At 39.2% G+C, this 144,179-nt stretch overlaps 4 protein-coding genes, 1 long non-coding RNA gene and 1 pseudogene across 5 annotated transcripts; 3 read left to right on the plus strand and 3 right to left on the minus strand.

The window, feature by feature from the left end:
• Window positions 1–3,567: 3,567 nt before the first annotated feature.
• On the minus strand, window positions 3,568–35,598 carry LOC113099386 (neuronal acetylcholine receptor subunit beta-2-like; annotated as a pseudogene).
• Window positions 35,599–39,947: 4,349 nt separating this feature from the next.
• LOC113099380 (SH2 domain-containing adapter protein E-like) lies at window positions 39,948–47,972 on the minus strand. Its single transcript, XM_026264376.1, has 6 exons — window positions 46,921–47,972; window positions 44,767–44,890; window positions 43,050–43,268; window positions 42,622–42,823; window positions 41,297–41,416; window positions 39,948–41,184 (listed from the first exon to the last, which is right to left on the minus strand). Exons 1-6 carry the CDS (start codon window positions 47,386–47,388, stop codon window positions 41,001–41,003), a joined length of 1,317 nt encoding a protein of 438 aa, XP_026120161.1. The 5' UTR covers window positions 47,389–47,972; the 3' UTR covers window positions 39,948–41,000.
• Window positions 47,973–49,589: 1,617 nt separating this feature from the next.
• Window positions 49,590–72,142, plus strand: LOC113099381 (cingulin-like). Its single transcript, XM_026264378.1, has 21 exons — window positions 49,590–49,768; window positions 58,344–58,607; window positions 59,020–59,677; window positions 62,035–62,135; window positions 62,215–62,284; window positions 64,133–64,248; window positions 64,394–64,526; window positions 64,796–65,008; window positions 65,172–65,320; window positions 66,212–66,332; window positions 66,421–66,633; window positions 66,727–66,948; window positions 67,245–67,493; window positions 67,647–67,817; window positions 67,909–68,070; window positions 68,163–68,252; window positions 68,783–68,866; window positions 69,007–69,125; window positions 69,582–69,690; window positions 69,805–69,968; window positions 70,318–72,142. Exons 2-21 carry the CDS (start codon window positions 58,345–58,347, stop codon window positions 70,454–70,456), a joined length of 3,546 nt encoding a protein of 1,181 aa, XP_026120163.1. The 5' UTR covers window positions 49,590–49,768; window position 58,344; the 3' UTR covers window positions 70,457–72,142.
• A 10,909-nt stretch (window positions 72,143–83,051) lies between these two features.
• LOC113099389 (uncharacterized) lies at window positions 83,052–87,494 on the plus strand. The gene is made up of 4 exons (XM_026264382.1): window positions 83,052–83,142; window positions 83,441–83,770; window positions 83,865–84,057; window positions 87,326–87,494. The coding sequence occupies exons 1-4, from the start codon at window positions 83,070–83,072 to the stop codon at window positions 87,492–87,494; spliced, it is 765 nt and encodes a 254-aa protein (XP_026120167.1). The 5' UTR covers window positions 83,052–83,069.
• A 25,418-nt stretch (window positions 87,495–112,912) lies between these two features.
• On the minus strand, window positions 112,913–115,664 carry LOC113099375 (uncharacterized). The gene is made up of 3 exons (XR_003289396.1): window positions 115,459–115,664; window positions 115,260–115,314; window positions 112,913–113,474 (listed from the first exon to the last, which is right to left on the minus strand). It is a non-coding gene; the product is annotated as an uncharacterized LOC113099375 (long non-coding RNA).
• A 3,125-nt stretch (window positions 115,665–118,789) lies between these two features.
• Window positions 118,790–128,541, plus strand: LOC113099377 (uncharacterized). The gene is made up of 12 exons (XM_026264372.1): window positions 118,790–119,032; window positions 119,670–120,176; window positions 124,328–124,413; window positions 124,671–124,725; window positions 125,243–125,366; window positions 125,652–125,981; window positions 126,075–126,395; window positions 126,794–126,838; window positions 126,913–127,101; window positions 127,680–127,727; window positions 127,807–127,859; window positions 128,317–128,541. Exons 1-11 carry the CDS (start codon window positions 118,790–118,792, stop codon window positions 127,848–127,850), a joined length of 1,992 nt encoding a protein of 663 aa, XP_026120157.1. The 3' UTR covers window positions 127,851–127,859; window positions 128,317–128,541.
• The last annotated feature ends 15,638 nt before the right edge of the window (window positions 128,542–144,179 follow it).

The raw sequence follows: 144,179 nt of genomic DNA on the forward strand, positions 1-144,179 counted from the left end.
GGATGTACAGCAGGGTTGGCATAGTTAAATAAAATTATTACAAAATTTTTCGTTAACTGAAATAAATATGAAATAAAAATAAATATTAGATGAAAAACTTTCCAAAAATTTTTCATATCTAACGCTTATGAGTTTTAGTACAAAAATGATTAAAACTAAAACTGAAATAAAAAATGTAAACTATGTAAATAGAAATATAAAAAAGTAACCTAATAATAATGACAATAGCTTATAACAAAATGATTAACCGAATACATAAAACTGAAAGCTAATTGAAAATAATAATGTTATAATCTAAATGTTATAATAGTATCTAAAAATATATTAAATAACTGATGTGAACGCAGTGAAATAATTCCCTTCAAAAGTTTGTCATTATTTGCTGCACACTATATTTTTTTTTATCAGGCATTATTCCAACCTGTATACTGTTATTTTCCGTAATTATTTTCCATTCGCTCATTTTCTTTGTTCTCTAAAAATTGACAAAAATGCTTTTACAATGAATTATGCTGAGGTAGCTAACGGAAAAAAGAACTGCAAATTGGAAAATAATCCATTTACAATTTGTCAAGACAAACTGAATGTTTGGTTTGGGAGTCTTGCTTGAAAGTTTTAGAGCTTTTTCAAATTTGAAGGTTTTGTAAGGTCTTTATATAAATTTATGAACCATTTTCCAGATTTCTATTACCTGTTGAATTTCCTTTCCCAACTCTGGTATAAATGTGTTCTCAGATAGCCTCGTCCCTGAAATGGCGATAAATACTCAAAATACTCAAACAGTGATTGACTGCTATACAGTGGCGTTTTTCAAATAAAGAAGGGGAAGAATGGACAGGGACGAGAGGCCTAAACGAGAATCCTGGACTAAATCTCCACTTTGTGTGAGATTCCCACAAAGTTTTGGAAAAACCTAGCATTAGTCCAGACTGACATTTTCCCCTCTCCTTCAGCAGAAGTGTTCCATGGCCATGGGTTTTAGAACAACCAGAGACAGCGTGAATAATGACAGAATTTTCATTTTTGGGTATCACTTTAAAAAGGTGAAATGTCAAAAAGATTTGAAGATGTCAAATGTGGGAGACAGGACATAGATGAGAGGATGGGTAAAAAAAAAGATGGAGAGGTAAACATAAGATGGGAAGTTGCACGTGAATGTGTGGGAGTGAGTGGGAGAAGGGAAGAGAGAAGAGGGTGAAGGAAAAGGTTAATGTGAACAGAGACTTCATTCCGCCACACTGCTCTGATGAGGTGAGACACAGGGGACATGAACCGTAACCACGGCAAAGACTGCTAGGGGAGTTGGCATGGAGACGTCTTGTTTCCATGGGAATGAAACTGTGTGCAGGTTAAGATGATTGACAGAATTACTGAGTGCTGTTAATTTTAACCCATGTTGACTGTGTTTCTGCTCTTAAGGAGAAACCAACTGCTCAAGATTACTTAAAAATATTGCTCTAAAAAGTTCTAAAAAATATATTTCTGACTGTTTTATCTACACAATAACATCAAAATAATGTGAAAGATATAGACTCGCCATAAATCTATTAATACCACTTTGGCACTTTTCATATTATAAAAGTGGCGCATTTAAAACAGTTATAGTAATATAAATATGGATTGTATGACTCATAAGAGATTTTTTTCAAATGAATATTTTTAGAATTGTGGGTGTATATATAATATATATATTAGTCGGAACATTTTTAAGTAATGGAATATATTATTTTTAATATATTTGTAATGCGCCTAATCATTTTGGTTTTCATGTTAAGAATGGATCAGATGTCTTCTATCACTTGGCTAGTAAAATGCACATCTCTGTGAAAAAAAAAAAAAAAAAAAAATCACCTAAAATCACATATAAATCACCTCTAGTATCATCCAGCACGACTGCTGCTCTCATATGTGACTAATGCTGAGATTCAGACGGTGTTTGACAGAATGGGACTGTAAGCCATTTAAATGCCAAACAGTGAGTGTAGTGCTGATGTGTAGCTGTGCTTTGGCTAAAAAACCACATCTCTTTTTTAATGCTTTAGGACTTTCTTGTCAAAGCCTCCACATCAGAGATTATTAACCACAAGTGTGAAGCTGCATATTGATCTGAGTGTGTCTGTGGGAATGTGTGTAAGATCTCACTGAGCTCATAATGAATGTCTAGTTTTGAATCAGGTCTGGATGATCTTATGCTCACTCTAACAGTTTTAGTGTAATTTCTAACTTTGTTTTAGATGTAGTTGCTGAAAAAAGTATGTAATATTATAATATAATTTAACAATTAGTGATTTGAACTTTGGCTTGCTTAAGTTCTGCTTTTCTTATGTCAGTATTGCACTAGTGTACCAACCCATCTTTTCATTTTTACAGTTGAGGAGATACAGATCCAGTCACTCAGTAAGAGTAAAAGAAATAGAGTCTGGACACCAGTGTTAAAGCTACAGTATTTGCCAAATTCAAAAAGGTTATAGGTGATATATGATGTCTGGATGACAATTAAAAACTTTTTTCTTTGTATTGTGATCATGATTATATAGTTATTTGATTAACTTTACATTACAATGCAGTACTTATTTTGAGTATGGCCACTGCTTTTTTTTTTTTTTTATGTCATGCTATAGTCTTTAAGTATGATACACATCCAAAATGAGATGAAACTGCCTTCCTGATTTAAAGTGCTGTTGATTTATTGTAAATCAAATTTAAATGAGTCTTCTTAACAGCATGCAGGCTGGTAGACTAATTAAACCTCTGATTCACCACATAAAGAAGTTGTGTTATAATGTTGCTTAAATTCAAGTCATTACAAAGCCAAAAGACTTTCATTCATCTTTGAAACACAAATGAAAATATTTTGAATGAAACCTGAGAAATGTTAGTCCCTCTATTCAAAGTCCATACCAAAACCTTTCTGCTTCAAATGGTCATGAAAATGTATCTTCAGACACATGATCACTTTAGGTGATGAGGTGATTTACTTCAGGCTTTTATTCACATTTAAACGCTGATCAACCCACATGACATTCGTATACTGTAGTTAAAGTGAGCTTAACCACACTTGATTAATGCATGAGAACAAACCTTACGGGTCAAGTCTGCATGGACTTTCTGGAAGGACAGAAATGTCTCAGGTTTCGAAGATGAACAAAAGTGGTCTGGTTTAGACCAACATGGGTGAGTAATTTATGACAGAATTTTCATTTTTGGGTGAACTACAGTACAGCATGCCTTCAAATTTAATTGTATAATCGCCACTTATTCCAATAATCAAAGCATGCCATTGTCAAACTGTATTTATAATTCATTGCTTATTCAATAATGTTAGCAGGCCTAATACCATTTAAGCTGCTTAGCAATGAAGTTATTTTGCTTGAACAAGAGGGAATGTTTTCATCTCATATTTCTAGTATGAATCATCAAGCTGGTTATCACTGGCACTACTCTATCATTTAAAACACAATGATGAACAGAAAGTATTATTTAAACTATGAATGATAGCATGCTATAGTTGCTAATCTGAAAATACTCATTTGGACATTCAGATGATTATGAAATAGAATGACTCACACTACGGTCGTCATCCTCGCTCTTCATGTGGGTTGCGATGAAGCGGACTCCGTCTACAGCCTCTTCGAACCCTGGGCAGGCCTGGGCCAGCAGAGCCTGGGTGAGGACCGTAGGGGGATGCGGCTTTGCCCGAGGTAGAGCAGAGCTTTGCAATGGATTTGAACCTCCTTCCCTGGCCTCTCTCCCTCCTTCCCTTATCCCATTTAGTCCATCTGTCGACCCCCCTCCACCACCCCCAACACCCAACTCTGTCCCAAACTGTTTAACTGAGGCCCGGTTTACATAGCATGTGCACGCTTCATTGTTGTCTTTGCTCCCCGATGAAGAGCCACCCAGGCCCAGCCCTGCCATGAGCCCAGCTGCCAGACCCCCTCTCCCACCTTCCTGCTGTTCGTTGGCACGCCGGCGTTGGCGCAAACGCTGCCGCTCGCTGCTGTTGCGTGGCTGCCGCATGAAGAGCAAGGCGGGTAACTTGTTGAGGAACACCAACTTCACCCATGGAGGCATTGTGTGTGTGGTGGGCGACCGGTGATGCACGTTCAGCACGCACACGCTTGTCACAATGGAGAATGTGACAAGCACCATGGTGAACATCAGATACTTCCCGACCAGAGGGACGTCAAGAGACGTGGGCGGCACGATTTTGGAGATCAGCAGCAGGAACACAGTGAGGGCCAGGAGCACAGAGATGCAGAGTGTCATCTTCTCCCCGCAGTCCGATGGAAGGTAGAACACTAGGATGGCCAGCGAGGTGATGAGGACACAAGGTATGATGAGGTTGATGGTGTAAAAGAGGGGTTTGCGCCGGATGATGAAGTCATAGGTGATGTCTACATAGTTGGGTCTGAGGGGTTCTCGTTTCGACGGCCGGGGAGAGCAATGATGTCCCACTCGCCGCTGGGTGTGAAATCGTCCATGCTAGCCACATCCGCACGCAGAACCAGGTCCACTTCTGTGCGGTCATAGGTCCACGAGCGGAAACTCAGCGTGCAGTTCTGCTGGTCGAAAGGGAAGTGCTTCACCTCATTTACAGGCACTCTTATAGATCGCTGGTGGCAACCAGAAGACGCTTCCATCGTAGGAAACGACAGCATTGGAGTAGAAAGACACCTCATACATGCCATCAGCACTGATGGGAAAGGAGAAAGAGTGGTTAAGAGATGGTTTATTCTTCAAAGTAAGCTTTATCAGTAGCATTTGTGGCATAATGTTGATTGTAACATAAAATTATTAAGGGGGGTGCTTTCACAGTTGGTTCGATTGCCTGGTCAGAACCCAAGTACAATTGATCCCCTATCCCCTACCTGGATGGGTTCACACTGTATTTTTGGTTCTGGTACGTTTGCGTCATCAGAGTGGCAGCTATTTACCCCTTCTGCTAGGAAACGACTACGCAGGAGAAAATGGTGACATAAATGGATAAAGGTGCTTGCTCACCTCACTTCTGTACTTTGGATTCTGAAAAACTGTTGTTGTTTCCAAAGCACTAACACATAACGGCACGTCTGTCTATTTGTCACAAATGTAATGCAAAGAACGCGCGAGTCAGTTTCTGGTGAAGGTGAGCGGTTTGCAGCACTTCAGACACGCTTGTCAGGAAAGTGAGAGAACACATGATGCACAGTTTGGCCTATTCATTTGTCATCAATAGCGGTTCACTTCTGTGATTTAATACAATTGTGCATTTACATCAGAAATAAACTGCACCAGAGTTTGCATATACTCTACCCCATGCAGACCATCCCTTAGACAGACTCAGGTGTGGTTCGCGTGTGTGCAGCCGAGTTAAAAAAAAAAAGCATTCACATTATCCAAATGAAACAAACTCTGATGTCAAATGAAACCAGGTGCACACCAAACGTGCTAGTGTGAAAGCCCGCTTGGGCACAAATTGATACAGTAACATAGACAGCAACCACATTTATAAATTTGTTTTTAAAAGGTTTACAATTATTTAGTTTAAATTGTCCTTTTTCAGGTGGGACTACTTTTCTAGGTGGATAAACTTTTGGTCATTTATTACTGATTGCTTCATGCAAACAGTGCTTTACAACTTCACAGTGGTACAACCTTTTGTAAGTTTCATCACATTTGCTAGGTATATAATCCAGAAAATATCCTAACAGTAGTAAAAAATTTAACTCCAATCTGCTGAGAACATTTTTTGAAACCTTAGCGTTTGGGGCCTGTTTGTGGGTGTTTCTGCGCAAGGTTTATCAATAATACATAAAGATAAACATAGGAGAGAAGCTTGTGTTAATTAGGTTGAATTTAAAGCATCTTCCACTACTTGACATGACAGTGAAAGAGGAGGAACATGCTTTATTTACAGTGAGGTCAAGTAATGTGACACGGGAACACCACTGAGACAAAGACTGATAAGCAGGGATGATATCTACCCTCCAATGACAGAGGAAAGGAATAGGTAATGGAAAGAAATGATCAGATACGATAAAGACCATAAATACACAAAAACGGGGTGATCTTTGAGACTTACTTGTTGTAAAGAACAACATCAGGTAACCAAATATGTTTGGAGGGAAGACGGACCTTCTTCATGCCATCAAACTCATCTGGGTTCCATATTAGCCGATAGTCCTGCCACTCCTGAGGACAGAGTGAAAATAAATAACCAAGATCATCCCTGAAGAAAGCAATCCATTAGGATTAACATTCATGTCAACGGCAGAATAAACGGCTACTTTGAAGGCTGTCAATGGAGAAAGGTGTGTTTTGCAGCCAGATAATGTAGTTACACCTAGTAGCACAAGTTTACAGCAAAACCTTGACTCTTTGGATAAATCTGAAATTCACAATCGATGTATAGCCTTTCCCACCACATTTTCCTCCTCATGTTATGAAAATGTCATTTCCATTTCTCACTGACCTGTGAACAGGAGGTGTAACCAATTCTACATGCTGTTAAGTTCATGTTCATCTGTCACACACACCGCTGCTCTCAGTCAATTAACAGTATATTTAGCGTATGTATAAATGATCTGTCACTTTTCATTACTAATAGAAATGTCCTAATATACTAGATTAGAAGATTAGAAATAATGACTTGAGGCCATAAATGCTGCAGACTGCAAATGAGAGCTGTCAAAATGCGTAGCCTAGCTAACGGTCGTCATATTAATACACACAAAAAGAGTGATAAATGTCTAATGATGGTCATTTAACACACTTCCTGATGGGTTTTGGTCAGATACTGTAACTAATTTTATTATACTACATGTTTTACTCTGACACACCAATCCCATACACATACACTCTGGATAGGAAAGACACACACTGTGGCAAATCTTCCTGGGTAACCTGTACTGACAGCGGCAATAACTCCAGCCAACTGACATCTATGGTCATAGGGACCATGAGCAGATGATTCAGAGAGGGGGTGACAGAAAAAATGGAGAATGGGACAGAAAAAAGAGATGTGTAAGAGAGTACTGTATCTGTACAAAGATATTTCCATGGGTTGTTTTGTATTTAAAAACAGCTTGTGAGATACTGATGATTAACTGACATTACAATTCAAACTGAGAGTGAATATTCTGCATATTCACACTCATGCCCACATGTTTGTTTGTTTTTATAATTATGGTAGGATAATTTTTATTATTGATACCTGTTGATATTAGCTATTTAATTGTGAATGTTAATCTAAGTTAATCTTTAGAAAAATTAATAATATTTAAATTTGAATATAAATCAGTGGAAAATCCACAACAATTATAGAAAAACAAAAGTGTCCGTAAATAATAAAATAGGGCATGAGTAATGTGAGTATTGACTGACCTGTGTAAGCCAGACGTTGGTGGTCATGATCTGTTCTCTCTCATGCTGTGTAGAAAAAAAAGACAGAAAAAGAAAAACACAACATTAACTACAACTTAATAATTAAAATAAATAACTATAATACTATATAATAAAAATATACCTGTATTTTTTCACCACACTTTTATTTATAATTATATAATTTAATTTATTCCAACATTTATTCAAATGTATATAATATAATATAATATAATATAATATGATATAATATAATATGATATAATATAATATAATATAATATAATATAATATAATATAATATAATATAATATAATATAATATAATATAATATAATATAAAGAAAGAAAGTATTCATCATGGTTCATAATTTGATATCTGCTTTTATTGACTTCAAGGCTACATTCCTAAGCATAATGGTTCTTTTATGGATTAAGGACGATAAGAAGCACCCCTCCAGAGATGAATTATACAGGAATGACACCACTTTCATCCTTTCAGCCCAGGTAAGTGAGCTGTTGATTTACAGTCCATTACAAGCATGAAGGAAGCATGTAACCGGCTGACAGCTGAGCAGTTAACTTTAAATGATGAGTGGTCAGTAAGCATGGGAAATTTGCTGCACCTGTGGGAAAAGAGCTGGCTATTTCCTGTTGTCCATACTCACTTCTTACTGCATACTGACATAATTTTACTACATTTTATTAAATCATGCTAATATAGAGGCCTCTGAGCCTAAGTTCATTATGTCACAGCTCCATTCAAGGTCTAAGTAGGCTTAATGAGCTAAGACACCCAATACCACATTGAAAACCAACCAAATTTGGAAAAAGAAGAGATCTTGATTAGACAAGAGGGTTTCATTAAATGCTTTGGCTCTGTCACTGCTGACAAATTTGATTGAACTCTTCTGAAGGGAACTAGCATTATGATTAAGTGAAGTACAATTTGTAAGGATGATAAAAGAGGCACAGCATGTACAAAAACTAGACAAGTTTAGAGAAACCTTTATTTGCATGCATATTGTATGTAAATATGAGAGAATAAAATGTAAACATGTCTACTGACCACACTGATGAGCTGTGCCAGCGAGACCATTAACTGTACTGTCACCAATTCTGAACCATTAGTCGCTGGTCGGATCAGTTTGTTGTAATGGGCTGGATTAAGAAGATGCTCCACCAGTCTCTCTTCTGTATCTGCCCCATCACTGCCTGTAAAAGATATACTGTATATCAATATGCATCCCACATTTCATAAATATTCCCATTTTTGGGTGTGGAATCTGCTGTGTTCCTGTGGCCGAGTGGTAGAGCATTGTATTAGCAGTGCAAATGGTTTTGGGTTCAATTCCCAGGGAACACACATACTAAAAAAAATATAAATATACCCTGAATGCACTGTAAGTCGCTTTGGATAAAAGCGTCTGCTAAATGTAATGTTATGCTGTGTAGTTTTGAGGCACAGCTGCAAAACACAAAAATCATCCTCTCAGGAGAACAGCCTGGATTCATGAATCATAACAAAATGAATGTAACTCTTCATTGAAACCACAGAGAAAAATACAATAAACAGAGAAAGGGTGTAGAGCAAATCCAAAAATACTACTGACCTTAATGTGTATCAGTCACTCCTCTCTTCCTTCTATCCTAATGTCTCCACTGCTAAAAGGTCATACTACCATAACAAAATTAACAATTCGTCTAACTTTCGCATGCTTTTTAAAACATTTTCCTCGCTCATTTGACCTCCTCCTCCACCTCTTGCATCGACTCTAGTAGCTGATGACTTTGCCACGTTTTTCATTAATAAAATTAAAAACATCAGTGGACAATTTTCCACACCACAATCCGTCAAGCACATCTGACCAGCATCTCTGGTCTCCACAGAAATCTTTGTCAAGAGAATGGCAAAGAAACTGTCTTTTGTACATATATATGGACCAGAATGAACTCAAAAAGACTTATAAATGAATCAGTCCATCGCTTCAATCCATATTCATTTATGTGTAACCCACACATTCGACTATCATGTTATAATCACTTAATGTGTATGTCTTTTAATAACTATGTGATTGCTTAAGGATACATGGTCATGTCTAGTATCTACGTAATCAAATTTGCTTGCTTGAATTAGTCCAGACAATCATTTATTTGTCACATGTATCATATTCTGGTTATAGGAATCATGTCCAAAATTAGACCCTGCAAGAGTGGGAAAATTCAGACCACATGCTTGGTCAGATAAACATATGATTTATGATACCCCCGAGCCAAGACAATATCTGTTTTGTCAAGACAACAGTTGAGGTGTGGCCATCAGGCCAGTTTAAATACTCAGGACACCATAAAATCTTGCTTTTAGTCATGCCTGCTTTTAGTATGCTTTTAGTTTGCTTTTAGCTTTTAGCTTTGCTACCTAGCTTTAGCTTTTAGCCATGCTCTTAGTCATCACTGTCAGCTGTTCCTTGAGCACGGTTCCAGCGTGCTTCGGCCTGCCCGCTGCTACTTAGCCACGATGAGAAGAAACACCACCTAGTCTCGTCAAACTTTACTTCTTTTCTTTTCCGTTTGAGAGTTTCATGTTCTGAGTTAGGTTTTGTAATGTCTAGTTTCAACTTCAACCCGCACACACAACTCCATCTTCAGCCAACGCCCAAACACGGGTTTCCCAAGACGTCACTTCAACGACTACTGAACTTCCAGCCAATCAGCGACATCGGAAAAACAAAGGGGACTCCCTTTTCACAGGAGACACAAGTAACCTCCAGACTGTGACCTTTACTGGTGTATCTAATATAATTTTAACCTCATTGAGGAACTCAATGCGAGGGCTAATTACGTGATTGATGGTTGTTCATGTCTATGCAATTTAACGTATTTCTGTAAACTTGGGATTCCATATTTCCATTCTCTTAAACTCATCTTTCCCTAACTTTCGATCTTCCTGCAACTTGTGTGAATGTGTGAGTGCGTGCGTTTATGTGTTAGATTAGTTTATATGTCTTAGATTTATCTAATAAATCCTTATTCATATTGAAAACAGAAGTATCTTGTGTTTTGTGCTTACAAGTTAATGTCTTAAACTGCCGATCTTGTTACTGTGCTAACTGATAGTGTTTTCACTATACTTTGGATATTAATATCCAGCGCAGATTTGATGTTAAACGGCTCGTTCAGTGAATCGCAGGGCGTCTCAGTGATCAGCCGTGAAACAGTGATTCTGTTCAAATTCCCTTCAAAATCTTAAATGATTCCCTTTGAGCTAAATTGACCTGTTTCCCTTACATCCGCTTGATCCTATTCCCTCTCATCTCCTTCAAGCCATTTCTCCTGCAGTTGTGCCTGCACTCACTCACATTATTAACATATCCCTCCACACTGGTGTTTTTCCCTCAACATTTAAACAAGCTCGTATAACTCCACTACTTAAGAAACCAACCCTCAACCCATCTCTTTTAGAGAACTACAGACCAGTTTCCCTTCTTCCTTCTTGGACCACTTCTCTTCTCTGTCTACATGGCATCATTAGGTTCTGTCATTCAGAAACATGGCTTTTCATACCACTGCATACACACTCAACTCTACCTCTCATTCTATCCTGATGATCCGACAGTAGCTGCTTGCATCTCAGCTTGTCTAACAGACATTTCTTGCTGGATGAAGGACCATCACCTTCAACTCAACCTTGCCACGACAGAACTGCTTGTGGTTCCAGCAAACCCATCATTTCATCACAATTTCACCATCCAGTTAGGCACATCAACCATAACTCCTTCAAAAATGATTGATAATCAGCTACTAACTTTCTCAGACCACATTGCTAAAACTGTCTGATCAAGAAGATCAGGCCCTTTCTTTCGGAACATGCTTCAAAACTCCTTCAAGAATCTTCAAGAATTGACTTAAAGCACATCTCTTCCATTTTTATTTGACCCTCTAACTTTAGCACTTACTATTCTAATTCTATTTTTTTTTAAATCTAACTAGCTTTCTAATCTTTTTGCAGTCTAACTGTATTATTTTTATTTATTATACAATTAACAAAAGCAAAAAAAAAGACCTCTAACACAAGCTTGCTCTATTCTTTTTCTATTCTGTTTTCTTTTTATTTGTTATATTATTTAAAAGCCAGTGCTACATGTACTGCATTTAAGCTAACTGAGACTTGTTATAGCACTTGTATATCATTGCTCTTTTGTTGATCTTGATTGCTTCCATTGTCCTAATTTGTAAGTCACTTTGGATAAAAGCATCTGCTAAATGCCTAAATGTAAATGTAATGTAAATGTAAACACATAAATGACTCAGTGACCAACAGATAAGGAACAGCAGCTTTCACAGGGTTTGTACAGAAACTGCAAAATGAAATTCCAGGACTTTCAAGGACTACCTTTTTGGTTTTCAATGACTAAAATCAGAGATCTTACTTATCAAACTATTTTGTTATGACCTTCCAAATTCTAATAAAGTAATAAGACAGCACAAAAGCATGGCAACTTTAACATTTGAAAGGATATTATGGCAAAGTTATCGCTTTCCTTATTCAAACTGATTATTTTTCATGAATATGACTGAACTGAAAAATAAAATCTGTATCATACACTTGGGAAATTATGAGCTACATCACCACTTATCAACACTACGGTGAATGACATTTAGCTCACGAGATAAAGAGATACTTGGTTTACTAGAATGAGACAATATTTTAATACTATTTTTAAGATTTTTTTTTAAATGACAAAATATTTTCTTTTAATCATACAAATCAAAACATGCAGTTGTATTTTTAAATATTTTAATTAATCTAGGTCCACCTGCAAACTCAGAGCGAGGGGTTAAACTTTTATTTTAAAATCATGGTGTACAACAAATTGCATACTTAGAAATAGGGCTGCTCCGATCACGATCGGCTGATCGTTATGCGCATCTCGTCAGTAAAGCCGGTTCTCCAATCAGCGGTAAATTCCATCAGGTGCGTGACTTCACAGCATATGCACAGGAGGAGTTTTCTGGTCTGACCGGCTGAGAAGGAGATGCGCTCCATCCATTACTAAAAAGTAGTATACTTCAAGTTTATTTTACTAAGTTTACTTAAGTAAAGTTCAAGTATATTTTTAAGCATACTTTATGTAGCAAGTATAAAAATATCAGTGTTCTAGTAGTATACTTGTAAGTGTACTGTTTCAGTATTCCTTGGGACTAAAATGGCCCACTTTCTAGTATATAAAAGTATGGTTTAAGTATATTTTTAAGTATACTTTAAGTATAAAAGTAGCAAACTTTGAGTACACAACTAGTTTACCTCTATGTCTGTAGTTTGTACTGCAATTATACTAAAAGTGAACTTATAGGTTTAATGATAGTTTACTAATTAAATACTTTGTACACTTTGAAGTATAGTCTCAATAAACTACTAGTTTAGTAGTTTTATACTACAAGTATACAAGTATACTAAGTTTTCTTTAAGTGAACTTTACATCATACTTTATGTATACAACTATGTCCATATTTAGGTTTTAATTTGTACATATTTTGTTGTATGAATATCTGAACATACAAAACACCCAAAGAAAGAACAGAGTATCTGCTTGTAAACAAAAACATTTTATTCTAGCTTCATGTATTGTTTTTTTAAACACTTTAATGTGTTTCATAAAAAAATAAGAAATAACATTTTTAACACAAAGCTGAAAAAAGATTATGAATTAGATTCAGAATGATAATCAAAATGTAGACACCCCAAAGCTTGACTGTAATTATTACCTCTTCATCAGTTGACATTTTATTCCATAACATTTCAGTTTTGATGCTGTTTCATTTCAGATGATCGTGTTACATGTGCTAGTATCTGGTGTTTCTTTTTTCTTCTTCACTTGTTTTTTTTTTTCTTTTTTTGTGGAAATTCTGTGAAGAAGATGTGTACTAGCACCCTCTATCGTATAATAATGAAAACACGGATTCTAGGAATAGCTCAAATATATTAGAATAGAATAGAATAGAATAGAATTTTTGTAAGTATATGTCAAGTATACTTAAATGTCATTTTAAGTATATCTATGAGGAGTACATGAAGCTCATTTATGAGAAGTACATTAAAAGTAAACTAAAATTATTTCATATATACTGCTCTTTAAAATTTCAAGTACTTTTCAAGTACCTTCTCAAAAATATGTTGAGGGTTTTCCAGGTTAAATTTTAAAAAAGTCAAATTTACGTAGACTACTTCTAGCACTTTGAGCACCTTGTACGAACCCCGAATCAGCTTTTGGCAGGATAACAGAAAAGCACTGCCTCAAATCTCCTTTATTTCTGAGAGTGACAGGCAAGCACCGATCATGCATTGTTATAAAAACCTTGTTGCATGATTCCAGCAATTGACTAAGAGCACCTAAAGATCAATCCAGTGAGATGGCTGTATTCATCAAATCAAGTAAAATTTGTTTTCCCCACTTGAGTCCCACCAAAATGAATCAACACAGAACATGGCATATTTGTAATCTTTAGATAAAATGACTATGTGTACACTTATAACAAACAATTCAAATATTCTCTTTAATATTGCACTAAGAGACAGTGTAGCGTTTTGGTCTCCACTTCTCTCATCTTCTTGATTTTTCCTTTCTCAGGGTTAGCATAATACATTTCTTCTGTCTCTCTCTCTAACTACTCATTCATCCTGTTCTCTGTTCCCGCTGTCTTATTTTCTTGTCCTTGCTGCTCTTGTTATGTTCAGTGGACAGGAAAGATGTTTCAACTGCACTGATCAATAAAGACTCTAATCACACAACATTAACTCTCTCTTTCTCTTCTGTGCTCATGTCCACCTGTACATGCTCTAAATCTCTCTGTCTCTGTTTAAATGCAGTATCCCCTTTCCACTCAGTTTCGCTTTTTTATTGCTTCTGTCTTAAATAGGTCATGACATGAGAAATTAATTTTTCCTTTAAGTTCTGACATATAAGTGGTCTTTGTACCATTAAGTCACCCTGCAAGTTACAAAACTTAAAATGTCCTCCTCATTGTGAACAGTATTTAATCAATCTCCAAAAACGGCTATTGTGGAATCTGTGACATGACACAGGCAAATATCTTTCTGCATAAGACATTGATGAATAATTATGCAACATCGCACCAAAGATCCTGTCCACTGGTGTTCAGCCGCTCTGTCTACACCAGACATTAACGGTGCATTGTGACAAAAGCAGACAGGACTCATTATATATACATAGTATATACATAGTATACAGATGCAGGTTTAGATTTTGATGTTCAAGTTTTGCAAGTTTCAGATTTTCTCCTCATGCTTGAGCAACTCCTTAAACATAACATTTAAAAAAAAATACTTTCATGTCATGGCCCCTTTAAAAAGACCATGAGAGATTGAGATAGTGTTACATAACACCTTTCCTCATACATTTAAATACCTCTTACATAATCTGTAAGATGTTACATGTAAAAAATAGAAAACAAAATTAAAAATAAGATTTTTATATAGAAGATGAAGTTTATTTTTTTATATGAAGATGCTGCATAACAGATACTTACATATTATTAGAAGACAACACTGAGTAGCAATCAAGGATAACAAACAATCACCTTTTGAACAGAATCATTTGTGTAATTTTAGTATATTTTAATATTTACTGTAACATCATCAGGGCGGAAATAAAAAAATTCAAATAAAGTGAAAAAGAAATCTGCAACTGATGTGTTAACTGTTAAGTAGAACTAGGCTATATTGGCTTTGTATGTAGAATGCTTGATCAAAGTCACATTAAATGCTTTTACATTGTTACCAAATATATATATATATATATATATATATATATATATATATATATATATTTAATAATAAGAAGAATAAACAAAATGTATCACAATTTCCACAAAAATAAAAAAATTAAGAATTAAATCAGCATATGATTTCTGAAGGATCATGTGACACTGAAGACTGGAGTATAGTGATTGCAGAAAATTCCTCTTTGCATCACAGGAATAAAATAATTTGTAAATATTTTCAAATAGAAAACTGTTATTTTACATTTTATTATTATTTAATAATATTAGTCTTTTTACTGTACTTTATTCATTTTACTTTTTAGTCAAATAAATGTAGCCATGGTGAGCATAAGAGACTTCTTTCAGAAACATTGAAAAATCATACCTCCCCAAAATATTTTTCAACCAAACTTAAGGGGCCTATTCTATCTAAACGCAAAGTGTGAAGCGCACTGCGCAGGTGCACTCAGGGCGTGTCCAAATCCACTTTTGCTATTTTAACGATGGAAAAACGGTTGGCATGCCCGGACGCATGGTCTAAACGGGTTGTCCCTATTCTCTTAATGAGTAATGGGTGTTTTTTGGGGCGTAACGTGAAATAAAACAATCAGAGTCTCATCTTCCATTCCATTTAAGAGCCAGTTGTGCTCATGCCATGACGGATTTGCTATTTACACGGCAGAATTCGGCAAGCACAAAGACAGAACGTGTCTCTGAGATGAAACGGAGCTGCTCGTGTGCGAGCAAATAGATACATAAATACATACGATGACTATCCATTATGACATGTAGGCATTTATGTATATATATATATATATATATATATATATAATTAGCCTACAAAAAATCTTATGCATTGCAATCCTTACATTTTTTACATTTGGCATGTTTGTGTGCTGCTGTGCGTCCCTGTGTTTAATGAGTGTTTAATAAGCAGCGTGTACGCCTTGTTGCGGACCTGCCTATACTAACACGCTATTTAAATAACAAAGAACAAACATTGCACCCAGACTTTAGACCAGGTTTGAGTTGGTCTATGGCACAGTCTATTTTCAGCTCCTTAAAATAGCATTGCGCTAGTAATGCGCCTGAACATGCACCTTTAATCAAGCTCCAGAAACAGCTACAGCCATTCAGTCTCTTCACAGAAACATGTTAGGTAGAACTGGGCATACCTGTTCTGTTTCAGAATTATAATATACAAAGCAAGGTTCATATAGAAAAGGTTAACTGATCTTGACTGGCCTGCACAAAGCTTGAACTCCACTGAACATCTTTGGGGTTGAATTAAGATCACAACTGCACATAAATAGGAGCAAATCCCTGGATCAATGTATCTTCCTCAAGTATGAAGCCTTCCTAGAAGACTGAAGGCTATTACAACAGCAGAAGACCAACCCCTTATGTCTGTCCATGGTTTTGAAATGACGTTTGTTGATGTTTAGCAAATGCTGCAATGACTATCCTCATTTCCATTTCTCTCTCTTCCCTCTCTCTCTCCTTTTCAAGACAATGTTGTTCTGGGTTGTGTTGAGGCAGAAGGTATTTTAATAAATCAGCATGTTTTCTCTTCATCTTTGATCCTCTCTCTGTGAGTTTGCTGTGCTATATAAAGCCATGCAGTAGGGTGCTGTCTTTTCCAGCTCTTTATAAGTGCTTATAATGTTTCCATGTGCTTTGGCTTGTGTGGAGAAAAATATTTGAAACTACTAGTTTAAATGCCATCTCTTGGTCTGAGAAACATGTGCCCAAAGCAGCAATACCACATATACTGTATAAAGAATTTGATCTGCCATGAATATGTTTTCAAAGCAAATAATAATGTTTTTATTTTAAATAATATAAATAATACCCTAATATATATTTTAGTAAATTATATTGACCAACTACAGTACATTGTCATTCATCAATCCATGTAGTATCCACATAGAATTTTTCACACGTTTTTTATAAATTCCTTACAAAATATAATGACAGCAATCATTTTTACATAATTTTCTTTCAAAGACATAACCCACCAAAAACATATATAAATTGTCATAATTTAAAAGAAAAAATACTATGGAAGTAAATGGGAACTAAAATGTTTTGTTTACCAACATTCTACAAAATATATATATTTTTTTTTTTCAGCAAAAGTAAGTCATACAGGTTTGGAACAGCATGAGGATAAATAAATTATGACAAAATGTAAATTTTTTTGGTGGACTACATCTTTATTCTTTTCCCCATTCTTTTTAAACCACATTTATGTAGGTTAGTTCACATACTTGGGCAATATTGACGAGTCTCTTCTCGTTGACTAAAGGTTCGTCGACTATTAGGAGGCAGCCCTTTAGTCGACGATAAGAGGCTTGGTCGACTAAAATTTTATTAGTCACTTAGTCGCAGAAAAAAAATCCACAGGAAGTGGTGAGGTCACGCAGTCTGTGACAGACAGATCATTAACGGCTCAAATATAGCTTATCATCTCAAATATGTAAGTAGTAGCAACTTTACATGGCCGCTCAATCTAATATTAACCTAGAAAAATGTGCGCTATTCAAGTGTCTTTGCAGAGGGTGAAAACTGAACAGATTGCGCGCTCACAGCAGGACAGATGGAGGCGCCGATGTGGTCACTTGCTCTTAAAATAGTCTGTCATTTTGGTCATACAGATAAGAGTAATACATCTTTTGAATCTGTAAAGCCTCTATATTTATTTGTGTGCACTCACAATAACAACAAAACATTGTGCTTTTGTAAAATAATGAAAGCAAACAGGATGTGCTTTCTGCCGTCTCGGCCTCTGTGAATTTGAGCGCTTAACTCTGTGTATACTTGCTTTACAGACATAAGCCTATATAGGCCTATCGTTAGAGTGAAATGTTTACTTTGAAATGAGACAATTCAAATCTGAAAAAAACTAATATTCTCAGATTATGTAATCCATATGAAACTTGCATGCAGGCGCATCCACTACTGTGAAGATGACGAGTCAGTGTCACCGAATTCATCTCTTAAGCCAAAATCACAGAAAACACTAGTTTATCAAAAGATTATTAAAATGTAAATGCAGTTTAATCTGACTATTTTCCCTGACACATTTATCATTACTTCCACTGGTGTGCTGTGGCAAGATTTATGTGTGCGCTTGAGTGCTAATTAGACTATGTAGGCAATAAAGGGTTCATTAGCTTGATTTAAATGGTTTATTAATAAATGTGTGGTTAATCGACTAATGCTTAAAATAAATGACTACTAGTCAAACAGAAAAATCTTTAGTCGAGGGCAGCCCTATCACATACACACACATGCATAGGGGCGGCTTCTCCATTAGGGCAATTGGGTGACGCACCACTGAAGGAAAGGAAGGGATTTTTTTTCCTTTTACATTTTTCTTTAACAACCACAGTGTTACACTAGCTTTCACTATTCTAGAGTGTTTGCGCTGACTCTAAAAAGTCCAATCAACGGCGAGTCGTGTTGTGTGTAGTACCGCCCCTTTTTGGGCGATTTCTGTCAAACTGAGAATCGCCCCGAGTGCTCTCATAGACTTCCATTCAAAGATCATTTTTTTCGAACTGCAGCCACTGCGATGCAATCTCAATGACTTCCGGAGAGCAAGCCCTAACGTGCTTTCATCATCGTGTGTAACTTTAACTTGTGTAACGACTGGTGGGAACAGCGACATCCAATAATATTGAAAAACTATTTTGAATTTTAACAACAAGAAAAAAAAAGAAAAACTACTTTAATATCTTTATCAAAAACAGAGAGACGGGGACAGCTATGCCTTTGTCAGCTGAACTTGATCAACATCATGGCGAACGTTACCTCAGCGCAGATTAATTCTATCATGTCATTGAAAGAAATACTATTTATTCGTCGTAGCAATAAGGATAAATTGGTAATTAAAGAATTAGGACAACCAATCATCAAACAAGTATCTACATAGGGCGGGAAGTCGTATAAAGTAAAAGTTTTTTTTGGAAAAACCACATCCTGGCATCAGTCTTCATTTGATGCTGCTGTTAATACGCATATAGAAACATAAGGAGAGCAATAGATTGATTCCTAATGTCAGTTTATTTTTAATTAATACTATAGTAGTTCAGTTCCCTTTACATCTTTAACTAGCCATGAATTTATCAATTGAATGGGTGACCTTTCCTCATTAATCGAGCAAACATTTGCCCCCCCTGAGAGAACTGGCAAAAGCCGCCACTGCACATTCATATACACATTCATTCATACACATATAAATAGATAGTATTTTAATGAATGAATGAAATATCAAAGATGTCAAACATATAAAAAAGCTAATTTGCATGTGGTGTTCATGCTGTACACTCAGCTGTAAGTAGCTGCTAAATATCCCATGCACAAAATAGTCTCTCCATACAGGCTATTATAAACATATTTGTGCTATATTTATTCGCTGCATTTCTACAGTACATGCCTTCGGAGAGAAGTCGATTCAATAGGATGATGTATTTTAGACAGATGCTTAGAGCTGATGGTATTGATCTGAGCACTCACAACGGTGAAAGCTTGCAAAGACGGGCCAAACAAATTGCTGGCCATAGAATGCTATTGTGTTACATCACATTCACATTGCATCACACATACCGCATCCATTCCACAAGGACACGAGGGGAGTCGGCTTCATAAGCTCATCTGGCTAACATTGTCTTCTTTACAGCATAATCCTGCATGACAATATGTCTCCAAATTCTACCTGTCAGAATTTAATTTTGATGTCACTTTTTCATTTACCAGAGGAATTAGAAATTTCTCAAAATCATTATTTCAGAATTTGTCATTTTATATCATATAATGTAATAAGAATCATATGTAGATGTTCTTTCATTCTGTGCAATAAAACCGCATTAGCATTGCTGAAATATGCATGAAACATAATCGCAGCATTTGTGCACATCAGCCTTTAAGCAGTTCAACAACACTCTTATTCTGTCACGCTATCAGTCTCTGTTTCCTGGGTGTCCCCTAGTGAGCGCACTTCTCCTTAGGCACTTCACCATAGGCACTTTAATTCCGCTTGTCTGGTCATGTCGTCACAGTAATTGCACTCCAATTAAATCGCACAGGTGTTGACTATCCTTAGTCATTAGTCTCCCTATATAGAGCTGTCTTTCTCTGTCGTCTTTATGGAGTCCTTACCCTATGTGTCTCATGCTCTCGTTCCCCAAGACTTCCTCTACCTTCTTGTTCTTCCGAGTTCCCCGTTTCATCCGGTTCCCTCTTTTGGTTTTGTTTGTCTCTCATGACTGTTTATTTTGTATTTACCCTTCTGTTTAAATAAAACCCTTACCTGCATTTGGATCCAACCCTCTCTTTGTGTTTCTCCTAAACCCTACTGTGACAGAAGGACTCCATCAATCAAGGATCCAGCGGTATGTCTGCTGCCATGTCTTCATCAGCCAGCAAGCGAAATGGTTTTGAGGGCTCTCGCCTAGTGGTGTTCCGGGGGACCAGGGGAGGTCGCTCCGGAGCAAGCGGTCGAGAGGAGGTCCGGCAGCGATCGCCACTGTGGCCTCCCATCGAACCGAGATTCGGATGGGGGCTGCCATTTCCCCAGGATGTCCCGAGAGGAGAGGGGAGATGCAGATCGGCTGAGCCAGAGCCGTGGTACCAGATGGCCGCCAGTCCTGTGCAGCGGCATCAAATGGCTGCCAGCTCAGCCCCACAGCACAAGATGGCTACCAGCCCAGCACCACAGCACAAGATGGCCGCCAGCCTAGCGCCACAGCCCAAGATGGCCGCCAGCCCAGCGCCACAGCCCAAGATGGCTGCCAGCCCAGCACCACAGCACAAGATGGCCGACTCAACGACACCGATTCTCCATCGTAGAGGGCGGAGGAGGAGACAGGCAGCTACTGTTCCTCAGGACCCGGAGAACGTTCCCGAGCGGGCCGCTGCCATCCATGAGGCCATTCCCGATGCGGTGCCCGCTGCTGTTCCGGAGGCGGTGGCTGAGGCTGTTCCCGATGCGGTGCCCGCTGCTGTTCCGGAGACCGAGGCGGTGCCCGCTGCTGTTCCGGAGGCCGAGGCGGTGGCCGAGGCTGTTCCCGAGGCCGAGGCTGTTCCCGAGGAGGTGCCCGATGCTGTTCCCGAGGCGGTGCCCGATGCAGTTCCCGAGGCGGTGCTCGATGCAGTTCCCGAGGCTGTTCCCGAGGAGGTGCCCGATGCTGTTCCCGAGGCGGTGCCCGATGCTGTTCCCGAGGCGGTGCCCGATGCTGTTCCCGAGGCGGTGCCCGATGCAGTTCCCGAGGCAGTTCCCGAGGCGGTGCTCGATGCAGTTCCCGAGGCTGTTCCCGAGGCGGTGCCCGATGCTGTTCCCGAGGCCGAGGCTGTTCCCGAGGAGGTGCTCGATGCTGTTCGAGAGGCCGAGGCTGTTCCCGAGGCGGTGCCCGATGCTGTGGCCAAGACTGTTCCCGAGGAGGTGCTCGATGCTGTTCGAGAGGCCGAGGCTGTTCCCGAGGCGGTGCCCGATGCTGTTCCCGAGGCGGTGCCCGATGCAGTTCCCGAGGCGGTGCTCGATGCAGTTCCCGAGGCGGTGCCCGATGCAGTTCCCGAGGCGGTGCCCGATGCAGTTCCCGAGGCGGTGCCCGATGCAGTTCCCGAGGCGGTGCCCGATGCAGTTCCCGAGGCGGTGCCCGATGCTGTTCCCGAGGCGGTGCCCGATGCAGTTCCCGAGGCGGTGCCCGATGCAGTTCCCGAGGCGGAGCCCGATGCAGAGGCCGACGCGGTGCCCGATGCTGTTCCAGAGGCCGAGACCGACGCGGTGCCCGATGCCGAGGCGGAGCCCGATGCTGTTCCCGAGGCCGATGCTGTTCCCGAGGCCGATGCTGTTCCCAAAGCCGATGCTGTTCCGGAGGCGGTGCCCGATGCTGTTCCAGAGGCCGATGCCGATGCTGTTCCCGAGCCCGAGGCGGTGCCCGATGCTGTTCCAGAGGCCGAGACCGAGGCGGGGTCCGAAACCGTTCCCGATGCGGTGCCGGAGGCCGTTCCCGATGCAGTGCCCGAGACCGCTTCGTCCTGGGGGACTCCGACGGTGACCATGAGGACGTGGTGGTCATCCGCTCCGCCCTGGGAGACTCCGACGGTGACCATGAGGACGTGGTGGTTATCCGCTCCGCCCTGGGGGACTCCGGCGGTGACCAAGAGGACGTGGTGGTCATCCGCTCCGTCCTGGGGGACTCCGGTCGCAACCACGTGGTGGTCATCCGCTCCGCCCTGGGGGACTTCGGCCGCGACCACGTGGAGGTGGTGGCCTTCCGCTTCGCCCTGGGGGGGCTTCTGCGTTGACCACATGGGTGTGATGGCCCTCTGTTCCGCCCGGGTGGGCATCACCTAATGTCTTCCAATTACCAATGTTTTTGTTTTCATTTGTTTTTTGTTTTTTCTATTTTCCTCCGTTGGACCTGGCCCTCCGTCCCTCCCCTCTTTCCTTCCGCCGGTCCACCACCCTCCTGGACTCCTTGTTTTGTGTTACACCTTCCTGTCTCTGCCTTTCCATCACGTCTGGTTGTTCCGTCTCTTTTCTTCCATTTTACCTGGTTGTCCTGTCTTTGTCTCTCCTTTTCACCTGGTTGTTTGTCTCTGTTTTCTGACCCTCCGTCCCTCCCCCTAGTCCGCCTCCGCTTCACCTCCCTCCTACCTCTTTTTCTGTTGGGTTTTCCGGGGTTTCAGGTGGAGCATCTGGTAGCTGCTCCGTAGGGGAGGGGGTAATGTCACGCTATCAGTCTCTGTTTCCTGGGTGTCCCCTAGTGAGCGCACTTCTCCTTAGGCACTTCACCATAGGCACTTTAATTCCGCTTGTCTGGTCATGTCGTCACAGTAATTGCACTCCAATTAAATCGCACAGGTGTTGACTATCCTTAGTCATTAGTCTCCCTATATAGAGCTGTCTTTCTCTGTCGTCTTTATGGAGTCCTTACCCTATGTGTCTCATGCTCTCGTTCCCCAAGACTTCCTCTACCTTCTTGTTCTTCCGAGTTCCCCGTTTCATCCGGTTCCCTCTTTTGGTTTTGTTTGTCTCTCATGACTGTTTATTTTGTATTTACCCTTCTGTTTAAATAAAACCCTTACCTGCATTTGGATCCAACCCTCTCTTTGTGTTTCTCCTAAACCCTACCGTGACATATTCAGCTTTGAGTGTACAGTGCCCTCTTTAAATGTGCTGTAAAAGGATTAATAGCACTCTGGACCTGCTTCATTGTTATGCTTCCCTTCATACATTTTCTGCTGTTTCTGGCTTCCTTCTGTACCATCCCTACTGTATATGCTCCATAGACACAAAATGGTTCTGAAAATTGAGTGTTTACAATTAGTCCAGCTTGTGTTGTTATGTCTGGCTGACTTGGAATGGCTTGTCTGAGCTTGCTTGCGCTCATCTAAAATGAACATTGGCTTGGCAACACATGGGCACATCTGGATTAAAACAGCAGCTCATCAGAAATGAATACACCTGACCATCAAGGCCCTGTTGTCCTACTTTTTTTTTAAATATTTAACGTAAAGAAATGCATTAATTATTATTAAGTGTTGACCACCACAATAGTACACTTATAGGTGTTTTATTTTGCTTCAGCAATGTACAATCCATATTAATATAAAAATACATTTCTGTATTAATTTTTATTAGATTTCTTTCTCAAATAATAATTTTATTTTGAATGCATTAAAAACTGAATTTGATGAATATAATATTGCACTCTTTAATTAATTATTAATGGTAGCTGTTTTAGTTGTTTAGCTTGTTTTTCATAGTCAAATTATAAAGCTCTACTGTTAAAAGCCTTTTGCCATGGCATCCAAAAAGCTAAAGGTTAAAAAGCCTCTTTTTCTCTCCACATTACTTGCGTTCTCTTTCTGTCCCCCAGGAAAATTCTTGACATCTCAGGAAACGTCATAGTCTGTCTTTCTCCACAAATAATCTGGACATGTGTTTTGCCTGATGACAGAACATAATGAACAAAAGGTCAACACAGAATAAATAAGGTAATGAGTTCTGAATATTCATAAGGTCTTTGCTGAATCAGAGTTATGTGCTGTTTACCTCACTTTTTTCAACATTTATGGCAATTCATATTTCCTTTCTAAATCATGAAAAAAAAAATGTATATGAAAAAGAAATAAAATATTGCTTTAATGTCAACCAAAAACTGAAGAAACTCAATGTAATGTATAGTACTGTATAATATACATGTCAATGGTTATTTAATGGCTTCACAATGAAAGTATGTGAATACAGTAATATGTGTGTAAATACATTAATATGGTACCATATGCATTGTTACCATGCAGCCAGCTTAAAATTGCAGCAATCTGTTTCTCTTCCTCTGTCTGTTTAAGGGGTCCATGGCATGAAAAGGCTGAAGACCTCTAATTTACTCTTATTTTACATTTTACATATTCCAACTACTGTAGAAGATTAGTATGCAAGACATGCTGGTTGGATATCTGTGTGAAATTGAAACCTGAGTGAAATCTCAGTATCATTTGCTGGCTGTTGAAATGGTCTGTGGATCAGAGATATGAGAGCAGACCAGAGTGCCAGATCACTGCCGTATCTAGATGGGCTAAAGTGTTGAGCCAGTATGACTGACATAGAGATCAGATGACAAGAGCACAATGTAAGCATGTTAAATGCACATATAAGCCACAATATCTACATGAAACTGCGAGAGAAAGAGAGAGAGAGAGAGAGAGAGAGAGAGAGAGAGAGAGAGATGTAAGATAAATAGAAAGGAAGGAAAAATATGTTCCTTTTCGGGAACTCGAGCTGCATCGAAAACGCTTTGGGGAACGTCCCTGACGAGACCAACTCTGAATATAGTGTGCAATCTGTCCATCGGACGGGCGTGACGTCACGGGCAGGGTGACGTAGCGACCAGGAAGCTATATAAGCACGTGCCGTGCAGCTGGCTTCAGCTTCGCTCTGTCAGCAAGCGCTCTGTGTGTGCATGTCAAAAGTCTGTCCCGTTGGTCCTATTTATTGTTGTCTGTCCCTAGCCATTAAAAGATAGCTAAAACAGCTCAATATGCCAAAAGTAAAAGCATAGACCAACATATTAAGGGCGATTCCAAGCCACGTTATAGATGTGTGTTCCTCCCTGCCCTCGCTACATTACGAGTGGGGATACACACAGTTTGTGCGTGGCTTGCCTGGGATCGAAGCACGCTGAGTCAGCTCTCGAGGGGGCCGACTGCCCGCATTGTAAACGATAGTGCCAATGCGGACGCTTCGATCCCGGAGGGCTCTCTTCGAGAAGTGAGCCTTCGCCAGCGTTCCTCGCGATGCCGGTTCCGCTTTCGCCGAGGCGGAGCCGCGCCGGCATTCGTTGGGTTCGCGGATCGATCTGCTAGAAGGAATGGAGACGGGCAGGTCCTTATCTCCTACCTTATCCACCAGATCTGCCTGATTCCGGGGTTCGGAAGCCCGAGCTTCGGTTCTTCCCCCCCGAGCATCGGGCTTGACGCTCTGCCTTTCTTTCTCCGAGGAGATTGACACGGAGGGCGTTGGCGAGCTTGTAGTTGCACAAACATAAAGTTGCATAAGCACAGTATAAAACAAACAGTGTTATGCCTTATATGGGTAGCGTTAATGAGCAGCTATTTAATCTCTGAGGGGATTAATATTGTTTGTGTGACTAAGCTTCTAGCGCGCTGTCGAGGCAACGCGTGTATTACATCATTTTCAGTTTTGATGTTAATTTTTCCATACCCGACCACGTGTCTGGTTATTTAAACTCCATTTAATAAGCAGGAGTTAGTTCTACCACTTCAAAGTGTACTTTATCACAATCTAGACCGTGTTTACTTGTCTGATTGTTTGATTATTTTAAATTCTGAGGAATTTAATGACATTGAGAAGTCAATATATCACTACAATGTGTACTTTATCACAATCTAGACCGTGTTTACCTGTCTGATTGTTTGATTATTTTAAATTCTGAGGAATTTAATGACATTGAGAAGTCAATATATCACTACAATGTGTACTTTCTCACAATCTAGACCGTGTTTACTTGTCTGATTGTTGAATTGCATTAGATTCTGAGGAATCTAATGACCATTATCTAACTTAAAGGAGGTCAATATATCACTTCTATGTGAATTTTATCTCAATCCAGACCGTGTCTACTTGTCTGATTGTTTGATTGCATTAAATTCTGAGGAATATAATGACAATTTATTTGACTCATGAAGTTAGATGTACTGGAGGGACTGCTGGGCAGGAGCAGCCCCCTCCGCGTACAAACAGAGTGTTGCAGCCCGTGTTCCCCCGCTTAAGCAAACGGGACCAGAGGCTGAAGCAACGCTCCGGGCCAGTGACTTCCCAGCCTAGTCTGAAAGAGCAGACTGGGAGTTCAACGGCCAAAAAGTCATGACGCATTTCGGTCACGACTACAGAGGGCGGCCCCTACTGGGGTAGAGCGGTGTCCACCTCATTACACGGTGCCCGTCTCACCTCAGTGCCCTCGGGAGGTGGGTCTGCCAACCCTGCAAGAGTTTCAGGGTGCAGCGGCTTCCAGCGAGCACTGCTCTCAGTTATTTCCGCCCGTGAGCGTAGCGGAGCTGAGACGCTCGCCGCCCCTTCGGGGGCCTCTTACACCAGAGGTCAGTCTCGAGAGGCTGATTCCCTTAGTACATCAGTTAGCAGCGTGAAAACTACTGCCAAATGTATCTCAACGGGTCCCGCTGACATTCAATGGGGTTACACCGACAGTAGTCGGCCCCCAGCAGGCTCTGGTGATGGAACAAGAAGTGAATACCCTATTAAGGAAGGCGGTCATCGAGGTGGTCCCTCCTCTAGACAGGGAATCCGGATTTTACCGCCGGTATTTCATAGTTCCAAAGAAGGATGGGGGAGGTTGCGTCCGATCTTAGACTTACGTCATCCAAACCTCTCAGTTATGTCACTGAAGTTTAAAATGCTCACTGTCAAACAGGATGTAGCCCAAATCAGATCCGAGGACTGGTTTGTCGCAATAGATCTCAAAGACGCATACTTCCACAATTCCATCCTTCCAAAACACAGGAAGTCTCTAAGGTTCGCTTTCGGGGGCAAAGCCTACCAATATCGAGTACTTCCCTTCGGCCTTGCACTCTCACCCCGCACGTTCACAAAATGTGTAGATGCGGCTCTGGTATCCCTCCGTATGCAGGGCATCCGCATTCTAAATTATATCGACGATTGCTTGATTCTAGCTCAATCAGAGCAGATGGCGGTTCGACATCGAGGTGTCGTTCTCGCCCATATGGGGGAGCTGGGTTTGAGACTGAATGCCAAGAAGAGTGTACTTTCTCCAGTTCAGAGAACCACCTATCTAGGCGTAGTATGGAATTCGACCACGATGCAGGCACGTAAGTCTCCTGCTCGGATCGAGTCGATCCTCACATCAGTCAAGAGAGTCAAAGATGGCCAGTCACTCACTGTCAAGCAGTTTCAGAGACTGTTAGGCCTCATGGCAGCTGCGTCCAACGGGATACCTTTTTGGCCTTTTAGGCCCCTACAGTGGTGGCTCAAGACCAAGGGGTTTTCCCCGAGGGGAAATCCTTTCTGAACTATTCAGGTCACGCGGCGATGCCTTCGTGCCTTAGACATATGGAAGAAACCTTGGGTCTTGAATCAGGGCCCGGTGTTGGGAGCTCTTGGTCGCCGTGTAACGCTAGCGACAGACGCGTCCCTCACCGGTTAGGGTGCGGTCATGAGTGGCCACCCTGCCCGCGGTCTGTGGAGCGGTCGCCATCTGACATGGCATACCAGTTGTCTAAAGATGCTAGCTGTGCATCGAGCATTGAAATATTTCCTCCCAGACCTGAGAGGTCACCATGTGTTGGGGCGCACCGACAACACATTGGCGATCTCTTATATCAGTCACCAGAGAGATCGGCATCCGTGCCCCTTGTACAAGCTGGCACATCAGATCCTTCTGTTGTCCCAGGACAAACTCCTCTTGTTCAGAGCAGTGTATATTCCTGGGAGATTGACTGTGGGAGCAGACATACTGTCGAGACAGGGGCCGAGACCCGGGGGCTTCACCCCAAGGTGGTGAAGTAGATATGGAGAGTTTTCTTGGACCTCTTTGCGACTCAAGAGATATCGCAATGTCCCCTCTGTTTCTCTCTAGTTCATCCAGCTCCTCTGGGACTGGACGCTATGGTACAGACCTGGCCGAGGCTTCGTCTGTACGCTTTTCCCCCTATCGCTCTGCTCCCGGGAGTTCTGGCGAGAGTACGCCGGGACGGGGTCCGTCTGTTGTTAGCAGCCCCGTTCTGGCCGAGCCCAGTATGGCTCGCAGATCTGATCTCTCTCCTCGACGGCTCTCCATGGGTGATTCCGATCAGGACAGATCTGCTCTCTCAGGCGTAGGGCAAAATATTCACCCTCGCCCGGAGTCGTTCAAGCTGTGGGTGTGGCCCCTGAGGGGGCACAACTGTTAGCAGCTGGTCTCTCAACTGAGGTTGTTGAGACCCTACTCCAATCCAGAGCTCCCTCTACGAGGAAACTGTACGCCCTGAAGTGGTCATTCTTTACTTCATGGTGCAGAGATCGCCACCTTGACCCTGTTAACTGCCCAGTTGGTACAGTTCTGGAGTTCTTACAAGCTAGGCTCTCTGCGGGGTTATCCCACTCCACCTTAAAGGTGTATGTGGCGGCCATAGCTGCTTTCCATGTCCCTTTCAATGATCAGTCAGTGGGTAGACACCCCCTAGTTACACGTTTCCTCCGAGGTGCACAGAGGCTGAGACCTCCAGTACGGTCCCGTATTCCCCCATGGGATTTGGTTGTGGTTCTAGAGGCTCTTTGTAAAGCTCCATTCGATCCAATACAAGATATCTCAGATAGACATCTGACACTGAAAACTGCCCTGCTACTGGCAATCACCTCGCTAAAACGAGTTGGAGATCTCCAGGCCCTTTCAGTGGCCCCTACTTATTTAGACTTTGCCCCTGGTATGGCCAAAGCATTCTTATACCGTCGAGCGGGTTATGTTCCAAAGGTTCCCTCTGTTACACCACAACCTGTCGTACTGCAGGCCTTTTGTCCTCCTCCCTTTCGGGAGCCAGACCAAGAGAAGCTAAACTGTATGTGTCCAGTGCGAGCACTGAACGCATACGTCCACAGAGCTGCCCTGTGGAGAAAGTCTGACCAATTGCTTGTTTGCTACGGTCCTACTAACAAGGGTTCCCCTGCCACCAAGCAGACCCTTAGTCGTTGGATAGTCGAGGCTATCAACGTTTCCTATGAGTCCTCTGGTCCCCCCCCCCCTTTGGGGGCCAAGGCTCACTCTACTCGGGGTATGGCGGCCTCCAAGGCCTTCTCAGCAGGTGTGTCCCTCTTGGACATCTGCAACGCTGCGGGGTGGTCCACGCCCTCTACATTTGTCAGATTCTACGATCTTGATATGCGAGCCACTCCGGGCTCTTCTGTTCTCTCGTCCTAAGCTGTGCTCTTCGGATACACACTAGGCAGGGCTTTGGTAGTCTGGCAGCGTTGGCATATCGTTCCCCAAAGCGTTTTCGACGCAGCTCGAGTTCCCGAAAAGGAGCGCCTCAAGGTTACGTATGTAACCCTAGTTCCTTGAGGGAACGAGACGCTGCATCGCAGAGCCATACTCCCGGCACCCCTGCCGGCGCTTGCTTCCCTACTCGAAGCTGAAGCCAGCTGCACGGCACGTGCTTATATAGCTTCCTGGTCGCTACGTCACCCTGCCCGTGACATCACGCCCGTCCGATGGACAGATTGCACACTATATTCAGAGTTGGTCTCGTCAGGGACGTTCCCCAAAGCGTTTTCGACGCAGCGTCTCGTTCCCTCAAGGAACTAGGGTTACATACGTAACCTTGAGGCGTTTTTTTTTATTTCAATGCACTTTTATGCTTACCAAGGCTGCATTTTTTTAATCAAAAATACAGTAAAAACATTCATATTGTGAAAAATTATTCAAATTTGAAAGTTTTGAAAGATATTTTTTACTTTTTTATAAATAAATGTTAATTTGAAAAATAAATCAAATAAATAAATAAATGTTATTTCAAAAAATAGATATAAATGTCTTCATTGTCACTTTTAATCATTTTAATGTGCCCTTGGTACATAAAAGTAGACATTTAAAAAATAATAAAGGTAATAATAAATAAATAAATAAATTGAATGTACACCAAACTTTTAAATGGTAGTGCAGATTTATAAAAGATGATTATCATTTCATGCTCATTTCATTATTACATTTCACTGTAAACCACATATATCTTTTACATGCAATTTCAATGCATGGGACCTTTACAGCTTCAAAAATCATGCAGACTTCAGAGCAAACGTAGCATAAAATTGCCCATAAAGCTTAAAATGTATATATTCAAAATCTTCTTCCTAACACTACTTGGTGTGTTAATGAGAGAAGTGATGTCCAATTGGCGAACAAATAATTATTTTGAGCAAGATCATTTCAACTAATCGTTTGTTCCAGTTCTCTAAACAGCTCTGAATGATTTGTTCACTAATTGACTGATCAAGTTCTAAATGACTCAATAATCCAGTTGCAGCAGTTCTCAGGACCCACAGAATATATCAGCAAAAGACTTTCATTTGATCTGTTTTTCAACCACAGCTATTGTATGGCTTTATACAGATGTATTATACAGTGCACAAATGGACGAATCATCTTCACAAGGCTAATGAGCACAAATTGGATGGAAAATAATCTCCCTATTGATTTCGACGTAAGAAAGTAAGCCATACAAGTTTGGAACGACATGAGTGTGAGTAAATGATGACGGAACTTTCATGAGTGAACTATAGTAGACACTCTCATAGGCATGGTGGGGTTTGGGATCGGTATATGTACTAAAAGAAGATGCAAGAACGTCCTTGAAAGTCCTTTGAGAGTCAGTGTGTTTAACCAAAAGTAAGGGAGAGACACATACTCTGCGAGGGGGAGTGTGTGTGCACTGATGTGTGAATAATAAACACTAAAAATAGACCAGGAGGTGAACCTCCCATCCGCACCTTCACTCACTACTCTTTATTGACCCATCAAAATGCACATCTCTTTATGCATGTGTGCAAATGGGAAAGACAGTGATACACGCATGGGCAAGTTTGCGTAAATGTAATTTGATTAGTTTGCAAGCCTGCAGCTTTGAGATCTGTCTCGTTCTTGAAGAAACACACCAAACGCTGTCCACTGTTTCTCACTTGACTGTTCCACAGCCGCTTCCAGCAGCACTGTCTCTTCTCTCAACAAGTCAGTGTGCTCTGTTTGAAAACATCCATCCATCTCATCTTTAACTTATGTAGTGGTATGTTGTAAAGGTGATTCCTGTGCGTGAGTTTGTAGCAGAGCTATAATGCAGGAGGTGGAGAGGGCTTGACCCTCTGTGTCTCCACCATCGATCTGCCGGTAGATAAAGGTGGGCCATAAGTCATTCCACAACAGGTTTTGTCATTTTTTATGGCTCCCTCAAGGCAGAATGGGAATTTAGTCCAAATCACTGCCAAATCTGCTCTTCCTTAATAAAGAGGCCAAATAGAGCCACGTTCAACGATGCAGAGTCAGGACCGACTTGCTGACATCAATTACAGTTAATGTGTGGGCAGAATGGACAAGGTGAGAGGAATTGAATATTGATTCATCATATATTTTGACTGGGTGGGTGCCTATGAATACTGTGCCCTCCTATCACTATCACATTTTATTTAATATTACTAACTCAAACTGATTATATTGTTAAACTAAATTATATTGAACTTTTACTAAATAAATTACGTAAAATGTGGTGGAAGCAGTGCTAAAAAGGGATAGTTCACCCAAAAATGAAAATTCTGTCCTTTACTCACCCTCATGTCATTCCAAACACAAAATACTTTCATTCTTTTTCATTCATCAACACAAATTAAGATATTTTTGATGAAACCTGAGAGATTTTTGTCCCTCCAAACATTGACACTTCAAATATAAGTAAAATAAATCTGTATTTGAAAATAAATCTGTATGAATTGAGCAGTTTCATCCAAGTTTTCTGAAGAGACACGATCACCTTATTTGGTCAAGAGATTTGGTTTAGGTCTTTTATTCACATATAAACATTGTGTCTCTTCAGAAGACACAATCTGTATAAGTATTAATCTCAATACACAAGGAATGCTATCATGATGCCTTCATTAACTTTTTGAAGCATCACAATTTTGGAAGAATCACTCAGGTTTCATTACAAATATCTGTGTTTCAAAGATGAACAAAGTCTTATGGGTTTTAATGTCATGATCACAGAATTTACATTTTTGGGTGAGCTTTCCCTTTAAACTTTCCACTGCAATATTTTATACTAGTTCAGCAACAGAACAGAAACTTAAAATCGGTAATGCAAAGCATGGCAACTTTTATTCTGACAAGAGTTTTATTATTTAAAATACCATATAATACCATATTTCTCAAAAGATGATCTCAACAAGAGCTAAACTTGTCCTACAGGTCAGTGCTTGTGACCTGATGGCACCACAGACCACTGCTATTCTCCTTATGTGTTTATTACTGTACATAACCCTAATCATTTAGACACTGGATACATGTCTGTTCATCACCTTTTTTAGTCCTCTTTAGTTAATGGTTATATATAATGGCAGTGGCTCAGTGGTTCATGTAGGTTGTCTACAAACCGGAAGGTTGGTGGTTAGATCCCCGGCTCCACCTGACCAAGTGTCGAGGTGTCCTTGAGCAAGACACCTAACCCCAGCTGCTCCCGAAGAGCTGGATGGCGCCTTGAATGGCAGACACCGCAGTCGGTGTGTGAATGTGTGAGTGTATGGGTGAATGTGAGGCAAAATTGTAAAGCGCTTTGGATGGCCATGTGGTCTGTTGAAAGCGTTATTTAAATGCAGTCCATTTACCATTAATATGATTGGGTGGGTTACTGCATTAACTGACTAATAATACACTAGTAAGTATAATACACTATGCTGATGTACTAGTACTAAATCTATCCTTATGTTGCTGCTAAGAGAATCTTAACATGCTTATACCACGAGGAAAACAGGGCTGTGGGATGGTGGGGCAAGGACCCTCCTCTTTTTTTGACCCTAACAAACCCTTTCACCACACATCAGACGGTTACACGTTCTTTTACTCATTTACTTGTAGTCAAAGTTAATTAACTGAATTAACCTTCTGGGGTCTGACACTTAGAAAGGAGGACCTAAGCCGATTTCCACCAGCCCGCGATAATTGTGTGTGTGTGTGTGTGTGTGCGCGCGCATGCACATTTATTTATTTTTTCTTTAATACTAAGCTTGTTCACTTATAATTCTTGTTCTAACAATATGTTTCTAACAAGGGAATTGCAACCATTACATCATCACATTTTTTGCAGGTCAGCTGTGGTAAGATCTCAATGATCTGGATTTAAAGTGTGATGTTACATTTACTTCACCATTAAAGGAATAGTTCACACAAAAATAACAATTTACTGAAAACTGACTCACCCTGACAGGCCATCCATTCACTGGAGGTATTAAGGATTGTGTTATTATGGTTTACAGACTCATTTTTTGGGAATGGTTAAAAAAAAATAATAATAATGGAGTTGTTTCTTACAAACATGCAAGATTTTAATTGACAGACTGGATTATTGTGATATTTTAATCAGCTGTTCGGAATCTCATTCTGACGGCACCCATACACTGCAGAAGATAAATTGGTGAGCAAGTGATGCAATGCAAAATTTATCAAATTTTTTTAGCAAATTTTCATTTTGGAGTCCTTTACTTTTTAACCTCTTTTGATCATTAAACTCTCCTGTTTATACAGTGACTGACCAAAGTAGTACAAAGTACCTCTAAATTATTTTCTGTTTCCAGGAGATACAGTTTCTGTATGTAAAATAATATACCTCTGTCCACTGTAATGGACTTTGATATGTGATAACTGGGCATTTCAATGGGGTTTTCCATAAAATTTTATTGCGATTACCTTTAATCATGATTTATTTACAAAAAATGAATTATGTGATTTTATTAAATTATATGAATTCAGAGCAACAGCAGCAGGGATTTATACTAAAGACAGCAAGATATGTGTGAAAATGTGTGATGGGTAATATAATTAATATCATAATTCATTATGATAACCATACTATATGTTTTATTGTTGTTTTTTATTTTATACGTGTATCAAGAAATTGTCATTTACTTAGATGACTTTACAATACAACACTAAATTCATGGTGGCAGATGTGTAACATCTGGATTAGAATCATTGCATTCTTGTTTTGAAGCTAAAAGAAACATCCAACTTCCCGTAGTGATTTAATAATGCATGCATCAGGCGGTTAAAGACCCATGCCTAATGTTTCCACACGCACACTTCAAGCCATTTCTGCAACCTCGCTTTATGAACATGGCAATTTAACACAAGCTTTGCAACTATACCCGATCCATTCCTGCAAGGAAGTGCTGAGTGATAGACACAAATTAAATGTTATCTTCGTCAAGATGCGACCACAGAGAGACTTTAAAAATCACATCTCAGCAGCTGTGGCGGTTGCGGCTCATTGCAATAATGATGTGTATTATCATCCAGGCTTACAGTGCCATAACCGCTGCTCAGCACTTCTGCGCACAAAGAGAACCGCCGCCGTGATTTTATATTAATGCGCTACAGCACGCGCTGTGCGCAACTTACAAGACGAATGGAAATATGAACATAATGTATCCGTTAACACTCAGGTCACACATGAAATATTACCACATTACCAGAGTGACCGTTGGGATTTATATTCCACCGCCCAGCATCTCTCCATCTCCAAAAGAGCTACGGTTTGCTTCCAAACATCCATTCTTCTATATCAATATCATAAATGACTGTGCTCGTGCAGCAACCTTCATTACATTCCCCTGGTTCCGCGAATAAAAGCCTCAGAGTAGCGCTTCACCTGCTTTGACCAGATAACTTACTTTTCACAATGGCGAGGATGCAGAAGAGCGTCCACAGAGCCATCATCTCAGCGAGGACGGGGAAGCATCTGCCGCGCGTGAACTGCTCTCTCTCCCGTGCGCGCGTTTGGTCGTGCGTATCGGAGCGTGACTTTGTCGAGGTGGACGCGCGCCAGAAGATATTTTCTTTTTTCTCGACGTTATTCAGTACCTGGCATCGTAACTTCAGCGGCTGTAGGTTGCCGAATGCGTGGTTTTCCCCAGCGATGGAGTGGGAACGGTTTTATGAGCAGCCAGGTAGATGAAGGACTAGTCGCGGTGCTCGAGAGGAGATGTGACGAGATGACAGAAAGGGCGAAGGGGAGGGGCTGGGGGAGGCAGGCATACCTCAGATTCCCCTTCACTACATCCGGTTACATAGAATGTTTTCTTTTTTTCCCCCTTTTTTTTCACAGGACACTCACCATTTCATTTACAAGGTCATTTGGTCCACCTGAAGACTCACAGTACGTCTCAGAAGAGGCTTAACGTTTTGAAATATCAAAACCAGTTTCTTTGTCTAACTATGACTTGAAAAGTAATCCAAATATTTGAGATTACAATTACAATTTCCACAATAAACTAGTCATGAAAGGTGACTCATTCTATTGTAGATCTACTTCCCTCAAAATTGTCATCATAAGTGGTGGAGAATCGCACTTTGTGAGAGGTGTTTGAATTATAAGGTTAATTACTATAGGTTCTCTATCTTAAACACTTTTTTATGATTGCAAAACATAAAATAAAAAAAACATAATAACTGTTTATTATTTTTTTAACACAATAGAATTTTAAGAGATAAAAAGGATATTTTGTTTTGATTTTTGGATATTTTCATCTTCTTTGTTTGAAATCAATAGGTTGCACTTCAATATGTTTACAGTACAATCTTAAATATACAGTATATATATATATATATATATATATATATATATATATATATATATATATATATATATATATATATATATATATATATATACTGTATTTAAGATTGTACTGTAAACGTACTGAAGTGCAACCAATTGATTTATTATATATATATATATATATATATATATATATATATATATATATATATATATATATATATATATATATATATATATATATATATATATATATATATATATATATATATATATATATATATATATATATATATTGGCATCTATGGTTCTATGAATTACATTGACCATCTGGTGGAAACCTGCCCATTGCACAAATTATTCTTTATAGGTTCTTTAGATTATTAGATTCAGATTTTTTTTTCATGCTAAGAAAAAATATCTTGTAAAAACTGCTCCATGGTAAGTTTTTTGGGGACTCCAGAATATAAATCAGTGGTACTTCTTAATATTATTAATAACATTGCTTGATTATTTATATTTTAAGCACTGAAAAAATGTTTAGTCTAGATAACAGGTACTTGATAGAAATGTGGACATGCACACCCAAAAAACACTGCAAGCAAATGATCCAAAAAGGCAGAACTTTGCAGGAATCTACTGTAACAGTCGCTAACTTTCATTTTACACTGCATGAATGGTGATTATAACTGACCATGGATATTCTAGAATGTGTGATGTTGTGACTCTCGATTTCTTTGTATAATCTGTTCAGAATTTTAAGGACAGTTTTGTTTTTCATGCTTTTACCAGGTCAGTGTGATGTTGACCTTTTAGGAACTTGATTTACACACTCTTAATAAAAATAAAGGTTCAATTTTTTTTTAAATAACTGTGATTACAGTATCATGGGTAATAATCAACTGTTACACATACACATTTTGATGTCAACTATCCAGCTGTTGTAAGCCAGCATCACTACTCCAACAGCAGGAAGTAAAGCTCGCTCTGTATGGAGACTTGTTTTGCCCCAGGGGAGCGGGTGGCTGGGTGTGAGTTTTCCAGGGAGATGGGTATCGTCTCTCCACCAGTCAGGATTGGTAACATCACTGCATGACTGAGTCCTGTCCCCACATCACAACCACTCTTGTCGGCATGTCAGTCACTTCTTTCAACCAGTGGTTCTGCAGTCGCTGTGTCAAAACTCAGTGTTCAGCGTTCCAGAAATAACCATCGCTTTAAGGGAGATGATGGGGTCTCCCAAGCTCTCCCCGTCTCCTAGTTCGCTCTCTCTGCATTTCATGCACTCACAATATTTATGGCTCTCTCTGTCTTCCATTGCACATACACTTACACCCTTTGGCCAAAATGTCTATTTTTGCAATTTCTCTTGAGGGACCCCTATAGATGACCTTGGCTTTACATCCTTAAAACACTAGTAGAAGGAGGAGGATCAAGGGAAGGAGGTGAAAACAAGAAAGGAGAAGAAAATAGAGAATGGATTAATAGAGAGAAAGAGAGGAAAGAGAGAGCAGGGAGATGGAATTAATGTGCAGGAAAGCAAAAGCTTGGTCACTGGTGACTCACTGGTTGACTGTTACGTAGGTATTCATGTCCTATTCACACCGTACAGCTATGCTCTTTACAAGCAGTGAGTCACACAGAGCTGAGGATATCTCAAGCTTCCTGGCATATGATGTCTTCCATATTCTGGGTTACTACAAAGTGTGGGAAAATGGAGAGATGACAGGAAGCAAACGTAAAAAACATCTTCAAAAACCAAGAGTAATAATAATATATTTGGCATCATCATCAGGGTAACAAGCATCCTCCAACATGTTCGAATTAACCACGTGTTGTATTTGCTTATTTCTATAATGTATAATTTTGTTATTAGTGACACCGGTGGCATGTAAGGCAACTGCGCTCATTTAATCCATTTTCATTGTATTACACATTGACATTACAGTCCACACACACACACACACACACACACACACACACGCACACACGCACACACACACACACACACACACACACACACACACACGCACACACACACACACACACACACACACACAATAGATGCATAATAATAGATATATACAAATGTATTATATTTAATATTACATTTAATAAAATTCATATATATAAAATAATTAAACAATAAAATATAGCTATATTTCATAGAGAGGCTACAGCTACTTTATATATAGATAGACAGATAGATAGCTTTTTTCAATCTGCTCATTCTCTTTTCACCATCACCATGTTCACCCCTTCTAAATACAGAATTTCCCGCTGACATTGTTCTCTTAAACGTCTGCACTCTCCTCCATGTCTTCCTCTACTGTTTCCCTGCACAGCCTTCCACTCCTTCCCTTCGTTGTTCTGTCTTTCCTTCTGATGTCATATTCTATGTGCACCTTTGTGCGTGCTCTCTCTCTCTCTCTCTCTCTCTCTCTTGTATACTTTTCACCTCCCTCTCTATATCTCTGCAGAGCTGGGCTGACAGGGAAGCTTCAGTGCTCCAAGTGCTTGGAGTCTCTTGTTGAATTATTTACAGACTGGGACCCCCGAGCTCTTATGCCACCCCTCCCTCCCTCTCACCCCTCCCTCTCTCCTTCCCTTTCTGTCTCCTGCCATTTGCTGCTGGCAGCTTTCTCTAACCTACAGTATGTGATTTTGACACACTGACTGACTTTAGCTGTCACAAAGAACACTATTTTGCCACGGATTTGACTGAATAGGGTTTTCCAATCAGTTCTAAATGCAATGTGAAGGAGTAACTATAGGGAATTGTGTGTTCTCAATCTGCTATTAGGAAATAAGAGAAAAAGACATTTTCCTTGGAAAAGTGGTGGGCAAGAATGAATATATTCGCACATACACAAATGAAATATATATTGTGCTCAATCTAATCAGATGAGTATGTACATTTACAGTGGTTCATATGGCAGATGCTTTCGTCAGAGCTGACTTACTGTACATATGATGCATTCAAGGTTTATATTTTAGTATGTGTGATCCCTGGGAAATGGCATTGCTAATGCCATGTCAGTTGAGTAATAATAATAATAATAATAATAATAATTATAATAATAAAAACATTAATATTGTGAAACAAATTAAATTTAAAATAACAGTTTTCTATTTTAATATTTTAAAATGTAATTTATTCCTGTAATGGCTAAACTGAATTTTCAGAAATGTTTATTTCAGTCTTCAGTGTCACATGATCCTTCAGAAATCAGTGCAATATACCGATTTGGCGCTCAGGAAACAGCTGAAAACTGAGAAAAACCGTGACACACTTTCATTACATCAGGGGATTTTTTGATGAATAGAAAGATCAAAACAACATTTATTTGAAATAGAAATAGGTCTAGTTAACCTGGATCCAGACAGTTTTAAATGCATATATTTTTCTTACACAAATGCATCCATTCACTTCAGAAGACCTTTATTAACCCCACAGAGGAGCACTATTATAATGAATGGATGCACTTTACTGCCATTATAAAGCTGGGAAGAGCCAGGACATTTTGTAATACAATTCCGATTGTATTTGAATAGTTCATATGCAGAATCCTCTAAGTGTCATTTGAAATTTTCTTCTAAAGTGAGCATTTTTATAAGGCTCCTATGTGTACGTTCAGTAATTTCACTTTAATGTCAATGAATAGTTTCTTTCTTTCCCATTAAAGTAAAATAACTGATCATAAACATAGAAAATAGCCATTTTAGAAGACCATTTTAGATGGCACTTAGGCTTTTGCATTTGAACTCTTCATTTGTCTGAAAGAAATTCATGTAAACTTTGGATGGCTTGAGGGTGAGCAAATTATGGGGTAATTTTCATTTCTGGGTGAAATATACTTTTAAGCATAAATAGATCTGTTGTGGTTCTGATATGTTACTTTTCTTCAGGGACTTTTATGTGCGAATTTGGAAGAGACAAAGATTGAACAAATTTAGCATCATCTGCTTTATTTCAGGCTTTGCACAGTCTTACATTGTACAAAGGCAAAATCTTCAGTGAACATGCTTTTTTCCATCACATTTCTAGATTAAACAATAATCAAATTTAGCATCCTTAAAGATTAAAATGGAACCTGTTACCTTTAAACAAAAAGACGTACATTACATGTAACTTCATCACCCAGAGAGTGAAACCACATTCGTTACTCCAGGAATTGGAGCATGACTACACGGTCAGTAAATCCGTTCGACATCCCACTATTCCCAAACTCTAACCAGTCAATAGAAAGTTTCATCACGTACAGACAAGAACATTAGCCAATCAACGGCAGTGACTCATTTATCTGATGAACGAGCCAGCTTCAATTTGCTGTATTGATCCGAACTAATGATCTAACCCCAGCTATCCAGGAACTGCCAATGTGTGATGAAGTGATTTGATTTTTCTTAGAAGACAAATTACTATGAGAAACCAACTATAATTCTAAACTGTATCTATACTACGGATCCTTAAAAAATAAACTGTGCAGATTGTGGCCACTTAAATTCAGTCACTGTTAAAGGGAGTAAAATTAGTCTCTCCAGGGAAAGTTGCAGATTGTCACTTCTGCCAGCAGGGGGAGTTTAGGAGCGATTCACTCCTTCAGGCACAAAATTAGATCAGTAACATTTTTGGGAATGAACTTGTGAGACTGCAGTCCCAGCACGCTCAAACAAGGAATGAGGGAATAACAAAACAGAAGTCTGCAACAGATACACATTACGTAAACTGTTGCATTTAAACTACAGTTTTTGTCTAATATAATTTCTCCTTTGGTCTTTCTAGTGAGTAAAACCTAGTTTTCAAAGGGGCGAAAACACATACATAAAATCCCACTTATTCAATTACTCCTTTCCATGGGCATTTCTAGATACGTACAGTAAGACACAGAATTTTAAACTGTTTTGATGGCATGTGACTGGCAGGCACCACGGTATTGTACATTCATGTCTTTACACCAGAGAACGCTGTAAATATGTAAAAGTTCTGCATGTGTGTGTGTGTTTAATGTGTGCGTGGCACAGGGTGCTGTAGAGTCATGTGTTCTGCCCCGGTGAAAGGTAGGCGCTGGGTACAGTAGTGGTGCACCACTTCTGGGATGCTTGGGAACACACAGCTGCTTTTTTCCAGTGTGTAGCCGCACTCTTTTGTCTGCGCTACGATGATATGCACACATCCCTGACTCGTCCTGTTGAGAGAGGGAAATAAGGATCTTATATCATCTACGTCAGCACTTTAGGACTGCTAACAAACTAATTTCGTGTTCTCTTGATTTCAGAGATACACAAGCATGCACTTACTTGAGGGCGATGGAGTATTTGCTGGTAGCTGATTCGCTGTCTCGCACCAGGAAGCTGGCCTCCCTACAGTGCTGCAGCTGAGCCTCCGCCTCCTGACGACTCACACTGCCATGATACCAGCTAGAGAGAGAGACAGAGACGGGAAAAGGGAGGAGATTTTCAATTCTACACAGTACAATTATGTAATATGATTAGAGAAGGTATAAAACGTATAAAAAGAGAATTAGGATGCATTGAGAAAGTTGAACAACTGTTCAAAATGTTTTTTGTGTTAAAGCAACATTTTCAAACTAAAACTTATTATAAAAATGAAAATGTATGACTTTATTTGGAATTTGGAAAAATGTCTCATTGTTTTTGTCCATAAAGTGAAAGGGCAATGGGGTCCAGTGTTGTTGAGGACCCCACTAACTTTCACTGAATGGACAAAAACAATTTTCACAGAAAAAAGAAATCTATACATGTTTGAAATGACACAAGGGTTAGAAAATGATGACCAAATGTTTACTTTTGAGTATGTAAGACTCAGTAAAAGTTATATGCACTTTGTGAATTATGACACAGCCATAATAATAATAATAATAATAATAATAATAATAATAATAATAATAATAATAATAATAATAATAATTGTATAATAAACTTAATAATGCCCTCAGCCCTTTGTGTTTAATTTTTGTAGTGTATCAAAAGTTTGGAATCACTGAAAGATGTCAATGCTCACCAAGTCTGCAATTATTTGATCAAAAATACAATAAAAACTGTTGTATTGTGAAATATCATATATTTAAAAATGATTTTTTTTCCTGTAATGGCACAACTGAATTATCAGCAGTCGTTACTCCAGTCTTCAGAGTCACATGATTCTTTAGAAATCATTTTAAAATATATATATATAAAAAAATCAATTATTCTGAATTAATTATTCCAAACCTAATATAAAATAAAATATGTGCGAAACCAAGTATTACTTCTTACAAAATTATATATAAATTATTAAAAATATACCACAAAATAAAAACACAAAAGTGTGAACATTTTTATTATAACAATGTTATTGTGCAAATTCACAAAGCGCTGACCTTCTTCCTGAAGATATAGAGTTCCAGACATGTAAAGTAAGGTTAAGATGACCTTTATTATAAGTGCTAATATACGCAGTAGCTAGTTGGTCATGTTCGATGTCATACCTGTTAATATAATGTGTATTTTAGCACACAAAATCTCATTACAGGTTTATTTTCATAATTTTACTCTTTGAGTTTCAGGTAACCCACATAAAATCTCCACATTTCTATGACACATACACACACACACACACACACCTCTGTTTCTCCAAGGGCAGGGTGGGATCAACTATTGGTGTCTCACTGTCTGGGATGATGCTGGGAGATGAAGGGGAAGTCGGGGACGGGGGATTCGGTCGAAGAGTTTTAGGGGTCCAGCTCTTATGTCTCAGTGTCTGCTGTTTTACCGTAGGAGAACCTGAATCTTCCTTGGACATGCGCTCTATTCCATCAAACTGAGCTGTACACAGAAAGAAACATCAACCCCCAGCATAGTTTTTATTAGGGCATCTGCCAGTAATTATCCTTCACAGCTATCCCAAATGTTTCGAACAACTGCTCATCATAACTTCCTTAATAGCATGAACTAACTTTTAAATGACTTTAATAGTTTTCCTCATTATGCTGTCTATTTATCGCTAAAATGTAATGCTAAATAAAGAAGATGCTTTTAATATTGTTGTTACCTGACAGTGCCCTAACAATCTGCTCCTTCTTCCACTCCCAGGGCAGCTCATACTCTGCTGGTGGTCTGGGGTCAGATTCAGGCCGGGTCAAAGGAATTCCCTCCAGAACCTCCTCATATGGGACATCATAGATCTGAGGAGGTCCAAACCCCTCACTTTCTCCCCCATTCAACACTACACACACTTTCAGCAAGTCCTTCGAGCCTCGTCGTCGAATCTCTGCGTAAGGACATCCATTTACATGTTTGATCAGAACTCTTTCCAGAAAAGACTGCACCTTTAGTCTCACATTTATCAAGCTTCCACATATTCTTACACTTACAAACAATAATATAACACATTCTGTTATGGATCTTGCATTTGAGAAGCCAACCTCTGCCGACATTTTCAAATGTATCATTAAGTTGGACTGAATAAATCACTCTCAGTTTCACTGTAAATAGGAAAAGGATGGCCTTACTTGTCCCTAGAAATCCCTACTGTAATATGCACATCCAGATGCTCCATTTACAAGTAAACAGCCTGTATGCTAAAGATGTAAAACAAGCTGTCAGCATTAATGAGAGTTCCCTCTCTTTCACTCTCTCATCTTTTTTAATCCAATGTGTTAAATATCGCAATATTTGTTAAATAAGTATTAATAGTAATTGCAAAGTTGTTAGAGCTAATGGTGCTGTTGTTACTCAATTAATACACCAAGTGAATTTTCTCCTACATCTGTCTGACACTTTGCTAATAAATCACTGTTTAACTGTTGAAAGAGTAGCACGATAGAAGTTTAGAAGTTTATTCTATTCTATTCTAATCTATTCTAATCTATTCTATTCTAATCACCTTAAAAAAAGAGTGATACCACAGAAGATAATGACTAAGTCAAAGCGGAATCCGTAGTATACCAACAAATACCAAGACAAATCATAAGTTTAGGTTCTGAGATTAGATTTTACATTTAGACTGAATTGTTTAATTTGTTTTTATATGAAAAATTGTAAAAAAAAAAAAAAAAAAAACGTATTACACAACACAAAACATAGATATCTTGTACATATACTTTTTAAAGAAAGTATAAATATATATTCTTTTCTTCTGTTAAGAAAAGAAAAAAATTAGCATTTTCTACCATTCTCACCCATAATTGCATAACACTGCATTCAGTTTAGTACATTTTACTTTCATCTTAAATTCATGTATGTATGCATTGATTAATTCTTCTAGATTTAAAGTTCAGCATCAACAAAACATTGCCCAGAGCTCCATCATTCTCCCTTCACTCACTGTTTCTTTGCTGTCATTTTGTGTCTGGCCTATTGTGTGAGAAAACAATGGTAATACCAGAGGAAAGTCAGACCGAGTCTGTGATTGGCTGGCTTAGCCGGCCACTTCCTGAGTTCTGGGAAGTGACTGGGGGAGTGAGGAGTGCTGGGGGGGGGGGGTCTTTCTCACATAGCCATGCATACTGGGGGGACGGCAGGGGTCAACTTCCTGTCCATAGAATGGGGCAAAGGAAACACAGACAGGAAACAGGAAGCAGAAAGAGGAAACTGCACCCATTGTCCCAGCACAACACTGTCACCGTGGAAACCACCAAAGAGGGGAGAGAGTCGTGATTTTTCATACCCTTTAAATCCCTGAAAATCTACTCGTGACACTGTCATACTGCGTATGGGAAATGTTTTAGATGAATAAAGTGAGGTAAACAAGAGAAGAGGTGGTGTACCTGTAATAATGAGCTGGGCATCATAAGGCTCCATGTAGCCATCATTCTCTCCTTCTCTTTCAGCCTCTCTCTGTTCCCTTGTTTTCTCAGCATCATATGGGACAGCATAATCCTCCAGGATGATCTATTATGAGTGAGAAGAAAAGAAGAATAGAAAGAGATATCAGTGATTTGTGTTCACGTCTACACCCTCAAGAGGACAGAGATATTCGGAGTTAGGTAAAAGTTCAGCTCAATCAAAAGAATTAGTGGCGTAATGTTGATAAGCACAACAAATATTTTGACTCGTCCCTCATGTCTTAAAAGACAAGGATGCAGAAATTGAGGTTTAAGTGAGGCACTTACAATATAAGTAAATAGGACCAATTTCTAGAGAATTCAAAAGCAGAAATCTGCAGCTAAAAATGTTTGTAAAAGCACTTATTTGAATTCTTCTGTTGAAACAATAATATTTGAGCTGTAAATTTGTTCTCTTAATTTTTATGGCTGTTTTATGGTTTGGGTATTGTGTTGACATTGTAAAAAAAGTATAAAATTGCATATTACTACACAGAAAAGGTTAGTTAGCAAAAATAATGTTAACATTCTTGAGACTACACTACATAACACTATGTTATGGATCAGCCCTATTGCATTGTACATGCCTCATATATATATATATATATATATATATATATATATATATATATATATATATATATTATATATATTATATATATATATATATATTATTATATATATATAATTTTTTTAAGAAAAAGGAGGAACAAGTTTAAATGAATGTGCTAATAAATTTTGTCTTTCTGTTCTAACATATCAATGTAACATTAAATTATCAAAGTAATCAGTTTCATGCCAAAAGTGCTATTGATTGAGCTTGACTTTATATGAACTTACAATATTCTGTAAATAATATGATACAAATGGTCACAAGTGGAGGTTCTACAATCATCTACTTCAGAAATAGTGCAGAGCCAGCTAAAAAGAGCATTTAGTCAAAACCTGGAGTTAAATTTCATCCCATAGCTGAAGAGTGTTCCTCTGAAGAGTGCTTATTCTCCAGCCCATCTTTTCCCTTTCTTTCTCTGATTCTCCCTCTGGACATAATAATATGTGTGTGTGTGTGTGTGTGTGTGTGTGTGTGTGACCTCGCAAGATTCTGATTTCTGTGCTATTATGTTCAAAGTGTATGTAGCTGGAGGGGTCGGTAAATGGGAGAAGATACAGTCTGTGTATCAGGTGACATTATTCTTCAAACACTGCCTTCACTAGGGACTGGAAGAATGGGACGGAGCCATTGTGTTGTGTAGACATTGTATTCTTTGCGTATTTGTGAGTAAGGGTGTGTGTGTATGCAAACACAAAAGTGTGTTTCCCACAAAGACAGAGTGTAGACTAGGAAAAGAAACCGGAAGAGAGGAAAGGAAAAGGGCTTTCATTGTGTTTGTTGCTTTTCAGCTTCACGGTGTCTGGTTATAATACAGCAGTTCGGTGAAGAGGGAATATAGGGAGATCAAGTGAAATGTGGGGAGGGACCAAAAAAAAAAGATATGAAAGAGAGAAGATGAGAGCTGAGGGAGGGGAGAAGAAGATATTAAAGAACTGGAAGGGAGATATTAATCTCAATTTTAAAAACAAAAACATTTGTCTGGCTCTAACAGTCAACAGGATGACAGGGAAAACTGGAGTATAAAGAACACCAGTCTCTGAGGCCTACTTTATCACTCTGATCAGGGCTGTTCTTCCTTTATCTCTGCTGAAAAACCCATCCTATACCAACCCAAAAAGCTGGTCTTAGTTGGTTTGAGCTGGTCTTATTTCAGGTCGTTAGCAAGTAGACCAGCATTTAAGTTAAAAGAACAATAAAAGAACCATTTAAAAAAACTTAAAAGACCCATTTTGCCCCCATAAGTGTGGAGAACATTTTTAAAAATCTAAACCTTTTTCATCTATAGAGATAAACATTTTGTGGGAATGAAAGGTTCTATGGATGATTGAGGTTCTTCATGGAACCATAAATTCCAATAAAGAACCTTAAAAGTAAAGGAGGTTAGTGTTTCTTTTTCAGAGATTAATTTGCACATTTAGAAAAAATGTACATGATGTAATTCTTATTATTTATATTCTATGGTGTTGCCCCATTCTCAAACTTACCGTTTCTGTCCTGATTGGTGACTTGGCCCTCTCGCTGTCTGGAGATGATCCTCCTGCACTGGATTTTGGATCATTAACCTTGATCATTCTGCTCGTGTACGCGTCAGCGAGACTGGTGGTCCGCAGGGTGCGATGGTCTTCAAACCCCTCCATTTTGGTGCTCTTCTTACTTTTCCCCGGGATCAGAATTTCCCATATCTTCCCGTCTTTTATCGAGCCGGTGCTGGAGTGGTTCCGTCCCAGCTCGATGGCCGAGTTTTTACGATTTCTCCCGTGGAGCAGCGAACCCACACCACCACCACTGCCCCCGTTTTCCGCTCCAGAATTTTTACGCAGACTCCCCTTCGAACCAGTACTGACCGTCAGAACCGGTTTGGGACGGGACTGAGTTCCCGATTCCGAAGCAGAACGGATCCGGTCGGATCCAGTCTTCAAACTCGTTGGAAAATCTTTAAACCACTTCGCCATGGTGAATATGAACAGGTGTCGGCGCCACTCTCCATGCACACGCGCAACTCTTGCAGGAAACTAATCTGCTTCTAAAAAACCACTGACTATGGCCCTAAATGATTTTGATTATTATTCTTTTTTTGCCTAATTAACGACACTTTAACGCGCAGTTCTTTAAAAAAAAAAGTATTAATAAGTATTAATAATTAAGTATTAATGTTACTTTACTTATGTATTAAAACAAAATATTTTTTAATCCATTGATTTTAATCTATACTTTGGCAAATTTTACAAATCTGTCAAATTGATTTAGGGAAAGGTTCCGAATATTAAAATTCCTTTTATGCAGACTAATCTAGTTTACAGAATTTATCCCATTCGTATTTCTTTTCAGGAAACTTCTTTCACACTCAACTATAGGCTATACTACAGTTCTTCACATTGGAATAATATGTCTTGCTTTTGTTTGCTCCCAGTTATTCCCGCATGATAAAGAGGAGTCTCTGAAGGACATAAACGCGGAAAAATTTAAAGTTTTTCTTTGCTCTCGCTGAAGATCCCATTCCCGGTATATCCACTCCAAGCGACAGTCTAAATGAAGTGAAGAGGATGTTCGTGTACGTGCGTTTGTGCCGCAGCTGACGTTGGGGGTGGATTCTGTGCCTCTGCAGGCAGCTACTGTTCTCCTTAATGGGATTTTTTTCAGCCACCTGTAGATGCACATGAGATGCAAACCTACCGCTCACTTAATGCTCTGGTGCTCAGAAAATATATTTTGGGCTTTATTAGAACGTTTACATTTACTTGACACACTGTTTACTCCAGTGGGTAGACTATTTTACTCATTGAAGGTCAATTTCTGCGAAAGTCTTGGATACTACCTAAATAATCAACTAGGCCTATAGCCTACCTAATAAACAACTATTCTGTTTGACATTTCCATTGTTGTACATGGAATCAGCCAGTATAGGTCAATTTCTGGTTAATAAATACATTATTAAATGTATTTGACATTTCCACCGTTGTTGTCTACTGAGAAAGAAAAAAAAAGATAGCCTAAATGAACACATGTTGGCCTAATAGCGGGGCATGTTGTCACATGGTCGTCAAATTGGAATCTGTAAATTGGCAAATATAACCTATTATTGTGCAAGACACTACCAGAGAGGGGCAGCAGTTTATCCCGGGTAACTGGCCTTGGTCACTAGTTAGGGCAGAAACATTTAAAGTTACTTATGCTACCTCCATCTAGTGGCTGATTAATAAAACATACATAATTCATTGATAAGACGTAAACATTAATTATTTAATTACGCATTAATTTAATTTATTAGGAGTAATACACGTGTTTATTTCTTACTTAGGCTACTGTGTAAAATTTTACACGCATTTCTAAACGCATTTCTATTGTTAAATTTTTCTTAAAAGGTAGGCCCTAACTCAAATAAGCCTTCTGGAAGTTGAAAACTGCATAGCCTGTCTCAGCTCACAGGTGACTGCTGTGAAGAACAACAGCATTTATGAACAGAGTTTATGAACTCTGTCAATCATCTCAGCTCATCGTGGAATATCTTGAAGGATTTATTGTAAAGCTGGACCTGTTTTTCCAGTTACTGAAAACGATAAAGTAAGCGAAAACGATTCGGTAAACGTAAAAATCCTGAATAAATTCTGCAAGACAATACACTAATTAACATTACCAGCTACACTCAGATTCTGCACTATTTTTAATTTTATTGTACTTTGTTGTGTTTGATTGTAATTTTCATGAAGAGCTTTCCGCTTAGTAGATTAAATTCTTATTTTAATGTATTATATTTACAAAAATAGATATGATACACCCTGTTTTGCATCTGAATACGATAGGCTAACGTTACTATCAGATTGTTTTAGCTACTACAAGACTACGTCAATATAAACAACCTTCACAACTCTATTTGCATGCACGAATTACGCAATAGAAAGTTACATGAACGTGCACGGAGAAGTTTAAGCCAACTGGGTCAAATCGAAACATTCCTTTCTTTAAATCATATCTCCAAATGTAATTTTCATGACACCACGGAAAAACCCGTTCCAGATTTAATTGTGATTGACACATAGTCTTACCAATAACCGAGAGAGAAATGTTTTCAAGCGTTCCACCCACAACGCCTCTATCAGCCAATGAGATTAGTCTCATGCACAAAGTGGGTGGGGCATATGCTATCGGTCTGAAAGGTAACAGGTTGTCTTTAGCAAATGTCTTGTTTCCCTTGGGTTTATGAGTTAGAGCTGTCACATTTAAAGAGACTTTCTTTACTTTTACACAACTAAGTTAGTTCTCATGAAGGCGACCCACAGGGAGGAACAGAGGAACATTCCGCAGAGTGAAATATAAACTTTGCCTTAACATCAGGTGAGTGAAATGTTATTTTTGTTTCGCTAAACCTGTTAGCCTATGGCTAGAAATTGATGCTAAAGTTTTTTGTCGCGCTCCAGATGCTCCAGATCATTCTCGAGCTGAGCTTTCTCCCACTGGGAGTGACACTTGTTTCGCTCGCACTCTTGGAGGTTTAGTTTGTTTTTGTCCTGTTTCATGCTGTTCTTAAATGGTCCTCTCTAAAGATGGATTAATGTCTGTCCAAAGGATTATTGTCTAGCCCGCTGGTTTTCGCTTCGCCCCGAGAGACTTGACTTTGTTTCTCACATAGCGCAGGTGCATCGCCAGGTGAACACCTGCGCTTCTTGCTGTGGAAACAAACTCAGGAGAAAAAAGCTTGACGTGGCAAACAATCCCCGCTTTAAAAGTGTTGTGATTGTTTACCTTCTCAACACAGCCCAGAAAGTCCGCTAAACATTTAAAGCCTTGTTTGAATATCCTAATTTTCATTCAGGTGAATAACGAGTCCGTGTCAAACACGCTGTGAGCGATCATGTTGCTGCGTCAGCTAGGCTGTCAAACGTGTGCTATTTAAAGGGATTATTACAAAAAAGAACAACCACCTTTAAGTGAATTAAAGCGATAATGCTGATTGTTTTATTCATACATAGCTCATTTGGTAGTTCCGTGATCATGTTATGGAGACGTCAGGACTCAGGACCTTTAGAGATCTCAAACCAGTGACTCAGTGCAGAAGAATTTTATAGGCCCCGGCTGTCATGGCACACAAACTTTGTACAATAATTCTTAATCTCAGGCATTTCAATTATTGCTTCTTGACCGGTTTGTATGTACCCCCACAGCTCCATCAAGGGTCAAGTTTAGAAATGTGTTATTATTATTATTATCTAATATATTGAATATAATTCAGTTTAATCATTGACATCATTCATGTGGCCATTATTACAGAGATTCACTTTTAAAGTTGACATGAAATGAATATTATTCACCCTATATTCTAAATCCATGTTATTTATCTTATAGACCCTTTTCACATATTTTGATGTAGATGTGGAAAAGGTTTTTTTATATTTTCCATATTTAAAAATGTTTTATATTCTGTACATTTATAACACAATACTTTGTGTTTGCATAACCTTGGCATTAAATTACACAAAGACGCTAACATAATTCAAATAATGCTTACTATTCTGCTGCTGTGTGAGTGTTTCTAATAAAATAGCTGAGTGCAAATTATAATTTTTCTCACTTTTGACCAGTGTAATCAATTTAATGTCATCACACTAAAGTAGATTTTTTCTTTTGTTACTGGAGCAAAAAAATAAATAAATATATAAATAACAATAGATTTTCCCCAAGAAATACATAATGGCACATTTATTAATATGAAATCCAATTAAGTCGTAATGAATGTTTTATAGGTTTTAAGCAAAAGCTTTCCAACTACCCCCTTGAACCTGCTAAAGTACAGTATACGCTCAGGGGTTTGGGAATCTTTGAAATTAATTAAAAGCATACTTTTCATTTGAATCATTGTTTGCACATATTTAGACGATAAAACAGAAACGCGTTGTTCTTGCATCTCCCATATCACTGACCTATGACTATTTTGTGCTGAGCCATAGGCAAACATAATGATATTACAGCTCTATCACTCTAGAGTCATTCACAGCTGAGAGTCATAACTTGCTTCAGTTTTTCCTAGCTGAAAAACTTGGAGTCATGAATACATCACATGCCGGTATAAGATAAGATTCCTTTATATCGTGTGTGGGTTTCTGAAAGTATGATTCAGAACAGTGGAGCCTGTTTTTGTCATGCCGGTGATATAGACAGAAGAAGAAATTCTTGTTTGTCTATGATTGAAACAAGAAGAGCGACTGAAGTGAGGGCAGGGGGGGGGGGTGAGAGAAAGGAAAGAAGAGACTGAGAGGGAGTTTGGCAGGAGACAAAGAATGTGAAGAGCAGTCGAGCTAATGGAGGGATGCCAGACTCTTTAAAATGGGATGAAAGCTCATGATAGGCTACCCTCTTTTAGATGCTTTCTCCCTTAATTTGTAGAGTAACTCTATATCTCACCTCTGTCAGGTAAATCACCCAGAGTAAATATCAGTTATTGGTTTATCCTTCTCATATGAATGGAAACCAGATCCAGATTTTGATTACAGAAGTGTTGCTGAAGTATGCTGAGAGGTTGGCAATGAAATCCTAATTGACTCTGGGAATGCTAAGCATGCTTGTTCTGGCAGAATTCATATTTTATATCTGATGCGATGCATGTCTGCGCAAAATTAAACATGCTCTGATGCACTGATTGTAGTCACATTGATTTGGTATGTAATGGTCAGTAAAGACAATATAAACTATACTGACTGCACGTCTCCTGAATCCTACTGCCTCATTTCCATGCTAATTCTATCAGACGTTCCACATCTGAGAGCTCGGCAGTCCCGATTCAATTTAAGATCAGAGAATTCAATTTAACGGAAGAACAAGAGGTTGCAGACTCTGAGCTGTGGACAGGTGTCCCTGAAGGGTCTGGTGTGAGGGTTTTTTATTTTTTATTTTTAGAAGTGCGGTTCATTAAGACTCGCAAAATGGACCGTTTGTTGTTGCATCCTCTCCCTGAGCAGGTGAAATGGTAAGTGAAGAATACAGTATGTGTCTGTGTGAGCAGTGAATAATGACACGTGTTGACACATTTCAATTAGTGAGCTAAATCTTGGCTGTGGATTTGTACTAGTTAGTCAGTCAAACAAGACGAAGTCTAGATTTGAGTTACATCTAACAATACTATTTTTTTTTTTTTGGATCGTGATGTAGACACACACTTTTGGTTTGGTAAGTTATTGCATTATAGGGCTCAACAATAATGGTCTGTTCACACCAAGAAAGAAAACTATTATTATATATATTTTAGCATCTGTACCAATGGATGATACAGTTCTGTTTATTATAAGCCTGCAGCGCAGTTATGTTGTTTACTGCCTTATGCTCAAGCTGTTCAAAGTCGGGTGGATTCTGATTGGCTGTCAATGCTTTTATCGTTCATCATCTGGAAGAAAAATGTTCTGAAAGTGATTACAACTATATATTGAAAGATAAAGAACAGATTTGAAACTACGCTCTGTCTCTGAATCAGCACTCAAAATGTGTTGGTGGAAAAGGTGTACCAGTGAAATTAGAGGACAAGTACTGTAGGCTACTCTACGGCCTTTTTTTTTTTTTTTTTTTACACAGAATTTGCTAATAATGGTACAGATATGGTGCATGTTATCCTGCAAATTGATGAAGGAAGTAAAGGATTGTGAGGTAAAAGTACTTTGCATATTTATGAATTTAATTTGATAATTAAAATTTAGGTTGGCTACAGCACACAAGAATGCAGCTGCTTGTTGTTTTTTTAGAAACAAGTTATGCTGTACGTTCGTTACTGTAGTAAATGTGTTTGCTGCCATTGTTTCCCTAACGTGTGGAAGCTGAACAAGACTGCTGAAAGTTTTTGCAACTGTACACAATCCATGAATGTATAATGTGACAAGCATTGTTTAGTATATGATTGGTCCTCATTTGCTAAACAACTCGCTGTGTCCTTGCACTCCATTGTTTCACTTTGTATACCTTCTGTCACTGCATTTCAGAAGTCTTTCTAACTCTGGAGTTTCATAACCCAGTGTCAATTACTGTTACATTTACTAGGATGGGATAAGATAGCATTTAGTAGGATTCAGTGCATTTAGTAATTTATTCATTCTGGGGGGAAACTGAGGCATTGCAGCAGATATAAAACACAGGGAAAATAAATAATTAAATTCATTAAAATACAAAAATACAGCGAGAGGAAAGAATTGAGAAACATTACTTTACTTCGAGGTTAAAAGTGGAATTAACTGTTAAATCTAGTGTTAAAAGCATTTAAGTATGGGCAGAAGTCATTGTGAAATCATCATAAATGAAAACGATAAAGTAGATACAATTAATGGTGCTTTTTTTTGAAGAGAGAAAAGGCAATGGGTTGATTCATATTATTTTGCCATTAAAGCACAGATACTTGTTCCCAGAGTGGTTGAAATCAAGTGTGTTTGTTCAGGTTGCAAGTAAACGCCGGCATACCGGAGGCTATTACCTATGAAGGGAACAGTGACATCTCTGATTTAGATCAGTTTATGTGAGCAGGACAGATTGAGTGTGAAAGAGAAGCCAGTGTTCTCAGCATAGCTGCCCTTGTTTTCTGCCCCACTTCACTGTAATAATGAGAAGAGGGTCCTCAACCCCCCCTCTGTCCCACTCACGGCCTTCCTCCATTCAGCCTATCAGATAATGCAGTGCTGAGAGGCTAAATGGTGCTTCTGTTTGTCTGGCCACTGACACACTGACACAGAGGAAATGGATCACCTTGGACCATGACCGATTTTTGCCAGTTTGTCTGACAAGATCACTGTTATTATAGAACAAATAATCTGACAGTCATCATGTGGATATTCAAAATTGATTGAGGAGAGTTAAGTGTTGTTTTAATTGATAAAATGATTAAAAACGGTTTTCGTTCAATTAAGATGAAATAAAATAAAAATGTAATTTAGATTAGATTAAAAATGTACATTTAAAAAATGACATGCTAAAAATAAAGCTAAATTAAAAATGAGCAAATAAAAGCACATTTAATTTCTAAAACTAAAATTAAAATAACTGAAAACATATAAATATAAATAAAGTTAAAGAAGTTAAATCAAATCACTCAAACTTACTAACATGCTGAATAATAAATGACAGATTCTGGCAAATCTCTATATGCTATAAATTGTTCAAAGAACTTAATGTAATTGCAGTGTTACTCTATAGCTCTGTCATTTTTTTTAAATGATTGTGGTGGATGTCATATGCTTTTTACATAAAAAGCAAAGTCATATAGTCTATTAAATATAACAAATAAATAACAATAATAAAATTCCTTTCTTCCAGTTAAAAGAACCAAATGCGTGTTATTTAACAATGCAATTGTTAGCTGAATATGCTTGAAAAAACTGTTTGTTTCTTTGTGTGAGTGAATCTGAGAATGTGACCTTGTCCAACAGTTCAGATGGTTATGGTCTTTGCCTCTTTAAGTAGACTGGAGCATGACTGAAAAAACTGCCTAGAATATGGCCAAGGAGTGGCCTGGCTTGCCTCAAAGGAACTTTGATTAAAGTGCCAGCATTACTGTTTGGTCCAAAATCCAATGTCTTTAAATGATGGCAAAGAATGAAAGATATACTATTAGATTTGTTGCCATATTACAACTAGCTACTGCACAGATAGTTTGGAGCATAGACCCTCAGGATAAATCCTCATCATATACAACACAATGCCCCCCTGCTATCAGTAAAGAAGCATGTCTGGATTTATTGTTCTTTTATGGCATTCAAAGTCTGTTGTCTAGGACTGAAGCTCCACCTATCTGAGTGCGAGAGCTGGAATTAGTACATAAATACTGCTGCAACTACAATAAACACAGATGATGAACGAGTCTTCGAGGGGGAAAATGATCAGTGAAGTGCTGCTTCTGCTTTCTCACTGCACCTGTATAACCCTCCACCTGTCTGTCCTTCAGCACAAGAGGCTCCAGTCTTTCTTCAGTCTGCTTTTAGTCATTGACATGGACACGTCAGCCGTCTCCGAAAGCTTTCGGGTGACAAAATACATAATAGGCCCATTCATTGTATTCACATTGCAATAGTAGTCATGAAGGCTCCTTTATACGTCACACAGTAAATATATTTCTTAACACTTTCTTAGTCATCTCAGGCTGAATAACAAAAGCTGTATTGTGAATATGAGCGAATGCCCCTGATTCTAGTTTGTCATGCGTTTAATTGCACTGGATTCTTCATCACTTGTGGAAGAGAAGCTGTACAGATCAGGCTGAATGTGTTTGTAGTTTGCAGTCTAGGCTGTGTGAGACGAGTGTGAGAGTGAAAGACAGTAAAGATGTACCAGTGTCTGGGAATGCACTTTGTCACACCCTTCATGCTTTAATCTGTTCCTTATTGAGATACTTTCATTCCATCACACCAGCCACACCTTCATTTTTCTACTCCATTACATCACGAGTAATGCAGGAGCTTCCCTGGTATTTGTTGAGATATAACTTGATAGATCTTAATAAAAAGGTGTGATGTTTAGGATATAAAGTCAATGGAACGTTTACAACATGAAAAACAAACGTGTGTATATGAGTGCGTTCAGGTTAATGAATATTGAAGGCCATTGTGTCTTCTGTGCCAGGAGTCCGAGGTAAAAGCAGCATGGAGTAGTGTGTGTAATTCAATCCTGCCTCGTTCGACTGTCTGCCTGTCTGTCTGTATTTCAGTAGAGCAAAGCAGTAGGGTTCTGCTTGTAAAAATCCCTTTCAGATTCTCCTTTAGAGAGTAACGTAGGCTGGAAACATTTGAACTCAGACTATCATTGTCTACAAGGATGTTGAAGTCAATATGAAATTGACCCCATTTGCTTTATTAATAATGCATGTTCCTAATCTTATTGTGATGGATTCATAAGTGCACATTATAACAAATAATTTTTTGTTTGTTTGTGTTTATAATCTTTTATTAATATGTAATAACTTGATCCACCTCTAAAATGGCTGTTCATTTGTAACTTCATTTTGGACAGTGACAGTGATTATACAGACAGATTATATTCAAATAATTTGATAAAAATGTTTAAAACCTATTTCGTTTTGATAAGAGACTTTTGTTTAATATATATACTCCTAAAGATGTTATTCTGACTCTGTGGTGGAGAGTTTTCTTCCAGGTAGAAAGTGATGAGAGAAAAGCGTAGAGCTAGAGAGACATCAGCAGAGATCCGAGGATCTTTGGTGAATAGAGACCAGGCCAAAGCCTGGCACAAATTTAGGGTCCTTCAAAGACTCTAGCTCAGCATCCTCATCTTCTCAGAATCTAAAAGAACTGCTCTGATCTGTTGATCAGTGATCTTTAAAGAGTGAGGGGGTAACACCCTCAGAATTTGAGTGAGCCAATGAGGAATGGTAGCTTCGGAGGGAAATTTTACGATCCTTTGTCTCTAGCATGATGTTTTGTGCATGTAGCTGGATTGGGTGTTGTTCAAGAGAAGATTCTTCAAGATTCTTATAATACTAATATGTCACAGAGTTAGCAAAATATCATGTAAACCGACAAATAGGAAACATAATTTGGAGCTCATAGATACCAAACATGTTATGGGTGAGGTTATATTAACTTTTGATCATAGCACATGCATAAAACAGTATACAAAACAGTAATGATACACACTAGTGGCGCAACGGATCACAAAATTCTGGGTTCGGATCTGATAATTTTTTCGGCTCAGCAAAAAATAAAAAATACATTTTGTGAAGGCTTACTTCACGGACTTCTATACCACAGCAAAAACTATTATCTTATCTCAACTAATAAAGTTAGCATTAAAACAAGAACAGAACACACAAATTGCAAGCATAGATGAATACAACAAAACACCATTACAAATAAAGTCAGTAGCAGTAGCATTTAGGTGCAGAAATGTATAAAGTATAAAATGGCACAATAGTGCTCACTGCACAAGTTACAGATTAATACATAAATACAGATTAAGTATAATTTTGTGTCTATGTGAAAGTGGAATCAATTCGTTGTTCACTCACAGTCTCTCTCTGTGTGTGTGTGTGTGCTTCAGCTGTGTGTGGCAGCAGGTGAGCGGACAAAAACAGCGTGCAAGTTAAAATTGCTTGAATGTGTAAACTGGCAAGACAAAACATTTGCAAATGATGAACTTTAACTCCATGATGGTAAATCTTAACAGTTAATCCGTGAATCACATGTGTGCAGAACCGTGCAGCCTGATCCACACACAATGTTCTGGGAATGTGCATGATCACTTACAGAATGTTTTTGTTATGAATTAATGAAAGAAGTCATTTCCTGTTACAGTATGTGTCTGTTTTAGAGGGAATAATGTAGGGGAAGATAATCTCTACATACTTTAAAGTCGTAAAGTTTATCTGGTCTGTGAGAGGAGTCTTGGTTACCATGATAACCAGGGGCCTGGGGGTCATTCACAGACGTCTCGGCACCTAGTTTGGTTGTTGAGTAAGGGGTGTTAGGTTATTTGTTAAATATAACAAATAATTAAGTGTCTGATAGGTCACCATGCTACAACATAAAGTGCATTTTTGGAGAAGAGGAGAGCAGTATCTGTAGAGGGGAAGTGGCTTCAGATCATATTTTGCAGTGGAGTGTAATCTGAAGGATGTCTTGTTGTTTCTGTCAGGGCCGGTATGAAGGAAAGGACATGCAGAGCTCTGACAGAAAAATAAGTACTTTTTCTTTGTACTGATTTCTTTGTACTGATGTGATTCATCTCGGAGCTAGTTGCTTTGGTTGAAGAACTTTTCATTGAAGAATTTTCTGAAACTGAGTAAGAAAAACTGTTCTGGAACCCATAAGGAGTATTTGATCTGTTCGAGTTTGAGGTCAATGGTCGGATGCTTGGAGAAAAAATATATATATATTATGACATTTTCACTTTGATATTTTCTTTGTTCTTTTTCTCTTTATCTCCCCTCTAGGATGTCTGCTCCTGTCTCAGGTAGGAAGACCCCTGTGGACCATGGCGTGCAGATTCGCTTTATAAATGACCTGCAGGACACCGGAGGGGGAGTGAGTGGGCAGCCTCGGAAAGAGGCACCCAAAAAGTTGGCGTCTCGCTATGGAGTGGCAGTGAGGGTGCAGGGCATCGGTGGGCAGCCCTATGTTGTACTGAAAGGAGAAAAAGGAGATTCATATGGAGTACAGCTGAGAACCCAACCACCTGCCTACAGCAGCCTGCCTAGGTCTGCTCCAAATAATTGTTTTGTTAAAGAAAACATTATTTTTTTGAGTTTTTGATGATCTTAAAACCACCTCAACAAATAACTGTGTTTAAATGTTGAAAAAAATCATTTGCCTGTATGTGAATATCTTTACTAAAATAATTTTTTCATGAATTTAAAGCACTTAATAAATAGTATTATTTTTAAGCAAATTCTTTAAGTACCGTAATGGGTTAATAGTGCATTAAAAAAAAAGAGGAATTAAGAAATAATTACAAATTATACTTAAAATAAGTAACTTGAATAAATATGTGTTGACCACTTGAACTGGAATTGGTTTTATAAATCTTTTGTTTTGGTATTTTTTTTTTTAAGAATGTTCAGTCTGTATAATGGATCTTTTTATTTGTCTAATTGTGTGTTTGTGTGTTAGGAGGAGAGAAAACGGAGAAATTCAGGGGCCAAATTCCTCATCTGGAGAGAACACCCCCCTGCGTCGGGCTCAGTCTCATGGCTCTCTGTTGGATCGAGAAAACGACAGCGAAGACTTCCCAGATCAACTCCGACGTCCGCTTGGAGATGGACGCTCTGGTAGCTACGGCAACCTGGATGGAGGTATTGGTATGGCAGCAGAGAGGGAGCGGACCAAAGAAAGGATGGAGAGAAATCAGTGGGGTGGATCCTACCAGACAGGGCTGAATGGCACCTTGGGAAGGGGGAGAGGTGGAGGCAGTCACTACACCTCGTCTGAATCAGTTGAAATATCTCCACACAACCAGCACACTCACAGCCAATCAGCTCTCAACTCCGTCCGCCAGACGCCTGCCCACATACTCTCCGACAGGTATGATGGGAGCTCTGCTACACAGGGAGGTAACACTGGGACCAACTCTAGGGGGCGCTATCCCATCCCATCTGCAGACAACAGACCCACCTCAACATCACAATTACCTGTTGCTTCTTTCTTACCAAACACATACTCTTCACCGCGGTCTTCCTCGCCTGCTTCTGCCTACAGCAGCCTGGGCCGTGGTACAGGTTCTGTCGCCAAGGTCACTGCTGTCTCTTCATCCGCTCCAGTTGATGGTCATGTGAGTGATGGGTGAAATAAATTGAGGCTTCTATTATTAAAAGTATGCTCTACTCTTTGTGGTTTAACAATAATTTTGAATTTAATAACAAGAACTGAACCTGAGGGGAACAAATTATTTCTCTCTTTTTTGACAGATGTTCATGCAGGTTTGTTTTCATAGAAATAATAGCTATCGCAACTTTCTCTGTTTCCAGCTAGTTCTGCATTCTCCCAAAATTTTCTCAGCTTTCGATCTGAATGAAATTTTGTTCAGATTGGAAGGGATGGTATAGACCTGAAACAGTCATATTAATTGAAAAATAATTAAGTATGTAAATGCTTGAATCCAACTGTTTTCTCAGTAGTATTTAAACAATACCTAGCTTTCATGTGTAGTGATTCGATGTGTATATTTACAAACTTTTTTGGTTTTACAAGTGTTTATTTTTGTCTTTTTAATCTTTCAAACAGGTCAGTGGAGTAAACAGATTTTTTACAAAATAGGCTATTATTAATATATGTATGTATACGTAATCAGATTACTTTTTTCCAGTAACTAGAAAAGTAACATTTACAAAAATTACTTTTTCAAATAGGTAATGCCAGTTACTTTTTTCTCTATTTATTGATTGAAAGCTCTCATGTCCCCATGTTTATAGAGATAAGATTTTAATTCATTAATTAATGAAGCATTAATTAATCTCACTCTCTCTCTCTCTCTCTCTCTCTCTCTCTCTCTCTCTCACACACACACACACATGTAACAATTAAAAGAAAATCACAGTATGACTCAAAGCTTCAATAATTAATATTTTAAATAATACAAATATCCTTCATGTATTTAATCCCATTTTATTAACCAATTTGCTGCTGAGCTTTGATGGTCCAATACAACCATACTAATAAGCAAAAATGACACAAAATACACTAACATTTGTTCTTCTTTTTTATTGTTGAAGAGCTTTGAACTTTCTTCTTCTGCATTCTACTGTACAGACGTGACTTTCCATTTCCTTTAGCCTGAGGTTTTTGGTGCGAAAGGGCTTTTACATTTGCCAAAAATATACATTTTTATAAACAAACAAACAAACAAGACAGCCCAGCCCAGATTTTAAAAAAGTAACAAAAAAGTAACATTCACTCTTACTTTCAATAAAAAAAGAACTAAGTAACATAATTACTTAGGAAGTACCGCAATATTGTAATGCATTACATTTAAAAGTAACTTTCCCCAACACTATATGTGACCCTGGACTACAAAACAAGTCATAAGGGTCAATTTTTCTGAATTGAGATTTATACATCATCTGATGTACTGTACGGTTTATTAGGAAATTACAATATTTGGCTGAGATACAACTATTTGAATATCTGGAATCTGAGGTTGCAAAATAATCTGAATATTGAGAAAATCGCCTTCTAAAGTTGTCCAAATGAAGTTCTTAGCAGTGCATATTACTAATCAAAAAATATATTTTTTATATATTTTCAGTAGGAAATTTACAAAATATCTTCATGGAACATGATCTTTACATAATATCCTAATGATTTTTGGCTTATAAGAAAATCTATAATTTTGACTCATTCAATGTGTTTCTTCCTATTGCTACAAATATACCCCAGCGACTTAAGACTTAAGTATATGTATGCGTGTAAATATGTATTTAAATGTTTCATTTTTTTTCCCTTTGTAATGTATTTTTAAGTGACACTTCTCAATTTATTCTTGTTTACTTGGGATTGCATTCTCTTCTTTGTGAAGGATACATGCCCCAAAAAAGAGACTTAACTCTTTGGAACAGCCTTTCCTTTTGGAACATTTAAACCTTTGCGTTTGCATGTGCACCTCGGATGCCTTAATATGCTGTCAGAGTTTTGGAAGAATGTAATTTGAGTAGGTTACAGTTAAGCAATTCATCAACCTGATACTCTGATACTGTAGTTCTCTCTGGCATTGAATGTCTTTTAGCTTGATTTAGCTGGTTGGTGTCAGCTGACAGAGTGCACACTTATGTTACTACTCAGATGTATCAACCGTAATCCACTCCTTAAACATTAAGGCCTGGTTTCACAGACAGGGTTTAGACTAAGCCAGGATTAGGCCATAGTTCAATTAGGAGATTTAAGTAGTTTTTATTAACATGCCTTAGAAAAAAAAAACATTACTTGTGTGCATCTTGACACAAAACAAAGGCACTGATATATTTCAAGATCAGTCAGTGCAGGTTTCTTTCAGTTAAAATAGCTCAGATTTACACTTTAGACTGGGACTAGGTTTAAGATTTATCTGTGAAACCATGGGGTAAGAAATGCTACTTAATTTTTTTTTTTGCACATATTCTGTGTGTATTGTGTTTGACTGTTATCTCCGTTCAGGTAACTCCTGATCTTTTGATGGACCAGGGTCAAAGTTCAGGGTCAGAGTTCTCAACCGAAGATCAAATACAGCAGATAATCTACGATGTTCTACGTCAGGGGTAAACCATTGTTCTAATGCGTAACAGCAATATGTACAGACTAAACATTTAGTAACATTTGTTTCTCCTAATTCTTCAGGAGTACAGAGGGAGATGCTGTCATTAAGCACAGAGTTCGAGTCATCTGTAATAAGATTCAAGGACTGAAGGTACAGTCTCTCACATTTTGAAGCATTGCTAGTTCTTCACTATGATTTTCGAATATAAAACAAATTTCAACACCTGATTATGTAACAAAACATGAAAGACTTGTGAATCAGGTGCTTTCACCACCATAACACAACCATTTTAGCTTTTCAGGTGAACTGAAGCACAGTTGGTGATAGATAAAACAGAAAAAAGACACCATGCTCTCATTGTTCTGTAGAGGCTTTAATACTAAATGAATTATATAATGAAAGGCAGGTGTACTAAAGAGACTGTTATTGTGTAATGTCCTTCTTAAAGTCCTGAACTTCAGTTGTAAGAGCCATGTGGTTTTTTTGATAGATATATTGCTTATTTGTTTACTTTACTTTTTAGTGTGCTTCGAGATGAAGAAGCAGACAGGCATTGGTAAAACTGGCATTACATTTGATGGCTTTTTAGGTGTTGGCATCTCTCGCTAAGCTATAATGAATTGGCAGCAGATCCCTCTCAGCAGCTCATTACAGCAGCTGAGTCCATTTTAGAGTGAAAGGAGGAAGGAATGTTTACCTCCACCACACAAAAGATCATTAATTATACATTCCCCCAAAAAAGAGAGAGATGCAGAGCATAGATCAATGTAATGTAATATTCAATTATAAATGCAAAAATTTAACCATCAGCTTATATTTGAACATAAACATATGATGTTGTATAAGTTTGCAATGCAAGACATAAGCGTTTCTCTAAGAGGCAAACAGTGGGCCATTTAGCTTCTGTCCTCATTATCTGACAGACAGACGCCTGATGGATGTGTCTGGGTTTTGCTGCTAGGACCCAGTTAACATCATAGGCGAGTTTCAGAGAACCTGAACTGAAGTTAATTATGTTAATTATTACTTTTCAAATTAGTGCAGCAAATTGAAAAAAAGATCTTAACACTATGCTTTTTTATGACCCAAAAGTTAAGGATCCTGAAAAATAGGTTTCCACAGAAATATTAAGCAGTTATATAAGGTTTTTGACATAGATGATGATGACTAGAAGTGATTTTATGAGAGCAAAATCAGCATATTAAAATGAATTCATGTAGGCTCATGTACTGAAGACTGTATAAATGGCTGCTGAAAACAATTTTGCCATCAGAGAAATAAATTACTTGTTAATTCTTAAAATATACAAAATATATTCAGTATTCCGTTATTTTAAAATGTAATATTATTTCACATTATTACTTTTTTTTATTTTACAAAAACTCTTCATATGTACTTCCTTGTTTAATTGAATGGCAAAGGAGTGTATTGTTTCTTTCTGTGAGCAATTATTCTACTTAGTATATTGATCTTTAGATAGGATTAAATCCTCAAGCCTATTACTATATGTCCCAGCAGGGGTAGCAAACCACTAATGACTGCTCTGTCTTCTAAATACTATCATAGAGGTGGACTTGGATTATAGTGTTTTGGGCTAATTGGAGCATAATCTGATAATGCCTTGTCATATACATTTATTCTCATACATTTACAGTCCCCATTTTGAACTATGTTTTTATTTAGTACTGTCGTAATGAAGTTATAATTTGTATTGTATTTTATTATTTATTTTATTTTATATTTTATTTTAACTGTAATAAAAAGCAAACATCAGCAAAGTAATAATTATAAGGTTATAATTGAGTACTGTCAATATAATTTACACAAACATTTCTGTTTAAAAAATAACATACTTCTGGTTCAAGCCCCCAGCATGCCCTGCATATTTGAGTTCTTCCCCACAGTGACTATCAAAAAAGACTGCAAGCAGATATGATTTCAAATATTTTTAAACTTATGATAAAAGGGGTGTGTATACCATTGCCCCTCGGATTTCAGGTGAACAGATCTGACGACTCCTTGAAGGAGGAGCTTGAGAAATGTCTGGATGAAAATGTACAGCTGCAGGAACAGCTGGGCCGGAAGAACACAGAGCTGCACCAGACACATTCAGAGTAAGACAGACACAAATATCTTTGTCATTGTTTTGTTTGCCAACATGGACATTAACACTCTGTGGTGAGAAGTAAATAAAATCTTCAACATAATATATAAAAATATATAAACTAGGTTTTTTTCTGTGCACTTTCTCTCTCTCAGGCTTACTCAGATACGAATGGACAGAGAGAATGCAGAGTCTCATGTTAGAGAGCTGGAGGATCAGCTGGCAGGACTACAGGAGGAGCTGAGGAGAGAGACAGACAACAAAGCTCAGGCTGACACTATGCACATGGTGAGCATACACAAACTAGACTGAGACTAAAATGGTCAAAAATGCAACCAAAAATAATTTGTAATGACAAATCAACACCGTATTGCTGTTGGTGACCGGTTAAGGTGTCTATTTTTTAAAAACCTGTGAAAACAATTAAACTTTCATTTACACATACTGTACTGTATATATTTGGCTGCTGACAAAAATTGCAAAGCACTAGTAATAAAATTATATTGCTTTGCTGCTGTTGAGTCCATTAAAAAGAATTATGATTTGTTTGTGTACAGGAGTTGATGGCAGTGAGAGGTGAGTTGGCCGAAGCTGCAGCTCTGTGTCAGAAGCAGGAGGACATTCTGAGGCAGAGAGAGAGGGAGCTGACTGCTCTAAAAGGGGCACTGAAAGATGAGGTCTCCACACATGACAAGGAGATAGAGGCTCTCAGAGAGCAGTACAGCCATGACATGGAGCGACTACGAACAAGCATGGAGCATGTTTCACAGGTAAACACCCAGCATTAAGGGGGGTTGCACAGGAAATTAAATGGGACCTAAGACAGAACCCTGTTGAACACCTGTTATTATGCAATTTAGAGAGAAGTTATCAAACTCAAAGCAATTTGCATAGGAATAATGTTGCCCATGTGCATTCTCTCTTGTGCCTTAGTCTCAGGCAACCATTGAAGCAGAGCGTCACCGTGTGAACTCTACGGTGAGGTCTCTTCAGCTGCAATTGGAGGACAGCAGAGATGAGGGAAACCACTGGAGAGAGCAGTTTCAGTCCAACAGAGAAGAGTTACGAAACACCAAACAAGAGTGAGTTACACTTGCACTTGTTAATTTAGGTATACTGTTTAATTAGTTTTGCAATACGCTTAGTTCTGTCTTTTTTGTTAATGTGTATATGTCTTTCCATTTTCATTGTATGCATTTTGTTGGGGCAGTGGACAACGGTTTCAACCCAAATCAGAGTGAGAAGTGCTCTCAGATTAGCTGCGAGAAATTGTAGATTTATCTGTAGATGTGTGATTGAACCTATTAGTATTTGTAAAGATCCCACTACCGTAATCTTAAACAAATGATTTGATGATTTAATAAATTATTGAATGCTTTATGTGTGCTTTCTGTGTTTTTTTTTGTTTTGTGGACTAAATCACAATTTCAAATCATACAATCCAGAGTATCGTAATAAATTCTGTATGACAATTCTAAATAATTATTTGTTTACTAGTTCATCATCACAAATAATCTGCATAATTAGGAAATAAATTCGTGCTGTTTCTTTATTTATTTTTATTTATTCATTTATTCAGTAAAGATGCTGCTCATCTACAAACTTAAATATGCTGAAACTAAATTTTCCATCTCTAAATGGCTCTTAACAGCTATTAGACTGAGTCCAATGAAAAAAAAAAAATGTGCATAAGCAACATTTCTTCCACATTATGGATCTTGGATCTTGACACCATATCAATAGTTTGTCCTCCCAATTTAACATCATCAGCAAATATTAGGAGCTCAATCGTATTATAAGAATTTCTCATTTAGGGCATTTTAATAGCTGCTATGCACAGTAGAATGTGTACTTATTTGTTATTAATCACTTACAGTTTAGCTTTTTTGTTTGCATACAGTTTAGCTTTTTTGTTTGCATATGGAGTTTGTCTGTGTTTGTACTATGTGTGCTTGTATGTCTGTATGTGTTAGATTACTCCAGGCTCGTTTGGAGAAAGAGGAGTTTGAGGAGGAGCTGAAAGATCTGCAGGAGAAAGTCAACACAATGAAACAGCAGATACCAGATCCCAAACAGTCCCAGACAGTCAGCCAGGTAGATATACACTGTTTTTCTTTTGAATGTTAAATATAATAAAATGTTTTCAAACTGCAAATTAAAATATTAGTTTGTATATTCATAGGAACTTGAGCGTTGTCGTGCTGACCTAAAGAAGACCCTAACAGATATGGATAAATTAAAAACAGATCTTGACAAGAAGACAATGGAAATTGTGTTATTAAAGAAGAGCAAACAGGAGCTTGAAGCGGAGCAGAAATATGAGATTGACAGATTGAAGGACCAGTCACGCAGAGATAAAGAAGAGTTAACGAAAGCTCATGAGAGGGCCAAACAGGTACAGTACAGTATAGTTACAATTATTATGGTATAAAAGCAGGAACCCTCCATTTGAGTTTGAGAACTGAAATTTTTTATTAACCTCCGGCAGCTAGCTGAACCCTCATTGGTGGAGGCCCTGCGCAAGGAGTTGAGTGACATGCAAGAGGAGACGGACCGAATGCGCAGTCAGCTACTTTCAACTGAAGAAGATCTGCAGACAGAGAGAAACAAACTCAGCTCTGCTCAAACCCAAGCAAACCATCTGGCACATGAGCACAAGGAACTCGAGGAAACCAACATGCGTATGAAGGAGAGAATCACACGCCTTGAGGTTAGGATGCAGATTAACATAGTTATGTAACTGCGCACCTTATTTTCCCTCTCATTCAACTACAAAAAATAGTGTGTGTAAGTGCATTGGTTTAAGAGTGCTTTTTGTGATGTTATGGTCTAGAGATTCAGGGGAACTAGAAAGTGACTTATTGCAATGTTATAAGTGAGCTTAATGGTTGTTTTCATGATCCTTTTTGTAATTTTGAGATCACTAGCTGATGTCATGCATTCAAAAACAGACAGTTATCTGTTCCTTCTCTCTTGTCCTCTGACGCGTTGTCTGTGTGTCTGTAGTCTCAGCTTCAGGAGCGCACGTCTCAGAGTATTGAGGCTGAACAGGAGCAGCAGGAGGAGACCAAGAAACTGAGGCAGCAGCTAGAGGAGTCCAGGCGTGAGAACTCCAGACTGGGTCTAGAGCGGGACGAGCTGACCCGTAATCTGGAAGAGAAGGAGAAGGACAGAGACTCTGTCCACAAGGAGAACACACAGCTCGAGGATCAGAAGAGGCAGCTGGAGAGAGCATTAGACAAACTTAATAAAGAGGTATACAGAGGAATACAGTATGTGCTCGTTGACACAAATTTGAACCTGGCAATGCATCATCTTCTTAGTTTTTCTTTTACTTTCTGCCTGTTCTCATTTCTCTCTTGCTCCCCCCCCCCCCCCGCCCCTTTTTTGTCTGTTTCTCTATGTCAGATGGAGCGCCTGTCTGCAGCGTCCCGTGAGGAGGTGCGGCTCCTGCAGGCTCAGCTGGACGAGCAGAGAGAGAAGTGGAGGAAAGAGCAGCAGGACTCACATAAAAACACTAAAGAGAAGCTCAGTGAGCTGGAGAGAGCTCAGAGCACCATCCATTCTCTACAGGAAGAGGTGCAACACTGGCCTGATAAAAACCTTCCTACTTTTGAATTTGTCCAAGCATATCAACAGTTTGTTGTCATACAATTCTATTTGTTTTTAGTTGGCCCGTCAAAAGAAGGAGCTGTTCTCAAGTTATGAGGATCGAGACAATGCTTTATTAGATAAAGAGCTGCTCACTAACCGCCTCAAACATCTGGAGAGTGAGATTGAGACACAGCGCACTACACAAAACGATCGCTCGCGAGAGATCCGCAGCTTGGAGGTGTGTTTCACCTTCACATCTGGTGTCTTAGTGAAAAGGTGTCATGTGATAACAGTCTGTCTTCACTCCGTTATATCTGTCTCCACCTGCAGGACAAAATCAAGCATCTGCAGCTCGAGTTAGACGAGGAAAAGAACAATGCAGAAATGCTGACAGAAAGAATCACCAGGAGCAGAGATCAGGTATGCTGCCATTCAGATGTTTTAATCGTTAATTAAATGAGTAATTTATTCCTGATGGCAAAGCTGAATTTTCAGCAGTCAGTACCACAGTATTCAGCGCCACTCGATCCTTCAATAATTATTCCTCTACGTTGTTTTAATGCTCAAGAAACATTTCTTATTAATATTATCATTGTTGAGAGTAGCCGTGCTGCTTAGTTTTTTTGTTTGGTTGTTTTATTTGGAAAATGTTTTTTGATGATTAGATGATTAGAATGGCATTTATTTAAAATCTTGTAAAAATTGTCTTTACTGTCACTTTTGATCATTTTGATGCATTCTTGGTGAATAAATATAAAACTGTGTAGATGAAACTGTAAATGATCACTGTAGAGTAGGGAACACTATTCACTATTATCAAGTTGCTTATTAGCATGCATATTACAGTTACTTTCATTATTCTTGTGCTTGTACAACTCTTAAGACATTCAGGTCTGTGATCTGCTAAATGCTTTAATCAAAATGCGGTGGCAATTCTACTCTGTTTGTAGATTGAACAGCTGCGTGCAGAGCTCATGCAAGAACGATCCACCAAACAAGACCTGGAACTGGACAAGAACGCTCTGGAGAGACAGGTACGCCACATGATCATTGAACAGTACGACAGATAAATGGTCATACTGTATGCTGCATTATCTTTGCCCGAGTTTCTGTGATAACAAGAATGCTAAAAGTGTTTCTCCACCAGGTTTCATCTAATCTGCATCTCTTTCAGATAAAGGATTATAAATCTCGTGTAGCTGAGATGGAGGACCAGTCACGTTCCTCGACTGGTGTGTCTCAGCTGGAGAACAAAATCCAGGACCTCGAGGAACGATTGCGTGCAGAAGAGAGGTAAAAAAAAAACGATGAACTTCGGTTCTAAAACCACTAGCAGGAAGTGGCAGAAACAATTACATTAACCACAAAGCACTACAGAATGCTTGAGAAAAGCACTCTTAATTAATTGAAAGCACTGACAATGCAGTCCATGAAGAGGTTCACAAAATGACCACTTCTACTTTAAAACTACTACTAATTTCAGATGTAATCTTTTTTTTAAATTAAACAACAATGGGGGAATTGTCAGCAAGTATATTTGCTTAATTAGATTTTTATTTGCTCTGCCAATATTTTTACTGCCCTCACCAAAGTAAATAATTTAATTGAATGAAAAAAAATTAAATAAAAGAAACATGACAAAAACTAAATTTCATATCTTTAAACAGCGCCTGAACAATAAGAAAACTTTCAGTACACTTCAAGTTTAGGACATCTTAGGTTTAATCACAAAGTTATGTGTTTTTGCAGAGAGAAGAGCTCTGTGGTGTCCTCTCAGCGACGGTTGGAGAGGAAACTAAAGGAGCTGAACATCACCCTGGATGAGGAGAGACAGCAGCACACAGAACAGAGAGACCAGGTGAAGATTACACACGTTACATGTGCACATATAGAGCAATGTGTGTGTGTGATGATCGGTGTATGTGAGAGACCCGTGGAGTGTTTCTGTGTTTAATGCTGTGTGGTTCTTCAGCTGACTCTGCGTGTGAAGGCTCTGAAGAGGCAGGTGGATGAAGGAGAGGCAGAAGCAGAGCGGCTGGAGGGATTGAGGAGGAAGGCCATCAGAGAAATGGAGGAGATGCAGGAACAGAAGGAGGCGCTGCAGTCCAAAGTCACGGCACTAGAGAATGAACTCAAGTATGTGTGTGTGACAGAGAGAGAAGATAATGGTTCAGTGTGAAGCAGCCACAAAACAAAACAAACCAAAACAACAGAAGCTGAGTGAGGAAATAACTTGTGACATGTCAATCATCCAGTACATTCTTGTAGGTTCTGAAGATTATATAAATCAAGGCTAAAATCGAATGAATACACAACATAAATGTGTGCTCCCACACTCACGCCCTTCTTTCCCAGGGAACCATTACCTACAACAGGCGTTTTCAATCCCAAATGAGATTTACACAAGAATTTTTTCAAAAAAGTGCAATTGTATTATTTTTTCTTAGACACTACTGTTAAATAGTATTGTTTTCTTTTTCATCAGGAGGAAGATCCAGCAGGCTCGACAGTCAGCTCTGGAGTCTTCAGTGCTCAGCTCTGATGATGATGATGAAGGATTGTATGATCATTCCAGCATAACCTCCATCCTCACCGAGAGCAACCTACAGACCAGTTCCTGCTGAAGACTGAGAGATGAATCTGGAATTCCTCTTTATTGATGCTTCATTCCTGGACACACAATAGATTCAGTCCTGCTCTAAAACTGATAATAGAAACTCCAGTCTTCTGGTTTCCACTTTTGACCTTATGCCACATCACAATATTTATAAATCAGAATGTACAATCTGAGGTTATCATCTATAAAACAGGATGACATTTTCACACGTATTTTCACTTGTCAGCGAGTCAACAGATTTCAGACATCGCTTTATTTATCAGTTCCACCTTAGAGATTCTTTTAATGAGAAAAGCCTTAATGATGCCTTTTTAAAAAAGATCAGTTGAAGTTGAAGTTATTTAGAAACTGAATTTCGCCTCAGTTCAACTTCGCAAAGACAATTTTGGTTTATTTTAAGTAATTAGGGATTAATAGAAGAAATAAGAACTTTTGTAAAAAAAAAAAAAAAATGAATTAACAACAAGGGAGAGAAGTATTTCATTTTGTTTTAAGGGCCTTGTGACCGATTATGAGCACCAATGATTTCTTTATGTGTGTGTTAATAGAGGCTGATGGGAGATGAAGGATATCAGGGTATTAAAAGAACACAGCAGTGAACATTTTTCCAAAAATCCAATTAGCAGAGAGTAGTCATGTGAATGGGGGGAAATGAATAAAAATAATGTCACTATAATGTAGTATAGTAACACAGAGAGATATGCAGAAAATAGTCCAAAACATGCTTCTAAACTGAGAAAGAGGGAAATCAAGGTTTAGTAACAAGAAAGGTATTATTTTACATTCTCTGCTTAAGACTTCAACTCTTCATAAAAACACTTATTTCTTTGTTTACCGAGTGGAAAAAAGACAGATAATTTCCAGGTACAAGTGAATCAGCATTACAAAGATGCATTAGTGATGCTAAAATATGCAAAAATTTATAAAACAATCACAATACATGCATTTACATTTCAGCTATATTTCCTTCAGTTTCCATATAAATGCTGAATTACTGAATGAGGTCCACGTTCAGTGCTGACTTGCCTGTAGCAAATGTAATTTAGCATTATAAAATGGCAGAGCTTTTTCTAAATCAACTGCACTGTGAAATTCGGTCTTTTCTGTTATGCAGCTTTTGTAATTTTAAGTGAAATCACTAATCAACTAGTGTTTCTGTTTCAACCAAACATGTTCATTTACCGAAAGACTTAAAAACTAATCAGTGTTTGTTCATTCCTGACAGTAAAACAATGAAAATTATTAATTTGGTTTATTTTGTGTTTACCAGCACATGATCTTCTGTATAACACTGAAGCAAATGTTATATAAAGTAACAGAAATAACGTCTTGGTTACGTATGTAACCCTCGTTCCCTGAAGGAGGGAACAGAGACGGTACGAATGGGATTTCCGAGATCCGAGAACCCAATCACCTTCGAGTGGTACAAAACGAGCCAATGGTACACAAAGTACCTTGGTCTGCGGGATTTGCATCACAAGCTCCGCACCGCAGAGCAGGTATTTAAGGAGCAACTTGAGCAACTCGCATTCAAGTCTTCACTGAGGAGCCGAGCCAGTGACCTGGCCGTTCAGGGAACAGCAATGTGGCAAGGGGACGTAACGTCTCCATTCCCTCCTTCAGGGAACGAGGGTTACATACGTAACCAAGACGTTCCCTTTCAGTCAGTCACATTCGACGTTACGAATGGTGTCCCTTACAAAACACCACATGGCTGTCTTCCAGCGACCCGTGTGAGTGATAGCACCCTGTCGTGAGGCCAGCACGAGTGAGGGCCCATAACTTACACAGAATACACTGGGTAGCATATTCCAGCTGGACGTATGCTAGCAGGCTGCCTGCCCGTGGGAGGACTTACAGAAGGCAGGTATCCACCAAGGTGGTGATACATAAGAACTCTGAGGTACCTAGCCCGCAGGGTGGAAGTTTCAATGACAGAGCTGGCAAGGGGCTTGCCAAGGGAAAGACACATGCTGCGGAGAGACTTAGTGTGGACATATACACGTGGGATTGCCCAGAAAGGGGAATCACAACACATGGAGGCACCTAGGCCCACACAGGGCTGACCAAGGGGCATGTACACAAGTGTTGGACATTAACAGTGCTGGAGGAACCCAGGGTTCTGACTGAGGAACTCACCTGAGGGGAATAGCGAACACATCCAGTCCGTGGAGTGGAATGGCGCAGCAAGCAGATTGACACCGAGCAGGTCCTTACTGGCCCGAAGGGGCGAGTACCCGGAAGGACACAGGCTCTACACGGAGATTATAAAATCTCACGAATGTGTTAGGTGTCGCCCAGCCCGCAGCTCTACAGATGTCTGTTAGCGAGGTGCCATGCGCCAGCGCCCAAGAGGAAGCTACACTCCTAGTTGAGTGAGCTCTCACCCCTAGGGGGCATGGCAGGTCTTGAGCCTGATAAGCCAGGACAATAGCATCCACTATCCAGTGGGATAGCCTTTGCTTGGAGACAGGCTTTCCTTTCTGCTGGCCTCCGTAACAGACAAAGAGCTGGTCTGAGGTCCTAAGGCACTGAATTCTGTCCACGCAGGTGCGGATCGCACATCCTGGACAGAGCAGCGGCAGGGCTGGGTTCGCCTCCTGCAGGGGCAGCGCTTGGGACCACCACGCCAAGCGGAGGCACTTTGTGGACACCATTGCATCTCAAACAGAATGCTCCACCGGGGGAATCCCAGAATACCCCTTGGCCGCCCCACCATCGAGGGCAGTGAATGCGGAGGAAGTACCAGAACGGTTTTGGGCAGTTAAAGGTGCCTTCCATGAACTGGTTACCTCTTGGTGCACTTCCATGAAGAAAGGAACCAGAGGGGGTTGCTGGCGTTCCGCATGAGCAGCCCCTAGGAATCAATCATCCAGCCTCGAGCGCTCGGGACAGGGTGGAGGATTCCACTCAAGCCCAGTGCTCTCCGCTGGCAGGGAAAGCACGGCCGTCAGCTTGGGATCGGACTCGGACATCGCTGGCACTCCCGAGGGAGGCAATGCAGCTGAATCCTCAGACTAAAGCCCGACTTGTGATGCGGCGATCGACATACGGTACTCTTCCCGAGCCCCGAATGAGATGCCAGGAGCCTGAGAGGGTCCAGCAAACTCATCCAGAAACTCGACCGGCTGCTGCGTATGTGAGGGGGGTGTGGCCCGAGGAGGTTGGCTCGTCGGGGAAGCCCACACAGTAACCATCAGATAACCCTGGCCAACAGCCGAAGTAGCCCTCTAACGAGAAGAAGAGCTATAACGGGGTGTGGCAGAGGGGACTTTATACCTTTTAAGGTAATCGAGTATCGGTCTCAGTGCCGAGATGGTCATGTCCCCGCAATGAGAACATGAGCCATCCACGAACGCAGTCTCAGCGTGCTGGAAGCCCAGACACGTGACTCAACGATCGTGGCCACCACGAGGAGCAATGTATCGACCGCACTCAGAAACACACGGGCGAAATGACATCTCTAAAAAGACGCAAATTGGCCCGTTTCTCTTTTGTGAAAGAAATTTGCTCTTTCAGAGGTGTTGAAGCGCTCAGGGGAACGCGGGAGCTGTCGCAGGAAACCCAGACGAACCACTGAATCGCGCTGTCACACCAACACCAGTGACTCTTGCTTGTAGCACTCCGGTGAAAGCAGCACACGATGTGCTCGGCTCCGAAGCGAAAGCTTGAATGCGAGTTGCTCGCGTTGCTCTTATATACCCGCTCTGCTGGGTGGAGCTCATGATGCAAATCCCGCAAACCAAGGTACTTTGTGTACCATTGTCTCGTTTTGTACCACTCAAAGGTGATTGGGCTCTCGGGCGAGATCCCATTCGTAACGTCGAACGTGTACGACTGAAAGGGAACTGATATTTTCTACCATAGTATTTTAATCCTGAAGCAGACATGTAAGCTCATTTTTTGATACCAAGCTGCCTGTTCTTATCCATATCTAGAGGACTTTATCTATGCACACAGCATCTGATTCATGTAAATGGAATGCCTTGTAAATCTATTATTTTGTTTTTGTTCCAAAGTAAACAAGAATGATTTATGTACATGTATTTTGTATTTATTGGTTTTAGAATTGCATTAAGCACTGATCAAATCAAAGGTTTGTATTTTTCTGTAAGCAAAGCCTTTTCTATCAATAATAAATCCAGTGCTTTAGTAGTTCTTCTCAATTGTCTTTTTTGGTGTGCTAATGGTGTACTTGTATTTTGTACAAACTCTAACTGATGTGTCATAGACATATGGTACAGACAACAGAATATAATATTCAAAACTAAATTTGTATAAGAACAAAACAGTTCTGGAACAGTGTTGTAAATACAACTTAACCACTGATTTCTAGTTGTGTCCTCTTTTGGAAGGCCAAACAAAATAGTTTCATTTTCACAACGAAGCGTAGCATCTCCACAACATGGCGCCGGCGGCAACAGCGAGAATCAAAGATACACTTTCTTTATTTGCGTGAACACTTTAGACATGTGGGGTGTGTGTTAGAACAAGCTCTTTTAGGGGGTTGTGGTTGACTCTTAACTTTTATAAAAAATCTTTGGATTTGTGATTTTAGTCTTTGCAACTTTACAGATCTTCTTTATGCACCAAGAGCTTATAACACTCAAAAGAGAAAGGAAAAATTAAATTGCACCACTTGACCATTTTAAAAACACTACTCTATTCAACAATTCGTCCCCTCTGTGTGTTTCCTCATCACTGTAGCACCATTTTAGGGGGCTATCTGCTGAACGCAAACTGCATATGCTCTTCTGTGTCATCCGCACTGCACGGGTGTGCTGTTTTCGTTTAAATCAAAGCGTAAATACACGTAGAAAACATATCCTTTTGTCGCAGCTGACACAGAATAGCATACACAGTTAACATTCAGCAGATATTCTCCAAAATGGCGCTGTGGTGATGGGGAGAGACACATAGGAGACAAATTGTTAAATAAAGTTGTTATTTTTGTTTTCTTCGCGTACAAAAAGTATTCTCGTCACTTCATAACGTTATAGTTGAACCACTGATGATGTCTTTCATACTTTTCTGGACCTTAACAGTAAAATTTACTTGTCAGTCTATGGGACAGTCAAAAGCCTCTCGGTTTTCATCCAAAATATCTTAAATTGTGTTCTGAAGATGAACAAATCTTTTATGGGTTTGGAGCGACAATGTGGGTAAGTGATTAATGACAACATATTCATTTTGGGGAGGAGTAACCCTTTAAGTACTGCTCACAATGGACATCATTTCAAAGCAGCATTATAGAATCATTGCAGTTATTCATATTTTAAATAGTGGATTTGCAATTAGGAAATCTAGACTATATATACAGGAATTGGACAAAATAATGTGAACACCTGCTAACTTTGATAACTGATAACTTTGGTATCTCTCCAGCCGATCATTGTTCATCAAAACATCTGCCAGAAGATTCAGAGAATCAACTTCTCGCACTTCTCTCCAAAAATATCCATAGTGGTTTGAGAAAACTCTGTCTGGCCAGGGCAGATGATGACGTTCATTCTGGTGCTCCAGCTGTCCATTATAATTACCACACCATCTTTTTTAAATTTTAGTATCAGTGTCTGACTAAAGTTTTAGCAATTTCCACTCTTTCATGAATGTTGGCTTTATGAAGTGAATATTGAAGTTTCCTGTCCCTTCACTGCAGTAGAAAAAAAAAGTTCATTAAAACATGTTTATTTTTTCAATGTATCCTCTGTAGCCTTTCACAAAAATGTTTTATTCTCATGTCCTAAAATGAACCAGTTAAAAAGTAGAGTAACCAGTTACCTATAATTAAAAGCAAATGCTGTTTGTTACTGTAAGTGATGTGGTGGTTTCAACGTCTCGGTTTTCTCAGAGCTTTATGTCTCATTTTGATCTTCATTTCCTTTCAATGGTGACACAGAGACGCTGTAAATGGGTTCATCATTTGAAAATAAACTGTGTTCAGGGTGACAGCGAGTCTATTTCTTGCCTAACCACAACCCACCTGCTGCAGTCTGTGACAGTAAAACTATGTAAAACTAAGTGATGGCTTAATCACAATGATTTTTATTATGATGATGTTAATACAGTAAATATGGTGAAACATGTAAGTTAAACATTCTTAGATAAAGGTTTAGATTAAAATTAAGTCATGTTGTGGTGATTGTAGCTTATGGTTAGAGCAGTAAGTATTTTATAAAGCAGCACTGAATGCCAACGCACAATAAAAAAAGTTTGAGAACCACTGGGTTATAATGTCTGTTTGGTTATAATATGAATGTGTGAATGTTTAAACAAGCTTATAGAAAATATATATTTATAAAAACATTCCACTAGCTGGAAAATATTAGTTAACATTTGTAAAACTAAGTATATTTTAGGTACATTTAGTACTGTAAATTGTAAATAGTTTTTTATTTTGATTATACAGTGGATTCAGAAAGTATTCTGATCCTTTTAAATTAAATCATGTTCAATTATTTTTTTTCCACACATCCATCTACACTCCATATCCTATAATGTCAAAGTAAACCCAGATTTGAAAAAAAAAAAAAAAAATGGTAATATAACCTTGACAAGTATTCAGACTCTATGCTATAATATCTTCTTTGCTAATGGCAATGCTAAAATATAATCTTTGAGATAATTCTCTACATCTGTGACAAGTTCAATGTGTAAAGGTCTGGGGGAAGTAGTGGCCTAATGGTTAGAGAGCCGAACTCTTAACCCGAAGGTTGTGGGTTTGAGTCTCGTACCAGCAGGGATTTTAGGTGGGGGGAGTGAATGTAAAGCTCTTTTTCCCACCTTCAATACCACGACTGAGGTGCCCTTGAGCAAGGACCCCCAACTGCTCCCTGGGTGCTGCAGCATAAATTTCTATGGATTTCAATGGTAGAGTGGCCAGACAGAGGCATTCAAGCACACAGCCAAGACAGAGTAGCCTACAATACCGGTGTCAATTTCTATAAAGTCGGGCAGTTACAACTTTGCAAGGACAGTCTGGGCTTATGACTCACAGCCTATAAGTATGTTTACATATTTAAAGAATTTACCACTGATGATTCAAACACAAGTTTTGAGCAGTGTGGAATAGCACTGAGATTTCTCCTATCCCAAATGCAGTCATAGTTTTATGTTTACACAGCGCGATATACAACGCAACATTAGCAATTATAATCAGTAATTTTGGCCCAACTGGATGAAACAAATGTCTCATTTGAAATGGGTTGTATTTGTTTGTCTCATTGTGCCGGAAGACGGCATCACAGTATGGTAAATTGCAACAAGTTTGCACATGGCTTTAAGTGTTTTTGCAGAGAGAAGAGCTCTGTGGTGTCCTCTTAGCGACAGTTGGAGAGGAAACTAAAGGAGCTGAACATCACCCTGGATGAGGAGAGACAGCAGCACACAGAGCAGAGAGACCAGGTGAAGAATACACACGTTACATATGCACATATAGAGCAGTGTGTGTGTGTGATGATCGGTGTATGTGAGAGACCCGTGGAGTGTTTCTGTGTTTAATGCTGTTTTAGTGTTCCTGTAGCTCAGTTGGTAGAGCATTGCGAATTGGAAGAGATGCAGGAACAGAAAGAGGCGCTGCAGTCCAAATTCATGGCACTAGAGAATGAGATAGAGAGAGAAGATAGAGAAGATTTTTTTTTTATAGAAAGCAGTTAGTTTGTTATTTATATGTGCTTGGTAAAGTATTCAGAAAATGATCTACAGTATGTGTGCAATATATGTGCTCTCACACCCTGTTCATCACTTCATATGTACATCCTGGCAATCACAGAATATCTTTATTAAATTTATTTAATAAATTAGTAAATCTGAAACTTTTGACTCAAAAGAGTGTTGATATGTGTAAAAATTAATTAACCACAACACATTTTTGATTCCAGAGCTTTCAAGAACTACTTTAAGTAATAATAATAATGTTAATAATAATTATAGCTATAGGTTTAATATATTTTTCACATATATTTATTTATATGCTCTGATGTTGATGATGATGATGATGATGATGATGATGATGATGATGGGTGATCATTCCAGCATAACCTTCATCAACCAGTTCCTGCCGAAGACTGAGAGAGGAATCTGTGGAATGGTGTGTGAATGAGAGCTGCCCTTTGATTAAAGGGAAATAACTTATGCTTAATTTTTGGACACATAGTAACTTCAGTCTGTCTGTAAAATTAATAATATCTAGTGAAGGGTTTTGTTTCCCACTTTTCTACATTAATTGCTTCTCTACATCACCATAATTACTGTATAACCAGATGTGCAATCTGAGGTTAAATTATTAAGTTGGCTTGAGAAAGAAATCCTATTTAAACAACTTCTTCTTCTTCTTCTTCTTTTTCTTCTTATTCTTCTGACCCAAAATTTTGCAACTCTAACTCCTCCTAGAGCTTTAACTCTACAAACTCCAAACTCAGGTCAGACTTTCAGACTGTTCTGACTTGGTGTGTTATATATTTTTAGACTGATTTGACTTTCAGTTTTCTTAAAAATTTAGATTAAAATCATTTAAAAAAAAACATAGACTTACATTGCAGAGTGCTCAAATTGAGTCAAGTGTACGGTATCCCATTAGTGGCCCATTATCTATCTGACTGTTTCTACTGTTTCTGTACTTATAAAGCCCTGAATGGTTTAGCACCTCAGCATTTGAATGAGCTCCTTTTACATTATAATCCTCTACGTCCACTACATTCTCAAAACTCAGGCAATTTGATAATACTTAAAAATAAAATCAACTGCGGGCGGCAGATCCTTTTCCTATTTGGCGCCTAAACTCTGGAATAACCTACCTAACATTGCTCGGGAGTCAAACACACTCTTGCAGTTTAAATCTAGATTAAAGACCCATCTCTTTAACCTGACTTACACATAACATACTAATATGCTTTTAATATCCAAATCCATCAAAGGATTTTTAGGCTGCATTAATTAGGTAAACCGGAACCGGGAACACTTCCCATAACACCCGATGTACTTGCTACATCATTAGAAGAATGGCATCAACGCTAATATTAGTCTGTTTCTCTCTTATTCCAAGGTCACAGTCTGTATCCAGATCAGAGGGTCACTGCAGTCACCCGGATCCAGCACGTATCCAGACCAGATGGTGGATCAGCACCTAGAAAGGACCTCTACTGTCCTGAAAGACAGTGGAGACCAGGACAACTAGAGCCCCAGATACAGGTCCCCTGTAAAGACCTTATCTTAGAGGACCACCAGGACAACACCACAGGAAACAGATGATTCTTCTGCACAGTATGACTTTGCTGCAGCCTGGAATTGAACTACTGGTTTCATCTGGTCAGAGGAGAACTGGCCCCCCAACTGAGCCTGGTTTCTCCCAAGGTTTTTCTCCATTCTGTCACCAATGGAGTTTCGTGTTCCTTGCCACTGTCGCCTCTGGCTTGCTTAGTTGTGGTCACTTCATTTACAGCGATGTCGTTGACTTGATTGCAAATAAATTCACAGACACTATTTAAACTGAACAGAGATGACATCACTCAATTCAATGATGAACTGCCTTTAACTATCATTTTGCATTATTGACACACTGTTTTCCCAATTAATGTTGTTCAGTTGCTTTAACGCAATGTATTTTGTTTAAAGCGCTATATAAATAAAGGTGACTTGACTTGACTTTTATCTATCTATCTATCTATCTATCTATCTATCTATCTATCTATCTATCTATCTATCTATCTATCTATCTATCTATCTATCTATCTAATATATCTATAGCTAATCATGCTATCTATCTGGGGCGGCAGTGGCTCAGTGGTTCATGTAGGTTGTCTGCAAACCGGAAGGTTGGTGGTTCAATCCCCGGCTCCACCTGACCAAGTGTCGAGGTGTCCTTGAGCAAGACCCCTTACCCCAGCTGCTCCCGATGAGCTGGATGGCGCCTTGAATGGCAGACACCGCAGTCGGTGTGTGAATGTGTGTGTGAATGGGTTAATGTGAGGCAAATTGTAAAGCGCTTTGGATGGCCATGTGGTCTGTTGAAAGCGCTATATAAAATGCAGTCCATTTACCATTTATATTTTTTTAGGGGAAGTCGTGGCCTAATGGTTAGAGGGTTGGACTCCCAATCGAAGGGTTGTGGGTTCTAGTCTCGGGCCGGACAGAATTGTGGGTGGGGGTAGTGCATGTACAGTTCTCTCTCCACCTTCAATTCCACGACTTAGGTGCCCTTGAGCAAGGCATCGAACCCCCAACTGCTCCCCGGGCGCCGCAGCATAAATGGCTGCCCACTGCTCCGGGTGTGTGCTCACAGTGTGTGTGCGTGTGTTCACTGCTCTGTGTGTGTGCATTTCGGATGGGTTAAATGCAGAGCACAAATTCTGAGTATGGGTCACCATACTTGGCTGAATGTCACTTCACTTTTCACTTTTTTTTATCTATCTATCTATCTATCTATCTATCTATCTATCTATCTATCTATCTATCTATCTATCTATCTATCTAGCAACAGGCTAATCATGCTAGTAACATGCTAGTCGAATGCTAATCATGCTAGAAACAACATGCTAGTCGAATGCTCATCATAATTCCTTACATTTACATTTATATAGCGCTTTTCTAAGCACTCAAAGCGCTGTACATAGTCAGGTGATATCTCCTCATCCACCACCAGTGTGCAGCATCAACCTGGATGATGCGACGGCAGCCATATTGCGCCAGAACGCCCACCACACACCAGCTTACTGGTGGAGAGGAAACAGAGTGATGAAGCCAATCAGCAGATATGGGGATTGTTAGGAGGCCATGATGATCAGAGGCTAATGGGCGAATTTAGCCAGGATGCTGAGGTCACACCTCTACTCTTTTCAAAAGACATCCTGGGATTTTTAATGACTACAGAGAGTCAGGACCTCAGTTTAACGTCTCATCCGAAGGACGGTGCTCGTTGACAGTATAGTGTCCCCATCACTACACTGGGGCGTTAGGACCCACACAGACCACAGGGTGAGCACCCCCTGCTGGCCTCACTAGCACCTCTTCCAGCAGCAACCTAGTTTTCTCAGGAGGTCTCCCATCCAGGTACTGACCAGGCTCAGCTCTGCTTAGCTTCAGTGGGCAACCAGTCTTGGGCTCCAGGGTGATATGGCTGCCGATCATGCTAGAAACAACATGCTTATGCCAAAAACATGCTAACGACATGCTAGCGACATGCTATTCATGTTAACGACATGTTAGCAACATGCTATTCATGCTAGCACAATGCTAGCAACATGCTAATCATGCTAGAAACATGCTAGCGAAATGCTAGCAACATGCTAATCATGCTAGAAAATATGCTAGCAACATGCTAATAATGCTAGGAACCTGCTAGCAGCATGCTAATCATGTTACCGACATGCTAGCAACATGTTAATCATGGTAGCAACATGATAGTGACATGCTAATCATGCTAGCAACATGTTAATCATGATAGTGACATGCTAATCATGCTAGAAACATGCTAATCATGCTAGAAACATGCAAACGACATGCTAATCATGGTAGAAACATGCTAGCAGCATTATAATCATGCTAGAAACATGCTAGCGACATGCTAATAACGCTAGAAACATGCTAGAAACATGCTAACCATTCTAGCAACATGCTAGTCCCATGCTAATCATGCTAGAAACATGCTAGCAACATGTTAATCATGCTAGCAAAATGATAATCATGCTAGCAAAATGGTAATCATGTTAGAAAAATACTAGCGACATGCTAGCAAAATGCTGATCATGCTAGAAACATGCTAGCAACATGTTAATCATGCTTGAAACATGCTTCTAACTTCTTTCTATTTATCTATATCTTAAAGTTATAAGTAATCTATCTTTCTTTCTAAGTAATCTATCATTCTTTTTTCAAACTAATCTATCTATCTATCATTCTTTTGAACTAATCTATTTCTCATTCTTTCTAACTAATCTATCTATCATTCTTTCTAACAAATATATTTTTCTTTCTAACTAATCTATCTTTTATTCTTTCTTTAATCTATCTATCATTCTTTCTTTCAAACTAATCTATCATTTTTTCCTTTTGAACTAATCTATCTATCTATCATTCTTTCTAACATATATCTTCTTTCTTTCAACTAATCTTTAAACTACTTTAAACTTTGAACTTCTTTAAACTTCTTCAAACTTTCTAGTCAGGCTTTCTCAAGCCAACTTAAAGTTTGTCTCAACAAACTTTTTTTTTTCTAGTTTTCACTATAATTTAACCTGAGATTGACTCAGTATTTTCACAAATACATTTTAATTTATTATCATTTTCACTGTCACTGAGTCAAATAGATTTCAGATAGCACTGATGATTTCATTAGGTGAATGTTAAGAGAAGGAAATTAAATGAAAATATGAACAATTCATATAGCTAATTGTTTTAATTATTTAAAATGTGTGAAAAATTACACATCTGACATTATGCACAGAACACATTTCCTACTTTGGCTCTTCAAAAACTCCCCATTGCTAACTGAAGGCCTCTGAGCACATAAAAATGACTTTATTTCCTACTTCCGCATTAAATTTGGAGTAACTGTAAACAGCAAAGTGAAGTTATGTGGCTTGTGCTCATATAGTGTTCAGCTGTCCAGCAGTGAGCATCTGTATATGATGAAGAGTTTTCAGCTTTCTTATTTCCAACTCCTGTATCTTCTAACAGCAGCATTATTAGAATGTAAAGGTAAGTGTCTTTTATATGAAATCAAATTCATTTAACCAACATATAAATATTTTTAATGTCATTCATAAGTTACATTGTTACTTTTTTGGAAATTTCAGCTGAACTCAATTCTTGTTAAACAATTGTGCTAACAAATGTGTTCTGACTTAAATTTTAAAGCAAGAAAGTGTGTCACTAAGGACAGTCTTTGTTTTAATTTTGTGTGTGTTTGTGTGCAAAGATTAACTCAAACAATGTGTTTATCTAAAATTGATCTAAAAGTCATTTTATTAATTTAATATTGGTATACACCATTTAGCTGAAACAAAGAGACCCTGCAAGCAGGTTCATCAGTTGAACATAAGCCATTTACTTGGTGACAGCATGTATATTTCTTGCCAAACAACAACCCACCCGCTGGATTCTCTGACAGTCAAACTACGCAGTATCAACCAAGATAAAGTCATCCTGATGTCTCCAGACATCTCTCCAGCATCAGAGCACCAGAGATGGTCTGTGAGGAATGATGCTGGAAATGTTACACTTGATCTGAAAGACATCAGATCATCCGATAGTGGTCTTTATGACTGTCAGGTCTACAAGGATCAGGACTGCCTTCATACAACTCGATTTAACCTGAGTATTATAAGTGAGAATGCAGATTTTTCAAAAAAGCTAATAACCACCATTGGAGAACCATATACATGTATAATATTACTACTTCTGTGTTTCTCTTGTTTCAGAGTGTAAAACTTTGAACTCTGTCCATGCAATGATAAACTCTTCAGTGTTGCTGCCATGCTCTGAACATCCTCTACAAAACAGAACTGAACCAGTCACTTGGAAAGTTGTTAATGGTCACCAATCAACAGATGTAACCCAGTATCGTGCTCCTTTCAAGCCCTCAAGCAGCACAGAGAAACCCCCGGACCCCCTGTACATGAGAGCGAAACAACTAAACAACGGATCTTTGCTTATAAGGAATGCAGTACAAACTGATAAATTGTGGTATCGGTGCAGAGTGAATGAAAAAACCTGCTATGAGACGAAGCTGATGATGAAAGGTGTGTTTTCAATCCAGTGTTTTTAACCCTAAAGTTTCAAACCAGACTCTTTGACAGACATTGATTAGTGTAATTATAAATGTGAATTGTTGTGATGGGTTAGTCAAAATATTTTTGGATTATTGTGGTAATTAATATAATAAATATGTAAGTTAAATATATCTTGGTATGGGTTAGATTAAAATATTGTGGTGATTATATCCTGTGGTTAATCTGTCTGTTTGTTAATAAAGTAGATGTTAATGTCCAAATGTTTATACAAGCTTGATAATGTTTTTATACCAGCTGTATTACTGTCTAAATATGTAATTATAGATACATTTCGTACTTTAAAAGTAGTTTGTATTTTGATTACAAATGATAAAACATTTTATTCAACAATTTTGGAAACGCATTCCACAACATTGTTATCCACAGGTATACTGAATTTATTTGATTAAAAGAAAAACCCTAATCAGTCTGACTAATATTCATTTAAGTATATCTTTTCTCTAACACCAGCTGCTGACAATACGGCTGGCCAAACTGAAGCCAACAACAATGAGAGTGAAACTTATCTGACAGTAGTAGTGATGACCACAGTAGTGTCTCTGTCTGTCCTCATATCACTGACCATCTGTGTCATTCTTTATTTCCAAAAACAAAGTCACAAAACCAACAGTCAAAGTAAGTCCACAACTGTTGTCCTGAAAAGTTAAACACTGTTAAACTGTTCTTTAACAGCATAATGATAAAAGCTTATTGGGAAAAAGGAGAAACCAAACATACACATTTTCATGCGTGTATACTGATTTCTCTACTAACCAGTTAAATTATCAATGAATTTAATTGATGTTCGAGTAACTGCAAGGTGTGCTATCACTATGTTTTTTGAATTTTAATGTTTTAAGTTTTCTGAGTGTGTTGCTATAAGACATGAAATACACACAGCTCATATCATTGCATCCTGGTGATGAGACCCTCATGTTAGAATGAAAGTCACATTATGATAGCTGATCAGATAGTAAAGTACTTATTTTTTATATCTTTTAGTTGATTTGAACTGCTGGACTACCGTACATTATTCTATCATTTCAGGAGGTAAGTGATATTGATAATAAGCCTTTGTGCAATAAGTGTTTTTTGATGAAGTGTATTTAATAAAACTTTTACTTGCAGGGTTTGATGGTCCATTCAGTTTTTTAGATGAACATAACACCTGAATCATGACTATAAGTCATTAATTTTATATTTTACAAAAAAATATGTTAATTGTTACATCAAATTGGTTTGGACTAATTTACATTCTTTTTCCAATAAGATAAATGTCATAAATTCATAATATATCCTAATAACATGGACACACACATATACTGTTTATGCAGCACACATCTGCAAATATGCATTTATTTAATTCATTTATTTTTTTATTGTATCTCTTAACAATTGGTGTAAACAAACAGTAGTCCTGCATGTAAAGCACAGGACAGATATTTCATGTGATTTTGTTCTTGTTGATGTTTTCTTTAAATAAGGAATGACTCTCAATCTGGGGCAAATTCTTTAATATGAAATTTCATGCTCCTTCTATCGCAAAAGTTCACTTTTTTTATTGATGATTTATAGAACTGTTGATTGCTGTCATAAGGAAAAACATAACTGTCAGGGTTATGGACCAGGGGTGCGTTTCCCGTACAACGACGTAGCTCGCAGATTAACCACCATAGTACGATCATATGCATCATTATGAAAACAAACGACCTAGTCACTCACGACTGTTTCCCGAAACCATGGTACCTGTGTCGCAGACATAGACAGTAAAAGAAATGGACACAGCGACCCCATTGGAACTCAATTGAGACAAGTGAAGCCCATTTTTAGCGTTTTTTTAGCACTTCCGTTTCTGACGCGCAGACTCAAACGAAGCTTGACGACGTCAGCAACCTGTATGACTGATGTAAATTTTCTAGTAGCTGTGCGTGCAAACTGCCATCGTATATCTTGCAGAGACGGCCAACTTTGAGCGGGGAGTTCTTTGTCGTGAGTGAGCAGGAGTAAGTATTCTGATTAATTATTTTGTATAGTATTTTAAAATGTAACGCCAGTACGCCATATTAAGTTAATTGCCTGCGAGCTTCTCCTCCTGTCTGTACGGTAATGCGACAGAGAGCCGAGTGGTTATGACGCAATCGTTAGCCTATTTTTTACAAAAACTGTTTATACGGGGCCATAATGTAACATAGAAGGTAATGGGGCCCTTTATACATTTTCGTGTATCTTTAGAAATAAATAATGGACAAACAGAGTCTTTAAACGCCTCAGATGTAAAGTTATTCGCTGTCAAAGTGACGCCAAAATGAATGGGAGTCAATGGGAATGCTAACGCAAGTGAAGTTCTGCTAAAAGATGGCAGCCCCCACCCGACTTCAACTTCCGGTCGAGTTCCTTGCCCCTTGATCCAAACTCATAGACAGTCGTTCTTCTTCTTCTTTGATCAAATGGCTCACTGGAGACATGAACACATACCGCCACCTACAGTAATTTGGTTTTATTCTCTCTTTTCTTCGACTCGAATTACGCTTTTGAAATGACATTACGTAGGAGTCGAGTAATAACGAATCATTCTTTTGTTCTGCAATACATTATACACACACGGAGTTAAAAATTAGCTCTTTTCTGATCCCAATGTCAATAATTTCACAATTTCAGATAAATACTATTTCTTATGTAATATTGATAGGCTACTTAACCACAATTGAAAAAAGATGGGTTTTGAAAAACTGTGATGTACTGTTGTGGATTGCTTATTTTGCTCATTCTTTCCTATTTATGTCTTGCCATTCTGACGTGTTAATGAAAATGACACGAAAACCCCAATTTTCAAAGCTTGAATTTGCAGTTCTTTTCGAGGAGGTGGAAAATAGTAAAGTCCAGCTATTTTCAAAGCTGAATAATAGCATTACAAATGCTGTCAAAAATAAAATCTGGGCAGAAATCACTCACAAAAATAAACAATGCTAGCTATGGATATGCACTAAGCCCAGACAAAGTCAGGAAAGTGGAAGGACTTTGCAAGTGTGAAAAAACAGAGGGCTGTGGCATGTAAGAGGGAAGCAAACAAGACTGATGGGGTATCAGTTCAGTTCCTCTTGTCCCTACAGAGGAAGAAACAGTTTTGGCCATCCTGGGGCCTGTTGCAATGGAAGGATCCTTGGAGATATAGATATGTGCATCAACCAGGCCTTTGCCTTCAAAGTCCAGGCCTCCAACATCAGGCCCTCTCCATTCTGGCCCTTCAACATCAGGCTTCACATCTTAAGAGGGCAATAAGAAGAAACAACGCATACACTTCAGTTGTTAGCTACACTGAATTATAATATGCAGTTGGAAATTTATGGAGGTGGTGGGTGATGGCCTGATGGGTGGGTGACGGAAGCACACATGCTTTTGTGTGGGCCACTTCTGCAGTTTGCAGGTGGCTGAAGAGGGTGCATGGCTTTGGTTATAGCTGGCTGCTGGAGACATGTCCTCTTCGCCCATACGTCCTATCACCTGTGCAGCATCCAGTCATCACTGCAGTTTAAACCATTTGTTTAATCTGACATAATTTCTGTTAAATATTTGGTTTCTTTGCCGATATGCATTAAATGAACACTTAAAAACATAAAACTTTTGCAAACAGTGTATAATCTCTTTCTCTCTCTCTCTCTCTCTCTCTCTCTCTATGTATTCACACACAAACACATTTGTAGAGAGTATTCTATATTCTAATTCTGTAAAAACAAAATCACTCACTTATTTATACATTTTTTTTGTTACTTTATTTGGGTACATTCATTTAAAATTAAAAATTAATTTACTATAAAAATACTGTAATTTGAGTGTTAACATTTTATGGAAGTGAAAACCTCTAACACACTGTTTTACCAATATTGTTATATGAGACATATGTATTTTGGAATGTTTTTACAAAGATAACTCCCTTGACAAACTCACCGTTTCTTCGCACGAACGAAACAATGGCTGCGTTCTAATCGGCAAGATTAATGCTTTCAGGGGGCACTTCTAAGGGAGAATAATCGCGAGGGCCACGCTGCTATACAGTTTCAAACTGAATTTGTAATAATAATAAAAAAGGCGAATTATGTAATAAACTTAAACCACAACTTTAAGTCCTTTAAATCACTCAAAGTGGATGGTGAAATCTTCTAAAGGAATAGGGCATAGGGTTGATGACTCTGAATAGAACACAGCCCAGGTGCGGCGCAATCAATGACGTCGACACAGCAAACTAACGTCGAACTATGCCTCTAACCACAGGGGGAGGGATGCCGTTCCAACGACACAAGTTTGCGATGCAGTTTCCGAATGTTCGTTTGAACTATGGTTTCGGGAAACATCGAATCGTTGAACTACGTTGGTAACGACGGAACTTGCGACCATAGTTGGTTTACGATGCTTTTGGGAAACGCACCTGGGTGTGTGTTTTTGCTCCCTGGCTGTGACCCAGTTTCTGTCTCCATTGATTGTATTAATTTGATTCCAGGTGTGTCTTATTCTTCCTTATTTACCCTGTGTTTAAAATCCCTAATCCTTTCAAGCAGTGTTGGTTGTTTCTGAATGTCCTTCCATGTGTTCCTGTGTCTCCCACGGTCCCCTTGTGATTGGATTATTAAAAGACATGTAGATATTGAAGAAATCCTCGTTTCTTGCTCTCCGAGTGTATTGTGACAGTATCAGTGGTGTGATGCATTTTTATACAGGACACACTGTAAGAGACACATAATGACAACTCTTCTGTAGAATGACTCTTGGATTTTCTTCTTTTTTTCTGCACATATTCTTTGATATAATGTTTGCATTGCAATAAACTATTCTGAAAAGACTTATATCTGTGTTCCAGCATATGAATTAAGTTATTCCCTCTATTGTATTTATTTATTTTTTTCTGTAACATACCATTTAGCAGAATAATGGTTTTGTCCACTTTTACATTATCATCCTGATAAATTATGGATCTAATTAACAAGTTTGCAAGACAAAACCAAATTTACAAAAATAATTAATGTAGACGGGAGTGAGGCAGCACTGATCCTCTGCAAATCATTACTGTTGCTCTGCAACATTTCACATTAAAACTCAGTATACAAACTATCTCCGGGCATAAGAAAACTCCCAACACATTTCAGGACATCCTAAGGTTCAAGCACATAGATTTAAGTGTTTTTGCAGAGAGAAGAGCTCTGTGGTGTCCTCTCAGCGACGGTTGGAGAGGAAACTAAAGGAGCTGAACATCACCCTGGATGAGGAGAGACAGCAGCACACAGAGCAGAGAGACCAGGTGAAGAATACACACGTTACATATGCACATATAGAGCAGTGTGTGTGTGTGATGATCGGTGTATGTGAGAGACCCGTGGAGTGTTTCTGTGTTTAATGCTGTGTGGTTCTTGAGCTGACTCTGCGTGTGAAGGCTCTGAAGAGGCAGGTGGATGAAGGAGAGACAGAAGCAGAGCGGCTGGAGGGATTGAGGAGGAAGGCCATCAGAGAAATGGAGGAGATGCAGTCCAAAGTCACGGCACTAGAGAATGAACTCAAGTACTATGTGTGTGTGACTGAGAGACAAGATAATGGTGGAGTACATTTATATTTCGTTTATTTATTTGTATTGTGTTTTTTACGATACAAATCATTGCTAAGCAACTTTACAGGAAATTAAATTTCTACAATATTTACTAGTAGCTCATAAATTGTGATTGTCAGTTTATGTGCATATGACAGGATATTAAAAAAATAAAATAATAATAATACAAGACGTAGTCAACCAGACGATGAACACTTATAACAGCAATAATTATGCACTCTAAAAAACACTGGGTTAAAAACAACCCAAATTGGGTTGTTTTTAACACAACTGCTGGGTAAATATAGGACAGAACCCATATGGGGTTAAACTAACCCAAGAAGTTGGGTTATTAATTTTAACCCAGCAAATGGGTTGTTTTTTCTACCCAAAAATTGGTTATTTTTACAAAAATAATGGGTTAATTTGATTTCATAAATGGGTTATATTTTCAAAGGAATTTTTATTCCTTTTAACATTAAATATACCACATAATAAACAAACAGGACAACATTGTATTATCTTTATTTTTCTTTCAGCATATTACACTTTGTAATTACACTTTACCTCAACCAATAATTCAAAAGATCATGCAAAACTAAAAAAATAAAATTCCATTTATAAACAGTATTTAAAACAATTTCTTTAATTTTTATGGTTTGCCTCTGTAACTTTTCTAAACTGTAAATGTTTAGAAAAAAACATTTGAATTCATAAACTCCAAAGAACCACAAGGTTTAGTAATACATTTAAAAAATAATTCATATTATTTTTAATCCATATGCTCATGAAATTCATTAAGTCCAAAAAACCTCAAGGTTTTTTTTTAAATATACAAATACTTATTTTTAAATAATCCATAAGCACATGAAATTAAAACTAAAATTCTTTACCTCAAGAACTGTTTGTTACAAAGCACATTTGTTTTAAGTCTACATTATGGACCTGTTGTTTTAAGTCTACAAAATGAACACAAAAATAAATCTATGAAATACAACGTATTGGCAGTAAAATATTTCTACATAAAAATGTAATTGATAATCATCAGTACGCATAAAGTAATACTCTTCCTCAAGCAATAAAACAGTTGTTTATACAAAAAAAAAAAAACAGAACAAAAATCTCATGTGCAAATAAAACTTAAACTAAAATGCTACCTCGTGTTCTTGAACCACTGTTTGTTCAAAGAACCTCTTATAATCTACTTGCAAGAATGTAGTGCCCAGTGCAAAAATTTCACTGTTGGGGATTCACTTCCCTCCAACTCAAAAATATTATGAATAAACTCCCTAATATAGAAACAATGTTTCGGTTAGTTTACATCAAAAACATAAAACGATTTGAAACATACATTTACTGTCCCAGTGAAGTGAAGTGAAAGTGATGTGACATTCAGCCAAGTATGGTGACCCATACTCAGAATTCACGCTCTGCATTTAACCCATCCCAAGTGCACACACACACAGCAGTGAACACACACACAAACACACTGTGAACACACACCCGGAGCAGTGGGCAGCCATTTATGCTGCGGCGCCCAGGGAGCAGTTGGGGGTTCGATGCCTTGCTCAAGGGCACCCAAGTCGTGGTATTGAAGGTGGAGAGAGAACTGTACATGCACTCCCCTCACCTACAATTCCTGCCAGCCCGAGACTCGAACACACAACCCTTAAATTGCGAGTCCAACTCTCTAACCATTAGGCCACGACTTCCCCTTAAACAATAGTGCTTTGTTCCAAAGCTTCTCCTGCGAGGATGACAAATGCCCGCGACGCAATGTGTCCATTTTCAAGTTACAGGACATAAGGGTAAGGTCTTGATGCTTCAGCCTGCTGGAGGTACTCCATATTTGTTCCAACCTAAAGGACAGATAATGCAAATGAATAAAGGTGAAACAGAATGGGAGTGTCAGGGGTGTGGGTATGGGTGGTGGGTTGGGGATTCATTCAAAACTGTTTATTCAATCAATAGCAAATATTAATTTATTGTAACAATATTTCACAACATTACTATTTTTGCTGTATTTGGATCAAATAAATGCCTTTGTAAGCAGAAGAGACTTAATTTAAAAAACATTTAAAAAATCATACCGATCCCAAACTTTTGAATGGTAGTGTATTCAACCTGGTGAAGTCATTAAATGATTGAAGTAAATTTCTGTAAGTCGTACTTACAGGCTGAATGTCAATGAAAGCTTTTTTGCTTTCATCATTGCTGGGTCGGACTGTTTTTCTGCCAATTTTGTAGGGTGGAGGTAGAAGCAAAACAGGTAACAGCTTTAGTGCAAGATTTCCCTTTGCATCTGTAGGAAAATAATATTACATTCATCAACACTAGTAAAAACAGTAGCAAGTTGTCATTGAGAATATAAGGCCAGATTTACTAAACAGGTCAAATTAGCGTGAGTCCAAAATCCCATAAAAGTGTAGACTGAAGTGTAAAGTTGTGCTGTTGATCCACTGACAATATGCAAATAAAAAAAAAACACAGACACATAATGACCAACATATCCTGCATTTTCTAGCAGCATTATTGCCAAGCACAAAAATGGGTTAAAATATATAAACTACCACAAATATGCAGTAATGTTAGTTGCAAAAAAAATGTGGGGATACTGGAGAGCCAGAAAACTGCCAGTAATTCCAACCGGTTTATATACCAACTGCGTTGTGCAGCTGTCCACACTCCATGGGCTGGTAGCCCTTGACAAACAGCTCCCCAACCGGTCAAAGACGCATCCGTCGTGACGGTCTCTGGGAAAGCTCAAATCCCCAGCCGAACCCCGGTAGGAGAAACTCGGTTGGCATCCATAGCTTTAACGACATCACACAACTCCGTGTCACCGAAATCGTCGGATGCGGAAGACAACGGGGTGAAATATTTCGTCTTTCCGCCCATTTTTCCACTGAAAAGGGCGCATGTGAAGTAACCCCAGACAAATTACGGGGAATGCCGCTGCCAATCGTCTAAGTGGTTAACAGACGGACGCCCTGGAGCCGCAACGGGGCCAGAGCTACATCCATGCATCTGAAAAGTACGGGGTCTACGACTTCTATAGCCCCTTTGCTCAGCAGAGTTGACATCTCCTGTCACAACACTGCTATTACCATCAGTTTACCACCGTGGAAAGAATTCTGCGGAAAAGAGGTGGGCCTCTAAAAAACGAATTGGTGTATCCGTGACAATTGTGCATAACACCCATTGAGAAATGCGGGGCAAGCGTTCCACGCGACCCAAAACGATACTAGCAGTCTCAAATTTCCACTTTCTGCAACGCTGTCATACACATAAATGTCCGTGTTCACGGCAGGAATTAGACCAACGAATTGAACATCAGGCTCTGCCGCTAACTAAAACGGCGGCTGTGCGAGCCGTCATAAACGGGTCGTCTGTGTAAGACCCTTGAATCGCCCCTCGAAATCTGAAAGCTGGATTGCGCAGTGTCTGAGGGATTATTATTTATTTATTTACGCCTGGCGTTACAGCCCGATCCAATGCTGCTCGAAGTGCTGTTTGCTGCGAGACAGTCAATGTTAGAGCGTAGGGAAGGCAGTGAGAGTGTTGGATGCGCATTAGTGGTCCAACAGCACTCTATAGTGGAGGGCACAGTCCCTGGCAAACATGAAGGAAAGCGCATGCGTAAACTCGCTGCGTTTCGTTGTGTATAATCCTGAAGCGTGTCCACGGCAGGATTTAATTAACCAAGATAAAAATCGGGCCACGTCGCCATTGCGAGAACGTGGCGGCTGTATGAGCAGTCATAAACTGGCCATCTTTGCCAGCCTTTTGTGCCGTCCCTCAAACTCTGAAGGCTGGATTGTGCAGAGTGTCTGAGGGGGCGCTCAAATGATAGCTCAATCCAATGATGCTCGAGGTGGCTTTGCTGCGAGACAGTCAATGTTAGAGTGTGGGGACTGCAGTGAGAGGGTTGGATGTGCATTAGCAGTCCAACAGCACTCTCTAGTGGAGGGCACAGACCCTGGCAAACATAGAAGGAAAGCGCAAGCGTCAAACTCGCTGCGTTTCGTTGTGTATAATCCTGAAGCGTGTTCACGGCAGGATTTAATCCAACAAGAAAACATTAGGCCACGCTGCTAGCGAGAACGCGGCAGCTGTGTGAGCCGTCATAAACTGGCCATATTCGCCAGTCTGTATGCCGTTCCTCAAACTCTGAAGACTGAATTGTGCAGAGTGTCTGAGGGGGCGCTCAAATAACAGCTCAGTTCAGTGACGCTCGAAGTGCTTGTGCTGCGAGACAGTCAATGTTAGAGTGTGGGGGTAAGAACGAGAGGCTTCTCGTAAAGAACCGTAATAAGAGAATAAAATTTGCCGAAATAGACACGACTCGATACGTCTTAGACGAGACTAGGTCGCGGCGGAGTTTGGCGCGATCCGTTCGGCTAGAAAGGTAGTCAAACGGCATCGCTATATAATAGCAGTCCGCCATGTCACTTAATCGTGGCAAAAACCCGCGCCGTTCGTGATATGCGCTGATAAGGCTGCTTCCAGGACCTCGAAACCTCTTGGTGGAGGTCCGTGAGAAGGGTAATTTATCCACCGCGCGGATAGCCACATAATAGCACACTGAGGAAGGGGAAGCGCGTTTCTCCTGTCCGCTCGGAGGGAGAGAACCGCTTATGCCGGTCAGAGCCTACTCTGAGTTTGAAGCTGCGGTTAGACAACATAGTATAAAAGCAAAACTGCTCTGATTAACGCGCTCGAGTAGGGAAGAGCGAGCAAGTGGAAAAACTCCAGTGCATCACTGTATTCATAGTCAAGCCGCAATATCGCCCCTAACCAACACCTCGTGCGGGGCCTCGGCGACCGCAGAAGCGAACGGTGGGGGTTAGACGCGAGGCGACTGAAGAAATAGACTCCAGGGCGCGGATACTTTTCTTTATTTTACCATAGCCGTAGGCTATCACAGAGAGAACATGTAGAGAGGTTGCAAACGAATCTCTCATGAGTGCCTCCCTGTGATAAACCCATATACGGCTCTTACCTTTCGTTGACTCATCGCGTCCGCGAAAGAGGAGTTAAACACTGCTCGAAGAAAATCGCTGGAGAACGCGAGATGATAGGGCACAGATGATTCGCTATTCCTGAAGGAATGAAAATCTGAGCGAAATGGCGCGCTGCACCCAGGTATATCATGCGTGTGCATGCGTAGGGTGGTGCCATGCGCCATTTGGCCAATAGGATTGGCGGGATGGTATAGGGCTTCAGACATTCGTCACACCGGAGGTGTTCCCATACGTGGTGACGTCACCGCAGCATCGAAGTGACCTATGATAGGGAAACTTATTTACTATCCAGCAGGCATTACCAGCAAACCAAAACGAGCGAATCTGGCAGTGCATTTAATGTCATGTAAACGTGACTGTTGTCGCACATTTCTTTGCCTTTTTATCGCTCGTTCGCTCATTATTATGTTATGTGTGTAAATATGTTTAAAAATACATGTCAAATGTATAAATGTATTGATACGAACCTTATTTCTCCAAATATTACAGCGTGTGTGTGGCATCCACCTCCACCTCGAATTCAGTCTGCCCGCGCTGCGCTGATCCTGCGCGGAGTTGATTTGACCCAATGAGCTGGGTTATTGCGTCCGAGTGGGGGAGGGGTGCATTGATTCAGCTCTCAGTGAAAACGACCCAGAAAATAACCCAGCGGTTGGGTTACATAGAACTACCCAAAAACTACCCAAGACTGAGAAAATAACCCAAAAAATTTACCCAAATGGCTCAACCCAGCACTTGGGTAGAAAAAATAACCCAGGATTTTTTAGTGTGTGTGATTGCATGGTAAGTAGCAATATTTGTTAGTTCTGCATGTTGTTTCAGGGTTAGCACCATATGAGGCCCTCTGAGGGGTTGGCATCATCTCTTCTCAGATGTTCTGGATCCAGACTGGAGCTTGTGTAAATCCTAGTGGCAAAACAGAGAAACAAATAGAGACATAGTTACTGTTCCAAAAAAGTAAAATTTATATGTTTAACCCAAGCTAAAGAATAAGAATTTGCATTTGATCAGATACAACTGCAGTCACAAATTATAAGATGCATTATTCGAATGCTTTGCGAAAGACATGTCTTTTTAATATAGTTTAAACAGAGCCCAGCAAACATTGGTCCGACGGCGACGTCGTGTCCCCGGCCAAAAATAGTCGCAGTATGACGGCATCAATTGGTAGAAATATGTAGCACAGAACATTTCCTAAAAATGGATTCAGACACGTTTGTACATGTCTATAGTTATATGGGGTTTCATATATAATTGTTACTTTGACTTTTAGCTACGTGTAGTTCTATGGAAGGCAAAAAGGGTCAAATACACGTGAATTTTAACGCGTCACCAACACATTAAATACGTGTATTTCACGCGTAAACAACACGTATTTAACGCGCTAAATACGTGTTGTTTACGCATGAAAAATCAACGCGTATTTAACGTGTATTTTAGGTGTTAAACATGCCTTAAATGCACGTGAAGTACGCGTTAAAAACGAGCGCCAACCTCCCACTCTCTCTCGTGAGGCCAATAAGGAAGTGTCTAAAACTGCAATTCATCGACTGGCCGCTTGAGGCTGGCTGCAAAAGGGAATCAGTCCCATAGACTCCCTATGTTAAAATGCCCAACTTTACAGCAGGAAAAAACATGTTTACAGCCTGGTTCAAAAAATGATTTTGGTCTAAATAGCAAATTTTGCCCTTCATGACAACTGTGAGGGGGGTGAATTTTTTTTATAACTCAATTAAGTCTTTTTTTAAGACTTAAAGTTCTGCATAATTAAGGGCGTAGCCACTTGAGTGACAGGTGGCTGCTGAGGACTTGGGTCAAACCACTTCTGTGAGCTTGGGGGGGGGGGGGGGGTTGTATACCATTCATAGACAGGCAACCACCATTTAACATGCTATAGTTCAGCCTTATTATTTTGTCTTTTTTTCCTTTTCCTTTTTTTGTACAGAAATAACTATAGAAATAATATATTTAAGTTTCAGTTTTATGAAAAACTTACTTACCACTCATGCCTTTTTGTGAATAAACACATTAGTGGACATTCTAGTTTTAACAGTGTTCACTCTTAAAGGGTTAGAAGTAAAGCAACAAATCTGTTTTATGAATGGTAACTGTAAAATGATTACTGAAATATAATTAGTAGTTACACTAATAGTTACTGCAAAAGTAATATTAAAATAAATTACTAGTAACGACTTACTGCTCAACTCTGACTTTCAGTAAAAGAAATATATAGATTTGGACATTCTCCTTCTGAGAAATAATTGATAAAAATGTAAGAAAAAAATGTGGTGCATTATTTATGTCCTGAGATATTGAATATCAAATAAGACCGATATAAATAATTTCTCCTAAGCACCACATTTTTTTCTTACATTTTTATCAATTATTTCTCAGAAGGAGAATGTCCAAATCTATATATTTCTTTTACTGTCCAGGCGGCAAGGAAGTCGACCGGAAGTTGAAGTCGGCCGGGTGCCACCATCTTTTAGCAGAACTTCACTTGCGTTAGCATTCCCATTGACTCCCATTCATTTTGGCGTCACTTTGACAGCGAATAACTTTACATCTGAGGCGTTTAAAGACTCTGTTGTCCATTATTTATTTCTAAAGATACACGACAATGTATAAAGGGCTCCATTACCTTCTATGTTACATTATGGCCCCGTATAAACAGTTTTTGTAAAAAATAGGCTAACGATTGCGTCATAACCACTCGTCTCTCTGTCGCATTACCGTACAGACAGGAGGAGAAGCTCGCAGGCAATTAACTTAATATGGCTTACTGGCGTTACATTTTAAAATACTATACAAAATAATTAATCGAATATTTACTCCTGCTCACTCACGACAAAGAACTCCCTGCTCAAGCTCGCCGTATCTGCAAGATTAACGATGGCAGTTTGCACGCACAGCCACTTAGAAGATTTACATCCTTTCGCACGTACGATCACACAGGTGTAATCAGTCTAGGCTGGTCCCAGGAGCGTACGATCAAGTGCATCACATGATCAACTGCTAAATTCAAATGTTGTCATATATCACAACTTTTCAGTGTTTTCAACCACATACTGTTTATTTTAGGTTTCAAACATATAAATTCACATAAGTACTAAAAAAAACAATACATTTAGAGTTTGTAAAATACACACTGATGTCTATGGAAGAGGTAATAATAATCCTTTCCATTATAATTCGACACGTTTTATTCATATCAGATACACATTGTGTAAGTAACTTCAATGTTTACTCTATTCTATTCCCAGTTCACCAGATACTTACTTTTAAGTATTTCGGGAGAATTGGATGAATTCACGTGTTGTAAACATAGAGGTTGTAAATCCAAAAGATCCGATTCTCTCAACTGCGTCTGCGGCACAAACTAACACGGCGGCGCCCATCGCGCATACAGATCAACTAACGCGATCGTTATAAAGGTGTTTAAACAACAATATACTTCCACTTGCATGTATTTGACAATCGGAATATCAGATATTTCATGCCATAGCTAACATATTTGTGAATATTCTGAATAAAAAAGGAAAAATTACATAAAAGCAGAACATCATTCATTCAGCACTGTTGCTGCTGCGGTGTGTCACGTGACAAGCAATGACGCGTCACAATGGAAACGCCGCCTCCCCTCTCACAATATAGTTCCCACGTCCCTGCTTTTGTTGCAGCTGACACAGAAAAGCATACGCGGTTTACATTCAGCAGATATTCTCCAAAATGCCGCTACGGTGATGGGGAGAGAAACATATAGGAGACAAATTGTTAAAGTTATTTTTGTTTTCTTTGCGAACAAAAATTATTCTCGTCACTTCATAACGTTATAGTTGAACCACTGATGACAGCTGGACTTGTCTGTGTAGTGTTGATAAATGTTATTTCATAGCTGATAAATGCTATAGCCCTTTAAGGGTGATGTTACATGGGAAGGTGGGTGTGGTCGGGGTACACCAGTGTGCACGAGTGTAAGCCAGGGAGAGAAGGAAAATAAACGAGGAACACGTTCGGTTAAAACCAGTCTGTATTGTGTCAGTTATTGACAAATCTACATGGTGTCAGAAGAGGTCGAACATGGCACAAGGTCTCCGCGGTATTGATCCGCTCATCTTCGACGAGCACATTGCTGACAACTGGAATAAATTCGAAAAAGAATGGCGCATATATTGCAATGCTGGTCTATCAGACAAATCGGAAAAGGTGCAGGCGTACACTCTGCTGAATTTAGCGGGCCCCGACGCTGTGGAGAAATCCGAGGCTTTCACGTTTGCAGAGGGAGAGGACAGAGAAGATCCCGAAGTATTACTGAAAAAGTTTGCAGAACTCTGCTTGCCTACAAAGAACATTATAATGGACAGACACGTCTTCAACATGACTTATCAAAAACCTGGTGAGTCCATTCAGTCGTATGTTTCCACTTTAAAGTTACTCGCAAAAAAATTTGATTTCAGAACTTTAAATGACGAGCTAATCCGTGACCGCATAGTTTGCGGGATTGAAAGTGACGGCGTGCGGAAACAGCTGCTCCGCGAAAAAAACCTGACGTTGGACTCTGCAGTTAATATATGCCTGTTATATGAGCAATCTGAAAAGAGCACAAAAGAACTGAAACACGAGACTGAAGTATGTGCAATACAAGAGCGCTGCATCAATTGCAACAGATATCACGTCCCTGATAAAAGTGCTCTGCTTTCAATAAACAGTGCAACAACTGTGGAAAATGGAACCATTTTGCAAAATGCTGTAGATCAACTCCATCATACAAAACGGCGCCACAGTCACAAACTCGTGATTACCATCCCAAACGAACTACTGCACAATTCAGAAACTATAAGCCTAATCGGGTGAATGAATTAGGCACGAATCTGGATGCCCCTGAGGACACCTTCTATTGTGAGACAGTGGAGGATGTTTCGCAGAAAGGTGAAATATTCACAACAGTGCAACTGACTCACGGGCTTGGCCAATTGAAACTGAAGGTGGACACAGTTGCCAAGTGCAACGTTATATCCGCCCACCAGTTACATCTCATCGCACTCTCAGCTCACATAAACACTACTGAAAAAGTCAATCTCATTGCATGTGGTGGGCAAACCATCAATACTGAGGGCACAACGATACTAGATTGTGAACAAGGCCAACTAAAATTCCATGTGGTAAATCGCAATGTCAGACCACTACTAGGATTGCAAGACAGTATAGCTATGGGTCTGATACAGTTAGGACCACATGTGCATGCTGTACAAAACCAAGAACCAGAGGTACAAGAGTTCCGTGATCTGTTTGACACCACGGTGCTTGACAAACTGCCTGTTGTTTATCACATGCGATTAGACATGTCAATAGCGCCCTCTGTCTGTGCACCTAAGAAAGTGCCCATAGCAATGAAAGGGAAAGTCATGGCAGAGCTTGAGAGACTGACTACATTGGGTGTAATCACCCCTGAAACCGAAGCCACTGAATGGGTGTCTGCCATGGTCGCTGCCAAAAAGAAAGATGGCTCTGTAAGGATCTGCATAGATCCAGTGCATCTCAACAAGGCACTCCTAAGTCCCCACCATCCACTGAAAACCATTGAGCAGGTCATCGCTGACATGCCGGGTGCCAAGGCTTTCAGTATTCTCGACGCAAAATGTGGATTTTGGCAAATCCCCTTGGACGAGGCATCCTCAAAGCTGACCACATTCATGACGCCTTTTGGCAGGTACAGATTCCTGCGCAGAGTGTTCCAGCGATCCATGGAGCAGCTCTTTGATGCACAACCATGTCAAATTGTGGTAGATGACATACTAGTCTGGGGCTGCACACTACAGGAACATGATGAGCGACTGAAACAGGTACTCCACAAAATCCGCAGCTGTAACATGAAATTAAACCCCGACAAGTGCAAATTTCGTGTCACCTCAGTTTCCTACATAGGCCATCTCCTGACTGCTCATGGCGTCAAACCCGACCCCGACAAGACCACAGCTATTCGCCAAATGCCAAAACCGGAGGACAAACAGGCCTTACGATTTCTTGGTATGACCAACTACTTATCAAAATTCATTCCACAATATAGTGATGTTACAGGCCCTTTACGTGAACTGTTGAAGCAGGATGTGGAATGGTCATGGCATGAGCTGCAGGATGCCGCTTTCCAAAAGCTGAAGGACGCTGTGTCCAGTCCCCCAGTTTTGCAATACTTTGATGTCACCAAACCTGTCATCCTTTCAGCTGACGCATCCCAACATGGACTGGGTGCTGTGTGTCTTCAGCAGGGCGCTCCTGTTGCATTTGCTTCACGCGCCTTAACGCCAAATGAATCTCGGTATGCCCAAATCGAGAAAGAAATGTTGGCATTAGTATTTGCAACTAAGAAGTTCCACGACTTCATCTATGGTCGACCTGTCACCGTGGAAACAGATCACCAGCCCCTCATCACAATCTTAAAAAAGCCGTTAAACACCACCTCAGCACGTCTTCAAAGTATGATGCTCAAGCTCCAACGTTAAAGTCTCAACGTGATTTATAAACGGGGCAAGGAACTCTTTGTCGCTGATGCCCTATCACGTGCTCATCTCCCCTCCACTGACCCTCCCCTTTCGGATGATCTGCTAGAGGTTATGACACTTCAAGTTCTCTCATCCCAGCGGACAGAGGAACTCCGAACTGTTGTAAAATCTGATCCCACATGCCAAAGACTGGTTAACATGATAATGCATGGCTGGCCGAACTCCTTCAAAGAGCTCTCACCTCCGCCCATTCTTTTCCATGAGAGAGGAGTTTGTTGTTGATGATGTACTGATTTTTCGAGGACAGAGACTCCTGATACCACCATCGCTGCAAAGTTACTACGTGACTCAGCTACATCAAGGCCATCCAGGTCTGGCGGCCACAAAACGCAGTGCAAAAGAAACAATGTACTGGCCCACGATGCATGATGATATAGAGAGAGCAATCTCTCGTTGTGCACCTTGTAACGCCCTTAGACCACATCAATCACATTAACCGATGCAACCACACAATGTCCCTGATCTTCCTTGGATGTTCACTGCGGCAGACATATTTGAATGGCATGGAAAAATGCATTTAGTTCTAGTGGACTCATTCTCCGGTTGGTTCGAGCTTGACCACCTACCTGACATGAGAAGTGTCACTGTAATTGCAAAACTTAAGAGACACTTTGCCGTCCACGGCATTCCTCAGACGCTCATGACAGACAATGCACGGCAGTTTGTATGTAGTGAATTTTCTGGTTTTGCACGTGCATGGGACTTTGAGCACATTCGTAGTAGCCCATATTACCCACAATCCAACGGGCTTGCAGAACATGCAGTGCGATCTGCCAAGCATTTGCTAGAGAAATGCCATAGAGAGCACAGTGACATTCAGGCTGCTTTACTCCACCTGCGTAACCTTTCACGCGCTGACCTGCCATCACCTGCCCAACTGCTCCTCTCTAGACGGACGAGAACTTTTCTTCCTGAGCTGAAAGACAGGCTGATGCCCTCTGTATGCAGCAACGTCCAGGCAGCTCTTATCAGGAGGAGAAAGGAAAGCAAAGCATACTATGACCGCAATGCCCATACCCTTCCACCCCTACAACAGGTCCAGACAGTAAGGATGCAGACGGCTCGCGGTTTCGACAAACTGGCAGTTGTACAGGGCCATGCTGCTCAACCTAACAGCTATGTGGTGAGCTCTCAGGGCAGACAATACGTAAGAAATCGACGTCTGCTCCTCCGTGTTTTCAAGAGCCTGCTTCCACTGATTGTTCAGAAGATGATTACAGGCCACTTCCACCAGTGTCACCTCCTACAAACCTCTTGTCATCTACAGTATCACCACCTCAGAGCGAAGCACCTCCACTGGTGGTGTCGCTCAAACTGCCCAACCTGTAGTGACTCGTTCAGGGAGAGTTAGCCATCCTAACCCACGTTATCAGGACTATGTAACTGGCTAGATATGCCCGTCACAGTTATTACAGTGTTACATGTAGTGTTGATAAATGTTATTTCATAGCTGATAAATGCTATAGCCCTTTAAGGGTGATGTTACATGGGAAGGTGGGTGTGGTCGGGGTACACCAGTGTGCACGAGTGTAAGCCAGGGAGAGAAGGAAAATAAATGAGGAACACGTTCGGTTAAATCCAGTCTGTATTGTGTCAGTTATTGACAAATCTACAGTCTGACAATGTATTTCACACGTTTCTGGACCTTAACAGTAAAATTTACTTAGTCTGTGGGACAGTCAAAAGCCTCTCGGTTTTCATCCAAAATATCTTAAATTGTGTTCTGAAGATGAACAAATATTTTATGGGTTTGGAGCGACAATGTGGGTAAGTGATTAATGACAACATATTCATTTTGGGGTGGAGTAACTCTTTAAGTGCTGCTAACAGTGGACATCATTTCAAAGCAGTCATTCATATTTTACATAGTGGACATGCAATTAGGAAATCTAGACTATATATACAGGTATTGGAATATATAATAAATAATGTGAACACCTGCTAAATATGCTGTGTTTTTACCAACCTTTGACTTTAATAAATCCTTTTATTTTGATTATTTGATTATACAGTCAGAAATTATTCTGATCCTTTCAAATTAAATCATGTTCAATTATTTTTTTTCTACACATCCATCTACACCCCATACCCTAATGTCAAAGTAAACCCAGATTTGTAAAAATAAAATAAAAATAAAAATGGTAATATCACCTTTTATGTAGTATTCAGACTCTATGCTATAATATCTACTTTGTGAATATCAATGCTAAAATATAATCTTTGAGATAATTCTCTACATCTGTAAAAAGTTGTGTATAGGTCTGGGGGAAGTAGTGGCCTAATGGTTAGAGAGCCGAACTCTTAACCCGAAGGTTGTGGGTTTGAGTCTCATGCCAGCAGCGATTGTAGGTGGGGTGCGTGTATGTACAGCTCTCTCTCCCACCTTCAATACCACGACTGAGGTGCCCTTGAGCAAGGACCCCCAACTGCTCCCCGGGTGCTGTGTGTGTGTGCATGCGCACTTTGGATAGGTTAAATGCACAGCACTTATTCCGAGTACACTCCAAAAAATGGATTTGTGGCACTGTTCGTTTTACAAAGATATGTTTTGTTAAAACAACACAAATATATTTCGTTTTCCACCAAAACACAATTGTATTGTGCTTAATCAACTTAAACTGTTTCATTTTCAATTTTACTTAATTATCAATCGTTAAACTAATGTAAAGTGTTTAATTTCGTAATTAAAAAAAAAAAAACTGAAGTGGCAATTCCCAACGCATTTGATGACGGCGCGAAGGAGAGCAAGAGGTACCAGTCAGGTAAGAAAATCATCTCGGTTACGTATGTAACCATGGTTCCCTGAATAGGGAACAAGATGCTGCGGTGACGTCACCACTATGGGAACACCTTCGGTGTAACGAATGTCTGAAGCCCTATACCATCCCGCCAATCCTATTGACCAAATAGCGCTTGGCAACGGCCAACACATGCGTGCGCATCGTATACCTGGGTGCCGCGCGCCATTTCGCTCAGATTTCAAGACTGAAGAAGAAGAATGCTATCAAGGTACGGCACGGCCAGGACCGCAGCATCTCGTTCCCTATTCAGGGAACCATGGTTACATACATAACCGAGATGTTCCCTTTCATAGGTCACTTCGATGCTGCGGTGACGTCACCACTATGGGAACGCTATACCATAAAGCCTGACGTACCTGATAGCTGGGATCAAAGGAAGCATCTGCTCAAGCGGAGAGAACCTGGGAGCCAGGAGCCATCCTCGCATCCAGACTGTAAGACTTGATAAAAGTGCTCGGTGAGGACCAACCTGCCGCAGCACAGATATCATCCATAGAAAAACCACTGAGAAAAGCTTGAGAAGAAGCCACTGCTCTCGTGGAATGAGCTTAAACTCCTAAGGGTGAAGCGAGTCCGCGTGCCTCATAGGCTAAAGATATTGCCTCCACTAGCCAATGGGGCATGCGCTGTTTTGTAACCGCATGGCCTTATTCTAATGTCCAAACTGACAAACAGCTGGTCAGACTCACGCCATGGGGCTCTACGATCCACATAAGTATTTAAAGCTCTCACAGGGCAAAGACTTAGATCTCCTGACCCCGCCTCAGCAGGGGATAAAGCCTACAGGACCATTTGCTGAAAGCGAAAGGGATTAGATGTGACCTTAGGAACATAATTAGGCCTCGGTCGCAACAACACCTTCACAGAGCCCGGTGCAAATTCCATGCATGAGGGTGAAACAGAAAGAGCCTGTAAATCCCCAACTCTCTTGAGGGAGGATAAAGCCATAAGAAGAAGTGTCTTCAGAGTCAGGATTTTATCTGGAACAGTTTCCAAGGGCTCAACGATGCCCTGATAACCCTGCAACACAATGGATAAATCCCATGAAGTAACTCGCATGGGGCGGAAAGGTCTAAGCCGTCGCGCACCCTGTATGAAACGAGAAACCAGTGGATGACGGCCCACTGAGGTACCGTCTATATATTTGTGGTAAGCTGAAACCTTAGAGTGGCTGGCGTCACTCTATCCGAAAAACGGATATCCAGCACTGAAGCCACTGGGCAGTAAACTGGATCCACATTACGATTTTCACACCAGGTCATAAACAGTCTCCACTTGAAAGCATATAATCGTCTCGTAGAAGCTGCTCTAGAATTCAGTATATTCTCAGTGGTTTCATCAGAAAGACCGGGACATACTAACTCACTCCGCTCAGAGGCCACGCCCACAGTTTCCATAGATCTGGCCTCGGGTGCCAAATCAGTCCTTGTGCTACTGATAATAAATCCTGTCTGAGGGGAAACTCCATGGAGAACCCGCTAACAGACTGATCAGGTCCGCAAACCACGGCTGCATGTGCCATCACGGAGCCACCAGCAGCAGCTGTTCCACTCTGTCCAGCCTTATTTAGGATAATACCGCTGGGATCAAACGAATCGGGGGAAAAACATACAGACTGGTCCTGTGAGCTAATGCATCCAAGCCCAGGGGCGATGGGGGCATAGGGAGAACCATAGTGGGCATCCATTAGACCTAAAAGTCTGAGGCACAATCTCGCTGTCACTGTGCAACCCGCTTCGAAGCGCCGCACGCATGACGCAATCGACTGAGCGCGCGGGAGAGAAAGCTTTGCGGTCATCGCGCGAGAGTCCAATTCTATTCCCAGAAAGGTTATCCATTGAGAGGGGATTAAAACACTTCTCTGGAATTTTGTGCTTAAGCCCAGGCTGTTTAAGTGATTCAGCAAAAGATCCCGATGAGAGTGTGCTTGAGTCTGCGATTGCACTAACACCAGCTAATCGTCTTTTTTTTTTTTTGGTACCACAAAATAACGGCTGTAAAACCCTGCCTCCATCTGAGAGGTGTGTACGTCTTCTATAGCCCCTTTGCTCAGCAGAGTTGACACCATTTACCATCGTGGAAAGAATTACGCGGAAAGGAGGCGGGCCTCTTAAAAACTGAATGGTGTATCTGTGACAAATTGTGCGTAACACCCATTGAGAAATGCCAGGCAAGCGTTCCCACACGGCCCGAAACAATACTAGCGGTCTCAAAATTTCCGTTTCCTGCAACTCTGTCATACACGTTAAAATGTCCGGGCATGAAAAGCCTGCGGTGTTCATGCACAGGGGAAGTGTATGCATAAGAGCCGTTGCGTCCCATTGTGTATAATCCTGAAACGTGTCCACGGCAGGAATTAGGCCAACAGATTGAACATCGGGCTCTGCTGCTAGTGAAAAAGCGGCTGCTGTGCGAGCCGTCATAAACGGGTAGTCTGTGCAGGACCCTTGAATCGCCCCTCGAATTCTGAAAGCTGGATTGCGCAGAGTGTCTGAGGGAACGTTTGGCGTTACAGCCCGATCCAATGCTGCTTGAAGCGCTGTTTGCTGCGATACAGGCTCCACCTCCAGCGAAAAAGCGGCGGCTGTGCAAGCCGTCATAAACGGGTCGTCTGTGCAGGACCCTTGAATCGCCCCTCGAATTCTGAAAGCTTGATTGCGCAGAGTGTCTGAGGGAACGTTTGGCATTACAGCCCAATCCAATGCTGCTTGAAGCGCTTTTTGCTGCGAGACAGTCAGTGTTAGAGCGTGGGGACTGCAGTGAGAGGGTTGGATGTGCATAGCAGTCCAACATCACTCTCTAGTGGAGGGCACAGTCCCCCAGAAAGTGCATGCATCAAACTCGCTGCATTTCGTTGTGTATAATCCTGAAGCGTATCCAAGACAGGATGTAATCCAACAAGATAAACATCGGGCCACGCCGCTAGTGAGAACGCGGCAGCTGTGTGAGCCGTCATATACTGGCCATCTTTGCCAGCCTCTTGTGCCGTCCCTCAAACTCTGAAGGCTGGATTGTGCAGAGTGTCTGAGGGGGCGCTCAAATGATAGCTCAATCCAATGATGCTCGAGGTGCCTTTGCTGCGAGACAGTCAATGTTAGAGCATGGGGACCTCAGTGAGAGGGTTGGATGTGCATTAGCAGTCCAACAGCACTCTAGTGGAGGGCACAGTCCCTGGCAAACATGAAGGAAAGCGCATGAGTCAAACTCGCTGCGTTTCGTTGTGTACAACCCTGAAGCATGTCCACAGTAGGATTTAATCCAACAAGACAAACATCGGGCCATGCCGCTAGCGAGAACGCGGCAGCTGTGTGAGCCGTCATAAACTGGCCATCTTTGCCAGTCTCTTGTGCCATCCCTCAAACTCTGAAGACTGGATTGTGCAGAGTGTCTGAGGGGGCGCTCAAATGATAGCTCAGTTTAGTGACGCTCGAGGTGCCTTTGCTGCGAGACAATCAATGTTACAGCGTGGGGGTTGAGGACAAGAGGCTTCTCGTTAAGAACCGCCATAAAGAGAAGTAAATTTGCCGAAATTAGACACGACTCTATACGCCTTCGAGACTTAGGCTGTGGCCGAGTTCAGTGCGATCCGTTCGGCTAGAGAGGTAGTCAAAAACGGCATCGCTGTATAATAGCAGTCCGCCATGTCAGTCAATCGTGGCGAAACCCGTGGCGTTTGAAACGTGCGCTGATTAAGGCTGCTTCCAGGACCTCGAAACCTCTTTCGAGGTCCGTGAGAAGGGTAGCAGCTCACGGGGGTGGGGATAGTTTATCCACCACGCGGGTAGCCACATAAATAGATCACTGAGGAAGGGGAGGCACGTTTTTTCTCCTGTCCGCTCGGAGGGAGAGAACCGCGTATGCCGGCCAGAGCCTACTCTGAGTTCGAAGCCGCAGTTAGACAAACATAGTTAGAAAATCAAATCTGCTCTGATTAACACGCTCGAGTGGGGGAGAGCGAGCAAGTGGAAAAACTCCAGTGCATCACTGTATTCATAGTCAAGCCGCACATATCGCCCCCAAACCAACACCTCGTGCGGGGCCTCGGCGACCGCAGAAGTGAACAGTGGGGGTTAGACGCGAGGCGACTTAAGAAATACACCCCAGAGCACGGCTTCTTTGTTTCGTTTTTTTACCATAGCTGTAGGCTATCAAGGAGAGAACATGTAAAGAGGCTGCTAATGAATCTCTCATGAGTGCCTCCTCATGATAAACCCATTATACGGCTCTTACCTTTCGTTGATTCATCGCGTCCGCGAAGAGGAATTAAACACTCCTTCTAGAAACCGCTGGAGAACACGAGATGAATCCTAGGGCACAGATGATTCGCTTCCCTGAAGGAATGAAATCTGAGCGAAATGGCGCGCGGCACCCAGGTATATGATGCGTACACATGCGTAGGGAGGTGCCAAGGGCCATTTGGCCAATAGGATCGGCGGGATGGTATAGGGCTTCAGACATTCGTCACACCGAAGGTGTTCCCATAGTGGTGACGTCACCGCAGCATCGAAGTGACCTATGAAAGGGAAATATATACTGCATGCATTCCTCTCAATAACTACATAAACTCAACAAAAAATGACCGCGGTGTAAAAGCAGCTCTTAAGAACATATATCATTACAGCGATGTGGATGTTTGCACAAACTCTGAGGTTCTCCAGGCACTCCAGTAAAGAAAAGTCCAGTCACGTTTATATATATATAACAGTCCTTATGCAGTAGAGAGCTTTTCAATATTAAACATGAAAATACAGAGTCAGTGTCGCTAGAATTATAACTTGATTTCCTGTTATAAAGCAGCTCTCCGGTGTGAAGCTAGCTAATCATAAAATTATTTTATAATTGGGGGAAATATTTCATTAAAGTTTTAGTTCTGCGCTAGATCAAACCAAACTGTTTTAAATTTCATAAACCAATAAGGTATTTTAAGAGAGATTGTATTTATTAGTAAAATGTTTATCCAAAAATAAAACGTCCTATCACTTACCTTTACTTTTATTATACATATGGCTTACAATAAGAGATGTTAAGAGGCAGAATGATTTGTCATTCAGCTAGTTCCTCCTATAGCTTATCAAAAATCTCTCTTATCTCATTTTGTGTGCAAAATATATTTATTTGTATAAATTAATTGTATACTAGTAATACATAACTTTCAAAAGCGGAAGTAATTACCTTTATTTGTTAGAATATATATATTTTAACTAATTGCAAAAGCTAAATAACCAATAAATGTCTAACCATGAAATGTCGACCGAGTTTGGAGAGCCCTGGCTCAGCACAGTGGAAGTATTTGAAGATTTGTTTATGAACATGGCGAACAATGACTTTAAACTGGACACTACTCTGAGCTGTTCACATTATACAAATGCTCCAGATATGTTATCAGGTTCACCCTTTTGGAATGGTAAACATGACACTATTCATCACTCACACAAATAAATCACTTAATATTTTGATAAATGAATTGGTTTTTGCTGTTAAACCTTTTTTTTTTCATTGCATTTCATGTGTTTGCAGATTTGTGCAGAATTTGAGACATCCAGAATTACCATAGGCCCATTAGAATCAACAATCTTTGCCAAACTGGATCCGCACTACAAAACTTATGAAGTTGTTTACATACTGAAGAAAAGTCCTTGGACAAATAATGAAACCCTCTTGGTGCCCCCTACACAGGTAAGAACAACTGCGCTCAACACAACCTCGTATTAAATCATTATTCTCTCACTGGCCATTGGAAATTGACAAAAAAGACAGATAGAATAAGATTAGGTTTTTTTAATACAATAAATACAAAATATGTGGTTTTACTATAAACTGACAGATTATTAATGCATTTGCCTCCCAAAAACCATTCATTTTGATGCAAGGCAGGGGTGTCCAGACCTGATCTAGGAAAGCCAGTGTTCTGTGGAGTTTTGCTCTAACATACCTGCCTGGAACTTCTAGTAATACTTTATTGTTTTAAAATTCCCAAGAACCTTGATAAGCTGGTTCAGGTGTGTTTAAATGGCTAGGTCACCCAAAAATATACATGTCACTAATTACCTTCATATAGATGTAGTCTGAGCACGCGGACGCACTTCCGGAAAAATCGGCAGAAAAAAAGGCCAAAGACCGGCCGATTACCAATCGTGTATTTTAAGCAAAAACCCATGCGAGAGATTTCTGAACCTCCATAAAGGCTGCAATGCAACTGAAATGTTCCCAGAGTCATAAGGATATCAGTAAAACAGTTCATGTGACATCAATGCTTCAACCACACTTTTACAAAGACACAAGAATAAGTTTTTGTGCAAAGAAAACAAAAATAGCGATTTTATTCAACAATTCTTCTCCAATTCACATATGTCGCCATTATGAAGAGTAACAAGTGGCATGAACATTGCTTTCCTCTGCGTGTAATCAAGGCTCAGCGCATGCATGTTCTAGGTCAGCAGCACCATGCGCATTAAAGAGCCAGTAAGATGAAAATTCTAAGCTTCCTATCACTGTTTATAAGTCCTGTACATTAGGTTTAAATCCATCCAAGGTTAAAAAAACATTGTCATTTTGTAGAAATATCATTTTAAAATTACCTAAATTCTCAGAGATCCCCAAACAGTTCGAGCGAAGCTATTCAAAAGATTCAGTTTCCTTAAACCCCACCTTTCGGTAGCATACTGTGTTCTGATTGGTCAACTAACATAACCAGTTTGGATTGGTTGTTCTGCACACACTTCCACGGTAAACTATGCGTTAGCATCTGTTTGGGGTGAATTATGTCTTATTCCTCTCATCGCGAAGCAAACAGTAAAATAAAAAACTTGAACAGTCTCACTGCTTTTTCTTCTGTGTGGGTGTATTCAAGCCACGCGCTTCAGTTTGAATCTGAATAGCGCGTTCAGTGCGGGGGCGTGGTCACATTAGATATAACGAAGGGAGACATGAAAAACAGACATTGCGTTGTTTTCATATGGATTACTTTATCACAAAATATCTGTTAGCAGCACTTGTTTAGTTTTAAAGTAGACATGTCAAGCTTTCTATAGATATCTCTCTCATGTCTCTTCGTTGAGTATTCACGGAGTTACCCTTCATTTTAATGACGTGTTTGTACATGCAGACAGCACACATACTGATAAGACGCTCGGGATAAAACAGACACATAACTTCATAATCATACGTCACGTTGTGATTCGGAGATGCTCGTTGTTCTAAATAAAGTTGGTAATGAACCATCTTTTATGGCCAAACGCTTTGTAAATCCCGCTGTACTCACAGAGATTAGAAAAGCAATCATCAGTGAAATGTTGTGAACACAACAAAAGGGATTTGTTGTACTGCTCTGGTATTGTGGTAAAAATGAATTTTAGCCATTGGTTCTTCTGATCTTCATTCTTTGGCAGTGAAAATAAAACAAACGGTCTCCTCGACATGATGCTCTCACACCAAACAGAGCGTCTGTGTGGGGGGGTGGGGCAGGTCAGAGTTCCGTTTCTCCCAACACGGTAGGCGGAGATTATTATGCAAAGTGCTCCTAGTGACATACATAGAGATGGGCAAAAGATTTGAAATCTATAACGACTCGTTTCAGCGATTCAGAGTCGACTCCTTACTTTAGAAGCCAATAACTTTATAAATTGTGTACTTTTTGGTTTAATTATTTGCATATTGTTTACACAGATGGACAGCTACATCATACACTGTAATACAGGTAATTGTTGATTTCCCATCTGTGTGGCTCTTTAATTATTTACGTGCTGTTCATAACTGTGGAAGATGCGATTTAGAATAGAATTGTTGAATAAAGTCGCTGTTTTGGTTTTGTTTGCACAAAAAAGTAGTCTTGTAGCTTTGTAAAATTATGGTTGAACCACTGATGTCACATGACTGTTTTACTAATGTCTTTACTATGTTTCTGGGTCTGGGAACATTCCAGTTCTGTTGCTTACCGTACAGGGTCCAGATGTTTGTACCATTTTTCCACTGTAATGTTTGTTAGAATTCCATCTTGACTGCTTGCCTGTATTTCCCATAAGAAGATGAATGAATGACTTTTTTTTCATGTAATTTTAGAAAAAAATAAAACAAAGGCTAAATTTTGTAGTTTTCATCTTCAGATTAATGAAATTGAAGTATCCAAATGAAGACCCTTGCAGTATGGAGTACATGGGTTTTTTTTTTTTTTTTTTTTTTTCAAGGTTAATAAATGATTTGTTAAAGTTAATACAAAAGAATTTGAGTTCTCCATCCTTTTAAATACTTCTAGAATACAGACGTTGGCAGCAATCAGGAGGTGATCCGGAAGACTTGTGGGAATCTATTTGAAGGTGCATCATTGAAGACAGTCCAGCAGATGTTGGAGTTTTAAAGGATAAAGTTCTGCAGGACCTACACTGAAAAAAAAAACTGTTGGATTAACATAAAAAAATATGTACATCGGTTGCACATAATAAAGTTAGGTGTACACAACATGATTTACACGTTAAAGCTACATCATTTTTGCTTGTTAAACGAACATGATTTTTATGTTAAAAATACATAATTTGTTTGTTAAATAAACTTGATTTATATATGTTCAAGATACATAATTTGTGCTTGTTAAACTAACATGACATTTTTATATTTTGCATTCATATATGCTGAGGTTTCAATAATTAAAACTAACCTGATTACGTTTTAGAATACTATAAGCTGACTGAAGTTAAAAGTTTAGCTTAGATTCCATGAACAAATGTCAATGAACAATGACAGCACATAAGTACTCATATCACTTTACTCATTTCATTTATTCATCACTTCAAGTAAAAGACAATGCACAAACATATTGTGGAAAAGGTGAACAGTAATAACCATTCATACAATAACTGCAACAAAACAAACATTAAGACAAATACACCGTCAAACAGGTGTAGAGGAAAAGGTGAACAATATCAAGTTGTCAAAAGCATACCTTGACATTTTTGTTTTCAATTTTAAAATCATAAAAAGTCAAATTCATGTATTTCTATTAAGAGTACAATTCATTTTTATGTATGTGCTACAGAAGTAAACGAACAGTATCAAGTTATTAAAAAACAGAAGACTATCTTCTGCAGTACCTCAAATGTATTTTTTATTTCAGGTGGGTAGTTGAGATTTAAGGCATACATAAGACCAAAAAGCATTGCCATAGCTAACGCAAAGTTGTCCAAGCCTTGCAAGATGTTCTGGCCTTCCAGAACAATCCCGATGTCATCTGATCTGTCATGGAATTTAAGAATGTAGATTCCCACTGTGGTCTCCTCTGTGGATTTTTGGATGAAGGCTTCGTCATCATCCTGCAGAATGCACAGACAAAATGAGATTGGACAGAACACCGGGCACTGCTCTGGGAATATTCAAACAAATGCAATTTCAATCATTTAATAATGTAGATATCATGAAAAATGTGAACTTGTATTTAATGAGAACCAGACAAGACCAAGAAAGACAGATGACTGATTACAAATTACTGTTGGACCTCAGTTCTAGGATTGTGGATGGTAGTCCTACACGTTTAGATCAAAGATACCCAATTGTGCAGTGGTCAGCAACCTTACGGCAGGCAGATTGATAATTACAGAATACCAATAATAATGTACTGATGTGCTTTGTCGTGGTAGCATAAAATAGCAGAGGGAGTCAAGACAAGTGTAATTAAAGCTACACTGTGTAATAGGTAGTTGATTTTTTTTTTTTTTTACCAAAAAAACGTTGTTCTTTCAAAATTATATGTTCTCAATGTTTATACAATTCAAACAACTAATTAAGTATCCTCGTAATTGTATAAGTAAGTTGCCATTTAAAATACATACGAGTGAATTGTTCTAATGGCAGAAGCCATGTTGAGCCTCCATCTTGAAAATAAATCAGCCAAAGAGGGACATACCTGGAAATGCAAGCTTTGTGTGCATCTCTAATGGTTACATAATACACTGATGAATCAGCACTGCTTTTAAATTAACATTTATTTTAAAAACATTTATTTTACCAAATTTAATTTCCTAATGGCATAAACAGGCTTTACTCCCTTGAAACCTTAACTGGAATGTCACTGCGACTTCCCGAATAGGTGAACACACGTACACGCGCGCACACATCACTTGTGAAGTAAAATTGAAAATTGAGGATGTAGTGCATCGGGATTAGAGGTCGACCGATTTATCAGTTTTGCCGATTAATCGGCACCGATAGTTGATTGGTGGAACAGTCGGTTATCGGCAAAAATCCCTGCTGATAGTTTTCCGTGTTTCATCCTCTGCTGGAGCGGCTGAAAGTTTCCCGGGTTGGGTCTTTTGCTGCAGCGGCTGAGAAGGCTCTGTTTTCATTATACAGTGTGAGAGCGGCCTCTAGTGGCTGAAATCACTCACAGCACGTGCTGCTTGTTTAGACACCTAAACCGTCATAAACCGGAAAACCGGTATAATTAAAAAAAAAAAAAAAAAAAACCTGTATACACATTTTTGGTCAACCGCCCAGCACTAATTAGTTGTTGATGTTCTCATATCAATATATTTTGTTCTACTAATAATCTTAAGGTTAACTGGGTTTTGGTTTTACACGATTCTTTTATAGTGTTCACATTTTCACCTTAGTTTCTAATTTTCACCTTTTTGAATATATATTCAAATTTAGAATATTAGTTGACAGCCCTAATGCTCATTCATGTTTATTTCACGCTGTAACTGGTATTATTGAGGAAGATAAGATCATGTGCTTCTCTTGAGCTGAGCCTGAGCGAACTCACGCCACAGCGCCAAAACGGTATTTATGTTTTTGAATTTAGTAAGGAAACGGACGTAATTTGAAATCTGAGACTTTGTTTCATATCAATTATAACAAAGCACAAAGGTTATTGTGAGTTATTGGATGGGATGTGCACTACAATGTTCCATTCATTCATCAACTGAAAACAGGATGACTAATAGATTCCTGGTATTTAAGAATTGATATTGGTTCATAAAAATGAGAATTGATTAAAATCGAGAAATCAATATTTTTTACCCAGCCCTTATAGAGAGGAATACTGAAAATAGAAAAAAGGCAATCAAATATACTTGCAGTATATTGACAAAAATACTCACCACTTCTATAGAGCATTTGCAGGTCAAATTGCACTTGACTAGATTAATCTCATATCTGTAAAATATAAGAAAAAAAATGCATTAGTTTTAAAGAAATAACATTTTCTCAGAGGTAGGCTAGTTAATGATTTTAGAGAATTGAGCATATTCATATAATAACAAATAATATAATAATAATAATATCTGAGATGAATAAAACCTGAGAGAAGATCGAAGTATTCAAGTGAGCCCGGAATCAAAGATAAAGAAGAAGGTGAGAAAAGACTAAGTCCAGCTAGAAGGGTCTAGGCTGAACTCAGTCTGAGCTGAGGAAGGAGGGGTTTGCACCTCCTTATGTAGTCCCTTCAAGCAAAGAGTCTCGTGATCCAGAAATGAAGTCATGTCTCAAATAGATAGAAAGACATTGGTCATATGCCTCTGGTCCATATAAAGATACCAGATGGTCCTTGCAGACCAGTTTCACTTCCACATTTTAGAAGATCAACAGATAGCTGTTGCCTTTGGGTGTTGCTCAGCTAAATGCAGGGTTGCAAAGACCTCAGGAGATTGGCTGTATTGTCTCCCTTATCAAAAACCCACAAGGATCAAAAATAACTCAAAATACAGACGTGTGAAGCCAAAACTCAGAAAAACAGCGTCATAAGCGCAAAACATAAAAGTTCTGTGAGACTAGATGGAAATCTATATCTTTTTGTTCTTCTTTTTCTATATTAATGCAGAAGTCTCCTAAAGGCTAAAGTTCAGCTGAGGCCATCAGAACAGACTGTCCTGTACTTTTAAGCACGTAGCAAATGCACACATGACAGAAGTCAAAATTTGGGTTACACCAAGCTTTCATTAGTGAACAGTAGTTAATGTTTTTAATAGATCTTAGTCTATCCGTGATTCGTACTGAATAGGCTTCCAGCACGCATGTGATTTGTGGATTACTTGCTATTTTAACCGCTATAGACCTGGAAGATTACCATTTGAAAAAGTTTTGTCTTGATAGTTTACAAATTTAATTTTCTCCTCTTGTAAAATTAGACGCATGCGCAGTATCATCTGCTCATCGATCCTAAAATCAGACGCGTCTGACAGAAACGATTCTCAGTTCAGTTGGTTCAGTGTACTGGTGATCCGACAACCGATGCAACCGGTTCTTGACTCGAGAACGAGAAGCGCTCCAGCAGTGGGCGTGTTCGTTCGTTATCTGGCTCGGCTCGGTGTTCATCTTCAGTTCTCTCTTCACAGCAGTTTAGTCAGTGTACTGTTTGAGTAAATGAATTACTCCGGGATACTGTTTTATTTTGACTCAGAGTGAGTGTCAGTCACCTTAAAAAAGTTTAACAGCTTAAACCATTGGTGGATTAATGCTTACTGGAGACGCGAACCGTTTCAAACGATTCAATTCGATTTGGTGAACTGGTTCAAACGGTTCACTATAAGAACCGATTAAATTGAACGATTCGTTCGCGAACCGGAAATAACTATTTTCCAGCATAAAACACAAGAGCATATTAGATTTTAGTGTGAAAAAGGAGGCAAAATCGATTTTAAAGACAAATTAAATGAAGAAGTGGCAAATTAGATGGGACAGTAGTAGCACATGGAGATGGTGTTATAGTATCACACAGACAGTAGGCAGGATACATTGTCAGGGAAGAAATAGAAAAGAAGAAGTATTGCTGTCTAGGTTAAGATTGGGACATACAGGGTTAAACTCAACACTGGCAATAATGGGGCTACATGAAAATGGATTATGTGATGTGTATGGTGTATCTGAAAATGTATTTCATGTATTATTTATTTGTAGTAAATATAGGTGTATAGAGCACTAATTACGTTTATATATGATTCAGGTTTGGCATTAAGAATATGATATACTTGAAATGTTGAACCTGCTGTTGTGGGATGTGTCTTTAATATGTTTAGTTTAGTATAGCTCAGTGTGTTTGTGTGAATGAGAGTGAGTGAGTGCGCGTGTCCGAGGCGCGCCCCTCGCTCCTGTCTGATCCCCGCGAAGCAGCGGATGTGTGTGTGTGAGGCTGATACGGTGACCGGTGCAGGTAGTTAGCTGTGTGCATCGTATCTCAGTGCAGCCAGCAAAAAAAAGCACCTAAACTCTTCGGCAAGACGGCCTCTTTGTTTTTATATGCTACCATCGCACTAAGCAGCGTTAAGTTTAGGGAGTTAACATCGGGAGGAGAACTTCCGGCCCTGGAGAAGACGGATCTCCCCTGTGTCTCCCAACCACGGTTAGGAAACAGAAACAGGAAAGGTTAACACTGGCGACCACGAAGGGACATTCACGTTGTTAAAAGACTGGTGAGCATTGAAAATAAAAGGGCAATAAAAAGTAAAGCCGGGTAACTAATACCAGTGTAATAGCGCCGCGGCTAAGCTAATACAAAATGGCGGCCGCTCGCTATCCCTCCGATGTTTACGGATGGGAAACCAACTACTCAAACCCGTTCATGTCACTAACCAATGTTGAGGATAACAGTCAAGGTACTGTGAAAGCTTATGAACGCAATGCGGAGAGGAAACATGAACATTATAACCCATTCCTGTGTGATGAAAGTTGCACTAACACGCTTACTAATGGAGAAGATCTGTTTGCGCCGTTCGACAGCCCCGCCCATTTTTCGCCCACAAATCCCTTTTGCAGAGGCAACAGTCAAAGCCATGGCTCCGTGAGGAGGCCAGACAGTCACATTTTCACATACCCCGCTCCAGACATGCCATTTAAGGGGCACTATGAAGTCACAAATCCTTTTGCCAATGCTCACATGGGAAGTTTTGTACAAACGGCGACGTTCCAACGCCTTATGTACCGCGTCCTTGCCGGCATGCAGTGGGAGATCTGCCTCGTCTACTTTGACGACATCATCGTGCTGGCCATGGATGTGCCTGAGATGCTGCAGCGACTGAGCCAAGTGTTCCAGAGACTTAAACAGGTGAATCTTAAACTGAAACCAGCCAAATGCTGCCTGTTCTGCCGCCAAGTTGTCTATCTAGGTCATATTGTGTCTGAGCACGGTGTGGCCACTGACCCCAATAAAGTCAACAAGGTCCAATCTTGGCCCACTCCCACATCAGTCCAAGAGGTCAGACGTTTCATTGGCCTCGCCTCCTATTATCGCAGGTTTGTGAAAGACTTTGCTTCCATAGCAGAGCCGTTACATAACCTGACGAAGAAGAATGCACACTTTCAGTGGCACGCTGAACACCAAGCCGCCTTCAACACGCTCAAGCACCTCCTCATCACAGCCCCTGTCTAAGGCTATCCTTTGGACCATGGTGAACTGATCCTGGACACTGATGCCAGTGACACAGGTATCGGCGCTGTTCTGTCGCAAATGCAGGGTGGCACAGAACGGGTGTTGGCATACGGCAGCCACAAACTAGCCAAAGCTGAACAGAACTATTGTACTACGAAACGGGAGCTGCTAGCCATTGTCAATTTCACATCCCATTTTCGGCAATACCTACTTGGGAGGCCTTTCAAGGTACGAACCGACCACAGCAGCTTGCGCTGGCTCACGCGAATGAAAGAGCCGGAAGGTCAGTTAGCCCGGTGGCTTGAGAAGCTAGCGGAGTACGAGTTCGGAATCATCCATCGCCCAAGTCGCTTACACACAAATGCTGACAGTTTCTCCCGCAGGCCCTGCCGCCAGTCCTGTCCTTGTAATCTGCAGGACCCTTCTTCGCAGCGGAGAACCACAAGTCACCAAGCAATTCAGTGTGATTTGGACTCTGACACCAGCTCCCTGTTGCTGAGTCCGGTGGGGGTAAGCGCTGTCAATGTTACCAACACAGACACTTTAAAACAAACAGAGACCATTTATGTAACAAACACAAATGAGACCAGCCTGTTTCCTGGCTGGAGTATGGAGGAGTTGCGCCAGGCTCAAGCTGCTGATACAGACATTGCACCAATCAGAGCTTGGTTAGAGATCAGTAGTGAGTGGCCCCCGTGGGTCACAGTCTCCCCATGCAGCCCAGCCACCAAAACGTACTGGAGTCAATGGAGAAGACTTTACTTCAGAGATGGAGTACTGGTCCGCCGCTTTTACTGTTTAGATGACACACAGTTCTATCCTCAAATTGTTCTTCCCCGCAAAATGCAACCTGATGTGATGCGCCAAATGCATGAAGGGCCATTTTTTTTTGGGGGGGGGGCATTTTGGTATTGAAAGGACTGTGGCCAGACTTCAAACCAGATATTACTGGTACCACATGAGAGAAGATGTGGCCCTCTGGTGCCGGACTTGTACAAACTGTGCATGCAGAGCAAGACCCCAAAAGACTCCACAAGCACCCATGGGAACTGTCAGAGTTGGAGCTCCCATGGAGCACATTGCACTGGACATTATGGGCCCACTCAATGAGACAGAACGTAAAAACAGTTATATACTTGTAATACAGGAGTATTTCACAAAATGGACTAAAGCATTTGCAATCCCTGACGAAAAGGCTGTGACAGTGGCAAACGTTGTTGCAACTGAATGGGTGTGTCGCTTTGGAATGCCCCACTCTCTGCACAGCAATCAAGGACGCAATTTTGAATCAGAGGTATTCCAAGAAATGTGCTGTTTGTTTGGCATCGACAAAACCCACACTACACCATTCAGACCGCAGTCCGCAGTCCGTTTCAACGCCACACTCCAAAAGATCTTGGCCTCTACTGCAGAACACTGTCACTGGGGTTGGGACCTGATGATCCCATATGCAGTTATGGCCTACAGAGTGACCAAGCACAGCGCTACTGGTTTCACCCCCAACTTCATGATGTTCGGCCGTGAAATAAGTGAGCCAGTGGACCTTGTGGCTGGTTTGCCCCCGGACTCTGACCATGCACCTTCAGCCCCCGAGTATGTGCAACAAATGCGTGAGCGGTTGAACTGGCTCACAACATCACCCGAGAAGCCCTTGGTGAGTCGGTCACACGTGCAAAAAGACAATACGACAAAAACGCTTGTCATAACACGACGGAAAGGCACTGGATAAGGACTATGCAATCTGCAAGAACTGCTTTGCAAAGATAAAATATAACAGCAACACTACGAATCTGCAAATGCACCTCGTTCGCTATCACGGTGAACTACTCTCAGGTGATAATGAGGGCAAACCAAGTCAGCCGACAATCACTACTGCGTTCAAAGCAAAGCTCCCCTTTGGGTCGCCGAGGGCACAGAGTATCACGTCCATCAAGTCCATCGCCGAATTTATTGACATAATCTCTGCTCAGAGCTGTGCTCTTACATCTGAGCATGCTTATCAGTTAGTGTTCCTCAAGAAGAATATGCCTTGATGTGTCCACTGTTTACAGTAACTTACTACTGACGTTTCAGTATTATGGTTTACACATGTTAATGTTGTTTTGTAATGTTCATGCACTTTTATCTGTCTAGATGTACAGTTTTAACATTTAAGACCAGGAGGCAGTGAATTATTATGCAAATGCATATTTCTTTGCACAATGTTGGCATTAATAAATGCATAACATTTCCTTATTTCCTTATTCCTTCTTTTTCTTTTCAGTCACATATATCGTGATATATCGTTGATGAAATTTCTTCCAATATATTCAATATCGTAGATATCGCAAATCGTGATACTATCATATCGTGGACCACATATCGCCACAGAATTGAATTGTGAGGTACATGTATCTTCCCACCCCTACTTATCACCCAAGGATAATTTGCCACCCAACACAGTAGGTGGCGATAATGCTCCTTTGGAGTTAATCGCCATTAAACAAGAAGAAGAAGAAGGTTTTAGTGTGGATTTGAAATATGACAGTAAATTTCAGTGTGGCATGCATTTTGTGATGTTTTGGTATTTCCCAATTTAAGTCGATTACGTTCTGTAAAATCCCCTCCCCCACCCCGAAAAGCATTTTTCCATTCGTTGCAATTAAGGGGCCAAGTGAAATGACTTTCTTTAAAAGATAATTCGAAATAAACAGAGAATAACAAATATTTTCTTTGTGATCAAGTTTAAAAGATACATAGTTCAGCCAGAAGGCCTAAACGTTCTGTAAGTAACGTTATATCCCCTAAAGTTACACCACCCAAAAGTATTTGGTGCCATCCCTCCCTGAAAATAACTAGTTGTCATACACAGAATAAAATACGAATACATATGCCTTAAGGAATGTACACAATTTGAAAAATGTTAATAAAAGTCATAATGTTAAACAGGTAACTGTTACTGTTAAACATTCGCACTAACTTTTGCCTTTCCATGAAATCAGAAACGTTAAGGTAACTTACATAAAAACGTTTACCTCAATGAAAATACGTTAAAACTGACTACAAACTGATTCTCAATAGCATTTCATTTCAAAATGTTAATTACCTTCAAGGTTTAGTGTTGCATCCAAAGCATCCAAAGCAAGAGAGAAAATGGCGAACTGTTTTACCTTTGCGTATCCGCAGGGGGCGGAGTTTCCAGAGAAAACACAACAAATTTATATTATTTAAACATGATTATTTCTAACAGGTTGAACATTCGTCAGCATTAAATAAATGGCACAAGACTAAAATATGTTTAGATGAGAAACAAAATAATCATGTAGGAAATACGAAATACATTTGTGCAAATTGAACAATCTGCCCATTGCCATTTTTTCAGTGTACAACTCATTTTTATGTATGTGCTACAGAAGTAAATGAACAGTATCAAGTTATTAAAAAACAGAAGACTATCTTCTGCAGTACCTCAAATGTATTTTTCATTTCAGGTGGGTAGTTGAAATTTAAGGCATACATAAGACCAAAAAGCATTGCCATAGCTAACGCAAAGTTGTCCAAGCCTTGCAAGATGTTCTGGCCTTCCAGAACAATCCCAATGTCATCTGATCTGTCACAGAATTTGAGAATGTAGATTCCCACTGTGGTCTCCTCTGTGGATTTTTGGATCAAGGCTTCGTCATCATCCTGCAGAATGCACAGACAAAATGAGATTGGACAGAACACCGGGCACTGCTCTGGGAATATTCAAACAAATGCAATTTCAATCATTTAATAATGTAGATATCATGAAAAATGTGAACTTGTATGTAATGAGAACCAGACAAGACCAAGAAAGACAGATGACTGATTACAGATTACTGTTAGACCTCAGTTCTAGGATTTTAGTGCGTATTTGAAATATGAAAGTAAATTTGAGTGTGGCATACATTTTATGATTTTTTGGTATTTCCCAATTTAAGTCGATTACGTTCTGTAAAATCCCCTCCCCCACCCAGTTTGCACCCCGAAAAAAAGTGAAATGGCTTTCAGTAAAAAAGAATTCGAAATAAACAGAGAATAACAAGTATTTTCTTTGTGATCAAGTTTAAAAGATACATAGTTCAGCCAGACGGCCTAAACTTTCTGTAAGTAACGTTATATCCCCTAACGTTACACCACCCTAAAAAGTATTTGGCGCCATCCCTCCCTTAAGATAATTAGTTGTCATACACAGAATAAAATACGAATATATATACCTTAAGGAATGTACACAATTTGAAAAATGTTAATAAAAGTCATAATGTTAAACAGGTAACTGTTACTGTTAAACATTCGCACTAACTTTTGCCTTTCCATAAAATCATGAATGCTAAGGTAACTTACATAAAAACGTTTACCTCAGTGAAAATACGTTAAAAACTGACTACTAACTCAATACTAATTCTCAATAGCATTTCAGTTCAAAATGTTAATTACCTTCAGGCTTTAGCGTTCCATGATAACTTGTAGCTTACACCATCCAAAGCAAGAGAGAAAATGGCGAACTGTTTTTTCCTTTGCGTATTGGCAGGGGGCGGAGTTTCCAGAGAAAACACAACAAATTTGTATAATTTAAACATTATTATTTCTAACAGGTTGAACATTCATCAGCATTAAATACATGGCACAAGACTAAAATATGTTTAGTTGAGAAACAAAATAATCATGTAGGAAATACGAAATGCATTTGTGCAAATTGAACAATCTGCCCATTGCCATTTTTTTCAGTGTAGTTTGATATTTCTGCTATTTTGTGTAATTTTGTAACATGGTTTCAACTGTATTTAACTGTAATTATTTATTGCTTGTTTAACAAATACACTTTGATCATTTGTGACATCTTGTCTTTTGACTCATTACAAGACAAATCAGACAAAAAATGCTTTGTTGAAGGGGGTAACTTTAAATAGAAATATTTAGTTAAAGTAACTAGAACTAATTGTGTGGAACCACTGTCCATAATTGAAATGAGTAATTTGAAACAAACCTCCTTATGTTGATAGAGTGAAACAAATTTGGCTAGATAAACCATAATAAACCAAATGTTGTAATAAACCAAAACATGTTCAGTTAACTTAACCGGTTTAAGTTGAAGCAAAGTGAATAAATTTATTTGGTTGGACATTACTATTTCACATAGATTCTACCTCATTCAATTGTGTTGTCACAACACAAGGAGTTTGCATAGATTCAAAAAATTCCATTAATGTTGTCAAAACACAATTTGGTTGTGTGGAACCACTGTCCATAATTGACTTAAGTAAGTTTAAAGAGTCATTTTGTTGAGTGATGGGTAACCGTACTTGGTCACATGTCACATCACTTCACTTTAACAGCTGAAGATGTATCAGAGCAGAAACAAAATTGTGTTGAAACAGAGATCTCTTGCATTAAAGACTTCCAAGACTGTGGCCTCTAACATTTTTAAAAGGAAGAATTTTGAAATGATCAGGACTCTTTCTACAGCTGGTAACCTAGCCAACCTGAGCAATCAGGGGGAGAAGGGCTTTGGTAGACTGATAAGTGAGAGGTGACTAAGAACCTGACAGTAACGCTTGTTGAGCTCCAGAGATCATGTGCAACACTTCACTTTTCTGAATTCTATGGTAGAGTGGCCAGACAGAGGCATTCAAGCACACAGCCAAGATAGAGTAGCCTACAATACCGGTGTCAGTTTCTAGTGAAGAATACACACATTACATGTGCACATATAGAGCAATGTGTGTGTGTGTGATTATCGGTGTATATGAGAGACCCGTGGAGTGTTTCTGTGTTTAATGCTGTTTTAGTGTTCCTGTAGCTCAGTTGGTAGAGCATTGCGAATTGGAAGAGATGCAGGAACAGAAAGAGGCACTGCAGTCCAAAGTCACGGCACTAGAGAATGAACTCAAGTATGTGTGTGTGACAGAGAGAGAAGATAGAGAAGTTTTTTTAATAGAAAGCAGTTATGGCTGGTTTGCTATTTTGATGTGCTTGGTGAAGTATTTAGAATATGACTACAGTATATGTGCAATTTTAATTATTAAATACATTTCCTTATATAATTTTAAGTAATAATAATATTAATAAAAATTATAACTATATGTAGAATATATGTTTTATATATATTAATTTATATGCTCTGATGGATGATGGGTGATCATTCCAGCCGGACCTCCATCAACCAGTTCCTGCTGAAGACTGAGAGAGGAATCTGTGGAATGGTGTGTGAATGAGAGCTGCCCTTTGATAAAGGGAAAAGAACGTCTGCTTCATTTTTGGACACATAGTAACTTCAGTCTTGCTGTAAAATTAATAATAGCTAGTGAAGGGTTTTGTTTCCCACTTTTCTACATTTATTGCTTCTACACATCACCATTATTACTGTGTAAACTAGATGTGCAATCTGAGGTTAAATTATTTTCACTATAATTTTTTCACAAATACATTTTAATTTATTATCATTTTCACTGATGATTTCATTAGGTGAACGTTAAGAGAAGGAAATGAAAATTGCCTTTTGTACATCTTTCCAAAAATAATTCATATAGCCAATTGTTTTAATCATTTAAAATGTTTGAAAAATTGCACATCTGACATTATACACAGAACACATTTCCTACTTTGGCTCTTCAAAAACTCCCCATTGCTAACTGAAGGCCTCTGAGCACAGAATTAGACCATATTTCCTACTTCCGCATTAAATTTGGAGTAACTGAAAACAGCTCTATGAAAGTGAAGTTATGTGGCTTGTGCTCATATAGTGTTGAGCTGTCCAGCAGTGAGCATCTGTATATGATGAAGAGTTTTCAGCTTTCTTATTTCCAACTCCTGTATCTTCTAACAGCAGCATTATTATGTAAAGGTAAGTGTCTTTTATATGAAATCAAATTCATTTAACCAGCATACAATTATATAATTGTATTATATAGTTGTACAATTATATAATTATATAATACAATTGTGCTAACAAATGTGTTCTGTTAGCTAGTGTATAAAACATTTTAAAGCAAGAAAGTGTGTCCCTAAGCACAGTCTTTGATTTAATTCTGTGTGTGTGTTTGTGTGCAAAGATTAACTCAGACAATGTGTTTATCTAAAATTGATCTAAAAGTCATTTTATTAATTTAATATTGGTAAACACTTTTAGGTGAAACAGAGAGACCCTGCAAGCAGGTTCATCAGTTGAACATAAGCCATTTACTTGGTGACAGCATGTCTATTTCTTGCCAAACAACAACCCACCCGCTGGATTCTCTGACAGTCAAACTACGCAGTATGAACCAAGATAAAGTCATCCTGATGTCTCTAGACATCTCTCCAGCATCAGAGCACCAGAGATGGTCTGTGAGGAATGATACTGGAAATGTTACACTTGATCTGAAAGACTTCAGATCATCCGATAGTGGTCTTTATGACTGTCAGGTCTACAAGAATCAGGACTGCCTTCAAACAACTCGATTTAACCTGAGTATTATAAGTGAGAATGCAGATGTTTTAAAAAGCTAATAACCCCCATTGGAGAACCATATACATGTATAATATTACTACTTCTGTGTTTCTCTTGTTTCAGAGTGTAAACCTTTGAACCCTGTCCATGCAAGGCTAAACTCTTCAGTGTTGCTGCCATGCTCTGAACATCCTCTACAAAACAGAACTGCACCAGTAACTTGGAAAGTTGTTAATGGTCACGAATTAACAGATATAACCCAGTATCGCGCTCCATTCAAGCCCTCAAGCAGCACAGAGAAACCCCCGGACCCCCTGTACATGAGAGCGAAACAACTAAACAACGGATCTTTGCTTATAAACAATGCAGTACAAACTGATGAATTGTGGTATCGGTGCAGAGTGAATGAAAAAACCTGCTATGAGATGAAGCTGGTGATGAAAGGTGTGTTTTCAATATTTTAACACTTAAGTTTAAAACCAGACTCTTTGACAGACATTGATTAGACTGAAAGATTAAGTTAATATGATAATGAATGTGAATTGTTGTGATAGGTTAGTCAAAATATTTTTGGATTATTGTGGTAATTAATATGATAAATATGTAAGTTAAATATATATTGGTAGGGGTTAGATTAAAATCATGTTGTGGTGATTATATCCTGTGGTTAATCTGTCTGTTTGTTAATATAGTAGATGTAAATGTTCAAAAGTTTATACAAGCTTGTTAATGTTTTTTATACCAGCAGGAAGATATGGGTTAACATTTGTATTACTGTTTAAATATGTATGAAATTATAGATACATTTCATACTTTAAAAGATATTTGTATTTTGATTACAGATAAAACATTTTATTCAACAATTTCCACTACATTGTCATCCACAGGTACTGAATTTATCTGATAAAAGGAAAAGATTAATCAGTCTGACTTATGTTCATTTAAGTATCTTTTTTTCTAGTGATCACACATGCTCCAACCACAGCTGCTGACAAAACGGCTGGCCAAACTACAACCAAGAACAATGAGAGTGAAACTTATCTGACAGTAGTAGCGATGACCACAGTAGTGTCTCTATGTGTTCTCATATCACTGACCATCTGTGTCATTCTTTATTTCCCAAAACAAAGTCACAAAACCAACAGTCAAAGTAAGTCCACAACTGTAGTCCTGAAAAGTAAAACACTGTTAAACTGCTCTTTAACAAGTTTGCGAGGAAGTCGTGGCCTAATGGTTAGAGAATTGTACTCGCGATCAAAAGGTTGTGAGTTCGAGTCTCGGGCCGGCAGGAATTGTGGGTGGGGGGAGTGCTTGTACAGCACTCTCTCCACCTTCAATACCACGAGTATGGGTCACCATACTTGGCTGAATGTCACGTCACTTTAATAATGCTAACAGTTTATTGGGAAAAATGAGAAACCGAACATACACATTTTCATGCGTGTATACTTATTTATCTACTAACCAGTTAACTTATCAATGAATTTAATTGATGTTTGAGTAACTGCAAGATGTGTTATTACTATGTTAGTATGCCAGTAAAAGCAAGCAAATATATGTTTTTAGAATTTTAATGTTTAAAGTTTTCTGAGTGTGTTGCTATAAGACATGAAATACACACAGCTCATATCATTACATCCTGGTGATGAGGGTCCTCATGTTAGAATGAAAGTCACATTATGATAGCTGATCAGATAGTAAAGTACTTATTTTTTTAATATCTTTTAGTTGATTTGAACTGCTGGACTACCGTACATTATTCCATCATTTCAGGAGGTAAGTGATAGTCATAGTAAACCCTTGTGTAATAAGTGTTTTTGATGAAGTGTATTTAATAAAAGTCTTTTACTTGCAGGGTTTGATGGTCCATTCTGTTCATTAGATGAACATAACGTCTGAATCATGACTGTAAGTCATTAAATTAATATTTTATAAAAGAAATGTTAATTGGTACATCAAATTGGTTTGGACTAATTTACATTCTTCTTTCCAATAATATATATATATATATATATATATATATATATATATATATATATATATATATATATATATATATATATATATATATATACATACATCATAAATTAATATAATATAACTTAATAACATGGACACACACATATACTGTTTATGCAGCACACATCTGCAAATATGCATGATATAATTCATTCATTTTTTTACTTTATCTGTCAACAGTTGGTGTAAACAAACAGTAGCTCCTGCATGTTAAAGCAGAGGACAGATATTTAATATGCTTTTGTTGTTGTTTTCAAAAGACAAAACATAACTGTCAGGGTTATGTGTGTTTTTGCTCTCTGTGACCCAGTTTCTGTCTCCGTTAATTGTGTTAATTTGATTCCAGGTGTGTCTCGTTCTTCCTCATTTACCCGGTGTTTAAAAGCCCTAGTCCTTTCAATCAGTGTTGGTCGGTTCTGAATGTCTTTCCATGTGTTCCTCTGTCTCCTACGGTCCCCTTGGATTGGACTATTGAATTATTAAAATACATATTGAAGAACACATCGTTCCTTGCTCTCCGAGTGTATTGTGACAGTATCAGGCTTGTGATGCATATGCATACAGGACACACTGTAAGAGACACATAATGATAACTCTTCTGTGGAATGACTCTTGGATTTCTCTTTTTTCTGCACATATTCTTTGATATGATGTTTGCATTGCAATAAACAATTCTGAAAAGACTTAATATTTGTGTTCCAGCGTATGAATTAAGTTGTTCCCTCAATTTTTTCTGTAACATACCATTTAGCAGAATAATGGTTTTGTCCACTCTTACATTATCATCCTGATAAATTATGGATCTAATTAACAAGTTTGCAAGACAGAAACACATTTACAAGATTAATAAATGTAAACGGGAGTGAGGCAGCACTGATCCTCTACAAATCATTATAGTTGATCTGCAACATTTCACATTAAAACTCAGTATCTGAACTATCTCAGAGCATAAGAAAACTCCCAACACACTTCAGGTCATCCTAAGACAAAAGCACATTTAGATTTAAGTGTTTTTGCAGAGAGAAGAGCTCTGTGGTGTCCTCTCAGTGACGGTTGGAGAGGAAACTAAAGGAGCTGAACATCACCCTGGATGAGGAGAGACAGCAGCACACAGAGCAGAGAGACCAGGTGAAGAATACACACGTTAGATGTGCACATATAGAGCAGTGTGTGTGTGATGATCGGTGTATGAGAGAGACCCGTGGAGTGTTTCTGTGTTTAATGCTGTGTGGTTCTTCAGCTGACTCTGCGTGTGAAGGCTCTGAAGAGGCAGGTGGATGAAGGAGAGGCAGAAGCAGAGCGACTGGAGGGATTGACACAAAGTGCCCAGTGTGGTTAGATATTACAAAATCCCATGATAGGATAGATTATCTTGCGAGATATCCCATTCTTCCGGAACATTGAGCAACCACGAGGAGAGGAGAGGACTCAAAGAGGACTCGAGGATGGAGATGTATCGATATATATTATATAAAATCTACTGCTGGGTAAGTAAATTTTGTATTATTTGATGTTTAACTTGAGTTTTACTTGTTTGACATGAAGGAACCGAGAGAAATGATGCCCACATTGTCAACTGAAATTCACTGATTATGGCTAAAATTAGCTAACTGAAGGAGTGGATGCCGAGTTGCCATATCCTTCATACTGATATTAATTATATTATTACATGATTTCTTGTTTGACTATTAATCAAGTTATAGCAAGAGTGAAATGTTTAACCTTATGTGTGCTGTATTTCTTTTCCTCAAGATTAATGTCCACATATTATGTGTGTGTATCCAACCGTAATGATAAGACACTTGCCAGTGCTAGAAAGCCTTGAATTTTAGATAAGTTCTCTGTGTGTTAGTATCTGTCTGTACAGGGAGAAGCTCACACAGTCCCAGGACAAACGATCAACTGCCAGTGTCCAGCGTATCAGATATACGTCTTTGGAGAGTTTTATCTAGGTTTTGGAACCAATCAGAATTTTGTTGACTTATGTATTGACGCAATTAGTATCCTCTGTCAGGGTATAACTGTGGTTGATTTTGTATTGTACTGGGGGCGGCCTGCGAACTCCTTCGAGAGTGTTGAAGCTGACTTCTGCTGATGAAATTGCAAACTATTTTCTAGTAAGTATACTCTAAGTAAAATTATTATTATTAATTGAACTCATCTCTGACTCCTGGTCTTCATTGAGACATATCTGGTCCTTGGGTTTTAACTGTAAATTCCCCTACATAACGTTAGTAGTCTAAAAGTTACATATAGATTTAACTTTTATTGGTACGCTTTAATTATTCAGGGGACATCACAACCCACCTGTCTTATTAGAAATGTCCTGTTTTATACAATGTTTCATTCATGATTCAATCATCAAGGTTTTTTTTTTCTTTTCTTTTTTTCGCTGTAGACCATCAAGATATTTTGAAAATAAGTGAATGTCATTTATCTCCAATTTTTTATTTTATTTATTTTAAAAACAAATATATTATCTTCCCTCAGATGCTGTGAAGAGGTGGACACTCAAGTGGATGCAGCGATGGCAGAACACCCGAAGCTCGCTCCAGGAACAGCTGGGGGTGGAGGTTACAAGATATGAGCCAAACAACTGTAATGTTTTTAAGGGATAGTTCACCCAAAAAAGAAAATAGTTATACATTTTCTTACCCACATGTTTCAAACCTGTAAAACTTTCTATGTTCTGCTGAACACAAAGATATTTGGAAGAATGTTTGAAACCAAGCGGATCTCGCCTCCCATTAACTATCATAGTAATTTTTCCTACAATGACAGTTAATGGATTGTGAGATCTAGCAATGATTTTGAACATATTTTATGATTAGGGTCTTCTATGATTTTCACATGACAACAATGTCTTCTGCAAAATGGTTATTCCACATTCAGATATTAATATTAATATTATTTATATGATTAAAGTATTTAAAAATAAATGCAATTAAATAATATTGATTTATATTATTATATATTAAAAACATTAATAAACAAATACTGCGAAAATAGAAATGTTTGACAATAATTATTTCAGAAAAGTATTTCAGCACTTTTTATTCAGTGATGACCGTCATTAAATCATATTTCTGATGAAAATGGTAGGCCTGTAAACTGTAAATCCAAATGGATACAAAGATTACATTGAAAATCTCTTTTTTTTTTAAATAGATTTTTATCATCTTGAAGATACATATTTGTCATTGTCCCAGTAAAGCAAACGTGAAAACAGTATCAGCAGGACATAGAAAGGTATACAGTTTTGAAGCATGAGGGTGAGTAAATTACAGAGTTTTTGGGTAAATTATCCCTTTATATAATAATTCTGTATTTTGTAATTGGTATTTTAGTTTGGTTAACAGATGCTAAACTACGGAAGTTTTAAGCGGCCATGCATTATAATTTTTTTCCTTCTTGTTTTCTCGTTTAAACGACTTAATTTTCTCAACATAATGAAAGTCGTTTTCTTTTATAACGACTTAATTTGCTCATTATCTTGACATAATGAAAGTCGTTTTCTGTTATACCGGCTTAATTTGCTCCTTATCCCGACATAATGAAAGTCGTTTTCTCGTAATAACGACTTTGTTTTCTCTAAGAATTTACAAAACTGCGCCAGCAGGTGACACTATAGACCACTTTACTGTACACGGACCTTCCTTGTGATCGCTATAATTTGTGCAGTATTGTTCATTACTGACAATTGATTCATAAATGTTAAATGCTTGAATCAATATGATTATTTTGTGTATTAAGTTTCACCAACGCATTCTGTGTCATAAAATAACTGCTTATCAAAACCAACGTTGACGTCACTGTACTCTGTTTGTACCTGTATCTTTATTTGTGCTTCTTTTAGGCACATGATTAGGTAGTTAATAAGTGGAGATGTTCTGTTTATCTACAGTAGGACGGGATCTAATGATGTGACTGATCAGCCTATATTAATGTACAGTATTGTAGATGTTATTACCTAGGCGAAGCAAAATTTGCTGAAATATAGGCTACAGTAAGAGCGCCTGCATGGTTGTCCATCAGATGCATGTCAAAGTTGAGTTCATTAATATAGCTACAGTAAAACTGTCATGTCATTATAACAAGAAAACAAACTTTCGTTATGTTGAGATAACGAGAAAATGAAGTCGTTATAACAAGAAAACGACTGGACCGATCTTGAACCTTTGTCAAGATGTGATAAACCTCAAGACATAATTGATTGCCTTTCACGATGTTACACAATGGGTGTGTGATTATTTTATAAGCAGGCTTATATATACATACACTTAAACTATGCAGCAACGCATTTAAACATCCAGAAGATGACAACGTTCAGAAGACGACACATTTAGACGTCCAGAAGATGACCAATTAGACGTCCAGGGATGTGTAGAAAAGACATGCAGTTCACATCCAGATGTCAAAGACGTCGGTTCATCTTTCATTTTGGAACTATTTTTCAACCATGACGGGACGTGTCAGACGGACGTCTTTTCAACAGTCAAAAGACCTCCGAATGTTTGCTGGGTGTCTCTCGCGCACCTGCATGGTTTAAAATGCCAAATAGTTACGCTATGACAATAATAAAAAGAGTTTCTCTCTTACTCCACCCATGCACGGTAACATGTATCATCGATCTCACGTGCTGACAATATGACGACTTGACAAATGACCATATTGCTGATTCATGGCACTTATTTGGGTGAGTATTGCCATGAGTATTGAACTCCCATTGAATGCTGCAAGAGCCCTCCCGGGTTAAGCAATCTTGGCCTTTCCATCCGACTACCAGTGAATCTTATCCATTCCTGCTGTGAATATTGAGCTCCCATCTGATGCTGGCAAGAGCCTCCCGGTTACATAACCTTACCTTTCTTTCTTACATCAGTGAGGCTACCCGTGCGATGCATTGAGTATTGAGCTCCCGTCGGATGTGGGTGGAAGCCTCCTGGCTAGACAACTACTTTTTCTTTTCTTTTTGGCTGACTTTTTCTTTTCCAATCCAACCATACTAGTCCATATTTATTAGTATAATAAATAGTATATATATATATATATATATATATATATATGCTTTTTTTTTAGAGCTTGGACAGTGTCTGATATGAGAGACGTGATGGCACATCTAACGTTACCAGAACCGCAGGACGCAAGCAAAAGGTTTGCAAAAGAACTGCTTTTATTGTGCCAAGAGTTCAGCCTGACTGGGTCCAGCGAACTGGCATAAGGTGAGCAGATAACTGGCAGCAACGGACGTGATACGTGTGCACACAGACTGGGACCATGCAAGCAATGAACCATACAGGAAAGAAGTGGAAAATTTCACTGACGCAGTAAGCGCAGAATTTCCTCCGTGGGTGGACACTGAAAATATTAAATAGATGGAAAGCAGGATGGAGTTGGTCCCGTTCGAGGAGATCTGTTACAGCTGCTCCTATAGCTGCCGACAGCTTGGTTATACAATGCACTTTTTACACACATCAAAAGTATTGTAGTCCATGTCTACCTTTCTGTTTCTTTATATACCAGATGCAAACATTAAACATACTTGAGAGACGGTGAACATCTATCCTGTGTGTGAGGTAAAATCTGTCCAAGCTCACATCCCTCTACGTGTAAAACACAGGTTTAAAAACACTCTGTGCACCTACTGCCTCCATCTTGGTGACAGCCCGAAATACATATACATTGACACTGGCTCCAACAAACCAGCCCCATAATTGTTGGTGTAACTACAATTATTTCTTAAATTATCAAAGGAGCCAAAAAACAAACAAAAAAAGGTGTGTGTGTATTTCTTGTTAAAGATCAGCCCTTTATATCTTCAAGCAGCAAGCAGATCTTAGAAACCGGTCTATCCAGTAGTCCTGTTTTTGTCTTCAAATGTACAGAGCGAACAAATCCATTTTTGTCAGGATATGTTTGGACCAACAACAAAGTTTCTACATGGTTTAATCCATTTTTGACATTCCTGAAGCTAAATGGAAGATAGTCCCTTATCCAACTTTTCCAGAAAAGATCAGACAGATATTGGACTTGCCGCCATCTACGTCTGAAATACAAGTCACTTTCTTGAAAAAGTCCTGGTTCTGTAGTACAAAACTTTCTTTACAAGGCGAATGAGCCTTTCCCACACACCTCCATGATGGGATCCTGCAGGAGGATTAAAGGTCCATTTTATGCCTTCTGCTAGAAATGTACACTGAATTTCATCATGATCCAGTGACTTCAAAGCTTCACTAAGGTCCCTCTCTGCTCCAATAAAATTTGTTCCATTATCGGATCTTAAATGCACTACTTGCCCGCGACGACACATGAAACGACAAATGCAATTTATACAGGAATTTGTATCCAGAGAGTAGGCTACTTTAAGGTGTACTGCTCGACTAGTCATACAGGTGAACAAAACTCCATATCTTTTCACAACACTGCAACCTCTTTTCACATCAATAGGTCCAAAGTAGTCTACACCAGTATTAGTAAAAGGAGGCAAATCTGGCACAATCCCTTCCTTTGGTAAGTCTGACATTTTCTGTTCTCTAAATTTGCCTTGAAAACATCAACATATGACACACTCAGAGATTACTTTTGTACAAGCAGAAGTTTGCTTTAATAATCCAATACCTTTTACACAATGTTGACAGCATTGGTTTCTCTCTGCATGGCCTAGTTGCTTATGAACATGCTGCATGATAAGTTTGGATATATGATGTTCCTTTGGCAGGATAACTGGACATTTAATCTCCTCAGGCATTGCTGATCTACTAAGTCTTCCACCCATTCTTAGTAAACCATCAATCAAAACTGGATCAAGCTTGTAGATGTTACTACTCCTTTTAACTCCAGATGTTCCACTTTGCAGAGAAGGAATTTCCTGTTTGAATGAACCACGTTGAGAAAATTCAATAATTGCTGATTCTGTTTGAGAAAGATCATTTGGTGTAAGACCTTGACAACAGAATCCAGTTCGGAACTTTTTCATTTCCTCTTCAACTCTGTCCTGTTCTAATGCAAAATTACTTGTTCCAGAAGTAACAGAGGACTGAATATGTGTCCTGTGTTGCTTGAGCCTCCAGAGCACATCCTTGATCTTTAGAATCCATGCTACTACAATTTAAAAAAAAATTCCAATCAGAAAAATTGTTCAAAAGTTTATTAGTAGCAGTGTCAAAACCGTTGGAAATGGCAGCAATTACTACTGTGTCCTTTTTAACCTCTGGATCACCCTTCCAGACCCGGTCACAATAGGATTGTGGCCATTCTTCTAAGGCTTCCAACAGGAAATCTGGACCTTGTATCGATCTATTGGCTTTCAAGAAATTTTCAACAGACATGCCTCTAGAGGCATCATCAGCAGGATTCAATTTTGTTCCAACATGTCTCCATTGTACAATGTCTGTTGTGTCCCTGATGACTGTCACTCTGTTTGCCACATGGAACCTCTTTGCATCATTGGCAGTGTACTTCAAGACAGTTTGACTGTATGTCCAAAAAATTGACTTGTCCAAATCCATTTGAAATTCCTTCTTGAGCATCTTGTCAACTCTGACTGCTAAAATAGCAGCTGCTAGTTCAAGTCTGGGTATTGTTATCTGTTTTGAAGGAGTGTCTCTGGATTTTCCAAGCATAAAGGAATGTCTACCCATTTGTTTTCATCTTCCAGTTGCAAGTAAGAAACGGTTCCATAATCACACTCACTTGCATCTGAAAAGTGATGCAATTGAGCCACCTTGATCTTTCCAAAATCCTTTGTCATGATGCATCTGTCTACTTTCACCATACATAACTACCCTTTTGAGATCTTGCAGCCCCCCTTGACCACTGACATGCCAAAATCTGTGGCATTTCATTATCCCATCCAATGTTTCTTTTACATAGTTCCTGTAATAGTAACTTAGAAGGCAGTATTAAAGGTGCTGTAGTGAACTTTTGTAAAAAAATATTTTTTTACATATTTATTAAACCTGTCATTATGTCCTGACAGTAGAATATGAGACAGATAATCTGTGAAAAAAATCTAGCTCCTCTGGCTCCTCCCAGTGGTCCTGTTGCCATTTGCAGAAACTCCATCGCTCCCGGTAAAAAATAAACAATCAGAGCTGCGGTCCGTAACTTTGTTTGTGTTCAAAATGTAGAAAAATGTTTATAATAAGCGAGTACACCATGAATCCATTTTCCAAACCGTGTTTTTGGCTTGTCCTGAATCACTAGGGTGCACCTATAATAAGTGTTTATATTCTGACTATTTTAGATTGCTTCGGGGATACCGCGGCGGAGTAACCCAGTTCCTTTGTGATTCTTCATAGACATAAACAGAGAGAAGTAGTTCCGGCTACAATGTTCTTCCGCAAGACGCAAGCAGTTCTGTTTATTAACCGCTAGAGCGTCAAAAGTTCCCTACTGCAGCTTTAATGGTGAAAGAAATCCCAAAGGAATGTAAATACAACTAACAACAGACATAATGCCTCATCTTGTGTATGGTCTTTCACTTATGGCAATTTTGAACATGAAATTAAATAAAAAATTTAATTTAATTTAATTTAAATTAAATGAAGGCATCAGATTCCACACACCAGTGTAACCCAAGTGCTCTTTTCACAGGTAAGTTGTCCTTATCCAGGTTGAGATCTTTTGTTGATGTTCTTCTGGAATACTTGCTAGTACCTTACGACTATTACTCATCCATTTGGACTGAAATCCTCATTTACAACAAACTGCAGTTAAATCTTTAACCATGTGAAGTGCCTCCTCTTCAGTGTGAACAGATGTTAAACAGTCATCTACATAGAAGTTATGCAAGATGGTATTCAAGACTCTGTTTGGAAAGCAATCTTTGTAATCATCCGCAAGTTTTCTCAAAGCATAATTGCTACAGCTTGGTGATGAAATTGCCCCAAACAAATGAACTTTCATTCTATACTCTTTAAAGCTTTGCGTAATGTCACCATTTGGCCACCACAGAAAACAAAGAAAATCCACATTACTCTTTGACACCTTTACTTGATGGAACATAGCCTCAATGTCCGCCATCAAAGTCACATGATCTTGCTTGAACCTGGTCAAAATCCCCAACAATGTGTTGGTGAGAATTGGGCCTTGCAGTAACTGTGAATTCAAGGACATTCCTTTAAAGACTGCACTACAGTCAAACACAACTCTAATCTCCTTTTTTTTTAGGATGGTATACCCCGTGATGTGGGATATACCACACCTTTCCATCATCCCACTGTAACTGATCTTGTGGTATTACTTCAGCATACCCCTTTGCCAATAACATCAGCGATGAAAGCTGAGTATTTTTCTTGAAACTCCTGGTTCTTAGTTAACTTTCTTTTCAAGCTCATTAAACACTGTTCCACAAGGCACATATTATTAGGCATGAAAATGTCTTGCTTCCTAAATGGCATGTTGATACAGTAATGACCATTTTCAGTGGTAACTGACTGATCCATTATCTCCATAAAACGTTGATCCTCTCTAGACGGTTTGAATTCATCTTCTAAAGATTTCTCTTTGAAATCGTGATTGTACTGTGCAACTAGTAATTCTTCATGTCTTGGCAACCGAGATCCTATTAGCATTAACTGATTGAAAGACTGAAAGATCGAAAGTCTTCCTTCCATCATCTGCTTCTTTTACAAAACCGTTTATGACCCACCCCAATAGAGTCTTAATGGCATAGGGTCCTTGACCTTCACTACTGATGATCTCCCATGGTTCCTAGAGCTTTGGAGCATTTGTACCAATTAATAATTTAACTTCAGCATCCAGTTTGGGAATATTGATAACATCCAAATATTTTAATTTTCTTAGATCCCTTTGATCAACTGCATTGCCTTTGTTTACAGGTATTGTCTTCTGAGTAAAGACTTCTAGCACGGATGTAAAAAGTGGCTGTACTCCCTGGATCCAAGAAGGCATGTGTTGTTACTGTAAAGTCTCCAAGCCTAGACTTCACCTTTACTGGCAAAATAGACAATGAACAGTCTTGTTCTCCGGCCCCAGTATGAGCATAGGTCTGCAGAGTAACAAGAGCATTACTCACTAGCTTTTCTTCAAAGGGTTTACTCTTCGCTGAGATATGCAGTATAGTAGGATGCTTCTGACTGCACACACAACAAGTTTGTCGACTCTTGCAATCTTTACTAAGGTGCCCAATTTTCAAACGAGCAAAGCAAAAACCATGATTCTTCAAAAACTCAATCTTTTGACTGTGAGTCATCTTCTGAATCAAAGGGCATTTTTCCAAAAGATGGTTCTCTTTGCATGCATAGCAGCAAGATGCAGAGATGCAGAGTGCTGTGATGAATGGACTTTAGGCTGAAAACCTTCAAAAGTGTTTACTATAGCCACTGTAGCTGAACGCTGCCCTTTACCACTGTAAGGAGAAGCAGATTTGATTTTATGTAATATGGGTGGTTGTATATCTTTAATATCTCCAAAGAGAGGATCTGTGAGAACCTTCACCTGATGCTCAATGAAGTCCACCATATCTGTAATCTTTTTCTGTAATATATCTGTAATCTTTTAACAATTGCTTTCTTGTAAATCACAGGCTATGGCTCGGTAAGTCGGTAAGGCAGTTTCAACATGCTGTTCTTAAGATTCGATGAAGCATTAATCTCATCCATATACTGCAAGTTTATCATGACTTTGCAATACCCTCTTAGAAACAAAGCATACACTTGCAAACTATTGATGTCATCAGGTTTTATTACAGGCCAATTCAATGCCTTTTCAATATAGGCTGCTGTGATTTTCAACTCATGGCCGAAGTGCTCCTTCAACAAATCCTTGGCCTTTTTGAATCCTTGCATATGCTGACAGCTTCTCACCAGTTCTCTCGGTTGGCCTCTAGTGTATTGTTCTATATGATACATGCAATCCTTTGAATTTGTGGTCTTTCTTTCAATTCCATGCTCAAAAGTTTGAATAAAAGCAGTAAACTGTAATGGATCTCCATCGAAGATTGGAATAACTAAGATTGGAGGAGGCAAAGAAGCCATATCCCCCCGATGAGCAAGCTGGGCTGTTATATCTAGTTCAGTTCCTCTGAGGGTTAGGATCATTTCTTCTCAGGTGTTCTGGATCCAGACTGGAGCTTGTGTAAATCCTAGTTACCACGGAATGTAAATACCGTGGCAAAACATAGAAACAAATAGAGACATCATTAGCATAGCTGCTGATCCAACAAAGTAAAATTAATAAGTTTAACCAAAGCTAAAGAATAAGAATGCGCATTTGATCAGATGCAACTACACTCACAATTTAAGATACTTTATTCAAATGCTTTCCGAAAGATATGCGTTTTTAATCTAGATTTAAACAGAGAGAGTGTGTCTGAACCCCGCACATTATCAGGAAGGCTATTCCAGAGTTTGGAAGCCAAATGTGAAAAAGCTCTACCTCCTTTAGTTGACTTTGCTATCCTAGGAACTACCAAAAGTCCAGTATTTTGTGACCTTAGGGAGCATGACGGATTGTGACGTGGTAGAAGGTTAGTTAGGTTCACAGGAGCTAAACCATTTAGGGCCTTATAGGTAAGTAATGATAATTTGTAACTGATACGGAACTTAATAGGTACACTGTAAATGCAAACATGCTATTTAATTAAAAATATTAATTTGACTTTAATCAGTTTTTATCAACCTGCTATTTACACTTGCTTTTAGTAAGTTACTTGTACTTTGAGGTTGAAAAATCTTACCAGCTCAGTTTACTTGAGTTAGATTAATTTAGAAAAAGTAAGTTTATGATCTGTGGGCATGCGCAGATCAGTCCTCTCTACGCTAGATAGGCGATATTTGTTCACCACTATGGCCCCGCCCTTCAATAGCTACTATTGGCCAGGCACTTACGTACCTGATTTGTACAGGTCATATCCCCTGACCAACCTTAACCAATCCAGGTGAATTGCCTAACCCCAACCAATCAAGCTGCTTCGTAGGGCGGGTCTTGGCGTGGCGGGATTCGTAATTTTGCAGACATGTCACATCGTGCCTGCAACTGACCAAGTGGAGCTGGACCTAAACATCGCTTCAACGGCGCTTTTGTTTATCTTCATCATAACAGCGATTCTTGTGCTTGGCACACTCATTTGGTGAGTAAATATTTTAACCTTTTGCAGACCGTTTTGTTTCTGTACGTTAAATTAGCGTCAGTGTGTGCTTGCTAGTACTGATGTGTGTGTAGTAATGTCGGTTAAAGCTAGCTAACTAACATGGACATAACGTGGCTATATTTTGATGAAACTTGGTCAATACTTCATTATTTTTTCAATCCAAAACTTCCTCTGTGTTGAAAATATGTAACTTTAAAGACTAGTCACTTTCAAATTGAGGAAAAACTTTAGTGTAACGGTCGCGGGCGTGCTCGTCATGCGAACGTGCCCGCGCCCGCGCCCATCTGACTAGCATGATGACAAACTGATCCCGGCGGTTTGTGAGTTTACTGAGCTTTATAACTGTTGTTTATAAACTCAGGCAGAATATCAGAACAAGTCTGGATGTATCATTTTATTTTAAGATAGGCTGTAAAGTTAATAACAGTCTTGTCTTTATCAAAGACAGGATTACCACTGTGTTTTGACATATGATTGGGGATATCACGACAGTCAACTACGTTAACTTAATGTTATTTTATTTAACACTCAGCACTTAACACTAGTCGATATTCGTAGCTGTGCCGTTTCCATGGTTACCATGTGTAATACCTAGATCAGACTCGGTACAGAGGAGTAGAGTGTCTCCCTGTCTGAAAATATTTTTTCACTCCGTTTATCATAGCCTGTTATGAATGTATTTGCTGGCATACTCAGTGGCTTACATTATTCTTTAAGGTCATCTTGTACATATGTACATTTTAATACTGGGAACTGTCATTGTGGGTTATAGGCTTATGTTATAGTTTTCACATGTACTTGTATTTGAGTTGTGGTGAGCTATGGTTGTGTTAAAATGTTGTATTTATTTTTTTTTTATTGTCCCCTTCCAGGCTCAAGCAGATGGTGATCAATCCACACATAGGTAGTCCCAGCAGTAAAAGGTATTTTAAAATAATAACTGTATTATTATTGCATGATAAAGTAAAAGTTATGCTTACATCAGAGCAGTTGGATTATAACAAAAGAAAATAAAATTACTTGTGTGCTAAAATTAATTCATCATTATAGTATATTTCATCATACAGAATATTTTGTGCATATTTTGAATTTCAAATATTTGATGTAATTAGTATTTCTGGACTGTCTCTATAGATACTGTGGGGTCGACTTATAGCCCATCAAGATGATGACTTCAGCAGTGTTGCACAAGCACTGATCAGAAAATACCCCTGCCTCGCTGAGCCTGGACCACACAAATGGTATGGCTGGATAAACAGCCTTAAATTTAAGATGGCCAATTATCGCACAAAGTTTCGAAAAGCTGGATGTGAGGATGTAGCAATCCTGGTTGAAAATGGTTGAACGATGGCCAGCACTCTTCACAGAGAGACAGGTAAGCTATTTTGATTCTCAACCAATAAAATAATGCAAATCAAAAATAAATTCAAGGTGTGTGGCTAGAAATCCAAACACTTGTTGGAATGTTAATACCTCTGCCACCTCTCCATCCCTACCCACCCCTCTCTCTACTTCAGGTGTTTGCTGAGTTTAATAGAATCGCCAGTAAGAATCTTGAGGGAGACTTTTTTGAGGCTCTGGACCAGTACACGCCACGTTTCATCAAACTCTTCAAAACAAAGAAGGGAACTGTTGGTCAGAAACTCAGGGAGCTGATTCAGCACATAAGCTGTAAGGTAAGTAGGTTCATTTTGCTTTTGATCTGTATGATAGTTCATCAAATGAGCCGATTCAGACCAACCTATTTTATTTCCTGTCTGCTTGTGTCTTGCAAATTACTCTGTTAACTGGTCTATTCTCTCTCTGTGTATCATTAGACACCAGACGTGACAGTACTTCACTCTGTTGTCCTCAAAGGCATTCCCATTTTACTCTGTGATGAATCCAGTGAATTCTACAAGACCTGCTCTGTAAGTACTTGCACATAAGAAAAAGTTTGTCTGCATGAATATAAAACTATACCTGTGTTGACATAGAATATGTAATTCTATCCGCTCGATATACAATATACATTTTGTACAGTGACTGATGTATTTTGTATAGCAATACCTCTACAACTAATCTGAGAGATATGTAAACAGCCAGTAAATAAAAATAAAATTTTCCACATAAACGTTATACACATTCATAAATTTAAAATCTAAGGAGTTGGAGTCTAGGTTGAAAAGTTTTTGTTTGCTTTATTGTAACAATCCAGTGTGAAAACATATTTGAAGCCATATTCTCTGATAACATTACAACACTAAAAATAAATGTTTTAGAATAGCATAAATTGCAATGCTGAAGAATGTGTTTCTTTGTAGGATACAACGAGAGACGAGGCCCTAGAATGCATCACTGTTGGTGTGCTGACAGTTGTCAGTGAAGATAGTCCTCATTAGGGTCAAAGCTCAGTGGACCTCCAGCCCATTTCCACTGCCATCATTCTGGAGGGAGGTATTGTCATGGATCATATTAAAAACTTGCCTCAGGCAGTTTGTCTGTTGTTTGGACTTACATATGTATTGCATTTGGATTACCCAAAATGCATGGCAAATACACTCAACTTCATTCAGACTGTGATGCTTGGACTGGGAAAGAAAAAACTCCCATCAAAACTGTTAACTCTGAAGAACAGTCTTCTGGGTTAGAACAGTAAAGAGCTGTCAGATAGCACTTTGTAAGCTTTGCAGCCATTAATGTTCTCCTGTTATCAGAGAAAGTTTGATGCTTTCATGCAACTGTTCACGCTAATTTACGATCTCATTTTAAAAAAGAAAAGAAAAATTCCATTGAAGTCTGTACCATGTTATGCAGGTATGCTAATGGTGGAAATTGAGCTGTTTGCAAAGTGTGGTTAGTTATTATTAGATGATAATGTCAGAAAATAACCTAGCAAGGTTGTCCTGTTTACATTTGTGTTTTTGGAAAACTTTTAATAGTTTTAATGTAGTACAAATACAAACCCCAAGGACTGATTTTTTTTCTTTGTGGTGGTTTAATCTTTGGACTGTTCAATTTGAGAAACAAAAGCATTTGTTGTACTTACAGCTTTGATCAGAAATGCACTGATTTTTCCATGCACTTAAGTCCTGTAGTTATCAGGTTTTTACCTGTTTAATATTGGGAGACTCTTATTAGCTCACAGAAATGTGGTTTTATTTTTTATATTTTTCCTTTATTTTCTACAGTTAAATCAAACAACAACTTTGTTGTTTAACTGCTGTTTGTACTTTAATGTGCATTGAATAAATGTTGTAATGGAGCTGAATCAACCCATTGAGTGTTCTTTTAAAGTATATGTTTGTGGTGTGTTTGCCTTTTTCAGATAGTAACAGCAAAAATAGATAAAGAGAGAAAAAAGGCCACAGGTTGGACCCAAACCTGGGCAGCTGCAACAAGGACCCATTCAAGGAAATTGGTTTCTTTAATTTAAGTGAACTTGAAAAAAAGAGTGCGCAGAACTAAAAATGTTAAGTTGTAGGTTTAGTAATTCTAAGTGGGGTTAAATTTATATCAAGCAATCCACACAAAATGAAAAAATTAAGTTAACACAAATCATGTCTATTAAGTTACATGAACATAAAAAAACGTATTAGTGGTACTACTTGATTTAGTACTGCACACTTAAAATAAACAAGCTTTTCTAACTCACTTATCTTAAGCTTACTTTGCTTAATTTTTTTGAGGCAATGAGTTTGCATACTTTTTTTAAGTAAGGTCAACTAATTACATTTTACAGTGTAGCCAGTACAGAGACTGTAAAATTGGGGTAATATGATCAATATGATTTTCTTGACCTCACAAGGACTCTAGCTGCTGCATTTTGGACTACCTGTAGCTTGTTTATTGAAGAAGCAGGATAATCCCCTAGAAGTGCATTACAATAGTCCAGTCTAGAGGTCATAAATGCATGAACTAGCTTTTCTGCATCAGAAACAGATCACGTTTCGTAGCTTGGCAATGTTTCTAAGATGGAAGAATGCAGTTTTTGTAACATGGGAAATATGATTTTCAAAAGACAAGTTGCGGTGTAATATAACACCCAGATTTTTGACTGTAGATGAAGTAACAGTACATCCGTCTAGTTGCAGATTGTAATCTACAAGATTCTG

Source organism: Carassius auratus, unplaced genomic scaffold, assembly GCF_003368295.1.
Source record: "Carassius auratus strain Wakin unplaced genomic scaffold, ASM336829v1 scaf_tig00216934, whole genome shotgun sequence".
Lineage (NCBI taxonomy): Eukaryota > Metazoa > Chordata > Actinopteri > Cypriniformes > Cyprinidae > Carassius > Carassius auratus.

What these genes read in the sequence shown, in the direction of transcription:
- LOC113099377 (XM_026264372.1), top strand. Translation starts at nt 118,790, where the DNA reads ATGAAAGAGCCGGAAGGTCAGTTAGCCCGGTGGCTTGAGAAGCTAGCG. An exon ending in TGTTGCTGAGTCCGGTGGGG is followed by an intron (nt 119,033 to 119,669) that starts GTAAGCGCTGTC and finishes CTTGTAATACAG; the next exon opens with GAGTATTTCACAAAATGGAC. An exon ending in TCACAAAACCAACAGTCAAA is followed by an intron (nt 127,102 to 127,679) that starts GTAAGTCCACAA and finishes AATATCTTTTAG; the next exon opens with TTGATTTGAACTGCTGGACT.
- LOC113099380 (XM_026264376.1), bottom strand. Translation starts at nt 47,388, where the DNA reads ATGGCGAAGTGGTTTAAAGATTTTCCAACGAGTTTGAAGACTGGATCC. An exon ending in CACCAATCAGGACAGAAACG is followed by an intron (nt 44,891 to 46,920) that starts GTAAGTTTGAGA and finishes CACTCATAATAG; the next exon opens with ATCATCCTGGAGGATTATGC. An exon ending in CTGCCCTTGGAGAAACAGAG is followed by an intron (nt 41,417 to 42,621) that starts GTGTGTGTGTGT and finishes CTCTCTCTCTAG; the next exon opens with CTGGTATCATGGCAGTGTGA.
- LOC113099389 (XM_026264382.1), top strand. Translation starts at nt 83,070, where the DNA reads ATGATGAAGAGTTTTCAGCTTTCTTATTTCCAACTCCTGTATCTTCTA. An exon ending in ATTTAACCTGAGTATTATAA is followed by an intron (nt 83,771 to 83,864) that starts GTGAGAATGCAG and finishes CTCTTGTTTCAG; the next exon opens with AGTGTAAAACTTTGAACTCT. An exon ending in GAGAAACCCCCGGACCCCCT is followed by an intron (nt 84,058 to 87,325) that starts GTACATGAGAGC and finishes TTGTCCCTACAG; the next exon opens with AGGAAGAAACAGTTTTGGCC.
- LOC113099381 (XM_026264378.1), top strand. Translation starts at nt 58,345, where the DNA reads ATGTCTGCTCCTGTCTCAGGTAGGAAGACCCCTGTGGACCATGGCGTG. An exon ending in TTACGAAACACCAAACAAGA is followed by an intron (nt 65,321 to 66,211) that starts GTGAGTTACACT and finishes TGTATGTGTTAG; the next exon opens with ATTACTCCAGGCTCGTTTGG. An exon ending in GCACTAGAGAATGAACTCAA is followed by an intron (nt 69,969 to 70,317) that starts GTATGTGTGTGT and finishes CTTTTTCATCAG; the next exon opens with GAGGAAGATCCAGCAGGCTC.